The sequence below is a fragment of the Mchenga conophoros genome, linkage group LG4 (genome assembly GCF_057382185.1).
Source record: "Mchenga conophoros isolate Kocher_MC1m ecotype Shallow Benthic linkage group LG4, M_conophoros_male_GT1.1, whole genome shotgun sequence".
In the NCBI taxonomy this organism is placed as follows: Eukaryota; Metazoa; Chordata; class Actinopteri; order Cichliformes; family Cichlidae; genus Mchenga; species Mchenga conophoros.
This window is the reverse complement of record NC_140529.1, coordinates 18,047,633-18,172,909: the sequence shown is the minus strand read 5'-3', so window position 1 is coordinate 18,172,909 and position 125,277 is coordinate 18,047,633. Positions and strand designations below refer to the sequence as shown.

The window sequence follows — 125,277 nt, the reverse complement described above, 5'->3', positions numbered from 1 at the left end:
TCACAAATGCATTTTCCGTATAAATGTGGCACTACTTAAGTGGAAATAAACAGGGTTTCAAACAGTAAAATTTGTATCACCAAGAAGTATTGTTACAAGAGAAAAATAATTAAAAAAACACTAATTTCCTTGATTTTTATGTTCAAAGTCACCCTCTTTGAATTGGAGTCACCCTCCAATTCAAAGAAATGGAGGTGACTCCGAACTAATGGGCAGTATTGTTTCCTCGACACTTCTCTTTGCAGCAAAAAAGTCACCCTCCATTTCTTTGAATTTGCACTATGACAGGATTTATCTCCTACATCCTTTTATAAAATGCAGATGTTTGCACTCAAAATTCTGTTGCATAAGAGTAGTGAATCCCTCTTCTCACATCTCTAATTCCTCTTCTCCTGTGTACCTCCTGCCAAGGATGCCAGCAGAGGTGGCGAGGAACAGACACAAGGAGAGCGGAAAACATTTAAACAAGTGAGACATCCTCAGCACGGAGCCTCGTTTTAAAGCGATGTCAGTCCAACACAGCCGGGAGCACAACTGTGTCACAGCTGCATTTTATGTCAGATGTAACAGTGTTGATGACTCGCCTTACATATCGGGCTACTTTGAATTACATTTAAACACATGATGCAAAGTCACAAGATGTCCTACTTTTTTAATCAAACACACACACAGTGAAGGGCAGAAAGCTGCTGATCATCTCAACTGAAACAGCATATGAATGAAATCGATGAGTGTTTTTAAGAGTCCTGCTCCGCCTTGGTTGTGAGCCATGTCTACGTTATACTTGAAGGTAAAAATGTTCTGTAAAGGGTACACCTGTGCATCTTCAACCACAGCTCCTCTCCTTTGTCCTCTAAATGCATTAAAAGATTTGAGATGGCCTTCATTGTGATGCACCAAGATGAACTTCTGAGTCTCAGGCTAGAGGACAGAGAAGACGCGTAGCTGCAAATTAGAGCTGGGGAAGGGCTAAAGGGGCTCAGGGTGCTTTATATTTCAAGGTAAAGACCCTACAGTGATACAGAGAAAACTCCAATAATCAGACAAAACATCCTCAGCAAACACTTGGCGACTGTGGGAAGGAAAAACTCCCTTTTAACAGGAAGAAACATCCAACAAAACCAGGCTCAGGGAGGGCCGGCCACTGGCCGAAACAAAAGACACACTGTGGAAGAGAGCTGGTGATGAAAAATAACTAGCAAAACTACCATGTCCTGCTTATCTTAAGACATGCAAAAATATCAACAGTAATCATTTAATGATATTCTGTTGAAAGTGACAATGCCAATAACTTTCTGCAACTGCTGTTATTCATGATAACACCTTATGCAAATAAATAAAAGAAACTACTCATATCTGCCATTTATATTCATCAATATTAAATTAACATTAATTAACATTTAAAGCATAAAACCTGCTTATTGGAAACTAGTCTGGTCATTTAAAAAAAAACCTTGCAGATTGGCAGATTGTAATCTTATGAATCCTCCAATTCCTCTTTGATCTCTCTTTTAATCCCAGCTCAGAGTAAATGGATTTGGTTTTGTTTAATGCAGTAACAGATAGGCATGTAATCTGCTCACATTTATACAGCACTTTTCTAGGATTACTGATCACTCAAAGTGTATTTAACTACAAGTCCCACTAAGTCCAAGTTCATACAGCACTTCATTCTATGCACTGTTAATGTTAAGGCACCCTCTGACTTCTGTGTGACCTCTCTTCCTTATCTGCACCATACATGATCACTTTTATGTCCTTTTAGTGTTAAACTCTTTGAAAATTCCTCCCACAATCCTTCAAAGACCAGCGAGTGTCTGTCTCTGTGGGAACCTGGGCAACTATAGAGGGAACATAGACTCAAACTCCTGCCTTGATCTCTGCGACTGCTGTCCCATAAAAAATACACATAGACAGGATATGTGCAGTTTCAGAATTGCCAAAAACAAACTATTTTCCCTTGATTTGACCCACGCTGTCCGTCTCAATACATACAGGTCAAATCTGTATGGGTTTTTTTTGTATTTTGACTCAATTTAGGAAAAATACCCATCAAATTTGCGGCTAAAATAATCAAATTTACTGTTGTCAAAAGTCAAAGCAGGTGAAATTTGACCTAAACTGTATGTTAGAGTTGAGAAATTGTATAGTTTACTGAGAGTTTATCAACCTTTATTTATATCCTCTGTTTCAGCAGTGTGTTAATATAACTATTTATTTAAAGGATTGCTATTATACTGGTTGCACACTCACAATGGACTCTGTATTAAGTATCAGTTTAACTACTGCCAGCTTGAAGGCCTGCGGTTCATAGCTGATTATTAGAGACAGGTTGATCATTTAACATTGAAGCATTAATTAACCATAGGACTTCTTTGAGGAGTCTTGTAGGAATGGGGTGTAAAAGACACGTTGATGGTTTGGAGGAAGTAATTACTGAAGTTAACTCAGAAAGATCAATTGGAGAAAAAGAGTCTAAATGAATATCAATGGTGCTGAAGAAAGCTGTAGATAATGCTAAATCTGTGAGATGATTATGAGTAATTTTTTCTCTAATGGTTAAAATTTTATTTGTGAATAATTTCATGTCATTACGTTAAATAAATGGTTGGCTCAATGTGATCCACACAGATATGTGGTCACAATTGTTAAGTGCCGTGATATATGGAGATTATTATGCATGTTTTATTTTGCTGGTTTACTGGCGTGATTTAAATCCACAACGTCATGTAAATTCCCTGTTGCCAGGAGAGTGTATAACACTTTGGACAGTAGAGGGCAGCAGCGTGCTTTGGAAACTGAGTCGGGTGCATAGTTGCCGTGAGCTTTCCATTCTGCTAAGATTAACCAGGCGAACGGCAGCGTGTCTCCTGTGTTCACTTTGTCTCCTGTTTTACAGGATCGTAATCTGGCTGCGCGCCCACCATACTGGGGCCTGTAACATCAACAGTGCTCTGACTTTTTGTCAGCCTGGCTACAGTGTTGAAAAGAGGGTTGTTCTTATTTTCTTATTCTTATTTTCTTCAACCAGTGATGATCAGTAAGATGTTCTAGCTTTACGGAGGGCTTTCTTATAAAGCAGCCAACTATTTCTCCAGGCTAAATGATGATCTTCTGAATTTGTGACACGCCATTTCTTCTCCAGCTTACGAGTCATCTGCTTTAGGCTACGTGTTTGACAATTATACGAGGGAGTCAATTACTTCTGATTTGAGGCCTTATTTTTCACAGGAGCTACAGTATCCAGAGTCATACAAAGTGAGGAGGCAAAATTATTAACAAGATAATCGACCTCTGTTGGAGTAGCAGCCAGGTAGCTGCTCTTCTCTGTGTTCCCATACGGTAAAAAAATATATTTTGAAATATATTTTGAAATATATTTCAAAATATATTTCAAAATATACAAAAATTGGCCAAAAAATATATGCGCTAAAATACATTTCAAAATATATTTATATATATACAGAAACTCTGTGTAAGGCCCAGGTGGACAATAGATGATAATGAATAAGACTGTTTTTTGAGTTTTACAGCTGGGGTGGACAAGGCTAAGCATCAGGCTTTCAAATAATTTAAAGTCTGCCTGGGTCTTTGGTTGATTAATAAGGTTGTGTGGAAAATTGCTGCCACACCGGCCCCTCGGCCTGTGCTTCGAGGTTTCTGGTAGTTAGAATGACTCGGGGGTGTTGATTCATTTAAACTAACATAATCATCCTGCTGCAACCAGGTTTCTGTAAGGCAGAATCATTCGATTTGTTGATCAATTATTAAGTCATATACTAACAGAGACTTGGAAGAGAGAGACCTAATGTTAAATAACCCACATTTCACTGTTTTATTCTTTGGTGCTGTTGAGGATACCGTATTGTTCTTTCTTTGTGTTTTTTATCTTTAAGTTGTTTTTTGCTGGTTTTTAGTTTGTTTTTTGTCTGTTTGTCAAATTGTCCTTCCATATGTTTCTGACAAGAGCAAAATATGCCACTGATTTTTCTTTCATTTTTTCTTTTTTTGTTTTTTAAATTGGTTACGGTTATTTAAAGAATGGCACCTGGTGTTTCCACAGCAAACTGTGGATATACTTCCTACCTCACACTGCATGAAATTTGCACAGCATTATTTTTGAAATCCCTCAAAACCTTTTGAAGATTTAATGTACATTTATCTACAATTTAATTTACAGATATATGCATTTGTCATGACTTTTCTAAAGGCTTAGCGAAGCAAACAATGTTTTAGCTGTAAAGCGCTAGCCATTGACAGTGTACGGCTGTAGTTACTGTAAAGCCATAATGAATGCAAGTCTGTCAGTAAAGCCACAAACTGTTATGAGTAGGGTGTGTGCAGACAGGAATCGTGGACCCAAAAGTGCAGACACTCGGAGGCACAAAGTAAACTTCAAAAAACAGCTTTAATGCTGAACTAAAAAGATACCAGAACTGAGACTTTAAATATAAACTCAGGCAAGCAGACAAAACACACAGCAAAATAAACAGTAGATCGCAACACAGACACAGAGAAACACAGGGCTTAAATACACAGAGGGAGCAATCAGGGAATGGGTAACAGGAGGGAAACACAGCTGGGGCAAATCAGGCTTAACGAGACAAGGGGAAGCAAAACCAGATACATTAACCTCAGACAAGGACCTTCAAAATAAAACAAGAAACATGACACAGACTGAACTAAAGACGCAGACTCGCACGCACTGCAACAAAGGGAACAGAGACGTGGGACCAGGGCAGACACAGACACTGACTGCACACGGGGATATAGCAACTAAGGATACACAGAGACGCGAACTAGACAAGGGGATACAGCTGACAGGGGAGACAGAGCAACTAGAGAAGACAGAGACATAAACTATAAGACAGAACTCAAAGAAAGCAAGACTAGAAATAATAAATAATATAATAAACTCAAAAACCCTGGGACAACGACCCAGGCATCCTAACACAAACAGTCAAAGCATATATGCAAAGGTTGACACATCATCCTGTTGGTATAGTTTGCAGAGACAGTTTGACATCATGTTTTAAGTATACTGTTAATTTTTTTTCCCATTAAAAGCAATTCTTGCTGTTGTGATGTGACACCATTGTTTCTATGGATAAATACATCATGCAAACATAAATCACTGTTGTTTTCTATCAGAAACTCAATATATGAAGGTTTTGTGCCTTTATAGATCCACTGTGATCTGCATATTATAATGTAGATGTAACATCACTAGACTCATGAAAAGACTGAAATATATTGCTGAAACAGAAAAATATCTCTTGCAGCTCATAATCTTTTTATATAAATGGCAAATTTATAGTTAAAATCAACATTTTCAGAATACATTTGACTTTGTCTGGGAAATATCTGTCTAAAACAATGAATAAGGGAATGATACATACTCACTTACAGGGAGTGCAGAATTATTAGGCAAGTTGTATTTTTGAGGAATAATTTTATTATTGAACAACAACCATGTTCTCAATGAACCCAAAACACTCATTAATATCAAAGCTGAATGTTTTTGGAAGTAGTTTTTAGTTTGTTTTTAGTTTTAGCTATTTTAGGGGGATATCTGTGTGTGCAGGTGACTATTACTGTGCATAATTATTAGGCAACTTAACAAAAGACAAATATATACCCATTTCAATTATTTATTTTTACCAGTGACACCAATATAACATCTCCACATTCACAAATATACATTTCTGACATTCAAAAACAAAACAAAAACAAATCAGCGACCAATATAGCCACCTTTCTTTGCAAGGACACTCAAAAGCCTGCCATCCATGGATTCTGTCAGTGTTTTGATCTGTTCACCATCAACATTGCGTGCAGCAGCAACCACAGCCTCCCAGACACTGTTCAGAGAGGTGTACTGTTTCCCCTCCTTGTAAATCTCACATTTGATGATGGACCACAGGTTCTCAATGGGGTTCAGATCAGGTGAACAAGGTGGCCATGTCATTAGTTTTTCTTCTTTTATACCCTTTCTTGCCAGCCACGCTGTGGAGTACTTGGACGCGTGTGATGGAGCATTGTCCTGCATGAAAATCATGTTTTTCTTGAAGGATGCAGACTTCTTCCTGTACCACTGCTTGAAGAAGGTGTCTTCCAGAAACTGGCAGTAGGACTGGGAGTTGAGCTTGACTCCATCCTCAACCCGAAAAGGCCCCACAAGCTCATCTTTGATGATACCAGCCCAAACCAGTACTCCACCTCCACCTTGCTGGCGTCTGAGTGGGACTGGAGCTCTCTGCCCATTACCAATCCAGCCACGGGCCCATCCATCTGGCCCATCAAGACTCACTCTCATTTCATCAGTCCATAAAATCTTAGAAAAACCAGTCTTGAGATATTTCTTGGCCCAGTCTTGACGTTTCAGCTTGTGTGTCTTGTTCAGTGGTGGTCGTCTTTCAGCCTTTCTTACCTTGGCCATGTCTCTGAGTATTGCACACCTTGTGCTTTTGGGCACTCCAGTGATGTTGCAGCTCTGAAATATGGCCAAACTGGTGGCAAGTGGCATCTTGGCAGCTGCACGCTTGACTTTTCTCAGTTCATGGGCAGTTATTTTGCGCCTTGGTTTGTCCACACGCTTCTTGCGACCCTGTTGACTATTTTGAATGAAATCTTGATTGTTCGATGATCACGCTTCAGAAGCTTTGCAATTTTGAGACTGCTGCATCCCTCTGCAAGATATCTCACTATTTTTGACTTTTCTGAGCCTGTCAAGTCCTTCTTTTGACCCATTTTGCCAAAGGAAAGGACGTTGCCTAATAATTATGCACACCTGATATAGGGTGTTGATGTCATTAGACCACACCCCTTCTCATTACAGAGATGCACATCACCTAATATGCTTAATTGGTAGTAGGCTTTCGAGCCTATACAGCTTGGAGTAAGACAACATGCATGAAGAGGATGATGTGGACAAAATACTCATTTGCCTAATAATTCTGCACTCCCTGTATTTATTGCACAGGTTGGCTCGTTTATATTAATACTAATCTGTAATTTTGACAAGCCCAGTAACCGGTCTGTTCAGTGAAATTAATTAGACAGAGGCTTAAAACTGCTGCAGGAGCAGGTGTGGCAGCAGTCTCACCTTGAGTATGACATTAATATTTGTACAGGGAAGGAACCGTAATTTTACTCAGCTGCTGTAGAGAAGTATATTTTAGCTCAAACCTTTCTGTTTTTTTTCTTTCATAAATTGAAATGAATATTTTGCACTTTGTATATTTTGCTATTAATATTAATAATATTAATATTAACTGTGGCAGGGGTGTGGTCTGCTGCAGTGGAGGCTCTAAGCAGTGGAGTGCTTAGAGCGGTGCCGAGGTGTGGCAAAGAGGGCAGGTATGAGAGCTTAATGTAATGATCTTCTTCTTCTCTGTGTATATATAGTGACGGCAGAGGCGGAGGAGGGGACGTGCTAGGCCAAAGCTCTTTGTAAAACTCTGCAGGAAAACTATCTGTACCTGGAGTTTTATTGTTTGGGAGATGCTGTCTTCATGAACTCAGACATTAAAAAACATGAATCCAGTGCCACTATTTTTTTGCCATTTAGTTTTGGTAGATTTATATTGTTGAGAAATTCTTTAATGGCAGCATCAGATGGATTAATATATAATGTGTATATAGCTTCATAAAACTCTTTAACACATCTATTTATTTGTTGTGGATCATGAGTAATGTTCCAAGCTGAATTCTTTATTGAATAAAGAGTTGTTGTTTTCTTTGTATAGTTTTAACTAGTTAGCAAGGAATTTCCCAGATTTGTTGCCCTGTTCAAAGTTTTTCAAATGCAGCCTTTGCACATGAAATTGTGTTTTCTTAGTAATTATTTAATTTTACTCCAGTTTTAGTTTTCTCGGGTTGTTGATTATATGTATATGAGGGTAGCAAAGGCAGCTTCTAATGACTTACTTGCTATTTACTTATTTATTACTTTCTTATTATTTCTTATAAGAACAGTAAGATATTATCCTCCCCCCAGCATTTCATAATACAGATGGACAGCCAAAACACAGCCAAAGCAACCCAGAGGTTTATTAAAGGAAAAAAGTGGAATATTCTTGAATGGCCAATTCAGTCACCTGAAAACCAATTGAACATGCATTTCATTTATTGAAGACTACACTTCGAACAAATGTATAATATATCCCAAAGTAACATAATCCCTGCAAAACAATCCCATTCAGGTCATGCACTTAGATTAACAACACAGACACATAGCCTGTCTGGATAAACTGATTGCAAGTGTTGTCTAAAGTCTAGACAAGTGTAATAACAGGATGCATCTGGGAGGCGGTGGAGGAACTGAAAAAGGAACTGTTCTGTTTTAGTGACGCGAGTTACTGGTCATCATAAGTATAAATACTACACCCACCTATTGTCAGGCGGGAGATGGAGCCTGATGTTTTGCAGAGCCCATTTTCACCACATATATGTGTTTTAATAAAATAATTTGTGTTGACCCACTATGGACTTTCAGTCGTATGTCCCTTCCTCAAAATTCGAACCATGACACTCCCCGTGTGTTTCAGGATCGATTTTAAAGTTCTTTTATTGGTTTTTAAATGTCTTAATGGTCTTGGGCCTTCTTATCTCTCAGATCTGCTTTTACCATATGAACTCTCGCGGACCCTGAGGTCCTCTGGTACTGGCCTTTTGATTGTCCCTAAAGTCAGGACACATACTCACGGAGAGGCAGCTTTTCAATGGTATGGTCCTCATCTGTGGAACAGCCTGCCGGAGGACCTCAGGGCCGCAGAGAACGTACATGTTTTTAAGAACAGGCTCAAGACCCACCTTTTTAATTTAGCTTTTATTTAACGTTTATTTATTTTATGCTTATTTATTCTATCCTGTTATTCTCTTCAAACTCTTCAAACTTAACATATTTAGAGTGTTATTCCTCCTGTCTATGAAAGCAATAACCTAGGTATTGAAGCAGTCGAACCACTGCTCCGGTGGCCATAGCATAGTAAGCTGAAACCCCTTATAATACTGTTAAGTTTTGAAACTGTATCAGCCACCAAGTCCAAATGTAATTGCTGGAGTGTTTCAAAGCAGAGTCCAAGTATGTAAACAAACAACCAAACACAAAAAAGATGATGTAGTTCAATAAGTACTACTGGTATAACTGAATTATTGAATAAGAACAGACAGAAGGCTATGAGTAGATAACAAAACTCCCCGTCTCCGTGCAACAGGTATTATGTCATTAGCCAACGGGTAGAAGTCAATGAGGTTGTCTCCTTATTTATCAAAAAAAAAAAAAAAAAGATTATTGAGTTAAATTAAAGTAATAATCAGCATTTCAGTACTATAGCATTCAGACTATATCGCTACACTCGGAGGGGAAAAGCAACGTCTTACGTGGATCCCGACTGCGCCTCTATACCTATATGGAATGTTTGGTACCTGCATTTGGTGCCATTGTTTTATTAGTAATAATTCTTCATGGGGCTTCCGGAGCCTTTGGGAGCCTCTCAATGTAGTGTTGAGCCTGGTCCATCCACGGAGCTGAAAAACTTTCTGGCGCCGCTGGCCTGCGTTATGCGAAGCTGTGCTGGGAGGAGGAGAGCCGGCCTCAGGCCTCGCCCATAGAGCTCTGACATAATGTCCTTCTACTGCGCCCGCTGATTGAGGACCTCGGGACTGTAGTCCTCCACAATTTGGATAGGCACGCCTCGGTAGTCGAATTTCCCTCTCCTCCTAGCTTCTCGGATGATGAGGTCCTTGATCTGGTATCGGTGCAGGTGGATGATCACCAGGCGAGGTGGGCGTCCCATGGGCGGCTTCGCTGCGAGGGAGCGGTGCGCTCTATCGAGCTCCGGTGGAGACTGAAGCATTTCTTTGCCCAATAACTCACAGAGAAGGTTGGAAAAGAAGTGAGTGGGGCACCCACTTTCAGTGTCTTCAGGCAGTCCAAGGATGCGGATGTTCTGACGCCTGCTACGGCTCTCCAGGTCAGTGACTTTGTTCTTTAGCTGGTTGTTGTCTTTGCGAAGAGCGGCACACGTGTTTTCAAGGTCAGCGACACGTTGGCTCAGGTCTTCAGTTGCAAGCTCCAAGAATGAAACTCTCTCGGCCTGTTCCTCTTGGGTTTGTCCTACCTGGTCCAGTTTTGAATCGAGGGCGTTAATTGAGGTCTTAAATTCAGATGCCAACTCATCTCGGTGCTGCTGGAGCAGCGTGGTGATAGCCTCCAGTGTTAAGCTAGCTTCCTCCTTTTTGTTCGCTTTTGCACTCTTAGAAGCCATTGGAAAGGGTTAAAAGTGTTCAAAACCCTAGAAAAGTAGTTACAAGTGTAAGCGACTTAAAGGTGGCAGTTGAAGGGGTGAAACTGGTCAAAGTGGAGTTAAGTTCACCGGAGCAGTTCGTTCCTGCGTCTACTCTGGTCGCATGCTGACCGGAAGTCCTCCACTCCATGTACTTTAAATCTCACTGCACATCTGTCATTCATCTTTGCAGATGCCTTCGCACAACCTACCTCCTCCCCATCTCTGCCTCTCATTACTCAGACTTCAGGCTCCATTCAAGCCTCGATCTTCATCTCCATCATCAATGTCTAATCTCTGGGGGTCCTGCCCTAATCCCTATCCCTGATGGGATTCCGTTCTGCTGTGATGGGCCAACTGGGTCTAATCACCAAATACCTCAAATTGTATTCTGTACATCAACAAATCACGTTCAATTCCAGACCGCAGCTCTTTACCAGCTCTTTCTGTTTAAAATGTCCAGATTTGAGCACAATTGAGCCCTTCCCTGGTCCAGTTGCTTCCCTCCCAGACAATGGGTACGATAAAAGATGGTGGTCTTTATCGTGTCCTCTAAGAGTTTCAGGTGAACCTGAATAAACTGTCTCACCATTGTTTCTGAGTCCAATTCTGCCTTCTCTGGGATACCTGTCAATGCTGCAGGCCTGGAGCTCGATAACAGTTTCTTTGAGGTTTTAAAATTTTATTGTGAGAGTTGGGTCATTCCCTTTATGAGTGATGTCACTAACTGTAGGTCATGAGTTTTTGTCAGCAAGTGTTTTCACCTGCTGCGAACTGTACTCCATAGACTCTCGCAGAGTTTGAAACTCTATGTGAAGGAATTCCATTTAACAGGTTTGCAGAGCAAAACACAAACTGTTTGTGTGCAGTAAGTCACAGAGAGTGTCTACTACTGTAGCCAAAGGTACAGCTGCTGTAGGGAGAAAAGAACAAAAGATAACTTCACTCACAGATGGAGAAAGTTGTAGGAAAGATAGGGCAAGACAGGAAGAAGAGAGGTTAGATTTAAAGGTAAGATGCTCATGGTCAGAGTTAGGTTACATCAAGTGGAGCAGAGATAAATTTGAATTTAAACTGATGGTACTTAGAATCATTCATTGAATTCCACCATCATACCAACTTTATACCAACTAGCATAAAGATAGTATAAACTTTCCCCTATAAAGTCAGTGTAGGAGATGGAAATCAGCCAAAGCCAAACAGTTTGTGGAATATTGGGTTAGATTTTGTTGAATTGAGTTGTATAAATCCACAAAGAGCACTAAATCAGAGCAGCAGTAGCACAGGTCAGACTTGTTATTCTTTCATTACAACTAAACTTAGGGTTCCCCCACCTCTTGATTGTACTTATTTCTGTTTAGATGTGGATGCACAGTAAAAAAAAAAACAACAACTTTGTGTTCCCATGTACTAATATTATTATATTACTATAGCAAGAGGTTCAGTTAGATTTGCACAAAAATGGCTGGTGGAAATGTCCTTCAAATAGCAACTTTTTACTTTCTTACGTTCTTTACTTTTACTTGAGTAAAGAAGTTGAATCGGAACGTCAAATTCAGAACTCAAAGCCAGCCATCCATCTAAGTAACACCACCTCAGCTGCTGACCTCCTCCCTCCATCGGAGTGTCCATTTTGGTTTCTGTAATGATTTAATTAACAAATGATTGCATGGCATGTTCTGTACTTGATTTTTTTTAAAAAGGGAAAGGCATTAAAATTATTTGTGTGGTGATTTCATAATTATTATTTGGGATGTTGGAAGACTTCTCTGCTTGGTTGCAAACCTGCCTAAATTCATATTAGTTATTAGTTCCATTATAACCATCAATTTAGGTTCTTCTGATATGGTATATTATGTACTACAATGTCATGTACAAGCATTTACTGTATGAAGCTTTCTTTTTTCTAGTCTTGTCAGCCACTCAAAACCCGGCTACCCTGAGGTACCCCTGAGCAAGGTACCGTCCCTACACACTGCTCCCCGGGCGCCTGCTTAGTGGGCTGCCCACTGCTTCACTGAGTGAATGGGTCAAATGCAGAGAAAAACAAGTAATTTCCCCATGGGGATCAATAAAGTATCCATTATTATTATTATTATTATTATTTTAGACATTATAAAAAAGAAACAAGTGGTTAGGGCTTTTTTTAGAACCACTAAAAATCAGAGGACTGTGTTATTATTGAAACCTGATTACTAGAAACAAAGATTATATTAGTTTAAAAAGAAAAAATACTTCAACACATCCTTCTTCCTTTTCAATTATCCAAATTTGTATTTCCATTAGGAAAATTTACTGGCAATTACAAAAGCCCCCCAAAATATTACATTTTCTAATAACACGGATGAGTATTATAAAATATAAGATTTCATTGAAGAAACTTTTAAATATTTTATAGGTACGGTAATTCATGTAGAAAAACAATTGATGCATTAATAGTTTTATTAAGATGAAGAGAGTAAAAGTCTACATTCTGGGGAAACCAGAGTATCTCATCCTAAATAACATACAGTTACTATGTAATTATATGAAAGATAAAACTGGGGCCATGTGTGGCCATCAGTATGATTGGGAAAAATCAAGAAAACAAGTGACATTCAGAATAATCATAACATTATTCAAAACAAATATATTGTCATAGCTTTTATATTCCCCATGCTTGTCATCAATGGGACAGTTCCAAAGCACAAAAAAAACCCCATCATAATGTCTGTTGAAAACTTTATCACAGTCACAGTTGTTATCTTTTGGCATTTTTGGTGTAATTGTTGTTGTAGTTTTACAATGCTGTCATTGAATCACTGTTGTAATATAAAACTGACAATATATATGCATAACAAAAATCCCCAAATAACTAGTTATGGATATATGGATATATATTTCTGTTCATATTATTGCACACTATTACATTTATTCAAGACATTTGCATGATAAGTTTAACAAAAGATAAATATATTTGTTAAATATAAGTAAATATTAAATGTATATTACACTTTATAACTCACTTGGAAAAAGGTAATTGTGTGTTAAATAGTTATCCATCCTCAGGTTTACCCAGACCCCTTTTCTTACATCTGAAACAAATTAAATTTAAATCCCAACTAAACAAGAAGAACAGAAGTAAACATTGACAATAAAAAAAAAACATCCTTTCATAGTTTTAGTGGTTTTCATAGGGTTCCATCTGTGATTTTCCTGTTTAATAATAGATGATGAAGACAAAGAGTCCCAGTACAAGAGGGATTACATTAATTCTGACAGAAGATGCGTTACTTGTTGTTGTCGTGGATTTTTTAGTTGTTGAAGAAATTGTAGTGGTTATTGCAGAAGTGGTTGTTGTCACAAATGTTGTTTTGGTTGTTGACGCAGTGCTTGGATTTGGAGTAGCTGTTGTTGTTGTTGATGATGCTATTGAAACAGGTATTGTGGTCTGAGCAACAGCTGATGTTAGAGGTGATTTTATGGTTGGTGAGGCTGTTGATGTTGTTGGAGCATCTGGGCTTGTTGTTGGGACAGCTGTGGTTGTGGTTGAAGCAGCTGTTGTCATTGTTGGTGCAGCAGTTGTTGTGGTTGCAGATGCGGTGGCTGTGGTCACAGCAGATACTGTTGTTGTTGGAGCAGGTGTTGTCGATGGTGGAGCAGGAGTTGTTGTGGTTGGTGCCACAGTGGTTGTGGTTGGAGCAGCAGTTGTTGTGGTTGGTGCAGCAGTTGTTGTGGTTGGTGCAGTGTTTGCTGTGGTTGGAGCAGCAGTTTTTGTGGTTGGTGAAGCTGCTGTCGTTGTTGGAGCAGCTGTTGTTGTGGATGGTGCCACAGTGGTTGTGGTTGGTGCTGCTGTTGTGGTGGGTGATGCAGCTGTGGCTGTGGTTGGAGCAGCAGTTGTTGTGGTTGGTGCTGCTGTTGTGGTGGGTGATGCAGCTGTGGCTGTGGTTGGAGCAGCAGTTGTTGTGGTTGGAGCAGTTGTTGTTTTGGTTGGTGCTGAAGTGGTTGTGGTTGGAGCAGCTGTTGTCGTGGTTGGAGCAGCTGTTGTTGTTTTTGGAGCAGCTGTGGTTGTTGTTGGTACCACCGTTGCTGTTGTTGTGGTTGGAGCAGATGTTGTTGTGGTTGGAGCAGCTCTTGTTGTGGTTGGAGAAGCTGTTGTTGTTGGTTGCATAGCTGTTGTTGTGGTTGGAGCAGCTGTGGTTGTGGTTGGAGCAGCAGTTGTGGTTGTTGTTGCCACCGTTGTTGTGGTTGGAGCAGCTGTGGTTGTGGGAGCAGCAGTTGTTGTTGTTGGTGGCACAGCTGTTGTTGCAGTTGGAGCAGCTGTTGTCGTGGTTGGAGCAGCTGTTGTCGTGGTTGGAGCAGCAGTTGTGGTTGTTGATGCCACCGTTGTTGTGGTTGGAGCAGCTGTCGTTGTAGTTGGAGCAGCTGTGGTTGTGGTTGGTGCACCTGGTGTTGTTGTTGGACTAGCAGTTGTTGTGGTTAGAGCAGCAGTTGTGGTTGTTGGTTCCACTGTTGTTATGGTTGGAGCAGTTGTTGCTTTGGTTTGTGGTGCAATGGTTGTGGTTGGAGCAGTTGTTGTTGTTGGTTGCACAGCTGTTGTTGTGGTTGGAGCAGCTGTTGTTGTGGTTGGAGCAGCTGTTGTCGTGGTTGGAGCAGCTGTTGTCGTGGTTGGAGCAGCAGTTGTGGTTGTTAATGCCACACTGGTTGTTGTGGTTGGAGCAGCTGTTGTTGTTGGTTGCACAGCTGTTGTTGTGGTTGGAGCAGCTGTTTTTGTGGTTGGAGCAGATGTTGTTGTGGTTGGAGCAGATGTTGTTGTGGTTGAAGCAGCTGTGGTTGTGGTTGGAGCAGCTGTTGTCGTGGTTGGTTCACCTGTTTTCGTTGTTGGAGTAGCAGTTGTGGTTGGAGGAGCTGTTGTCGTTGTTGGAGCAGCAGTTGTGGTTGTTGGTGCAACCGTTGTTGTGGTTGGAGCAGCTGTAATTGTGGTTGGAGCAGTTGTTGTTTTGGTTGGTGCTGCAGTGGTTGTGGTTGGAGCAGCTGTGGTTGTGGTTGGAGCCGCTGTTGTCGTTGTTGGAGCAGCAGTTGTAGTTGTTGTTGCCACCGTTGTTGTGGTTGGAGCAGCTGTAATTGTGGTTGGAGCAGTTGTTTTTGTTGGTTGCACAGCTGTTGTTATGGTTGGAGCAGCTGTTGTTGTGGTTGGAGCAGATGTTGTCGTGGTTGGAGCAGTTGTTGTCGTGGTTGGAGCATCTGTCGTTGTGGTTGGAGCAGCAGTTGTGGTTGTTGATGCCACACTGGTTGTTGTGGTTGGAGCAGCTGTTGTTGTTGGTTGCACAGCTGTTGTTGTGGTTGGAGCAGCTGTGGTTGTGGGAGCAGCAGTTGTTGTTGTTGGTGGCACAGCTGTTGTTGCAGTTGGAGCAGCTGTTGTCGTGGTTGGAGCAGCTGTTGTCGTGGTTGGAGCAGCAGTTGTGGTTGTTGATGCCACCGTTGTTGTGGTTGGAGCAGCTGTCGTTGTAGTTGGAGCAGCTGTGGTTGTGGTTGGTGCACCTGCTGTTGTTGGTGGACTAGCAGTTGTTGTGGTTAGAGCAGCAGTTGTGGTTGTTGGTTCCACTGTTGTTATGGTTGGAGCAGTTGTTGCTTTGGTTTGTGGTGCAGTGGTTGTGGTTGGAGCAGTTGTTGTTGTTGGTTGCACAGCTGTTGTTGTGGTTGGAGCAGCTGTTGTTGTGGTTGGAGCAGCTGTTGTCGTGGTTGGAGCAGCTGTTGTCGTGGTTGGAGCAGCAGTTGTGGTTGTTAATGCCACACTGGTTGTTGTGGTTGGAGCAGCTGTTGTTGTTGGTTGCACAGCTGTTGTTGTGGTTGGAGCAGCTGTTTTTGTGGTTGGAGCAGATGTTGTTGTGGTTGGAGCAGATGTTGTTGTGGTTGAAGCAGCTGTGGTTGTGGTTGGAGCAGCTGTTGTCGTGGTTGGTTCACCTGTTTTCGTTGTTGGAGTAGCAGTTGTGGTTGGAGGAGCTGTTGTCGTTGTTGGAGCAGCAGTTGTGGTTGTTGGTGCAACCGTTGTAGTGGTTGGAGCAGTTGTTGTTTTGGTTGGTGCTGCAGTGGTTGTGGTTGGAGCAGCTGTGGTTGTGGTTGGAGCAGCTGTTGTCGTGGTTGGAGCAGCAGTTGTAGTTGTTGTTGCCACCGTTGTTGTGGTTGGAGCAGCTGTAATTGTGGTTGGAGCAGTTGTTTTTGTTGGTTGCACAGCTGTTGTTATGGTTGGAGCAGCTGTTGTTGTGGTTGGAGCAGATGTTGTCGTGGTTGGAGCAGCTGTTGTCGTGGTTGGAGCATCTGTCGTTGTGGTTGGAGCAGCAGTTGTGGTTGTTGATGCCACACTGGTTGTTGTGGTTGGAGCAGCTGTTGTTGTTGGTTGCACAGCTGTTGTTGTGGTTGGAGCAGCTGTGGTTGTGGCTGGAGCAGCAGTTGTGGTTGTTGTTGCCACCGTTGTTGTGGTTGGAGCAGCTGTGGTTGTGGGAGCAACAGTTGTTGTTGTTGGTGGCACAGCTGTTGTTGCGGTTGGAGCAGCTGTTGTCGTGGTTGGAGCAGCTGTTGTCGTGGTTGGAGCAGCAGTTGTGGTTGTTGATGCCACCGTTGTTGTGGTTGGAGCAGCTGTCGTTGTAGTTGGAGCAGCTGTGGTTGTGGTTGGTGCACCTGGTGTTGTTGTTGGACTAGCAGTTGTTGTGGTTAGAGCAGCAGTTGTGGTTGTTGGTTCCACAGTTGTTATGGTTGGAGCAGTTGTTGCTTTGGTTTGTGGTGCAGTGGTTGTGGTTGGAGCAGTTGTTGTTGTTGGTTGCACAGCTGTTGTTGTGGTTGGAGTAGCTGTTGTTGTGGTTGGAGCAGCTGTTGTCGTGGTTGGAGCAGCTGTTGTCGTGGTTGGAGCAGCAGTTGTGGTTGTTAATGCCACACTGGTTGTTGTGGTTGGAGCAGATGTTGTTGTGGTTGAAGCAGCTGTGGTTGTGGTTGGAGCAGCTGTTGTCGTGGTTTGTTCACCTGTTGTCGTTGTTGGAGTAGCAGTTGTGGTTGGAGGAGCTGTTGTCGTTGTTGGAGCAGCAGTTGTGGTTGTTGGTGCAACCGTTGTAGTGGTTGGAGCAGTTGTTGTTTTGGTTGGTGCTGCAGTGGTTGTGGTTGGAGCAGCTGTGGTTGTGGTTGGAGCAGCTGTTGTCGTGGTTGGAGCAGCAGTTGTAGTTGTTGTTGCCACCGTTGTTGTGGTTGGAGCAGCTGTAATTGTGGTTGGAGCAGTTGTTTTTGTTGGTTGCACAGCTGTTGATATGGTTGGAGCAGCTGTTGTTGTGGTTGGAGCAGATGTTGTCGTGGTTGGAGCAGCTGTTGTCGTGGTTGGAGCAGCTGTTGTGGTTGTTGGAGCAGCAGTTGTGGTTGTTGATGCCACACTGGTTGTTGTGGTTGGAGCAGCTGTTGTTGTTGGTTGCACAGCTGTTGTTGTGGTTGGAACAGCTGTTGTTGTGGTTGGAGCAGATGTTGTTGTGGTTGGTGCTGCAGTGGTTGTGGTTGGAGCAGCTGTGGTTGTGGTTGGAGCAGCTGTTGTCGTGGTTGGTTCACCTGTTGTCGTTGTTGGAATAGCAGTTGTGGTTGGAGGAGCTGTTGTCGTTGTTGGAGCAGCAGTTGTGGTTGTTGGTGCAACCGTTGTAGTGGTTGGAGCAGTTGTTGTTTTGGTTGGTGCTGCAGTGGTTGTGGTTGGAGCAGCTGTGGTTGTGGTTGGAGCAGCTGTTGTCGTGGTTGGTTCACCTGTTGTCGTTGTTGGAGTAGCAGTTGTGGTTGCAGGAGCTGTTGTCGTTGTTGGAGCAGCAGTTGTGGTTGTTGGTGCAACCGTTGTAGTGGTTGGAGCAGCTGTTGTTTTGGTTGGTGCTGCAGTGGTTGTGGTTGGAGCAGCTGTTGTCGTGGTTGGTTCACCTGTTGTAGTTGTTGGAGTAGCAGTTGTGGTTGGAGGAGCTGTTGTCGTTGTTGGAGCAGCAGTTGTGGTTGTTGGTGCAACCGTTGTAGTGGTTGGAGCAGTTGTTGTTTTGGTTGGTGCTGCAGTGGTTGTGGTTGGAGCAACTGTGGTTGTGGTTGGAGCAGTTGTTGTTGTGGTTGGAGCACCTGTTGTTGTGGTTGGAGCAGATGTTGTTGTGGTTGGAGCAGCTGTTGTCGTGGTTGGAGCAGCAGTTGTGGTTGTTGATGCCACAGTTGTTGTGGTTGGAGCAGTTGTTGTTTTGGTTGGTGCTGCAGTGGTTGTGGTTGGAGCAGCTGTGGTTGTGGTTGGAGCAGCTGTTGTTGTGATTGGAGCAGATGTTATTGTGGTTGGAGCAGCTGTTGTCGTTGTTGGAGTAGCAGTTGTTGTGGTTGGAGCAGCCGTTGTCGTGGTTGGAGAAGCTATTGTCGTGGTTGGAGCAGCAGTTGTGGTTGTTGATGCCACCGTTGTTGTGGTTGGAGCAGCTGTGGTTGTGGTTGGAGCAGCTGTTGTCGTTGTTGGAGCAGCAGTTGTAGTTGTTGGTGCCACCGTTTTTGTTGTCGGAGCAGCTGTCGTTGTGGTTGGAGCAGCTGTTGTTGGTGGTGGTGCAGCTGTCGTTGTGGTTGGAGCAGCTGTTGTTGGTGGTGGTGCAGCTGTCGTTGTGGTTGGAGCAGCTGTTGTTGGTGGTGGTGCAGCTGTCGTTGTGGTTGGAGCAGCTGTTGTTGTTGGTTGCACAGCTGTTGTCGTTGTTGCAGCAGCTGTTGTTGTGGTTGGAGCAGATGTTGTTGTGGTTGGAGCAGCTGTTGTCGTGGTTGGAGCAGCTGTTGTCGTGGTTGGAGCAGCAGTTGTCGTGGTTAGAGCACCTGTTGTCGTGGTTGGAGCAGCAGTTGTGGTTGTTGATGCCACCGTTGTTGTGGTTGGAGCAGCTGTCGTTGTAGTTTGAGCAGCCGTCGTTGGGGTTGGTTCACCTGTTGTCGTTGTTGGAGTAGCAGTTGTTGTGGGTAGAGCAGCAGTTGTGGTTGTTGGTTCCACCGTTGTTGTGGTTGGAGCAGCTGTGGCTGTGGTTTGAGCAGCTGTGGTTGTGGTTGGAGGAGCTGTTGTCGTTGTTGGAGCAGCAGTTGTGGCTGTTGATGCCACTGTTGTTGTGGTTGGAGCAGCTGTGGTTGTGGTTGGAGCAGTTGTTGTTGTTGGTTGCACAGCTGTTGTTGTGGTTGGAGCAGCTGTTGTTGTGGTTGGAGCAGCTGTTGTCGTGGTTGGAGCAGCTGTCGTTGTTGTTGGAGCAGCTGTAGTTGTGGTTGGTGCACCTGTTGTCGTTGTTGGAGTAGCAGTTGTTGTGGTTGGAGCAGCTGTGGTTGTGGTTGGAGGAGCTTTTGTCGTGGGTGGAGCAGCAGTTGTCGTGGTTGAAGCAGCTGTTGTCGTGGTTGGAGCAGCAGTTGTCGTGGTTGGAGCAGCTGTTGTGGTTGTTGTTGCCACCGTTGTTGTGGTTGGAGCAGCTGTGGTTGTGGTTGGAGCAGTTGTTGTTGTTGGTTGCACAGCTGTTGTTGTGGTTGGAGCAGATGTTGTTGTGGTTGGAGCAGCTGTTGTCGTGGTTGGAGAAGCAGTTGTGGTTGTTGATGCCACCGTTGTGGTTGGAGCAGCTGTCGTTGTAGTTGGAGCAGCTGTGGTTGTGGTTGGTGCACCTGGTGTTGTTGTTGGAGTAGCAGTTGTTGTGGTTAGAGCAGCAGTTGTGGTTGTTGTCGCCACCGTTGTTGTGGTTGAAGCAGCTGTGGTTGTGGTTGGAGCAGCTGTTGTCGTGGTTGGAGCAGCTGTTGTTGTGGTTGGAGCAGCTGTTGTTGTGGTTGGAGCAGCTGTTGTCGTCATTGGAGCAGCTGTTGTCGTGGATGGAGCAGCAGTTGTGGTTGTTGATGCCACCGTTGTTGTGGTTGGAGCAGCTGTGGTTGTGGTTGGAGCAGCTGTTGTCGTTGTTGGAGCAGCAGTTGTAGTTGTTGGTGCCACCGTTTTTGTTGTCGGAGCAGCTGTCGTTGTGGTTGGAGCAGCTGTTGTTGGTGGTGGTGCAGCTGTCGTTGTGGTTGGAGCAGCTGTTGTTGGTGGTGGTGCAGCTGTCGTTGTGGTTGGAGCAGCTGTTGTTGGTGGTGGTGCAGCTGTCGTTGTGGTTGGAGCAGCTGTTGTTGTTGGTTGCACAGCTGTTGTCGTTGTTGCAGCAGCTGTTGTTGTGGTTGGAGCAGATGTTGTTGTGGTTGGAGCAGCTGTTGTCGTGGTTGGAGCAGCTGTTGTCGTGGTTGGAGCAGCAGTTGTCGTGGTTAGAGCACCTGTTGTCGTGGTTGGAGCAGCAGTTGTGGTTGTTGATGCCACCGTTGTTGTGGTTGGAGCAGCTGTCGTTGTAGTTTGAGCAGCCGTCGTTGGGGTTGGTTCACCTGTTGTCGTTGTTGGAGTAGCAGTTGTTGTGGGTAGAGCAGCAGTTGTGGTTGTTGGTTCCACCGTTGCTGTCGTTGGAGCAGCTGTGGTTTGAGCAGCTGTGGTTGTGGTTGGAGGAGCTGTTGTCGTTGTTGGAGCAGCAGTTGTGGCTGTTGATGCCACTGTTGTTGTGGTTGGAGCAGCTGTGGATGTGGTTGGAGCAGTTGTTGTTGTTGGTTGCACAGCTGTTGTTGTGGTTGGAGCAGCTTTTGTTGTGGTTGGAGCAGCTGTTGTCGTGGTTGGAGCAGCTGTCGTTGTTGTTGGAGCAGCTGTAGTTGTGGTTGGTGCACCTGTTGTCGTTGTTGGAGTAGCAGTTGTTGTGGTTGGAGCAGCTGTGGTTGTGGTTGGAGGAGCTTTTGTCGTGGGTGGAGCAGCAGTTGTCGTGGTTGAAGCAGCTGTTGTCGTGGTTGGAGCAGCAGTTGTCGTGGTTGGAGCAGCTGTTGTGGTTGTTGTTGCCACCGTTGTTGTGGTTGGAGCAGCTGTGGTTGTGGTTGGAGCAGTTGTTGTTGTTGGTTGCACAGCTGTTGTTGTGGTTGGAGCAGATGTTGTTGTGGTTGGAGCAGCTGTTGTCGTGGTTGGAGAAGCAGTTGTGGTTGTTGATGCCACCGTTGTGGTTGGAGCAGCTGTCGTTGTAGTTGGAGCAGCTGTGGTTGTGGTTGGTGCACCTGGTGTTGTTGTTGGAGTAGCAGTTGTTGTGGTTAGAGCAGCAGTTGTGGTTGTTGTCGCCACCGTTGTTGTGGTTGAAGCAGCTGTGGTTGTGGTTGGAGCAGCTGTTGTCGTGGTTGGAGCAGCTGTTGTTGTGGTTGGAGCAGCTGTTGTTGTGGTTGGAGCAGCTGTTGTCGTCATTGGAGCAGCTGTTGTCGTGGATGGAGCAGCAGTTGTGGTTGTTGATGCCACCGTAGTTGTGGTTGGAGCAGCTGTCGTTGTGGTTGGAGCAGCTGTGGTTGTGGTTGGTGCACCTGTTGTCGTTGTTGGAGTAGCAGTTGTTGTGGTTGGAGCAGCCGTTGTCGTGGTTGGAGCAGCAGTTGTGGTTGTTGATGCCACCGTTGTTGTGGTTGGAACAGCTGTGGTTGTGGTTGGAGCAGATGTTGTCGTTGTTGGAGCAGCTGTTGTGGTTGTTGGTGCCACCATTGTTGTTGTTGGAGCAGCTGTGGTTGTGGTTGGTGCACCTGTTGTCCTTGTTGGAGTAGCAGTTGTTGTGGTTGGAGCAGCTGTTGTCGTGGTTGGAGCAGCTGTTGTTGTGGATGGAGCAGCAGTTGTGGTTGTTGATGCCATCGTTGTTGTGGTTGGAGCAGCTGTCGTTGTTGTTGGAGCAGCTGTAGTTGTGGTTGGTGCACCTGTTGTCGTTGTTGGAGCCACAGTTGTCGTGGTTGGAGCAGCTGTTGTGGTTGTTGTTGCCACCGTTGTTGTGGTTGGAGCAGCTGTGGTTGTGGTTGGAGCAGTTGTTGTTGTTGGTTGCACAGCTGTTGTTGTGGTTGGTGCACCTGTTGTCGTTGTTGGAGCCACAGTTGTCGTGGTTGGAGCAGCTGTTGTGGTTGTTGTTGCCACCGTTGTTGTGGTTGGAGCAGCTGTGGTTGTGGTGGGAGCAGCCGTTGTCGTGGTTGGAGCAGCAGTTGTGGTTGTTGATGCCACCGTTGTTGTGGTTGGAACAGCTGTGGTTGTGGTTGGAGCAGATGTTGTCGTTGTTGGAGCAGCTGTTGTGGTTGTTGGTGCCACCATTGTTGTTGTTGGAGCAGCTGTGGTTGTGGTTGGTGCACCTGTTGTCGTTGTTGGAGTAGCAGTTGTGGTTGGAGCAGCTGTTGTCGTGGTTGGAGCAGCTGTTGTTGTGGATGGAGCAGCAGTTGTGGTTGTTGATGCCATCGTTGTTGTGGTTGGAGCAGCTGTCGTTGTGGTTGGAGCAGCTGTAGTTGTGGTTGGTGCACCTGTTGTCGTTGTTGGAGCCACAGTTGTTGTGGTTGGAGCAGCTGTGGTTGTGGTTGGAGGAGCTTTTGTCGTGGGTGGAGCAGCAGTTGTCGTGGTTGAAGCAGCTGTTGTCGTGGTTGGAGCCACAGTTGTCGTGGTTGGAGCAGCTGTTGTGGTTGTTGTTGCCACCGTTGTTGTGGTTGGAGCAGCTGTGGTTGTGGTTGGAGCAGTAGTTGTGGTTGGTGCACCTGGTGTTGTTGTTGGAGTAGCAGTTGTTGTGGTTGGAGCAGCTGTCGTCGTGGTTGGAGCAGCTGTCGTTGTTGTTGGAACAGCTGTGGTTGTGGTTGGAGCAGATGTTGTCGTTGTTGGAGCAGCTGTTGTGGTTGTTGGTGCCACCATTGTTGTTGTTGGAGCAGCTGTGGTTGTGGTTGGTGCACCTGTTGTCGTTGTTGGAGTAGCAGTTGTTGTGGTTGGAGCAGCTGTTGTCGTGGTTGGAGCAGCTGTTGTTGTGGATGGAGCAGCAGTTGTGGTTGTTGATGCCATCGTTGTTGTGGTTGGAGCAGCTGTCGTTGTTGTTGGAGCAGCTGTAGTTGTTGTCGTTGTTGGAGCCACAGTTGTCGTGGTTGGAGCAGCTGTTGTGGTTGTTGTTGCCACCGTTGTTGTGGTTGGAGCAGCTGTGGTTGTGGTTGGAGCAGTTGTTGTTGTTGGTTGCACAGCTGTTGTTGTGGTTGGTGCACCTGTTGTCGTTGTTGGAGTAGCAGTTGTTGTGGTTAGAGCATCAGTTGTGGTTGTTGTTGCCACCGTTGTTGTGGTTGAAGCAGCTGTGGTCGTGGTTGGAGAAGCAGTTGTGGTTGTTGATGCCACCGTTGTGGTTGGAGCAGCTGTCGTTGTAGTTGGAGCAGCTGTTGTTGTGGTTGGAGCAGCTGTTGTTGTGGTTGGAGAAACAGTTGTGGTTGTTGATGCCACCGTTGTGGTTGGAGCAGCTGTCGTTGTAGTTGGAGCAGCTGTTGTTGTGGTTGGAGCAGCTGTTGTCGTGGTTGGAGCAGCTGTCGTCGTGGTTGGAGAAGCAGTTGTGGTTGTTGATGCCACCGTTGTGGTTGGAGCAGCTGTCGTTGTAGTTGGAGCAGCTGTGGTTGTGGTTGGTGCACCTGTTGTCGTTGTTGGAGTAGCAGTTGTTGTGGTTGGAGCAGCTGTGGTTGTGGTTGGAGGAGCTGTTGTCGTGGGTGGAGCAGCTGTTGTTGTGGTTGGAGCAGATGTTGTTGTGGTTGGAGCAGCTGTTGTTGTGGTTGGAGAAGCATTTGTGGTTGTTGGTTCCACCGTTGCTGTCGTTGGACCAGCTGTGGTTGGACCAGCTGTGGTTGTGGTTGGAGCAGCTGTTGTCGTTTTTGGAGCAGCAGTTGTGGTTGTTGATGCGACCGTTGTTGTGGTTGGAGCAGCTTTCGTTGTAGTTTGAGCAGTTGTGGTTGTTGGTTCCACCGTTGCTGTTGTTGGAGCAGCTGTGGTTGGAGCAGGTGTTGTCATTGTTGGAGCAGCAGTTGTGGTTGTTGGTGCCACGGTTGTTGTGGTTGGAGCAGATGTTGTTTTGGTTGGTGCTGGAGTGGTTGTGGTTGGAGCAGCCGTTGTCGTGGTTGGAGCAGAAGTTGTGGTTGTTGGTTCCACCGTTGTTGTGGTTGGAGCAGCTGTGGTTGTGGTTGGAGCAGTAGTTGTGGTTGGTGCACCTGGTGTTGTTGTTGGAGTAGCAGTTGTTGTGGTTAGAACAGCAGTTGTGGTTGTTGTTGCCACCGTTGTTGTGGTTGAAGCAGCTGTGGTCGTGGTTGGAGAAGCAGTTGTGGTTGTTGATGCCACCGTTGTGGTTGGAGCAGCTGTCGTTGTAGTTGGAGCAGCTGTTGTTGTGGTTGGAGCAGCTGTTGTCGTGGTTGGAGAAGCAGTTGTGGTTGTTGATGCCACTGTTGTTGTGGTTGGAGCAGCTGTGGTTGTGGTTGGAGCAGTTGTTGTTGTTGGTTGCACAGCTGTTGTTGTGGTTGGAGCAGCTGTTGTTGTGGTTGGAGCAGCTGTTGTCGTGGTTGGAGCAGCTGTCGTCGTGGTTGGAGCAGCTGTCGTTGTTGTTGGAGCAGCTGTAGTTGTGGTTGGTGCACCTGTTGTCGTTGTTGGAGTAGCAGTTGTTGTGGTTGGAGCAGCTGTGGTTGTGGTTGGAGGAGCTGTTGTCGTGGGTGGAGCAGCAATTGTCGTGGTTGGAGCAGCTTTTGTCGTGGTTGGAGCAGCTGTTGTCGTGGTTGGAGCAGCTGTTGTGGTTGTTGGTGCCACCATTGTTGTTGTTGGAGCAGCTGTGGTTGTGGTTGGAGCAGCAGTTGTGGTTGTTGATGCCATCGTTGTTGTGGTTGGAGCAGCTGTCGTTGTTGTTGGAGCAGCTGTAGTTGTGGTTGGTGCACCTGTTGTCGTTGTTGGAGCCACAGTTGTCGTGGTTGGAGCAGCTGTTGTTGTGGATGGAGCAGCAGTTGTGGTTGTTGATGCCATCGTTGTTGTGGTTGGAGCAGCTGTCGTTGTTGTTGGAGCAGCTGTAGTTGTGGTTGGTGCACCTGTTGTCGTTGTTGGAGCCACAGTTGTCGTGGTTGGAGCAGCTGTTGTGGTTGTTGTTGCCACTGTTGTTGTGGTTGGAGCAGCTGTGGTCGTGGTTGGAGCAGTTGTTGTTGTTGGTTGCACAGCTGTGGTTGTGGTTGGAGCAGCTGTTGTTGTGGATGGAGCAGCAGTTGTGGTTGTTGGTGCCACCATTGTTGTTGTTGGAGCAGCTGTGGTTGTGGTTGGTGCACCTGTTGTCGTTGTTGGAGTAGCAGTTGTTGTGGTTGGAGCAGGTGTTGTCGTGGTTGGAGCAGCTGTCGTTGTAGTTGGAGCAGCTGTTGTTGTGGTTGGAGCAGCTGTTGTCGTGGTTGGAGAAGCAGTTGTGGTTGTTGATGCCACCGTTGTGGTTGGAGCAGCTGTCGTTGTAGTTGTAGTTGTCGTTGTTGGAGCAGCAGTTGTGGCTGTTGATGCCACTGTTGTTGTGGTTGGAGCAGCTGTGGTTGTGGTTGGAGCAGTTGTTGTTGTTGGTTGCACAGCTGTTGTTGTGGTTGGAGCAGCTGTTGTCGTGGTTGGAGCAGCTGTCGTCGTGGTTGGAGCAGCTGTCGTTGTTGTTGGAGCAGCTGTAGTTGTGGTTGGTGCACCTGTTGTCGTTGTTGGAGTAGCAGTTGTTGTGGTTGGAGCAGCTGTGGTTGTGGTTGGAGGAGCTGTTGTCGTGGGTGGAGCAGCAGTTGTCGTGGTTGGAGCAGCTTTTGTCGTGGTTGGAGCAGCTGTTGTCGTGGTTGGAGCAGCTGTTGTGGTTGTTGGTGCCACCATTGTTGTTGTTGGAGCAGCTGTGGTAGTGGTTGGTGCACCTGTTGTCGTTGTTGGAGTAGCAGTTGTTGTGGTTGGAGCAGCTGTTGTCGTGGTTGGAGCAGCTGTTGTTGTGGATGGAGCAGCAGTTGTGGTTGTTGATGCCATCGTTGTTGTGGTTGGAGCAGCTGTCGTTGTTGTTGGAGCAGCTGTAGTTGTGGTTGGTGCACCTGTTGTCGTTGTTGGAGCCACAGTTGTCGTGGTTGGAGCAGCTGTTGTGGTTGTTGTTGCCACCGTTGTTGTGGTTGGAGCAGCTGTGGTTGTGGTTGGAGCAGTTGTTGTTGTTGGTTGCACAGCTGTGGTTGTGGTTGGAGCAGCTGTTGTCGTGGTTGGAGCAGCTGTTGTTGTGGATGGAGCAGCGGTTGTGGTTGTTGATGCCACCGTTGTTGTGGTTGGAACAGCTGTGGTTGTGGTTGGAGCAGATGTTGTCGTTGTTGGAGCAGCTGTTGTGGTTGTTGGTGCCACCATTGTTGTTGTTGGAGCAGCTGTGGTTGTGGTTGGTGCACCTGTTGTCGTTGTTGGAGTAGCAGTTGTTGTGGTTGGAGCAGCTGTTGTCGTGGTTGGAGCAGCTGTCGTTGTAGTTGGAGCAGCTGTTGTTGTGGTTGGAGCAGCTGTTGTCATGGTTGGAGAAGCAGTTGTGGTTGTTGATGCCACCGTTGTGGTTGGAGCAGCTGTCGTTGTAGTTGTAGTTGTCGTTGTTGGAGCAGCAGTTGTGGCTGTTGATGCCACTGTTGTTGTGGTTGGAGCAGCTGTGGTTGTGGTTGGAGCAGTTGTTGTTGTTGTTTGCACAGCTGTTGTTGTGGTTGGAGCAGCTGTGGTTGTGGTTGGTGCACCTGTTGTCGTTGTTGGAGTAGCAGTTGTTGTGGTTGGAGCAGCTGTTGTCGTGGTTGGAGCAGCTGTTGTTGTGGATGGAGCAGCAGTTGTGGTTGTTGATGCCATCGTTGTTGTGGTTGGAGCAGCTGTCGTTGTTGTTGGAGCAGCTGTAGTTGTGGTTGGTGCACCTGTTGTCGTTGTTGGAGCCACAGTTGTCGTGGTTGGAGCAGCTGTTGTGGTTGTTGTTGCCACCGTTGTTGTGGTTGGAGCAGCTGTCGTTGTTGTTGGAGCAGCTGTAGTTGTGGTTGGTGCACCTGTTGTCGTTGTTGGAGCCACAGTTGTTGTGGTTGGAGCAGCTGTTGTGGTTGTTGTTGCCACCGTTGTTGTGGTTGGAGCAGCTGTGGTTGTGGTTGGAGCAGCCGTGGTTGTGGTTGGAGCAGCTGTTGTCGTGGTTGGAGCAGCTGTAGTTGTGGTTGGTGCACCTGTTGTCGTTGTTGGAGCCACAGTTGTCGTGGTTGGAGCAGCTGTTGTGGTTGTTGTTAACACCGTTGTTGTGGTTGGAGCAGCTGTGGTTGTGGTTGGAGCAGCTGTTGTCGTGGTTGGAGCAGCTGTTGTTGTGGATGGAGCAGCAGTTGTGGTTGTTGATGCCATCGTTGTTGTGGTTGGAGCAGCTGTCGTTGTTGTTGGAGCAGCTGTAGTTGTGGTTGGTGCACCTGTTGTCGTTGTTGGAGCCACAGTTGTCGTGGTTGGAGCAGCTGTTGTGGTTGTTGTTGCCACCGTTGTTGTGGTTGGAGCAGCTGTGGTTGTGGTTGGAGCAGTTGTTGTTGTTGGTTGCACAGCTGTTGTTGTGGTTGGTGCACCTGTTGTCGTTGTTGGAGCCACAGTTGTCGTGGTTGGAGCAGCTGTTGTGGTTGTTGTTGCCACCGTTGTTGTGGTTGGAGCAGCTGTGGTTGTGGTTGGAGCAGCCGTTGTCGTGGTTGGAGCAGCAGTTGTGGTTGTTGATGCCACCGTTGTTGTGGTTGGAACAGCTGTGGTTGTGGTTGGAGCAGATGTTGTCGTTGTTGGAGCAGCTGTTGTGGTTGTTGGTGCCACCATTGTTGTTGTTGGAGCAGCTGTGGTTGTGGTTGGTGCACCTGTTGTCGTTGTTGGAGTAGCAGTTGTTGTGGTTGGAGCAGGTGTTGTCGTGGTTGGAGCAGCTGTCGTTGTAGTTGGAGCAGCTGTTGTTGTGGTTGGAGCAGCTGTTGTCGTGGTTGGAGAAGCAGTTGTGGTTGTTGATGCCACCGTTGTGGTTGGAGCAGCTGTCGTTGTAGTTGTAGTTGTCGTTGTTGGAGCAGCAGTTGTGGCTGTTGATGCCACTGTTGTTGTGGTTGGAGCAGCTGTGGTTGTGGTTGGAGCAGTTGTTGTTGTTGGTTGCACAGCTGTTGTTGTGGTTGGAGCAGCTGTTGTCGTGGTTGGAGCAGCTGTCGTCGTGGTTGGAGCAGCTGTCGTTGTTGTTGGAGCAGCTGTAGTTGTGGTTGGTGCACCTGTTGTCGTTGTTGGAGTAGCAGTTGTTGTGGTTGGAGCAGCTGTGGTTGTGGTTGGAGGAGCTGTTGTCGTGGGTGGAGCAGCAGTTGTCGTGGTTGGAGCAGCTTTTGTCGTGGTTGGAGCAGCTGTTGTCGTGGTTGGAGCAGCTGTTGTGGTTGTTGGTGCCACCATTGTTGTTGTTGGAGCAGCTGTGGTAGTGGTTGGTGCACCTGTTGTCGTTGTTGGAGTAGCAGTTGTTGTGGTTGGAGCAGCTGTTGTCGTGGTTGGAGCAGCTGTTGTTGTGGATGGAGCAGCAGTTGTGGTTGTTGATGCCATCGTTGTTGTGGTTGGAGCAGATGTTGTCGTTGTTGGAGCAGCTGTAGTTGTGGTTGGTGCAGCTGTGGTTGTGGTTGGAGGAGCTGTTGTCGTGGGTGGAGCAGCAGTTGTCGTGGTTGGAGCAGCTTTTGTCGTGGTTGGAGCAGCTGTTGTCGTGGTTGGAGCAGCTGTTGTGGTTGTTGGTGCCACCATTGTTGTTGTTGGAGCAGCTGTGGTTGTGGTTGGAGCAGCAGTTGTGGTTGTTGATGCCATCGTTGTTGTGGTTGGAGCAGCTGTCGTTGTTGTTGGAGCAGCTGTAGTTGTGGTTGGTGCACCTGTTGTCGTTGTTGGAGCCACAGTTGTCGTGGTTGGAGCAATTGTTGTTGTGGATGGAGCAGCAGTTGTGGTTGTTGATGCCATCGTTGTTGTGGTTGGAGCAGCTGTCGTTGTTGTTGGAGCAGCTGTAGTTGTGGTTGGTGCACCTGTTGTCGTTGTTGGAGCCACAGTTGTCGTGGTTGGAGCAGCTGTTGTGGTTGTTGTTGCCACTGTTGTTGTGGTTGGAGCAGCTGTGGTTGTGGTTGGAGCAGTTGTTGTTGTTGGTTGCACAGCTGTTGTTGTGGTTGGAGCAGCTGTTGTCGTGGTTGGAGCAGCTGTCGTTGTTGTTGGAGCAGCTGTAGTTGTGGTTGGTGCACCTGTTGTCGTTGTTGGAGTAGCAGTTGTTGTGGTTGGAGCAGCTGTGGTTGTGGTTGGAGGAGCTGTTGTCGTGGGTGGAGCAGCAGTTGTCGTGGTTGGAGCAGCTTTTGTCGTGGTTGGAGCAGCTGTTGTCGTGGTTGGAGCAGCTGTTGTGGTTGTTGGTGCCACCATTGTTGTTGTTGGAGCAGCTGTGGTAGTGGTTGGTGCACCTGTTGTCGTTGTTGGAGTAGCAGTTGTTGTGGTTGGAGCAGCTGTTGTCGTGGTTGGAGAAGCTGTTGTTGTGGATGGAGCAGCAGTTGTGGTTGTTGATGCCATCGTTGTTGTGGTTGGAGCAGCTGTCGTTGTTGTTGGAGCAGCTGTAGTTGTGGTTGGTGCACCTGTTGTCGTTGTTGGAGCCACAGTTGTCGTGGTTGGAGCAGCTGTTGTGGTTGTTGTTGCCACCGTTGTTGTGGTTGGAGCAGCTGTGGTTGTGGTTGGAGCAGTTGTTGTTGTTGGTTGCACAGCTGTGGTTGTGGTTGGAGCAGCTGTTGTCGTGGTTGGAGCAGCTGTTGTTGTGGATGGAGCAGCGGTTGTGGTTGTTGATGCCACCGTTGTTGTGGTTGGAACAGCTGTGGTTGTGGTTGGAGCAGATGTTGTCGTTGTTGGAGCAGCTGTTGTGGTTGTTGGTGCCACCATTGTTGTTGTTGGAGCAGCTGTGGTTGTGGTTGGTGCACCTGTTGTCGTTGTTGGAGTAGCAGTTGTTGTGGTTGGAGCAGGTGTTGTCGTGGTTGGAGCAGCTGTCGTTGTAGTTGGAGCAGCTGTTGTTGTGGTTGGAGCAGCTGTTGTCGTGGTTGGAGAAGCAGTTGTGGTTGTTGATGCCACCGTTGTGGTTGGAGCAGCTGTCGTTGTAGTTGTAGTTGTCGTTGTTGGAGCAGCAGTTGTGGCTGTTGATGCCACTGTTGTTGTGGTTGGAGCAGCTGTGGTTGTGGTTGGAGCAGTTGTTGTTGTTGGTTGCACAGCTGTTGTTGTGGTTGGAGCAGCTGTTGTCATGGTTGGAGCAGCTGTCGTCGTGGTTGGAGCAGCTGTCGTTGTTGTTGGAGCAGCTGTAGTTGTGGTTGGTGCACCTGTTGTCGTTGTTGGAGTAGCAGTTGTTGTGGTTGGAGCAGCTGTGGTTGTGGTTGGAGGAGCTGTTGTCGTGGGTGGAGCAGCAGTTGTCGTGGTTGGAGCAGCTTTTGTCGTGGTTGGAGCAGCTGTTGTCGTGGTTGGAGCAGCTGTTGTGGTTGTTGGTGCCACCATTGTTGTTGTTGGAGCAGCTGTGGTAGTGGTTGGTGCACCTGTTGTCGTTGTTGGAGTAGCAGTTGTTGTGGTTGGAGCAGCTGTTGTCGTGGTTGGAGCAGCTGTTGTTGTGGATGGAGCAGCAGTTGTGGTTGTTGATGCCATCGTTGTTGTGGTTGGAGCAGCTGTCGTTGTTGTTGGAGCAGCTGTAGTTGTGGTTGGTGCACCTGTTGTCGTTGTTGGAGCCACAGTTGTCGTGGTTGGAGCAGCTGTTGTGGTTGTTGTTGCCACCGTTGTTGTGGTTGGAGCAGCTGTGGTTGTGGTTGGAGCAGTTGTTGTTGTTGGTTGCACAGCTGTGGTTGTGGTTGGAGCAGCTGTTGTCGTGGTTGGAGCAGCTGTTGTTGTGGATGGAGCAGCGGTTGTGGTTGTTGATGCCACCGTTGTTGTGGTTGGAACAGCTGTGGTTGTGGTTGGAGCAGATGTTGTCGTTGTTGGAGCAGCTGTTGTGGTTGTTGGTGCCACCATTGTTGTTGTTGGAGCAGCTGTGGTTGTGGTTGGTGCACCTGTTGTCGTTGTTGGAGTAGCAGTTGTTGTGGTTGGAGCAGCTGTTGTCGTGGTTGGAGCAGCTGTCGTTGTAGTTGGAGCAGCTGTTGTTGTGGTTGGAGCAGCTGTTGTCATGGTTGGAGAAGCAGTTGTGGTTGTTGATGCCACCGTTGTGGTTGGAGCAGCTGTCGTTGTAGTTGTAGTTGTCGTTGTTGGAGCAGCAGTTGTGGCTGTTGATGCCACTGTTGTTGTGGTTGGAGCAGCTGTGGTTGTGGTTGGAGCAGTTGTTGTTGTTGTTTGCACAGCTGTTGTTGTGGTTGGAGCAGCTGTGGTTGTGGTTGGTGCACCTGTTGTCGTTGTTGGAGTAGCAGTTGTTGTGGTTGGAGCAGCTGTTGTCGTGGTTGGAGCAGCTGTTGTTGTGGATGGAGCAGCAGTTGTGGTTGTTGATGCCATCGTTGTTGTGGTTGGAGCAGCTGTCGTTGTTGTTGGAGCAGCTGTAGTTGTGGTTGGTGCACCTGTTGTCGTTGTTGGAGCCACAGTTGTCGTGGTTGGAGCAGCTGTTGTGGTTGTTGTTGCCACCGTTGTTGTGGTTGGAGCAGCTGTCGTTGTTGTTGGAGCAGCTGTAGTTGTGGTTGGTGCACCTGTTGTCGTTGTTGGAGCCACAGTTGTTGTGGTTGGAGCAGCTGTTGTGGTTGTTGTTGCCACCGTTGTTGTGGTTGGAGCAGCTGTGGTTGTGGTTGGAGCAGCTGTGGTTGTGGTTGGAGCAGCTGTTGTCGTGGTTGGAGCAGCTGTAGTTGTGGTTGGTGCACCTGTTGTCGTTGTTGGAGCCACAGTTGTCGTGGTTGGAGCAGCTGTTGTGGTTGTTGTTAACACCGTTGTTGTGGTTGGAGCAGCTGTGGTTGTGGTTGGAGCAGCTGTTGTCGTGGTTGGAGCAGCTGTTGTTGTGGATGGAGCAGCAGTTGTGGTTGTTGATGCCATCGTTGTTGTGGTTGGAGCAGCTGTCGTTGTTGTTGGAGCAGCTGTAGTTGTGGTTGGTGCACCTGTTGTCGTTGTTGGAGCCACAGTTGTCGTGGTTGGAGCAGCTGTTGTGGTTGTTGTTGCCACCGTTGTTGTGGTTGGAGCAGCTGTGGTTGTGGTTGGAGCAGTTGTTGTTGTTGGTTGCACAGCTGTTGTTGTGGTTGGTGCACCTGTTGTCGTTGTTGGAGCCACAGTTGTCGTGGTTGGAGCAGCTGTTGTGGTTGTTGTTGCCACCGTTGTTGTGGTTGGAGCAGCTGTGGTTGTGGTTGGAGCAGCCGTTGTCGTGGTTGGAGCAGCAGTTGTGGTTGTTGATGCCACCGTTGTTGTGGTTGGAACAGCTGTGGTTGTGGTTGGAGCAGATGTTGTCGTTGTTGGAGCAGCTGTTGTGGTTGTTGGTGCCACCATTGTTGTTGTTGGAGCAGCTGTGGTTGTGGTTGGTGCACCTGTTGTCGTTGTTGGAGTAGCAGTTGTTGTGGTTGGAGCAGGTGTTGTCGTGGTTGGAGCAGCTGTCGTTGTAGTTGGAGCAGCTGTTGTTGTGGTTGGAGCAGCTGTTGTCGTGGTTGGAGAAGCAGTTGTGGTTGTTGATGCCACCGTTGTGGTTGGAGCAGCTGTCGTTGTAGTTGTAGTTGTCGTTGTTGGAGCAGCAGTTGTGGCTGTTGATGCCACTGTTGTTGTGGTTGGAGCAACTGTCGTTGTGGTTGGAGCAGTTGTTGTTGTTGGTTGCACAGCTGTTGTTGTGGTTGGAGCAGCTGTTGTCGTGTTTGGAGCAGCTGTCGTCGTGGTTGGAGCAGCTGTCGTTGTTGTTGGAGCAGCTGTAGTTGTGGTTGGTGCACCTGTTGTCGTTGTTGGAGTAGCAGTTGTTGTGGTTGGAGCAGCTGTGGTTGTGGTTGGAGGAGCTGTTGTCGTGGTTGGAGCAGCTGTTGTCGTGGTTGGAGCAGCTGTTGTGGTTGTTGGTGCCACCATTGTTGTTGTTGGAGCAGCTGTGGTAGTGGTTGGTGCACCTGTTGTCGTTGTTGGAGTAGCAGTTGTTGTGGTTGGAGCAGCTGTTGTCGTGGTTGGAGCAGCTGTTGTTGTGGATGGAGCAGCAGTTGTGGTTGTTGATGCCATCGTTGTTGTGGTTGGAGCAGATGTTGTCGTTGTTGGAGCAGCTGTAGTTGTGGTTGGTGCAGCTGTTGTCGTTGTTGGAGCCACAGTTGTCGTGGTTGGAGCAGCTGTTGTGGTTGTTGTTGCCACCGTTGTTGTGGTTGGAGCAGCTGTTGTCGTGGTTGGAGTAGCTGTTGTTGTGGATGGAGCAGCAGTTGTGGTTGTTGATGCCATCGTTGTTGTGGTTGGAGCAGCTGTCGTTGTTGTTGGAGCAGCTGTAGTTGTGGTTGGTGCACCTGTTGTCGTTGTTGGAGCCACAGTTGTCGTGGTTGGAGCAGCTGTTGTGGTTGTTGTTGCCACCGTTGTTGTGGTTGGAGCAGCTGTGGTTGTGGTTGGAGCAGTTGTTGTTGTTGGTTGCACAGCTGTTGTTGTGGTTGGTGCACCTGTTGTCGTTGTTGGAGCCACAGTTGTCGTGGTTGGAGCAGCTGTTGTGGTTGTTGTTGCCACCGTTGTTGTGGTTGGAGCAGCTGTGGTTGTGGTTGGAGCAGTAGTTGTGGTTGGTGCACCTGGTGTTGTTGTTGGAGTAGCAGTTGTTGTGGTTAGAGCAGCAGTTGTGGTTGTTGTTGCCACCGTTGTTGTGGTTGAAGCAGCTGTGGTCGTGGTTGGAGAAGCAGTTGTGGTTGTTGATGCCACCGTTGTGGTTGGAGCAGCTGTCGTTGTAGTTGGAGCAGCTGTTGTTGTGGTTGGAGCAGCTGTTGTCGTGGTTGGAGAAGCAGTTGTGGTTGTTGATGCCACCGTTGTGGTTGGAGCAGCTGTCGTTGTAGTTGGAGCAGCTGTTGTTGTGGTTGGAGCAGCTGTCGTTGTGGTTGGAGCAGCTGTGGTTGTGGTTGGAGCAGCTGTTGTCGTGGTTGGAGCAGCTGTTGTCGTGGATGGAGCAGCAGCTGTGGTTGTTGATGCCACCGTAGTTGTGGTTGGAGCAGCTGTGGTTGTGGTTGGTTCACCTGTTGTCGTTGTTGGAGTAGCAGTTGTTGTGGTTGGAGCAGCCGTTGTCGTGGTTGGAGCAGCTGTTGTGGTTGTTGATGCCACCGTTGTTGTGGTTGGAACAGCTGTGGTTGTGGTTGGAGCAGATGTTGTCGTTGTTGGAGCAGCTGTTGTGGTTGTTGATGCCACCGTTGTTGTGGTTGGAACAGCTGTGGTTGTGGTTGGAGCAGATGTTGTCGTTGTTGGAGCAGCTGTTGTGGTTGTTGGTGCCACCATTGTTGTTGTTGGAGCAGCTGTGGTTGTGGTTGGTGCACCTGTTGTCGTTGTTGGAGTAGCAGTTGTTGTGGTTGGAGCAGCTGTTGTCGTGGTTGGAGCAGCTGTTGTTGTGGATGGAGCAGCAGTTGTGGTTGTTGATGCCATCGTTGTTGTGGTTGGAGCAGCTGTCGTTGTTGTTGGAGCAGCTGTAGTTGTGGTTGGTGCACCTGTTGTCGTTGTTGGACTCACAGTTGTTGTGGTTGGAGCAGCTGTGGTTGTGGTTGGAGGAGCTTTTGTCGTGGGTGGAGCAGCAGTTGTCGTGGTTGAAGCAGCTGTTGTCGTGGTTGGAGCAGCAGTTGTCGTGGTTGGAGCAGCTGTTGTGGTTGTTGTTGCCACCGTTGTTGTGGTTGGAGCAGCTGTGGTTGTGGTTGGAGCAGTAGTTGTGGTTGGTGCACCTGGTGTTGTTGTTGGAGTAGCAGTTGTTGTGGTTAGAGCAGCAGTTGTGGTTGTTGGTTCCACCGTTGCTGTCGTTGGAGCAGCTGTGGTTTGAGCAGCTGTGGTTGTGGTTAGAGCAGCAGTTGTGGTTGTTGTTGCCACCGTTGTTGTGGTTGAAGCAGCTGTGGTTGTGGTTGGAGCAGCTGTTGTTGTGGTTGGAGCAGCTGTTGTTGTGGTTGGAGCAGCTGTGGTTGTGGTTGGAGCAGCTGTTGTCGTGGTTGGAGCAGCTGTTGTCGTGGATGGAGCAGCAGTTGTGGTTGTTGATGCCACCGTAGTTGTGGTTGGAGCAGCTGTCGTTGTGGTTGGAGCAGCTGTGGTTGTGGTTGGTGCACCTGTTGTCGTTGTTGGAGTAGCAGTTGTTGTGGTTGGAGCAGCCGTTGTCGTGGTTGGAGCAGCAGTTGTGGTTGTTGATGCCACCGTTGTTGTGGTTGGAACAGCTGTGGTTGTGGTTGGAGCAGATGTTGTCGTTGTTGGAGCAGCTGTTGTGGTTGTTGGTGCCACCATTGTTGTTGTTGGAGCAGCTGTGGTTGTGGTTGGTGCACCTGTTGTCGTTGTTGGAGTAGCAGTTGTTGTGGTTGGAGCAGCTGTTGTCGTGGTTGGAGCAGCTGTTGTTGTTGTTGGAGCAGCTGTTGTTGGTGGTGGTGCAACTGTTGTTGTGGTGGGAGCAGCTGTGGTTGTGGTTGGTGCACATGTTGTCGTTTTTGGAGTAGCAGTTGTTGTGGTTGGAGCAGCTGTTGTCGTGGTTGGAGCAGCTGTTGTCGTGGTTGGAGCAGCAGTTGTGGTTGTTGATGCCACTGTTGTTGTGGTTGGAGCAGCTGTGGTTGTGGTTGGTGCACCTGGTGTTGTTGTTGGAGCAGCAGTTGTTGTGGTTGGTTCCACCGTTGCTGTCGTTGGAGCAGCTGTGGTTTGAGCAGCTGTGGTTGTGGTTGGAGCAGCAGTTGTGGCTGTTGATGCCACTGTTGTTGTGGTTGGAGCAGCTGTGGTTGTGGTTGGAGCAGTCGTTGTTTTTGGTTGCACAGCTGTTGTTGTGGTTGGAGCAGCTGTTGTTGTGGTTGGAGCAGCAGTTGTCGTGGTTGGAGCAGCTGTTGTCGTGGTTGGAGCAGCAGTTGTGGTTGTTGGAGCAGCAGTTGTGGTTGTTGGTGCCACCGTTGTTGTGGTTGGTGCTGCAGTTGTTATGGTTGGAGCAGCGGTGGTTGTGGTTGGAGCAGCTGTTGTTGTTGTTGGTGCAGCTGTTGTCGTTGTTGGAGCAGCAGACGTTGTTGTTGGAGCAGCTGTGGTGGTGGTTGGTGCCACAGTGGTTGTAGTTGGAGCGGCTGTTGTTGTTGTTGGAGCAGCTGTGGTTGTGGTTGGTGCTGCAGTTGTTGTGGGTAAAGTACAGGTTGGTCCACTTTTTATGGTACCAACACTCTGCATGAAAGGTAGAGAACCCAGGCTTGAAGCAACTGCACACAGGGTGCTGGATGCACAGCCGTAAGCTGGAAAATCATTGGTGCCATCGTTCACTGTAGATGAAAAATCCCAGTTTCAACAATTTCACATATTTTTAGACATACATGACTGTGTAGTAGCCTTTGAAAATCAAGACATACTTATATAAAATTATAATATTAATGGGTATAAGTTCGAAAAGTTTTCGAGGCATCATTTCAGTCAGTTGTTTGGTGACTGTCAAATTTAAGTTATTGAAAACATGTACTCACAATGTCAGAACCCAAATGGATTTCCTTTTAATGAACAGTGTTCCTACACTCGGTGTTCTATTATCACATATGTTTTTTTTTCCATTTAAAGCAGGTAACTGATTTTTCCATCATCATGAAATCAAAGTGCTCCTCTTGATGTTTTCATGTGTATTTTCTTTACTTTGCTCTTTTTTTGATGGACATTTATCTCTTTGTTTTCAGCTCTTGTTTTATACAAATGATTAGTCATGACAATAACTGACAGATTAATCACTACCTCCATGCTTCAAATATTTCGGGAATACTTCTTAACTAATATATTTATGTGTTGTGGAAAAATATGTATCATTTCCTACACTGATTATCAAATCTTCATCTTTAACGATTTAAAGTACAAAATCACATTCATTACAAATACGGATAAAATGCTTGGTTATGTTTTTCCTGACTGATTGAAAAAAAAGAATGTTTGTTGAATTTATTTTATGCAAAAACCAAATTTAAAGATGCTTTTTGTTAAAGTATGCATGATGAAGACTCACTCATTGATTGAAAGCATTGGTCCTGCACTCCCTGACATTGCAATGGTGTGTTGCACTGAGAGGTGGAACAAGAGTTACATAGTAGGCCGTTACTTGACTGAGGAGTAGGGGCTGAAACAGAAAAGAACATAATTTCACTTTAGAACAGAATATTTCAGCAGATATCAGATTATTGTTTCTTATCCTTTTCTGTCATGTCTGTTCAGTTATGTGTCTTTAACTTAACTGATTTCTACTTACCAGCCAGAGTTGCTGAGTTGCAGTTATCCGTGTTGCAGCACGTGGCAGATGCAAGAGCACTTTGAACACCCAGGTCAACTGAAAATGTCTGAGAGCCCGTAGTTGGACACAGGGAGGAAGATGCACATGCCTTGTAGATTTGTGTTGCGGTAGTTCCAGATGAGGTAGCTGCAAAGTAATTTTAATATTTTTAATGATGAATTTTATTAATGTTGATGGAAAGCACACAGAGCTTCACAGGTATTTGAAATTTACTGAACTGTATGAAATAATATGAAGAAAAGATTACCTAAAATAGTAGCTGTAACACACATGGTCTCTGAAGAACATGTTTTTGCTACTGTGGTTGAACACGTCTGATCTGTGCAGGTTTGACACTGAAGGGCTCCAGCTGCGGTTGTGGTTGGAGCAGCTGTTGTTGTTGTTGGTGCAGCTGTTGTCGTTGTTGGAGCAGCAGACGTTGTTGTTGGAGCAGCTGTGGTGGTGGTTGGTGCCACAGTGGTTGTAGTTGGAGCGGCTGTTGTTGTTGTTGGAGCAGCTGTGGTTGTGGTTGGTGCTGCAGTTGTTGTGGGTAAAGTACAGGTTGGTCCACTTTTTATGGTACCAACACTCTGCATGAAAGGTAGAGAACCCAGGCTTGAAGCAACTGCACACAGGGTGCTGGATGCACAGCCGTAAGCTGGAAAATCATTGGTGCCATCGTTCACTGTAGATGAAAAATCCCAGTTTCAACAATTTCACATATTTTTAGACATACATGACTGTGTAGTAGCCTTTGAAAATCAAGACATACTTATATAAAATTATAATATTAATGGGTATAAGTTCGAAAAGTTTTCGAGGCATCATTTCAGTCAGTTGTTTGGTGACTGTCAAATTTAAGTTATTGAAAACATGTACTCACAATGTCAGAACCCAAATGGATTTCCTTTTAATGAACAGTGTTCCTACACTCGGTGTTCTATTATCACATATGTTTTTTTTCCATTTAAAGCAGGTAACTGATTTTTCCATCATCATGAAATCAAAGTGCTCCTCTTGATGTTTTCATGTGTATTTTCTTTACTTTGCTCTTTTTTTGATGGACATTTATCTCTTTGTTTTCAGCTCTTGTTTTATACAAATGATTAGTCATGACAATAACTGACAGATTAATCACTACCTCCATGCTTCAAATATTTCGGGAATACTTCTTAACTAATATATTTATGTGTTGTGGAAAAATATGTATCATTTCCTACACTGATTATCAAATCTTCATCTTTAACGATTTAAAGTACAAAATCACATTCATTACAAATACGGATAAAATGCTTGGTTATGTTTTTCCTGACTGATTGAAAAAAAAGAATGTTTGTTGAATTTATTTTATGCAAAAACCAAATTTAAAGATGCTTTTTGTTAAAGTATGCATGATGAAGACTCACTCATTGATTGAAAGCATTGGTCCTGCACTCCCTGACATTGCAATGGTGTGTTGCACTGAGAGGTGGAACAAGAGTTACATAGTAGGCCGTTACTTGACTGAGGAGTAGGGGCTGAAACAGAAAAGAACATAATTTCACTTTAGAACAGAATATTTCAGCAGATATCAGATTATTGTTTCTTATCCTTTTCTGTCATGTCTGTTCGGTTATGTGTCTTTAACTTAACTGATTTCTACTTACCAGCCAGAGTTGCTGAGTTGCAGTTATCCGTGTTGCAGCACGTGGCAGATGCAAGAGCACTTTGAACACCCAGGTCAACTGAAAATGTCTGAGAGCCCGTAGTTGGACACAGGGAGGAAGATGCACATGCCTTGTAGATTTGTGTTGCGGTAGTTCCAGATGAGGTAGCTGCAAAGTAATTTTAATATTTTTAATGATGAATTTTATTAATGTTGATGGAAAGCACACATAGCTTCACAGGTATTTGAAATTTACTGAACTGTATGAAATAATATGAAGAAAAGATTACCTAAAATAGTAGCTGTAACACACATGGTCTCTGAAGAACATGTTTTTGCTACTGTGGTTGAACACGTCTGATCTGTGCAGGTTTGACACTGAAGGGCTCCAGCTGCAATCAGGAGAGAAACAATGAAAGGACTGAAGTTAAAATGAAAGATTACAGGTTTTTAAATAACCCACTATACTAGTATTATTAAAGAGTCTTTATCTCTTCTATTTTTTAAGCTGTTGCACAGATTGATGAAATGCTGTTAATCCCTTTAACATCTGTATAAATATATTTTTTAATAAAGTGACATGAAACACTACATTAGTGTTTAGTTAAGGTTAATGAAATAAGGATCATTTAAATCATGGAGGCCTGCTCCAACAGCTGTCAACCATTTAACAGTTTCTGAGTCTATATTTAAAATATTATAATTTTTATGGCATTGTTAGCACCAACTAGTGCAGTCCTTCTTAAAGTGTGGGGCCCGCCCCCTGGGGGGCGCAGAGCCATTGCAGGGGAGCGGAATGAAAAGGGGGGGGGGGACAAAACGCTTGGACACTGCTTACACGGGGCGCCTACAGAAACGCAAAGCAGGGGATGCAGCGTCGCTGAATATGTTTCCAAACCAACTTCATTCTAAGCCAAAGACTAGAAAATATGGTGAAGCATATCTTCCCTTTGGCTTCACCTGCACAAGTGCCAAGGTAGGTCTCCACTGCAGAATTGATTTTCCCTTCGTAGGGAGCAAGGCTGGGCTGTTTAAATCACGGACAAACAGGATCCCACAGTTGTTTATGTTTTTAAACCCATTTTGCACAGTGAGGCATTTTTTGAAAAATGTATTGATAGCAATGTTGAATATTATTACACATGGAAAAAAAACAACTACACATAAAATAATCACTGTGACGCCTCTGCCTTTCCAAATGGAGGGACAGTAACTGCGTGTGTATATGTAAGCGTGTAAAACCTGAAGATAGTAAGATTAACAGTATTTCGTCTCTATCTGCCATTCTGCAACTCATCTCATGTAAACAATAACGTGGCGCACAGTGTGACGTGAAAAAAAGGCACATACCTTTGATGTTGAGTGACGAACTCTGTATTCTTCGTCCACACGTAAACGCAAAAAAGGGTTTAAAACATCTCCATTTTCGGTGATTCGAAACGCAGTTTACGTGTGGACGAAACAGCTGCGTTTTCAAAAATACCCGTGTAGGTGTGGACGTAGCCTAAAAGAGTTAGTAGTTTATTTTATTACTACCTGTAATTTATTGCAGATTACTTGTATTTGTTTTAACTGTTTACTAAATGTTTGAGGTGTGAAATAAACCGCAATGGAGCAAAATATGGGTGTGTGTGGTTGGAGGATGTGTTAGTGCGCGTGCGTGCGCGCGTACACGCGCGAGAAGGGGGCGGGGGGCGCGAACATTTTTCTTGTAAAACAAAGGGGGGCCTAGCAAAAAACGTTTGGGAACCACTGAACTAGTGCAAGAAAAGAATGTTGATTACAGTTCAGCGTTTAACTCAATAGTGCCCAGCAGATGGTTCACAAAGCTGAGGGATGTAGGACTCAACAGCCGTCTGTGTGCATGGGTGCTGGACTTCCTCACTTGCAGAACTCACGTGGTGAGGGTGGATAGATGCGTCTCTAACAGCGTCACCATTAACAGGGGTGTTTCCTCTCGCCACTGCTCTACTCCCTCTATACTTCAGACTGTGTGGCCACCCATGGCTCCAACACCGTTGTGATGTTTGCTGACGACACCGTGGTGTTGGGCGCCATCTCCAACAACGATGAGGAGGCCTACATTGACGAAGTGAAGAATCTGGCATCATGGTGCCAGGATAACCACCTCCAGCTGAATGTCAGCAAGACCAAGGAGCTAGTGGTGGACTTCAGAAGGAGTCAGCACAGAGACTAAAAGCCCATTATCATCAATGGACCTCCAGTGGAGAGGGTGCAGTCCTTCAAGTATCTCGGTATCCACATTTCATCAGACCTGACATGGTCTGCCCACATTCAGGTCTAGACCAAAAAAGGATAGGCAGCGCCTGTACCACCTCTGACAACTGAGAAAGTTCAGGGTCTCGCCAGTGATCCTCATGACTTTCTATGCAGGCGCTGTGGAGAGCATCCTCACACAGAACATCACATCCTGGTTTGGGAACAGCTGTGTTAAGGACCAAAAAGCTCTTAAGAGAGTGATCCGTACAGCAGAATGCTGCTGCAGGATTGCCCCTCCCCCCTTAGGGGAGATGCTGGACTAGAGCAGGTCAGATACTGAAGGACCCATCCCATCCGGGCAACAAACTGTTCCAAGGTTCCATATCATCCGGGCAAGTACAGAGAGACTCAAGAGGAGCTTCTAGTCCCAAGCCATCCGGGCACTAAACCTTAACAAACTGAACTAAGATTTTCAACAAAGTACTAATCCTAATATCCATCATTATGTCCTTCACGTATATTTGGTAATCACTTTTCCTTATTTCTAGTATGAAGTAGACCTAATCCACTCAGTAAAATAATTTGAACAAAATGAAATATTTCCACATCAGTTTGCCAAACAGATTCAGAAACAGATTTTATAAACTAAAACAAAAAGTCTGGCATATCTTTCTTAAAGGCTCCTGTTTTTGTTTGTTTATTTGTTTATTTGTTTTATTTTAATTGGGTCTATCACATGCAATAATCTATATTCCCTACGGATATGCTGACAGATATTTGATTTCCTGTCAATGGAAAGAAACTTAGTTATGTTTGTGGTTCGATCCACCACAAACATAACTAAGTGATCCTCTTGTAAAGTGTTTGGATGTTTTTTGGAAAAGACATTTAATACATGTATAAAATAAATTTAAAAATTTTTATTTTTTGTTTGTTTGTTGTTTGTTTTCTTTTACTGTTAAATTCAAAGTGTTTTAGTGTTAGATTTGAAATGCTTAAATCAAATCCTGAATGATAAGAAAAAGTGTAGTTACCTGTGCTGGATATTCCCAAGAGAAGGATCAGAGCAGTCACCTTCATAGTGATGAACAGGTCAGTTCTACAGATTAGTTTCCCTGGACTGATACTAAACCTCAGGAGCACTGCTACACTTTATATACTGAACAGGTGAATTCAGGATTGGGTGTGTTTAAATTTTTAAAGCATGAACATTTAGAAAAATCATTTGTCAAAGGGTGTGGTACACTTACCACACCCTTTGTTCAATTGTACATTGATACAAAAAGGGTATGCAGCAGCGTCCTCATTTTCTCTTTTGCTATGTAACATTATTTTAGTTACATATTCATGCATGTCTTGCATTTCGTTACTTACTAAATTAATGTGACTCCATTAATACTGGTCAGAGTTGATAAAACCTGGTAGAGTTTGGAATGAATAGCCATGGTGAGATAATTCCTACCTCATACTACATGAAATATTGCAATGCATTAATGCATTATTTTTTAAAATCCCTCAAAACCTTTTGAAGATTTAATGTACATTTACCTACAGTTTAATGTATATGTATTCCTCATTACTTTTTTCGAAAGGCTTAGCACAACAAACAATGTTTCGGCTTTAATGGCATGAGCCATGGACATTGTCCGGCTGTAGTTACTGTAAAGTCATAATCAATATAAGTCTGTGACCTGAGCTAGAAACAGTCAAAGCACATATGCAAAGGTTGAAACACCATCCCATTTGTATAGTTTGACATCATGTTTTAAGTATACTGTTAAATTATCATGGTACATTCCCCCCCCCCCCCCCCCCCCCCCCCCCCGATTAAATGTAATGCAATTCTTGCTGTTGTGATGTGACACCATTATTTCTATGGATAAATACATCATGCAAACATAAGTCACTGTTGTTTTCTATCAGAAACTCAATATATGAAGGTGATTTGTGTCTTTATAGATCCACTGTGATCTGCATATTATAATGTAGATGTAACATCACTAGACTCATGAAAAGACTGAAATGTATTGCTGGAACAGAAAAATATCTCTGCAGCTCATAATTTTTTTATGTAAATGGCAAATTTATAGTTAAAATCAAGATTTTTAGAATACATTTGACTTTGTCAGGGAAATATCTGTCTAAAACAATGAATAAGGGAATGATATATAATCACTTATTTATTGCACAGGTTGGCTCGTTTGTATTAATACTAATCTGTAATTTTGACAAGCCCAGTAACCGGTCTGTTCAGTGAAATTAATTAGACAGAGGCTTAAAACTGCTGCAGGAGCAGGTGTGGCAGCAGTCTCACCTTGAGTATGACATTAATATTTGTACAGGGAAGGAACCGGAATTTTACTCAGCTGCTGTAGAGAAGTATATTTTAGCTCAAACTTTTCTGTTTTCTCTTTCATCAATTGAAATGAATATTTTGCACTTTGTTAGTTTTGCTATTAATATTTATAATATTGATATCAATGCTTTGACAGTTTGCACACATCACCAAGAACAGAAGAAGCTACAACTTTAATAAAAGCTTAAAGAAACATTAAAGAAACTGATGGACATTATGGACAATGCCAGGCATCCTCTGCACACGGCCATAAACAACCAGAAGAGTCTGTTCAGTGACAGGTTGCTTCTCCCAAAGACAAGAACTAACAGACTTAAAAACTCCTTTGTCCCACACGCCATCAGACTGTTTAACTCCTCTCTGGAGGGGAGAGGGAGGGGAAACAGGAGGACAAAGGAGGGAACAACTAAGCTGTAGTGCCTCTTCACCTCACTGTGCAATACCTTTTGTGCAATACTTTTGTAAATAGTCAACGGTGCAATAGACTCAATACTTGAAATGTGCAATTCACTTGTATTTTTATTTTTATTCCTATTTATTCTATTTATCCCCTTCGTATATTTTATTTATATTGTCTCTGTATTTATATATATGTGTGTGTGTATAACTCTGTAACTTCTGTCGGTGCTGTGCTTTTTTGGAAATCGAATTTCCCAGAGGAACCCACCCGAGGGATTAATAAAGTTCTATCTTATCTTATCTTATCTTATCTTAAAATACTTGAAATTATTTAGTGTGAGTAGTTATGCAGTGCTAACAAAGGACTGTTTTTCAATGACTTTTCCGCACCCTCTCTTATTGAGATATAATCTATTTATATCTTAACAATAGCAAGGATGAAACATAAGGTATTCTTTTTATCAGGTCTGCCACACACACCCCTTTTCTATGCACATCATGTTTTGTTTTTTAATTCTGGCTTCTCTTCTATGTGTGTTTCGTGCATTGGTAAAAGGACAACAAAGACGGTTGATTTTCATGCAGGATATTTTTACTTTATATTCTGGTTTATCTCGTTATTCAATAGCTAGTTTCATTAGACTCCATCTGCACTCTCTGAACTGAAGATACTTAACTCTTTGCTGAATCCAAGATGTAAATTTACTGATCTTGTATTGAACTTTGTGTCACTGTGGCAGGGGTCACACATTTACCTTACCTGAAAGAGGAGTGAAAGAAGCCATTTATGTCCACTGTGAGCGACCATCTTTGAACAGAGGCGGTGGTTTACGACACCAACTGTCTGCCATCTATAATTCAGTTTTGAGATCCCTTGCCAGACGCCTTAACGCCCACTCACACCCTGGGCCATCTGACCTCAGGAAATCACATGATAGGGTGGGGCCAGGTTTCACAATGAGCTCACCCGAAACCCTGGCTGATTGTGACCCACCCCCGTTTTCACATCTTGGCTCATGTGATTAGGTAGAGGATCATCAGGGGGTCCTTTTGTCCCTCTTTTGGGGGGAAACTCCCACGGGGTTCAAATCTGGGACTCTTCACCAATTGACCCTTAGAACTGAAGAAGCTTCTCGGATGAGAGGTGAAACGTCTTCAAGCAACCTAAAGAGGTCCAGAAGCTTTTCTTTCCAAGCTCCTTAGATTACGATGACCTGGATGGCTGAGAACCTTCACAGACATTTACCTTAACCTTTTTCACATGACTGTGCAGCTTTAGCAATCTATAGCCAACAGCCTGTGTGGTTCATGTTCTTCCTTGAAAACAATTTTCAAGGAAATGTATCACTTTCTCTTGTATTTAGAGGAAAAAATTATTCGGATGTTATTTTCTGGTTTTTAAAGTGAGCCACAGCACTCTTGATTTTACGAATAGCTCCCCTACAGTAAGATGATTCAGTGGCTCCAACTTTTTCTGTGTCTCTGGCCTGTAGCCCCACTCTAAAAGCAATCTTGCATTTACATATATTTGATTATGAGTAAACAACTTTCCTCCCAGTTAAAGACACTCGGAAGAGGGTTTCACTTACCAGTATAACTTTATGCACACTTATGTTGCAATGTGCATAAAGAATGTAGTTACATAACATCTGTCATAATGTATGTACCAGGAACTAATAGTGCTCTTGTTTTCCAGTTAAAGTGAATTTGCTGGGAAGACCGGCAAGTGTTTTCCTTGAATGTTTTCCTTTTATGAATAATATTACTCACTGCAGAATGATGGACTTGAACTTGGCTAGAAATGTCCTTTTAACACTTGCCAGATTTATGAACAGAAACATGTATGTATGTGTTATTTATGTAACACATACATACATGTATGTGTTACATACATGTATGTATGTAATCACGGACATACCTAGGAGCCTAGGAGATCACAGACTTTGCTGATCTCCTAGGCTCCGTTCTTTTTAAGTATAGTTGTGTTCTCATTGTCGGTGATTTTAACATACACACTTGCTGTAAGGATGACCCATTTGCTAAAGACTTCCTTGCTTTAACGGACTCTTTTAACCTGGCTCAGTGGGTTAATGACCCAACGCATGTTAAAGGACATACTTTGGACTTGGTTTTCTCATATGGTCTGGACATTTGTATCAAGGATATAAGTGACGCTGGGATCTCGGATCATTTCCCAGTTATATTTGATACTGGCTTATGCACTAATGAACTACATCCTGCGGCTCCCCTTCGCCCGATACATGTAATTAATACTGAAGCGATGTCAAACTTCTCTATGTCTTTCTTGGATTCTGCATCTGTCACTCTCGACCGTTGTTCTTTTCGCTCGGTTGATGACTGTGCTAATTCCTTGTTATCGCTATTTTCTTCAATCCTTGATACTGTTGCCCCCATTAAGATGAAGCGCCCTAGAACCTACTCTCAGTGTTGGCTTAATGACACTACGTCGCGCTGAGAGAAGGTGGAAAAAAGATAAACTTGGAGTTTCTCATGACATGCTACGGACTAGCCGCTTAAAATTCCAAAGTGCTGCTAAAACGGCCAAAGCGTCCTTCATATCCAAAATCATCCTGGCCAATGACCAAAACCCCCGTACCTTATTTAAAATTTTTAACTCTGTGGTTAACCCTTCCCTGGACATGCCTTTAATTTATTCTCAGGCTCTTTGTGAGCGATTTCAAATTCACTTTTTAGAGAAGGCCTCATCTCTTAAGTCCTTCCCCCTGTTTTATATCCTCTCCCCATTCCTGAGTGCATTTCAACTTTCCACCAGTTTGAGCCTGTGTCACTTTTGACTCTTAAGCAGCTAGTTGTTCAAATGAATAACACCAATACTGTGCTTGACATTCTTCCATCTCGTTTAGCTAAGGACTGTTTTGATGTAATCGGACCTAGTATTCTATTTCTTATGAACTTTTCCTTGCTCTCAGGCTGTGTTCTTTCAGCCTTTAAGCATGCTGTAGTCCACTCGATTCTTAAAAAAAAGAAACTCTGACTGTTATGACCTTTCAAACTACAGACCAATCTCTAAGCTTTCGTTCTTGTCCAAGATCTTGGAGAGACTAGTTCTCTGCCAGCTCCAGGCGTACTTGGACACGAACAATATTGCTGAGAAATTTCAATCTGCCTTTAAGCCATTGCATAGCACTGAAACAGTGTTGGTTAGAGTTCTTAATGATATTCTTGTAATCACTGATACTGGACGCTCTATGGTCCTAGTTTTACTGGGCCTCTCTTCGGCCTTTGATATGGTGGACCATGACATTTTATTACTAAGACTTGAGCACACTGTGGGTATTAGAGGCACTGCCCTCGACTCGTTTAAATCATATCTCGCTGATAGATCCTTATCAGTTAACTTAGGCACCTTCTCCTCTTCCTCTGCTCCAGTTTGTTGTGGTGTGCCTCAAGGATCAGTTTTAGGCCCTATTCTCTTCTCATTGTATTTGCTCCCTCTAGGCGCAATCTTTGAAAAATACAATATCGCCTTCCACTGTTATGCCGATGACATACAGATCTATTTTGAACTTACTGACGACCTTGCTGTATCCCTGCACTACTTTTAAGAATGCATGCGGGAGGTCAAAGAATGGTTCCTGAGTAATTCTCTTGTTTTGAATGATAAGAAGACTGAGATTGTGGTGTTCAACAGTAAAATCCCTCGTGCCCAACTCTGTGCTGCCCTGGGTTCCTTTGCTAGCTCTTCCTGTGACTATGTCAGTAACTTGGGTGTACAGCTGGATAGCTCGCTCAAATTCGATAAGCAAGTGTCTGCTGTAGTGAGATCTAGCTTCCACCAACTGCGTCTTATCTCTAAGGCTAGGCATTATGTTCCGCATGAGGACCTGGAGAAGCTTATTCACGCTTATGTGACCTCCAGGTTGGATTATTGTAACTCTTTGTACTACGGTCTTCCCTCTTCTCTTCTTCTTAGACTGCAAACAGTCCAAAATGCAGCAGCCCGCCTCTTAAGTGGTACCAGGAAATTTTGCCATGTTACTCCTGTTCTGACTAGCTTGCATTGGCTGCCCATAAAGTACCGTATTCAATTTAAAATATTACTCCTTACATTCAAAACTATTAATAAATTAGCGCCAAGTTATCTTAGTGAACTTCTCAAACCACATACTCCTGCTAGAACACTCAGATCTGCCACTCAACTACTTCTGACCCAACCCAGATCTCGGCTGAAGTCCCGGGGTGACCGTGCGTTTGCTCTGGCTGCCCCGGTACTGTGGAATACCCTTCCTCTCGACCTCTGCGCATCTGATTCCATTGCACTGTTCAAATCACGACTAAAAACCCACTTATTCAATCTTGCCTTTCCCTCTAGTTAATATTTCTTTTATGATTTTATATCATGCACTTTTATGCTCATTTAAATTCCTGTTTGCTCTGTACCTGTTGGTTTCCTATGTATCAGTGGCAGCTGCTTGCATTCTTAGTACTTGCTTTGGTCCTATTTATATTATCCTCCTCCTATTCTCTATCTTACTTGTTAAGCACCTTGGCATACCCTTGGTTTTAAGTGTGCTTTATAAATAAAGTTTATTATTATTACTATTATTATTATTATTATTATTATGTATTTCCTCCTAGGCATTGTGTTAACACACATACCTGCAAACTGCCAAAAGCGGATGATCAGTTCATTAAATACATCTGATTAGTAACACTTGAATGTTACTTACCCTCTCAATTCCTATGGAAGCAGTAAGAGCGTCATTTTTCAAGTCCCGCGTCCTCATTTTGGCTTAAAATTTCTTCAGTAAACACATAATGAATCATCTTTTGTTGTTCATCTCATGTTCTATTTATCTTATTTTAACACCTGCTGATTATGAGATTTTAGTTTTTAATTTTTCCTAATAGGTAAAATCTTGGACTTGAAAGAGGGTGTACTTTCTACATACTATTAATACATAATAGACTATTACGTTTCTTGTATTAATTCAATTTTATTTATACAGTGTCAAATCACAACAACAGTCGCTTTATATTGTAAGGTGAACCCTACAATAATACATACAGAGAAAAACCCGACAATCATACGACTCCTATGAGCAAGCACTTTGGATAGGGTGGAAAGGAAAAACTCCCTTTTAACAGGAAGAAATCTCTGGCAGAACCAGGCTCAGGGAGGGGCGGCCATCTGCCGCAACCGGTTGGGGAGATAGAAGGAAGACAGGATAGAAGACATGCTGTGAAAGAGAGCCGGAGATTAATAACAAGTAGGATTCAATGCAGAGAGGTCTATTAAAACATAGTGAATGAGAACGCTGACTGAAGAAGAATTACTCGATGCATCATGGGAATCCCCCAGCAGCCTGAACCTATTGCAGCATAACTAAGGGAGGATTCAGGGTCACCTGGTCCAGCTCTAACTATATGCTTTAGCAAAAAGGAAAGTTTTAAGCCTAATCTTAAGAGTAAAGAATCCAAACTGGAATCTGGTTCCACAGAAGAGGGGCCTGAAAACTGAAGGCTCTCCCTCCCATTCTACTTTTAAATACTCTAGGAACAACAAGTAGGCCTGCAGTGCGAGAGCGAAGTGCTCTAATGGGGTGATATGGTACTACAAGGTCATTAAGATAAGAAGGGGGATTTTGAATTCAATTCTGGATTTAACAGGGAGCCAATGAAGGGAAGCCGATATAGGAGAAATATGCTCTCTCTTTCTAGTGCCTGTCAGGACTCTTGCTGCAGCATTTTGAATTAGCTGAAGGCTTTTCAGGAAGTTTTTAGGACATCCTGATAATAATGAATTACAGTAGTCCAGCCTGGAAGTCATAAATGCATGAATTAGTTTTTAATGGATGGATGGAAGAAAGCAGTCTTGCATTTTTGCTTGATCAGAATCAGAATCAGAATCAGAATGGGGTTTATTGCCATTGATATGTGTGTTGAAGGACATGTCCTGGTCAAAAATTACTCCAAGGTTCCAAGGTAATCCCATCCAGAGTAAGAATCTGGTTAGATACCATATTTCCCAGATTTTCAGGGCCGAGTACAATAACCTCAGTTTTATCTGAATTAAGGAGCAGAAAGTTAGCGGCCATCCAGGACTTTATGTCTTTAACACATTCCTGTAGTTTAACTAATTGGTGTGTGTTATCTAGCTTCAAGGATAGATAAAGTGTCATCTGCATAGCAGTGAAAATGTATGATATGCCTTCTTCTGATAAGGGAAGCATGTTTAAAGTAAACAATTGGTCCTAGCGCTGAACCCCGTGGAACTCCATAATTTACCTTAGTGTGTGAAGAGGACTCTCCATTTACATGCACAAATTGGAGTTTATAGATAGATATGACGCAAACCACTGCAGCACAGTACCTGCAGTCTAGCAGGACAAGCACAGAGATGAGTCCACTGTCAGAGGCCATAAGAAGATCATTTGTAACCTTCACTAAAGCAGTTTCTGTGCTGTGATGAGCTCTGAAACCTGACTGAAACGCCTCAAATAAGCCATTCCTCTGCAGATGATCTGTTAGCTGTTTGACAATTACTCTTTCAAAAAATTTTGATATGAAAGGAAGGTTAGAGATTGGCCTATAATTAGCTAGGCCCGCTGGGTCTAGAGATGGCTTTTTAAACACTTGTGGATACAGTAGCTGAGCAGAGATGCACCTCCTCTTTTCCTGCACCAGAGGGAGACAGAGGCTGTGTCTTAAATGACTCTTAATTTCCATCTTTGTACTACAGTGAGTTCTCTTTATGATAACATATTAAGTGCAGTTTTGCACTATAATGTTTATTTAAACACTCACATATTCTGCAGGTTTTAGATCTACAGTGCCTAGAAGGGCTCCTGAAGAGATGCAAAATGGTTGGTCAACAAGATCATTAAACTTGAAAACCTGCAGATGGCAATGTAGTCTCATAGTTTTCCACGTGAGGCTGGAGAATGTAGACTTTTGGATCACCTGTGTGTGTGTGTGCATGTGTTCGATCTAGCCATCCTGAGCAGCTTTTAAAAAGAGTGCAGAGCAACATTGTTCCACAGGAAGCCACAGACGATTGCTGTGTGTCCTGTGTTTGCATCAGCTGTGTTGCTCAGTGCACGCTCTGACAGAAATCTGACAGCCACAAACACCCAAAACGAGTCTCAGTGAAGGTCACCTCTATGTGAAATATGTAAAAATATAAATGTGGTAGACTTTCAGCTATATACACTTTTAATGCAAGACTTCACAATCACTGTAAGATAAATATAGCTTCATGATAATGATTTGTCTTCCGTGACCTCCACACTTGAATGTCTTCAGATGTTCAACTGCACAGGGAGAAGATATAATGGAAAATGACTTTGAAAGGCAGAAAACTTGGACCCTGATGAGTTAATCAATGACCTTCTTGCCCACTGCAGATATAGTGTTACACTCATTTTGTGGTGAGAGGCAGTAAAAAGAAAAAAACTCTTATTGCTCTTTAGTGCCTCTGAGAAAAAGTGCTCTCGTAAAATACTCTCATATAACCTCCATGAATTCCTCTTATGATGCATATATATTTGCAAGGAAACCTGTGCAGATATCTATCTATATTTCCTGATTCAGCCTATAACATAATCACAATTGTACATACAACACATTGCCTCCTGCGAGCTATGGTAAAGGTTAAATTGTTTGCTCAGAGTTCATTTCACCCTGTGGACTCAAAACAGAGATCGAGGATTGGATGGGTGAACATCCTGCTAAAACACTGTGTAGATTTTCAGTGACACCTAGCTTATCTTGTGAGCTTAAAACCTTTATCCTTCATCCCTGGTATGCAAACACACTCTGGATTTAGTGAAGTAAAAGTTCGGCTACAACCAATTGTCTGCGGCGTGAAGCCGAGATAAATCGCTTTAGTGAAGTTAATTGTTTTTCAAGAGGCAAATGGAGCGCTTTACAAAATCTCTCCCCCTGCCTTTCTTCAATTTTGTTCTCTCCCTTGTCTCTTCTTTTTCTTAACCTTCTCTGACAAGATTAATTAAATGTCACTCTAACAACCAGCTGCATGCCATAGGAAGGAGTGGGCCACAGAATGGCATATGTGGGTGGGTCTGTGTGACCTCAAGCTTTTTATTATATATTTACTCCCCCTGCTACTCGGGCTCAACAGATCCAAAAATCAAAGGTTTGCTGTGAGGGACATTCAGTGTGAGACTGTGACTAAAGTTTGAACTTGCATATATGTCTCGTGGGACTTTTTTTTTTTCTTCTTCTTCCACCTTTAGTGGTTGATTCAGCCCAGATCAAACTGAGAAAAATAACAGCTGTTAATAGCAAGACCTTCTACTGAATAAGTTAAATGCAGACAGCACTCACACACCTTAGAGGTTTTTGTAGTCATCCTCTGAAACCCAAAGACTGTTTTCCCCATAGACCACAATAAAAGAAAGGTGTGTAAAGCTGTCTACATTTAAGAGAGAGGGTTATGATGTCATTAAAATGTAAAGAAAATCAATCAAGTGCACCATGGAATACCTAATTTTGTCGCCACAGCTCCTTTGACAAAAATGTGAGTTGGAATTTTAATGGACTTCTCTATTATTGCAGAGAATAAGCATCAGATACAGAGAAGACACTCTTTACTGTCAAAACACTACAACTGCTAAGCTAACTGTCGTCATATTTAGCCCTCTTATAGGACACATAAAAAGCTTCAAAATATAAGATTATAATTTTCTAACTTAAATATTGCATGTTGTAGAGTGAAATGAGAACATATCTTTAGACTTAATTTTAGGCACAGTACCAAAAACCTGTTGTTATGAAATCGAGGTAACTCGAAGCTAGCAGCTACGAAGCTAACAGCTAGTGAATATCCTGGATATCCTTCCTTCTTGCGCTTAGAATAACCAACATTTACAAAGGGGACTTTATGCTTTATACAATGTTTAAAGACAATTTATGTTTTAAGACCATCTCAAAGTCCTTTCAGAATACAAAGATGGATGTAGTTTGTAGGTCTGAAGAGTGGAAGCGCTTAGTCAGTCGTTTTAACTGCCTACCCTCTTGAAAGCTTAGCAGTAACTCTTAAAGCTTTTTTTTTTTAACTGAGTGGTCATTTTGTAAAACAACATTTTGTGAAACAAATGGACTGGGTGTGCATCAAGTTAATGAGGGTGGCCTCTACCTATGCAGAGACCACCGTCATTAACTAGGTTGGTAGTTAGGCAGAAAACCCGGGAAAGTATTCTGATGGTCCTCATGCATCTTTATTAAAATATACTGATGTGTCAAAACGCGTCGTTAAGGGTACTGGAGAGTTTGCCAAAAATTGTCTTTATGAGGAAAAGACTTAAACCTAGATTCCCTTTAATGGCCAGCAGGGGGAAATACCTGTGGTTACAAAGAGACTTCTAGTTCTATAGAAGTCTATGGGAAATCACCCCTCTGTCCAGACAGCTGTGACAACTCGTTTCTGATCATACAGACAAAATCAGTGAGTCCATTTAATACATTTTGGTCAATCTAGGAGTCAGAAAACAGGATTGTCAAGGGTTTGCTCAGGTATGTCATTGCCTAATGAGGTTGCTGTTTTACAATCAGGTGGGAAAAAATAGTAAACTGACTGAAGGGCCTGATGACTAGCTTCCATCATCCTTTTGAAGGTGGATGTAGTTCAGCTGAATTATGTTGTAAATAAAGTAATTTAAAAAAAAAAGTTTATAGAGAGATATTTGTCAAGCATAAAGTATACTTTTCCAATAATAACATCTGTGGCATTGAATATGTTGCAAATGCTTTGCTGTGGTTTATGCTGTACATAATTACATAGAAGTATTCCATCAAACCAGTGTCCACAATGACACTGGTCCTTAGCTCCTGAGTTAGTTTAAAATGTGGCTAATACTGTGAGTGGATGAATGAGGGAACTGGTGGACAACTGGAACTCAGCCCATGATTTCACAAAGGAAAGTTACAGTTAATGTTTACATGCAGTGGGTCTTGTGAATGTACAGTGATGTGAAAAAGACTCTCTGCAAACCTGTGAAAAGTAAGTACAGTGCCATGATTCAAAAGCTTGAACCAACTTAAGCAATTACTGTGTGATTTTATCAGTCTCTTACATTACTGTGGAGGGATTTTGGCCCGGTCTTCTTTAGAGCATTGCTCCAGTTCATCGTTTGCAGCTTTTATTTATCAGAGCTCTCTTAAGGTCCCATCACAGCATTTCAATCAGGTTGAGGTCAGGACTTTGACTGGGTCATTGCAACAGTTCCACCCATTCTGTTGTAGATTTGCTGCTGTGCCTGGGATCAATGTCCTCTTACATGACCCAGTTTCAGCCAAGCTTTTGTAGAGGTGCTCACACTTTCTGATTGTCAGTTATTCAAGTGCCTATGATTAGCTGCACCAAGCTATTGCTTACCCTCTCAATTCCAGGAAGCACTTGGACTTAGTTTCCAACAGGAGTGCATAGTTGCATGACTGTGAATGCTTCTTTTGGTCTTAGACAGAATCAACAGTTTAATGGTATTTCCCCTTCTGCATATAATAGAAAGCAGGTTAGCTGATTAACTATGATACATTAAACCAACAATGAAAATGAACTGTGACAAGGTTGTGATCTTAAAAAACTTCGCAAACAAGCCCATGCACCTGATTGCCCCGTGAAGTATGTAACACGCCCTTCCTCCCGGAGGATCCAGACACATAATTCATCTGGGTGAGGTGCATCTTATTTTGTAAAGGACTGACTCTGTCTTTGTTAGCAGGGATTGCCTTTTTTCTTTTCTACCCAAATAGGTAGTCTGATCCTGTGCCAGATACTTTCTGCAGCACAGTGTCAGCTGATACTATAAACTGTAGGGTCCCCAGAGTACAAGAGAACATGAGAGAGTTGCGTTTAATGAAGTCTGTGCATTCAGCGTCTGAGTCCGTGGTGTTTTATACCTGCTGTTCCCTCCCTAAGGAAAGTAGTCAAACTGAAGTCAGGTGATAAAACTACTGGGCAGCTAAACAATTGTGTGATGGGATGAGCCCTGCAGCTTCTGCAAGCTGCTACCGCTATTTTTAATGTTGCTTCAAAGAACTGAGCACAATCACACCTATATTCTCACTAAATCTACAAATGTTCAATATCTGTGACTGCAGAGACACTTTAAAATTAGACATTTTTATTAGAATTTGCTGCTTAAAGAGAATATTAATCCACTGCAGGTTGTCTCTCTAGGGGTACATTTAAATCTTTATAATTTAGTTGGTTTAGGCTGTGATTTAGCTGGTGAATGCAGAAAACAAATAAGTCATATGGTTTGCAGTCAGTCGTCACTGGCATGATGGTCATTGTAATTGTGGGCCTTTAATTATTTCTTTTACTTGCTCTTTTTCCAGGATGGAATGACTGTACAGCACACATCTTTAATGACTTCAAAAACAAGAATTGGGTGTACAATTGGAATTTATTTAGGATTTTCTCTCATCCACCCATGGTCAAAAGTGTACATATAGACTCAAATTAGTGAAAGGGGGATTTGTTTGACAGCACTCATCAATTTGACCAACACTCAGAACAATGGGAAACTAAAGAACTAAGTTAAGATGTAAGAGGGAAAATTTTAACTCTACACATGTTGGGAAAGTCTCTTGGAGCCATTTTTAACCAACTGCAGACTCTGAGATCATCACTTCAAACAACTGCACACAAGTAAAAGTTATTCAGATGTGTCATCACTTGTTGTGGATAAATGGTAAATGGCCTGCATTTGTATAGCACTTTTCTAGTCCATAGGACCCCAAAGCGCTTTACACTACATTCAGTCATTCACCCATTCACACACACACTGGCGATAGCAAGCTACATTGTAGCCACAGCTGCCCTGGGGCGCACTGACAGAGGCGAGGCTGCCGGACACAGGCGCCACCGGGCCCTCTGACCACCACCAGTAGGCAAACACGGGGTTAGTATCTTGCCCAAGGACATTTGGCATGCAGCCAGGATGCAGCCTGGGATCGAACCACCGACCTTCTGATTAGTGGCTGACCTGCTCTGCCACCTGAGCTACAGCCACCCCATATTCAGGAATAACCCAGGTGGTAGCATCATAATGGTGGTAGCATCATGCTTGTGGCTGTTTTGCTGCCAGTGCTACTGGTACATTGCATAAAGTGGCTAGAATAAAGAGAAAAGAAGACTACAGCCAAAAAAACTTCACCTTAAATCAACAGCTAGACGGGTGAAACTGGACACAGTTGGGTGCTCCAGTAAGACAATGATCCTAAACACACAAACTGTTTTTTGAATGGATAAGGCTAACATTAAGCTTCTGGAATAGTCTTCACAAAGCCCTGACCTCGAGGACTATGCTTGAAAGCCAGATTCATGCCAGGAAACAACCGATTCAAATTAACTCTACCAATTGTACCAAGAAGAGTGGTTAAATATCCAGACGGAGCTTTGGCAGAAGCTTGTCGATAGCTACCAAAAGCATCTGGTTGAGGTGCAACTTGCTAAACAACATTTAATCAGATATTAGTGGGGTATATGTGCATATTTGAATCCATGTATACTTTTTACCCTGTGTGGATTCAAGAAAATCCAAAATAAATTCAAACCTTGGTTTTTAAAGTCATTAAAGATGTATGCTGTACAATTATCCCACCATCGGAAAATAGCAGTTCAGAGGAACCATTAAAAGCCCCGATGAGTGGATGCAAATGTCTCACCACAACTGCCATCTGCACAGCCTTTTATTTCTTAATGTGTCAGTACTTTGTATTACGTGTATCAGTGATAGGTTCAATGAAGTGAAACATTTTCAACAAACATATTTCACTATCAGACATTAGTATGTCATCATCCGCTGCTGCTCAGAAAGGATGATATGAACATTTCTCCAGCTATTTAAAGAACCAGAGCATTACTTTCCTCTTCATTCACACAGCTGATCCAAGAGTTAAACAGAGACACCCAGAAAAACTGAAGCTTACATCATTAAATGACACGTGTGTCCACAGTCGAGTCCAAACTGGCTAAAGGGACACTTCATTACACAGAGGGTGGGCCGAGCATGAAAAGGCACTAATTACAGAATTACTCGTGTCAAGTGTCAGAAACGTTTGGCATCAAAGGATGTCTCGAATTAATCCCCAGGTCACCTGCACCTTACCTTGCCCACAGACACAAGACTCTCAGACCTGTGCATCTGTACAGCAGTGCAAACAATGCTTTCATTTGTGTGTGTGTGTGAGTGGGACACTTGGCAGCTAAAGGGCCCAAAGGGCTGTACACAAAGCAGTGACCTAAAACAGTTTTGACTCAGTGTGTGTGTGTTTGTGTGTGTGAGAGAGAGAGAGCCCATTGTGTCATTCTTCTCTGTGTTGCAACCTCTGAGAGTAAATTTGGCATTTTCATTTATGATGAGCTTGGAGCGATCAGCTGAATGGATGATGTTACGCTGACTTCTACGCTCTCACGCACGCCTGTGTGCGTGCATGTTCACCATGTATTCAAGGCTCTCATCTCCATATAAATAGCCAAGAGGAGAGTGGATGGTTTCTATTTAAATTGTGCGTGTGTGTGTGTTTCATTGTGCATGGTGTGCTATTCTGGGACTGAGCCATCCCAATCTTACACTCATCTACAAAAACAAAACCATCATCATGACAGTGCTGTCGCATGTTTGAGGGTGTGTGTGTGTGTGTGTGTGTGTGTGTGTGTGTCTCACTAAACAAAAAAGATCTGGATTATTTTTGAGCTGGGCAGAGAGGTAATGAATAAGTCTTATGCGTAGGTGCTGATCCCAGTTAACACTGCACAGCTTACTGACAATATAGGTTATGTATCTGGCACACATTCATGTCGCTGATGCATTTTTCTTCTGTTTCGTTCCCCTTGGGGTTGCTGCATGTCTGAACCATCCAAACCCCGGATCCACCCACTTGCTTAGATCCTAATTTTCTGGCTTTAGTCGAGATAGCAACAAGCAGTGAACACAAAGTCAGGATCAGATCATCTAGCATCACAAGTAGATAACATAAAAGATGCTATTTGCAAGCTTATGGCATGTTTAATTGAAACACATTCTTATCCTATAGCAGCTGCATTATATAATGTTGTTTTATCAAATTCCAACTACATATTGCCGTTATGCATAAGGTGTGTTTTGGCTTCTGGTGCCTGGGCGCCTAGCCACCAAGAGATAGTGGTCCTGTTTTAAGTTGTAGGTTTATCAGCCAGGAGGTCTTTGTTTTTGTCTTGTTTGTGTTTTGTTGTTTTTTTCCTCACTTTGAACAAAAACTGGTGATGATTTGGGCTTTTTGTAGCCACAGGACATGGGCAGCTTGCAGTCACTGTGTCAACCATGAAGTCCTTCGGCTAGCGAAGAATTCTTGAGTCAAATGTGAGGTAGGGCTGGGCGATATATCGAGTTTTTTAAAAATATCGATATATTTTCATACGAGATATAAGATGTGACAATATCCTTTATATCGATATAGTCTATGTTACGTTATAATTATACTTGTGGAGCCGCAGGTTTGCCTCTCTTTCGTCCACTTTTGTCTCTATGCAACGTTACTCGGCCTCGCCTCTCCTTCACTGAACACAACTCCGCCTCCCCCATAGCTTCACCTGCAGGCAATAACAAGATGAAAGCGGAAAATCTCCGTTAGCGAGTTACCGTGCGTGGGGCTGGACGGCGTCAACGTGTTAGCGAGCTAACCGCGCTAACGAGCTAACCGCGCTAACGACATGCAGCCAGGAGGGGCTGCACGGTCTAAAATCCTTTCATTTTCTCAAAAATCGACAGTGCGCCTTATGTATGAATTCTGGTTGTGCTTACTGACCGCGAACCGATTTTATGTGGTACACAGCGCTCGGCAATCTGTCAAATGTTTTAATATGACTTTGCTAAGCTACGGAGCTGCACCGCTTGATGGATTGTCGGAGGATTACGGCTACCGAGGAGGAGCCTCGCGGAGTGATACGTACTGTGTGTGTATAAGGACCACAAATGGCACCTGTTCAGAGACGTGGTGCAGCTGTGAAATCTGTCTCTTTGTTATTATGCTCAGCGTCTATTAGTTTACATTTTGACTGCACAATTGTGAGCTTTTTGTTATGCACAAAAACAACATTGTTTTCTTTTATTTATGGACCATGATTATTTAATAAATGCTGATAATTTATTTTTGAGTAATTTCTTCATGTACATCTACGCTGTATGTAAATAAAAGTGCCCGTGTGACATCTGGGACACAGTGTGACTAAGAACTCTCTTTTTGTTCTTAACTTATGGCTTTAAAAAAAAAAATCGAGATATATATCTTATATCGCCATCCAGCTAAAAAATATCGAGATATGAATTTTGGGTCATATCGCCCAGCCCTAATGTGAGGCCATCTATGTGACAGGAGTCCAAACTCATCCAGTGATCCAAACACAGCAGCAAATCTAGAGCAGAATAAGTGAGAAAGATAAGAATCATGGTGTTGCAATGCCCCAGACCTCAAGTCCGGACCTCACCCTGATTGAAGTGCTGCAGCAGGACTTGTAGATGTAGATAAACTAATGCCTGCAAACTTCATGAACTGGCCCAAAATTTCTCCACAACGATCGGAGAGACTGATAGTCACATATAAACTGATTAGTCTAGGTCATTGCTCCTGAAGGTGGTTCTGCAAGCATGTAAAATGATGGGATGCACTTATTTTTTCACAGGTCTGCAGGTCTGTAAAAACTTCATGACTGTAGATGCATCAAGTTTCAAGAGCACTGTGGTCACATGCACAACAACACAAGTGGCACGTGGAAGACATTCACATTTGCCTTGTCACATGGGTTTTGACCACCTGATTCGTTTTAAGTTTGGATGCGTGACCCAGAAAACATTTTTAAGGCATATTGCATATCGAAAATATGTATTATTTTCTTTTATGGTTTTTGTAATGTTGCTAAAACTTGCATATAGACCATATTAACCTTACATGATCTGACAGGACAAAAGTACTATTCCAAAATACTGTGTAATTACACTTTATTGCATACATACTGTCTCAGCTGAACTCTGGACACACATACATATACACTGATATGCACACACTCATCCCCCCTCCCTTCGACGCTTATTCCCTTCCGATGCTGACAGTGGATCAAGGAGACCAGCGCACAGGCTTCAGGCCCGGATGTACTGTCTAAATCGGCTGTCTCTCACCCTTTACCCACCCCTGTTGCTTGTCATGTGTTTCTTTGGTGTATTAAGAGTTTTTTCATGTGCTATGTGCAGAGGTGTTTTTTTTCTGTTCTCGAACTGATCTCCCTGTTGGAGCTCAGTCTGGGGGGAGTTATTTTTTTCTCCTTATGTTTCCTCATGTGGTGCATTTTTCCATTGTTATACCTCTCTGACCTGTCTTCCCCATGTGATGTTCTGTGTAATGTATGTATGGTCGGAGGGTAAGATGGCGCCGCCATTGCGTGCAATAGGTCGGCAGCCTTATGAAATTTCCCCTTGTGGGACTAATAAAGGTATATCAAACATATAATCATCTAATCCTATATTTTTCTATGAGCCATGTGCTTAGCAAACAATGTATTTTTAAGTGAAAATATGATTCAACAAATGCGTGGAGGCAAGCCACACCCAGGACCTGACCTCCAATGACTTGTAACATGTGAAACCTAGTGTAGGAATGTGTTAGCGTGTTTGCACAACTGCATTAGACGTCTCCTGTTACTTTCCCTTCCTCTTCTTATCTAAAACATGCAGAGCAGTGTCATGGATCATTGCATGCCTTTAACGGAAAGAAGACTTAAATTACATGCCTCACATTTCATAGATTAAAACACACATATTTCCCAGCAGATTTTCATAACTCACATAACTTCCTTTACTTTGTTGTCAATCTGAATATTAATTGACAAAAACTTTGTCACGGTCTAGAAGAAGATCCAAACTGTCACCCACAGATGAGATGAAATTGGAAGCAACTCAGGAACCACCAAGGCTCAACCCTGCCATGAACTGGAAACAGCTGGAACACCAATGTCGCCATAGAGAGTGAAATAAGTTTTATCTCACAATGGAGTGCAAGGTTGTTGACCAAAAAAGAAGCCAATGCTCCAAAATCAGAACCTTCACATGTTTCTTTTCCAAATATTTATTTATAAGTGACTTATGTATGTATGTATGTATATATATGTATATATTGTACTATTCTTAGTTAGCGTATTGTCTGTCTTGTCTTAATGTTGGTTTAAAATGGAGCACTGTAACAAAAAATAATTTCCCCCAGGGATCAATAAAGTATTCTGATTCTGATTCTGATTCTGATTGAATGAAATTTTCTGAAGCTGCTCACTTGGACAAGCCAAATGTTATTAAGAGAAAATTCTTTAGTCAGACAAGACAAAGATTGAGGCATTTGGCCACAATGACAAGAAGTATGTCTGGAGGAGTAAAGGGGAGTTCTTAGGTTTTCAAACCTAAGAACACCGTAGCAGCTGTCAAGCATGGTGGAGGTATCATCATGTTTGTGGCTGTTGTGCTCCTAGCAGTGTTGGGTAAGTTACTTTTACATCCAACACAAAAACTGCAGTCGTGGTGCTTTCGATTGTACTCAGACCTCGGAAATTCTGCCTTCTGAATAGGAAGATGTAGGCAACACCAGACTGCAGATGAGCTGCATACAGGGCTGGACTGGGACAAAAAAATCGTCCCGGGCATTTTGACTAAAGACCGGCCCACCATTATAGGAAAAATCATAAAGCCTTTGAATGAAAACAAACGCTGTTGTGACAGTGATGTACACTGTTTTGATGGTATATATGCATCAATCTATCAATCGTTTGTTGTAAGATTCAGATAATTATTTTTTAAAAGCTAGACATTTTAAATGAGAATAAGAAAGAAAAGTATTTCTTTGTGCCCCCTTTCCCTGTTAATGCCCTACCTTTCCCCCTGGCAACACTTTGCTAGACCCGCCCCTGCACAGTTACCAGCTGTCAGCTACCTAAAAAAGGATCCTGGTGTTATTTGTCTCTCAGAAACAGTTCATAACTTCCCTTCAACTCATTCATGTCACCTGTTCAGCTCTGATGATTCAGTAAGGACATCTCCTGGTTTCATCTTCATGTTTCCCTCTCACCAGATAACCAAACCATATCATGACCAGCAGCTTTTTTGCAGCTGTGGCTCCAGCAAACATCAGCTGATACTAGAAATTAATATTAAATAAATTCTAACAACAGCTGATCAAGCTTAAAAGTGCTGCTGTTGTTTAGCGCGACATCCGCTGGTTTCCTCTTTCGGCGCAAAGTGAGCGATAAACAAACAAGAGAGCCGATCAGCTGATCACTGATCAGTTTTCATGATTGAAGTAGAAACAGGAGAGGGAGGGGGCAGAGGATGAGAGAAGAAGAGGCAGCTGTGCAGCGTAAACACAGAATAACTCCAGCTTTGTGCCTTTTTCATTGTAGCTGAATTAGGGGACACACTGTTCCTTTTCACCTCAATAAGAAACGCGTAATATTTTCTCTGAATACCAGACGGGACGGTTGGCAACTCTAATAACTTATGAACAAAATAAAGTTCAACATCATTAACTTCATAGCACCACCCAGCTGTATAGAAACTCCGTCATGCTAGCTAGCACGCAGTATGGAAAAAGTCAGCATAACGAAAATAAACTCCACCTAAACTTGGTTCATTTCTGACCCAGAGAGACTGCAGGTCATAACTTCTTACCTGAAGTTCAATTCACACTTGGACCGGCGGCCGCCTCGGGTCTCTTTTCCTTCTGCGTCCCTTTTCCTTCATCCACCTGCTGGCTTCCACCACTTGCTAATGTTACTGAATCTGTGGAAGCTCCGCGATAGCCACCACACGAAGTAACGAGTAACGAGCCTATCTAAATCCCAGTAACGACTAACGCGTTCCTGATTTTGGCATAATAACTAGTTACCGTGCTCGTTATCACAATAATAACGTAGTTACTGTAACGCGTTACTTAATAACGCGTTAGTCCCAACACTGGCTCCTAGTGATACTGGTACGTTGTACAAAGTGGATGGAATAATGAAGAAGCAGGGCTTCCTCCAATTTATTCAACTTCACCTCAAATCAACAGCTAGATGGTTGAAACTTGGACTCACCTGGGTGTTCCAACAGGACAATCCAAACACACAGCAAAACTGGTTTTGGGCTGGATAAAGCAGGCTAACGTTAATGTACTGGAATGGCCTTCCCAAAGCCCCGACCTAAACTATCATCTATTTAGTCTTTCATTTCTTAATGTATCTGTACTTCACGTTACGTGCATCAGTGATAGTTTCCTATCAAGTGAAACATTTTTAACTATCCGGTTGTTCAGTGATGACGCGACGAATCCTACTTCCGGGTCTAAAGTAGTCTGCGTTTAATATGGCTTTTGTGTTGTTAACATGTTTAATGTTATGTATTTTCTTCTATTTGATCTTAAAAAGCTCCTAAAACAGTTAGTGATCCCTGTTGACCTCCCTCGGCTTTTATTACCACTAATCATTTATTTAAGCTCAGTTTTTAAAACCTTAGGATGGAACCACAGCCCAGCCCATGCAGCAGTATATGAATGACTAACCTCGTATTGTGGATGGATTATCTCAGTTGTTCTCCTGGCTGAAGTTTGGTCCTTTTACAGCACCCTGCCATGCGATTACATTTGTTTCTGACCACTGAGAACACTCACGTTAACTTTTATCGAGTGGAAAAAAAGTTAGCTTGTTTATATTATGCTAACATAGCTGTGTCGCTAGCGGTCACGTAGCACATCATTATATACCAGCTAGCCCAACTTCAGTAACCCTACAAACGTCACTGCTGTTTAGTTTTCTGTCTTCATTTATGCTGGAAGTGATAACAGAGCTGTACGTTTGAATTTGTTTTCAAAACCCGCAGTCAGGACATGCTATATTGTATTTAGATAGAAGCTAGCGAGCTAACTCCCTGCTAACTTCTAACTCCGTTAAATTTCATAAATTCCGTTTTCATGGATGCCTGGATGTTAAACTCAATTGTTACACCTGGTAGAGCAGAACGCTGATCATTTTATTAAAGATGAAAGACTTTAGACAGTTTTTCAACTCTCAGTAATGCCACAGTGATCGTTTGATATATGGAGCTGCAGCGGAGTTTAGACCCAGACACGGCTAGTGACGTCAAGATGTTAGTATGTTGCTCAGAAAGGATATTCATTTTTTTCCAGCCATTTAAAGACACAGAGCTTTATTTTCCTCTATTTGCATAATTCAACCCTTGCTACAAATCTGAATCTAATTTGAAGTCAGAAATATGGTGACAGCTCATGACCATATGTGTAAGCTCACATGAAGTGAGCTCTGAAGTCATGCTTGCAGATGTCTACCTGTCTGCAGTGGATTCAAAAGAGCTGAATTCATCTTAAATCTATGTAAATCCACTACAAACACACCAATGTGGACACTTAACAGTTAAATACAAAATCTTTGGCAAAGGCGTAAACATGCTGCACATTCATTAAAAATGCATTGTCCATTAACTATAACATTACAGACAGAAGATGCTTCTTTATTTATTTTATTTTTTACCATCAAACGACATATGATATTTGTGATTTTTAGCATCTTGGACATCCTGCACATTTCCACTCTCATTTGGAAAAACCTGTGCACTATCTGGTGCATTCCTGCAGCAATTCTTCAGAACATCTTTATCTGTCTTCAGAGGTAGCAAGTCTGTTGGCACAGTCACTTCCAGGACAAAAATATTAAGAATCTAAAAAAATACTTTTGATGTGAAAAAAAGAAAACTGCTCTTTAGCCTTTCAGTGTAACAATACCAAATGACCTAAATAAAATTATAATTGTTTTCACTTTTTTAACATGCACCCCCTTTTTGAATGTACAGATATACAGAGGAGAAAAAATATATTACAAATTCAGGACAAATGCTCCAGATTGCTGTAAAAAAAAAAAAATCACAAAATGCTGAGCGTTTTCTTTATTAACTGTAAAGTAATGTTAGATAACAGCCGGAACTTTAATATGGTATATAATATAGTCCTATGTAAATCGAGTTAGGTGTGTACCAGTTTTAAACACTATTAACGTACATTTTCATCAATCCCCATTAATCAAACAGCAAAAATTTTAAAAAATAGAAAATACGATATTAAAGCCGTACGTTAATCCACAAAAACATATGGGAGTCATCCAGTAATGCCAATAATATATTGTTTTTCTTTTTGCTTTATCTGCTGTATATGTGCAGCATGTTTAAATACAGTAAGTCAAAGAGCTGATTGATGTAAGAGTTTTTGTTTTTTTTGACTGACGCCTGAGGTTGGAGAATGAAAACACACTATTTCAGTTTCCTCATCCAAGTTATTAAAAATGTATGCAAACTCTGGTCTAGTCTTTTTATTGCACCTGAAGTCATGACCTCCCGGGGAAGAAAGCTCGCTGTAAACTGGCAGGCAGCTGGATTTAAATATGAAAAATAAATCTCCACGAGTTTAAATGCAGACATGAAAAATTAGTCATACAACACGAGGAGTCAAGAAAGAGGTAACAACATGTGTTGGTATATAAACATTGGCCCAGTGGTGATTTCGCCTGACGCAGTAACATTAAAAAGACGTGATGACCAGTGACCACGTTAACTGGTGGTTTTACTCTCATGTGCTGGAGTGGCCACGCTGCCTCTTTTACTGTGTGCTGGAGTCTTGTTCACTTTGCCATTCATCCCCTTAAGGTTGTACAGCCGGCTGAAACTCAAGTTAAATGGAGTTCTCCCATCCTGCACTTCCGGTCCAGATGCCGTCTGGTTGTGAGACTGAGTACTGAGCTGGATCTGTGGGTTCATATGGAGTAAGGAGGAGTTTGGATAAGGAGTTTGGTTCTGTGCTGCTGAATCCTGGCTCTGCTGGCTTTGGGAGACCCGTTTCCGTCCGGCTATAGATCCCACAGTACCCGTCACCAGTGGTTGAGGTGGTCTGGTTGACGTTTTGTGAAGAGATGACATATTATCAAAGAAATTCGGATTACGTTGGACCCTCTGTTTTTGAGGTTTGGGTGAAGAGTGTGAAAGCTGCAGAAAAAAGAAAGACAGAGGAGATGTCTGACTCAGGGTGTGTGTAACACTTCTGCAGCCAACAGTTTCTCATATTTAATCTATTATATGTGGGGCAACTTATCTATAATGCAGTGTAGGATTCTTACACTCACACAGGCATTAGCAAGTGACATATAAGCTTTGTTGCAAATGGAAAAGAGAGGGTGCAAAGTGTCTGTGTTATTTTCACGTTCATTAATATTACATGACTGAAATAAGCTAAAACATGCAAACAACACTTCACTGACTCAGACTGAGTACTCTGAGATGAAAGGCAGTGGATTCGGGGCAAGAGTGAGTGAGTTAAACACCAATAAATGTGAAACCTATTCATCTTTTAGACTCCTTTAAATACTCTATCAGTGCAAACACGCACAGCACGTCATTATAAATATGCCACCTTTATTCGCACGAGGCATCCTTCTTCAATAATGAACAAAGCATGGTTGTGCTGCTGTGTTTGAACTTAGTGATGCTCTGCTGGTGAAAGGTTCATGGATCAACACACAAACACAGAAACAAATGCTGTAAATTATATTACATAGGATTTCAATTATATACAGTACTGTGCAAAACTCTTGATCCAACCCTGAATTTGTTATATATTTTGTACTCTTTTTTTTAAAGTGATCTTGAGCAATAGTTCTTGAGGCTTTAAGAGTCTTTCTTTGAACAACGGCTACTTTTCACATGTTTAACAATAATGGAATTCCTAAAGAGCTATAAGCCAAAAAAGAATATGATGTGCAGTGTGAGGAACAGTATCTGAAAGTCATGTCCTTCAGAAACAGGGGGGGGGGGATCCAGCATAAACCTGAGAGAAGCTGGGCCTTCAATGATCTACTGTTCACTGAAGCCTCATCAGAAATGGCCTCAATGGAAAGGTGTCTGTCAAGAAGCCATTCCAGAAGGGAAGCAGAGAGAATGGGCTGAGATATACAAATCACATAATAACTGGACTGAAAATCAGGGTCAGCAGGTCTTATAGAGTGATGAATCCAAATTTGAAAATTTAGTTTAAATCATCATGAGCCAGCTGAGGTGCAAGGTAAAACAGTAAGTCTACACGGTGGAGGCGCTGTCACGGTTTGGATCTGAATTTTAGATGGTGGGGATCTTACTGGAACTGATGGAATTTATGAATGCAGAAAAAAATCCACCATGCATTACCTTCTGGAAAGCATTTTATTAGCATGACAATATGACAACGATCCAAAACACACTACCAAGGCAGTAAAAGAATACCTGATTAAAGCCCAGAGCTCACACCTTCAAGTTATTGAAGCAGTATGGGATCATCTTGACAGAACAAAAGAAAAGGCAGCCAACATCCAAAGAAGCCTGGAGAACTATTCCTGAAGACTACTTCAAGAAATTGCAGAAAGGCTGCCTATCAGACTTCAGACTGTGTTGAAAAAAAACATGCAGTCATATAAATGTTCAAAATTAGAATTGTGCAAACTCTGTTTTTGCTTTATATACTTTTCCTGCCCAAGCATAAAGAAATGAGGGGCGGCTCAAGACTTTAGCACAATACTGTATGTTATTAAAGCCTTTCACATTCAATTTTTCTAAACTTTGATGAAACTTAATATAAAAAACTGTCAGTGAAGAACAAAAAGGCACTTTGATAAATGCACTATTTCAAGTTTCTTTATATAGCACATTTCATATGACAGGCATAGACTTAACAAGCTTCAAAGCAGAAGGAAAAAGGACATCACACATGGCAAAAACTTCTAAAATAAGAGATTAAATGGTCTGTATTTGTATAGCGCTTTACTCAGTCCCTAAGGACCCCAAAGCGTTTTACACATTCAGTCATCCACCCATTCACACACAGGTGCACACAGCACTGACAGCGCCACCAGGCCCTCCACCACCAGTAGGCAACGGGTGAAGTGTCTTGCCCACGGACACAACGACTGAGACTATCAGAGCCGGGGCTCGAACCGGCAACCTTCCGATTACAAGACGAACTGCCAACTCTTGAGCCACAATCGCCTTTTACACTTTAAAAAGGGATTTTGATCAGCAGGATAAAAAATATAGGAATAAAAATAACACTGATCCTGAAAAATTTCCCCATTGATCACACACGTGCAAAAAGAGATACGCTTTGAGTCTCTTTTTAAAAGAACACACTGGTGTAGCAGTAGTAGTTGTAGTAGTAAGTGGTAGAGTGGGACCATAAAACTAGATGATTTAGAAATCATTCAGTATTTGCTTTGTGATTCAAGCGATGCCAGGAGGTCTAGATTCAGTAAGCACACCGACAGAGTGAAAAGAGGCTGTCATTCATCGATTTTACAAGCAGTGAGAAATTATTTTACTGGGAGGCGAAGAGACCCTGAATCCTCCCTTAGTTACACTGTAATAGGCCTAGACTGCTGAGGGCTTCCTATGATGCACTGATTCTTCTTCCCTTATTTCTTTTCATTCTATGTGTTTAAACACATCTCTGCATTTAATCATTAGTTATTAATCTCTTACTATGGCTCTCTTCCACAGCATGTGTTTTATCTTGTCTACCACACCTCACCCCCAACCGGTCACACCAGATGGCTGCCCCTGCCTGAGCCTGGCTATGCTTGAGTTTTCTTCCTGTTGAATGGGAGTTTTTCTTCCCTGCTGTCGCCAAGTCAATGTTTGACTGTTGGGGTTATTCCTTTGATTTGGTGAAATATAATTATGCATATATTTACTTAATACCTGCATTGTTACAGTAGGAAAAGGTGCATAATTTTCTATTGAAAATAAAAGCATCAGAAAAGGCTGAGACTGTGACAGGAAGCACCTACAACTGTAGATATGTTGTTTTTAAAGATGATAAAAGGCCGGCTTAGAGATAGTGAGCATGTGCTTCTACAAGCTAAGATCACACCCACATTTTTGGCATGCTTCGGGTTTTTTCCGTCACGCAAGTTAACACAGAGTAAAGCCTTGGGATCTACTAAAACATTTATTTTGCCCTCATTTAGTTGTAAAATACATTTGGGCATCTAATTATGAACCCTGGCAATGCAATGGGTGCGTTTCTTCAAGAGACTAAGGATGTTGGCGGATACAGATATGTTTACCAAGGCTCCAATGGAAGATTGACACCACTTTCATGTTTGCATACTAAACAGTTTCAGCTGCTTAGCTCAGCTTAGCACAGAGACTGGAAACGATGGACATACAGCAGCAACTAAGTGTCTCAAGGTCACCAATTGAAAAACTGTGTTTTTTTTAATTAAGTTGTCAAAGAAGGAAAAATGTGTTACCTTAATTTCAATTAATTAGTGTGATGTTTTTGTTTTTTAACAAAATCCAGTTGTATATATACCCATTTGGATATGATTGGCAAACTAAAGAAACGTTTTGTTGGTTTTAAATGTTATTCTGATCAGTGCTCATACCTTCTGTCCCTCTGTCTGCCTCTTTGACTGGGGGCTCGCTCTCCTCTCTGTACCCCTGGGTCTTATTTCCACCTGGTTTGAAGCGTTCTCCCTCCCCTCTCTGTCTGGTCTCCCTCCCTCTGTTGATTTAATGTCACCAGCGGACGATCGCTTTGGCTTTGATCTCTCTTTACTTGACCCTCCTGCAGTCATTCCTCCATCCACCAGTCTGTCTGCAGCTGACTGGCTCCTTGCCACCTTTCTCGTAGGCGTTTGGACCTCTTTGTCTTTTCCTCCTGTTTCAGTTGAATCTTTGCCTCGTTTAATTTGCACCATTATTCTATTAGTATCCTCACTGCCTCTCATCTCTGTCCCCTGGGATTCTTGCTCTTCCCTCGTCTCGGCCACACTCAGTTTCCTCCCATGTTCATCCTCTTCACTCGCTTCTTCTTCACTTGCCTTGTTCTCTACCTCCCTAGTTTCCACTTTTTTTCCAAGTAAAGAAGAACTGGGGACTTTAGCGGCCCCAGTCAAAGTCTGTGTTTCACTGTGTGCCGTACCTAATGTAGCATCACTTGAGCTGTAATTTATGTGTGCAGGACCGGTGCCAGTGGCGGGAGAATTTAGACTATTTGTGTGTGCGAAATTAATGTGATCCGCTATCATCCCCTGGTCACGAGAAGCCATGTGGTCAAAAACAGGCTCATTAAAAAGCGAGTCGCTACATTCATAATACTCTTCAGAGGTGGTGGAGAGAGTGGAGTCCTCTCGTGAGGAGATATAACCATCAAAAATGTCTGGCGATAGAGAATCCAAGGCTGGCGTGCGTGGAGAAAATCCATCAGGAGTGGGAGTGTGTGCTTTAAGCGACTGTGATCGGTGCACAGGTGTTTGCGAACGGAAGTCCGGCAGGTGTGTTTCGGTGAGGTGTAAACGCAGGGCTTTTTCGGGCGTGTGTGTGCCAACACGTCCTGTAGAAGTTTGTTCTTGAAAGGTGCTGTGCGTGTTGTGATTTGCAGTATTTCGCATATTAACCTCATTGTCTACATGTGTGAGTCTTACTTGTTCACCTTGCTGGCTGTGGGTGTCTGTAGCAGATGTGTGTGCGCCATCGCCGTTATGAGGTCGCAGACATGAGGTCGAGAACACTGGCGCTGTCGAAGAATTCAGAGCCTCCATCTGATCCATGTCCTGTGGTTTAGAAAATGATATCCTTTGGGGTTCATGTACTCTTGCGAGAAATGTTCTGCACTGTGTCACATTTTCACCTTTTCTGTCTGACACGTCACCAGATTCAGAGCCTGTCAGAGTCCTTTCAGGGCTCGCTGTATCTGCCTGCGCTGTTGCTACACAGCGTGCGTCCATCTTCCCAATAATCCTGCAATCTTCGGAAGTTTCGAGGTCAACATCTTTTGGAATGATTTCTTGAATTTTCAATGCGGCTGCCTTTGGTGCATCATTAATCAAAGCATCTGACTTGTGCAGCTCGCTTCCAGCGACCGTCTGGGATGCTGCTCCGTCATCGTCTTGCTCATCTGCTTCCACACTTGTCTCTTTAGATTCTTGCTTTGAAGTTTCTTCAGGATTCCCTGTGTTCTCTGTGTCTTTTTGTGCCCCTGCCTTACTGGTACTGTCGTCCTGCAGCTCAGGGACAGTTTGACACTCTTTTACCAGAGATGTCTGCTCAACAGCTGCCACATCAAACGCACTGTGGGCCACGAGGGGCCCTGTGCTGGCCTCGGGCCTCCTAACAAGACGGATCTCCGGCAGTTTCTGCCCATTGCTGGTGCTGCTGTCACTCATAACTATCTGTATGGTACGAGGTTTAGGGATAGGGGGAGCTGGGGTCAAAGAAGAGGATGCAGGGAGGGGTGGATTTGGTGTTGTAACGGAAGAAGTAAGAGGAAGGGCAGAGGAGCTGGTGGAGGGAACAGAAGCGCTAGAAGATGTGCTTGAGTGCACTGTAGTAATAGGAATGTGGTTATTTTTAGACTGTGTGGCAGAAACCAGGGAGGTGGAAATGTTGCTGTGGACAGTTGGAGTCTGGATGCTAGAAGCCACTTCAGTAGAGATTTGCGGTTGCTTGTGAACAGCTCGTGTTTGTGAATCCGCCTGTGGTGGTGGGGTCTTTTCTTTCGTACCTTGTTCTGTGTTTAATTCTGGGGAGTCGGGAATCTGAGGGGTGTGTGCACCGTTTGGTGTTGGGGTGTGTGTCCTGTGCACAGCAGAACTTTGTGTGCTCAATCTACTTGTAGGTTCTGCTTTCTTTTCTGTGTTTAATTCTGGGAGCGAGCCTGACTCAGCGTGACTGTTTGATGAGACGGGTTGTTCTGCGTGGGAAATCTTCCCCTCGTCAGAAGCGGGTGCTTCGCTGCTGGATTGGGGAAGTGCTTGTGCACCGAGGGGAGTATCAAGGCCTGCCTCTTGGTTAGTGGTTGTGCTTAAATCAAATTTATTCTTGGGGCTGACAGAATTAGCGGCGTCTGACTGCAGGTCAGACTTTTCCTCAGATGCAGGTGATTTCTGTTCAGATGCCTCTTTGTTATGTGTGACATCACTGAGTTGTGCTTGCTGTGCTTTTTCTACAGCATCATCAACCATGGATTTAGCCTGTGCTGGTTGGAGTGCATTCACCTCCTCTTGTTTAGGAGTCGCCTGTGTGGGCTTGGCGACTTCTTCCTTGGATTCCTTTGTGCTGCTGAACGGACTGCTAAACCTGATCGCCTGGCTGGTTTCAAACATCTCTGAACGCTGCAAGTGGACTTGAGTTGGTTTTTTGGCATCCCGAACATTAATGAACCCTATGACATCACTGGGGGGGTCAGGTTCTGGCCATGTGGGCAGGTATGCGATTAAGCATGCTTTTTCTAGATTTATTAATCCAGGATGGAGAGGAGGAGATTCTTTTGTCGATTCTTCACTAGCCTTGCCTCGCCTCTTCTTCTTGGAGTTCTCTGGATTTTGGGGTTCTTTGGGGCTTTCTTGGTTAACAGAGGTGGTGGGGCCGGGGTTGGTCAAAGCAACCAGGGCATATTTTGGGCTGTACAACTTCCTCGCAATCTCAGCAGAAGGGGGTATGACAGGGGCGGGCTGTGGGAGGGGTTCCGGCTCAGGTTCAGGCTCTGTGATGGTCTGCCGGAGGTCAACAGAACTGGAGGACAGATAGAGGAAGCGAAACAGTCGGTCGAAGCCATCCACAGCCTGGCCTGTAACCACGGTAATGAGATTCCTATCCAGACGTGAGGCCATCCAAGTGAAGCTGCACAAAAAACAAATATGAACAAATAAAAAATGCAAATTCAGACTTATTTAAACTGTACCACGATACCACAAAACAAACTACACTACACTGCAAGCATAATGAAGTAATCAGCAATGACTGCAAACGTAAAAGTATAATAATCCAGTCACTTAGGAACTGCACGGTTACTCTAGTAGATTGGATACATTTACAACCTGTTTGTCTGCTATGTCGACAAGCCATTGTTTATTTATCTCTTGTGCCAAGTTGGCAGTTTCAAAAGCAGGTGGAGCACAAGGGGATAATCTTTTTCTGACACATTCTCCCTCCTTCTCACACACGTGAGGTGCACTGACCTGTACGACCCAGACACAGCTTTGTCTCCATCAACGAACATGAATCTGTGACCCATTCGCCCTCTGACCTTGGTGCAGGACCTCGTGTAGAACTCCGCTCCTTCTGAGCAGCGGACACGAAGGTGCTGAAACACAAACAAACACGCAATTTTTGTACATATTAAAGACCTAAAACTGCCTTCATAACCTGTGACCTGCATTATAGAATAAAAGCCTGCCAAACAATGTGAGTAGAGACCGTGAGTCACACTACGTCAGCCAAAGAACAATAACATCCACAAATAATAGTAATATCAAACATTTACAACTCAAATGTAGCCAATGTAGAATTTTCTTTTTTTGCTAACAAACAACTGTTTGCAGCCAAGTGGCAGAGGGCTTTCGCTTTGGTGGCCTCAGAATCTCATCTCTGATTTTTGCAGATGATGTGGTTCTGTTGGCTTCATCGGGTGAGGGCCTCCAGCTCGCACTGGAACGGTTCGCAGCCGAGTGTGAAGCAGCGGGAATGAGGATCAGCACCTCCAAATCTGAGGCCATGGTTCTCAGCCAGAAAAGGGTGGAGTGCCCACTCCGGGTCGGGGATGAGTTCCTGCCCCAAGTGGAGGAGTTCAAGTATCTCGGGGTCTTGTTCGCGAGTGATGGGAGAAGGGAGCCGGAGATCGACAGACGGATTGGGGCTGCAGCTGCAGTAATGCGGACGCTGCACCGGTCCGTCGTGGTGAAGAGGGAGCTGAGTGTAAAAGCGAAGCTCTCAATTTACCGGTCGATCTACGTCCCTACCCTCACCTATGGCCACGAGCTGTGGGTAGTGACCGAAAGAACGAGATCGCGGATACAAGCGGCAGAAATGAGCTACCTCCGAAGGATGGCTGGCCTCTCCCTTAGAGATAGGGTGAGAAGTTCGGCCATCCGGGAGGGGCTCAGAGTAGAGCCGCTGCTGCTCCACATCGAAAGGAGCCAGCTGAGGTGGTTCGGGCATCTGACAAGGATGCCCCCTGGGCGCCTCCTGGGTGAGGTGTTCCAGGCATGTCCCACCGGGAGGAGGCCCCGGGGCAGACCCAGGACACGCTGGAGAGATTATATCTCTCGGCTGGCCTGGGAACGCCTTGGTATTCCCCCGGATAAGCTGGAGGAGGTGGCTGGGGAGAGGGAGGTCTGGGCCTCTTTGCTTAGGCTGCTGCCCCCGCGACCCGGCCCCGGACAAAGCGGATGAAGATGGATGGATGGATGGATGGATGGAACAACTGTTTGCCTTAATAATAATCCCTAAAACATAGATACAGAAGTCATTAGCAGTCATTTTCCACTTACTGCCTTAATCTAAGGCAATTGCTCCATGTGTTCAAACATCTAAGCAATCACACAAACTACAGCCAGTGTAAACACTCTGCTTAAAACTTACACAACCCACATTATGATGTCTGGCTTGTCTTTACTTGATTTGAAAACCTATATTCCCCACCTTTGTTGGAAACTGTCTGTTTTTCATGCCTCTTAAAAGCACAGCATATGTGTTATAAAATAAGCCTTCTGAGTCAATTTTCCTGCACCTGCTTTTGCCTATAATGTGTTAAGGCTCAAAGCCTATAATGAAAATAATTATTCCTTTCAACAGAAAACATGTTTTCCTTCCATCTGTCCATTGTCATTAGCCATTTCTGGGTCCAATCACTTCTTCTGATCTCAAAATCAAACAAATGTTGAAATACCACTTAGGCTATGTTCACACTGCAGGTCTTAATGCTCAATTCCGATTTTTTTGATCAAATCCGATTTTTTTGTCTGCTTGTTCACACTACAAATAAAAGGTGACAGCAAACGCGCTCTAGTGTGAATCCTCAAAGCGGCCCGCATGCGCAAAAGAAGACGTCACACACACTGCACTCTGTTTAGATCCAGACCAAGCAGTATGGTTTGACTGATGGCTGTTAATATAAAGACTTGTTTCGGACTTTACGTTTCCCAATTTTTGCTTCAAGTTATTTTGTAAAATGTAATAATTATCCTTATTGCTGTTTTAGAGAGGAGCGGTGCTTCAAAGGATTATACAGTACAAATAAAATGTTCACGTTTCTCCAACGTTGTCTTCTCAACAGTTTCACTGACATCTACACTGGATAACCAGGAAGCGTTCGCGATGTCTTCTCGGGCGCTTCTCCGGAGCTGATAATTGGCGTCTGTCTTGTGTCCGTGACGTAAAAGATGGATTTAATGCGACATGACCGTTTAAACAGCAGTTGCTTTCTAAAAAATCGGATATGTATCGGATTCAGTACCACATACGAAAGTGACCCAGATCGGATTTAAAAATATCGGATTTGTGCCGTTCATACTGTCATACCATGATCGGATATGGGTCGCATAGCAAAAAAGTCGGATTTGATTCAGTTTCTGGCATCAATCATTGACAAGTTTTGACCAAGGAGATGACGCCGCAGTTTTAATCATGTTTGCTGGGTGTTGCTGCACGGTTTGGATTACTCACTAAAACAAACGTCTGATCCTGAGCTTACTTTCACTTTGAAATTTTGTTCAGACTGAAAGTGATTCCTTTCTGAAACGTTCAAATATTTGGAGTCTGGGACACCGTGAAGCCTGGGAGTTTTTAGAAACAGCTTAAAAACATGCTGTACATGAACAGTGCTAACAGAAAAACTGGAGCGCTTGAAAGTAACCACAGTAACTGAATCCTCACATCATCATCTAACCCAATGCACTTTCAGAAAGCAAAAGACAAATAGATACCAACTAAGCCTATGCAATCTCTGTGCATATGCATGTGCAAACATGACCTCTGTGAAAAGCCTGTTTTCAACTATACACCAAACATATAAAATAATGTATGTTGCAATGCTAACATTTAACCAGTGTAAGGTTCATAATAACTGAATGGTACAATATCATTGTTGCAATCATAAACTGATATTAGAAAGTCTGACTCAGTCAAACTTTTCAGAGTTAAATGTTGCAAATATTTTTTATCCTAATACTTGCATGGTGATATTGTATCAATACAGGAACACTAAATATTGATATTTTATTAAAGAAATTAAAATATGGTGGGAACGCTGTGAACAAAAGGCACATGCAACACTACCACCCTAAAAGTACCCCAAAAGGTGCTTTTAGGGTGTTTTTCTTCATTGTCTGTAGTGTTTAAGAGCTAAACGTCTGTATAAAACTAGTTTAAAAAACATGGTTTCCTTCCATCACTTTTCTACATCACTAGCTGCTTGTCAACTCTGTTGTCATTGACCATTTATAGGTCCAATTGCTTCTTCAGTTCTCAAATATTAAGATACCGCTGAGTGTTAAAAACAATTTATTTCGTTTCAGCTCCAACAAAAAGATCCCAGTTGTTACAATAAAAAAAATAAAGGTTTAGGTATCCATGAACAGGTTTACAAAGTTAGGCAGTGCTATAAGCTCGCAGGACGCAAGCAAACTCTCATTAAATCGACTGAACTGAAAGACCATCTGACAGACTTAACCTCCTAATTTGCAACAAGCTAATACCTAAGTTACATGATTAAACATAGGACATCAATCTCCTTGCATCTACAAAATAAGAAGAAAAAAAAAGCGTGGCTTCCTGGTGACAATATTGAATTTTTTCACATTCTGCGACCGAGTGCAACTTGTGGTGACTCAGTGGTTGCCCAGAGATTGAGGGTGTTGCACTCATGACCATGTGGACTGACTGAGGTCACTCTCAGAGAGATTGTTGGAGGTTTGCAAAGAATTGCTGTCTAATTTATAAATGCAGACAGATTGCCAGCATGTTGCCATCAGTCTGATTGAGTTTTTGTCAATGAGTGCAACTTGAGGGACTCGACTCAACAGGCTGCCAGCTGGTTGGATTCTGGTTATATTCATGTAGAAGAAGAAATGTTCATGTAATAGTTAAATGTGAATTTCAATCTATGTAGACAGCAACACATATATATTCATGGATGATTTATCACAGTTAATTGTTGTATTATCCAAAAAAGAATGCATGGAAGTGTTAGACTGACAATCTCATTTTACAAACATAATACAGTAACGTTGGAGAGAAAAAAAAAAAAAAAATCACACCATTACACATATTGACCTTAAGTTGTGTGGTTCTTGTTGTCGTTACTCAGCAGTACATAAATAAGCTCCATAAGCCCAGCAAGGTGTGTAACAGACCCTCAAGTCACCTTGACACACTAGTCCTTTGGTTTGTTGTAAGTGTAGACTTACACTGTCTGATCTGGGGATTTTCAGCTTGCCCTTCCGGATGCCTTGACACAACTTTGAGTGCTAAGTCTGTCTGAAAGCCACATGATGCAGCCAAAACATCATGCAGTCAGTCTTCTTGTTTCAGCTCCTCCTCGTTTCTTTTTTTCTGGCATGCTTTGTCTCACAGTAGAAACACTTGTTTTCCTCCTTCGTTTAGGCACACCCTAAACTTTCTCCTTCCCCCAGTGCATTCCTTTGGTTAACCGGTTCGATAAATTGCATTGCATGCTCCAAGTTCATGACGACGAGCATTTGAGCAGTTGTTCAATGCATTTTATGCGGAAATAAAACCACCTCCGAGTGCACTGTGGTTTCAACAGTCTCTACAGTCAATGTGCACACTTTGCTAAACTACTTAAATTAAGCTCTGTCAGCTTGAAGTGTGGCAGTTGGATATTTTCCTAGAAAACCTTCCTGAATAACTGATGGGTAAGAAGAATTTAGTACCTTATTGCCCACTCAGGTGCCAGATTCCACTTACTCTCACTCACTTGGCAACTCATTTCACCACTCATCTGCTCCTCCTCCCATCCCTCCCCTCCAGCCGCTCTATCTCGTCACTTACGGCTTGTGGTAAATTCCCAAACTATCACCTGTTTCCTGCAAGTCATCCTCTGATTGTCTTTCTTGACAGACTTGTCACTTTTAGAGATGTTTGTGTTAGCTGCTCATCGTCGTCACGTACTCCTGTCTCCTGGCTCTTCAGATTTTCCACATAGATGAGCATCTATTGGTGCACTGTTAATGTTAATGTCATAAATGGCTATGTAGTTTTACTTGGTGAAATAGGCCCCACGCCAAAGGTTGCCTGCCAGTATAACAAAGCAGCAGTATATGACACATCAGGGAGCAAGCCCCTCCAGTGCACTTCATAGGAGAACCTAACAGACTCGCAGTGTATGACTAAGAGAAAGGAAGCACGCTGGCTGTCAAACAAACAAGATTGTGTCCTACTACACTGGATCCATCTCTTAACAGCGTTGTTTTACTTGCTGCAGAGCCACCGTGGATTAAACAGAATAGCAGCTTTGCATGTCATTTTAAAACTCTCTGTCAGGTGTACGTTGTACGCTCCTGTTGGCTAAAACCAGAGAGTGACCTACCTGAAGGAGATACACTTGTCTCTCCATAAATATTAGAAGAAACTGTGGCACAGAATGTCTTTTCTTCATACAGAGCCACTGTGCTATCAAATATTTAATTTAGCAGAGCAACTTCAGCCTGTGTGTCTACTGTGAAGCAAGTAGGAGTAAAACTGTTAAAGACAGATTCTCAATGCTTATGAATCTAAAGCAAGAAAAAGGTCTGGGACGTCTTAGTAGGAAATAATAACATGGCATTTAATTCAAAAGGCAAATGCAGTGAGTATGAATCGCATATGAAAAACTCATTAAACTGAGCAACCGCTTTCACTTATCATGTCATGTGCCACACAAACATGTGCTTTTGTTGACAAAGCAAACACTGCTGCTATTGAATTTCTTGCTGTTTTGTTGGCAAATTGGATCCAGATGGTACTGAAAGACTGTCAAGCCTGTTTAACTTTAGTTACTCTGAGGCATAAAGTGACAAGTGTGAGTGTTTGTGCATCTTTTCTTATCAGCATGATCTGCACGCATGCATGCTACTTTAGATATTTTGAAATATTTCTGCAGTATTACAGGGACCACTAAGCACACAGGTCGAGCCAATAAGGTACGGCTAATGCTGCAGACGGTAGGCGTGATCATGGCTAAAAAAAATTATTCTTCAATTCTGACCAAAATGTAAGTGAAATACATGAAATCAAACATTTACTTAATCAAATAAAGAGCTGTTGAGGACAATGTGCTTGGTGTAAACTGTATAACAATCAGGTGAATTTCATTTTGCCAATTTCATGGAAAATTTCCATTAAATTTTCTTCTGTACTCATGGAAAATTTCAATCCTTTACAGTTGAACCAAACACTCCAACTGGAAACACCTTGCGTTGGATGATTTCAGCTCCTTCTTCCACCTGTCAAGCAAAACTGTGTCCAAGTGAAACAAGCAGACCTTGTGAGAGGCCCCATCTAATGCTGACTAAGCCATTAAAAAACACTACACAGTGAAGTAATATGAGAGAACATTAATCCTGCACAACGACACTTTAACCAGTAATCTATCCTAAACTGTTCTTGAGAAATGATCACACCTAACAGAAAGCAATTGTTTCTTTTGGTTGACTTGAGTTAAAATGATTGTGTTTGCTTTGGCAGCTTTCTACAAAAGATTTATGCCCCAAGAAAACAGTTCAGTGAAAACGCATTTTTATATTCCATGCAACTCCCTTTTAACATGTCCCGGCACGAGAAAGATCTGTTTCATATCTGTGTTTTGATCGTAGCTAGCTACTTACAATATGTAACAATAAAGGTAGGCAGAATGGGATTTATCTGCGTTGCAGTACCAGCTGGGTGGATCTACTGGTGGTTGTGTGGACTCTAGCGTGTGTGCGTGTGAGGGAGACAGCGAGAGACAAAAGAGAGAGGGGAAGCCGGCATGTGCTTCTGTTTATCCGTGCATAACAGAAGTCTCTTGTCTTCAGTTGCTTATTTTGCGAGATAATCTGTCCTTGTGTTCTACATCAACAGCCTTACAAAGTTATTTCAGGCTCAAAAACACAGCAAGACTTTCCATTTTGTCCCAAAGGTTTCAATGCACGCGTTTGGGGCCAACAGGCAAAGACGCTCAACTCGTCAGTGAAACATTTACCCTGTAACATTTTGACCTCACATGTCACACAATGAAATTTCGCTTTCTATCTCATTATCATTTGAGTCGTAATCACCTTTTATTGCCTAGGTGGACCGCTTTGAATGGCGACGTCTGTCCAACAGCGTGCTGTGGGAAAACTGAACGGCTGACTTTTATGACTGTTTTCAGCTTTACTTAGAATTTGGACTCACTCTTTCATGATAAGATTCAAATTGCTATGCAAAATGACGAAGTGGGTGGTACCGGCTCACCTTGAGGTGTCCGGCGTGCATGTTGGCCCTCCGACACATGGCCAAGAAATGAGGTAGCGTTGCACGTTCCAGCAGGATGTAAACAGAAACTCTCCTTTTGAAACCAGCATCAAGCAAATCTCTGAAGATGTCGACATCAGTGAAGACGTCCATCACCACTGCGATTACCTGGAGACGCAGAAGCACAGGCACAGGCACAGAACCTAGATCAGCCTCAGATACTCCTATGTAGTTCATGCATGAAAATGAAAACAAAATTCATTACAGAGCAGAAGGATAAAAGCCTCAGCCTTAAGGTTACTGCGCGGACACATTTTTATGCCAAAACAAATAACACTCAAGTTGTTTTTCAGGTTTAAGTAAAATAAGTGTTTCCTATGCAGAGGGAAAGTTCTCACAGCTCTCACAGCTACTTATACAACCGATAACTCGTTTTCTGTCTGAAGCTCTTGAGGAAAATGATCCAGCGAGCTCGTTTCAGGCAAATAACACGTCACAGAGAAGTGATGCTAAGAAATAAGACATGTCATAAATTTCTGCCTCCAGATGACTCAGCCGCATAAACAGACACAAACACTGACTGATAGGCATGAGCGCTGCAAATTACCCATGCAAATACCCCACCTAGCACACATAGTCCACTGTTAGTGGCATAGCTGATAATGGCCATAAATCAAGCTGCACTTTACTCATTTGGTCAGCAGTCTGTAGTCTGACTATACTGACTTCTTTAGACTTTATGCCAGCACTGTGGGTAATTTCAGGACTATGCACAGCTGATTAAAGAAAAAAAAAGTTAGTTAGATGGCTAGAAATCAATATTTTCGGATTTTTATTCAGTCATTAAATGAACTCAGGTGAGTAAACATTAGCATGCTTTGAAGATGAACCAACACACAAGTCATCCAGGAAGCTCAAAACACACATAAATATTGATGAGAAAACAAAGTTTTCATCCGCACTTAAACATGGTTATTTTTATATATTATTTAATGCACAATGTGATGATGAATAGTGCCATTTAATATTATCATAACTGCATTGGCCCACCTACCTTTTGCGCCTGTGCGATCATTTTTCTGACAACCTCTTTGATGTGAGCGTGACCATCCAGCGGCGGCTGCGTGTACACCGTAGTGCGCGTCACCCCCCGGTACGCATCGCTGTCGGGCCAGCCCAGGTCCATCTGCGGGATGGACGTGTCCGACAGCTCTGGCCAGTAGTGAAGCGACAGCGGGGTCTGCACGTCTTCGGCATCCCCCGAGAACAGCTCCAAGCCCGGGTCATAGGGTTCGACGGCGCCGGTGAGAGCTTCCAGCTCCGGGTCTGAGAGGAAACCCCGGAGGCCGCGAGCCTCCAGGTATTTAAAGAACGCCTCGCGACCATCCTGCAGGAGAGCCTCCAGCGCGAGCCGCTGGTCCTCACAGTAGAAGAACTCGGGCTTGGACTCGTGCGTCCGCGGGTTCACGTGGTTATCATCCAGGCACTGAAGCTGGGATAGAGCCATGTCGCGAGCCCGAAATAGTTAACTGAAAAAAAGCAATACAACTTTCATGAACCACCCAGTTCTACGAGGCAGTTCTCCAAAACGTCTCCAGACTTTGGCTGAAGACAGACGCACCTGTGTGCTTTAATTCCTCGCGTTTCTTTAAAAGAGCTGAGCAGCTTAGCTCGAGGTCTGGTAAATATCTTTCATCGTGTCGCCTGCTTCGGTCAGCGCTATAATTCCGCTGGTCAGCCATAATGCATTAACACTGAGCCATTGTTACTACCAAGCTGAAAGGCTACCCGGCAAGAGAGAAAGTAAATAATGAGCGACATGCTGCCTGCGGCACCGCCCGACAGGTGTGACCTTAACAGGCAAAACACACCTACCCACACGCTTTCAGAAAAAGGCAGACCTTTATCACGTGACCTCCAGGGCTTCCCAGTTTTATGAAGTGTTGCAGCGCTGGCAGCAGGAAGATGTCCATCCCTCGATTTGTCCATTAAATCATTTAGATGGCACCTCATGTGAAAACCATCAGCGGATCATACATAGCTGTTTTACCTGTTCTGTCATGTTTTTTTTTTTCTTATTTAACTTCCTGCCAGGATGGAAAAGCCCCAGCTTGTGTTTTGTAAAGATCAAATTGAAGCACATAATTACTTTAAAGAATCGGTATCGCAACATTTCTGGGCACGAAATTTAAACCACTGCTTGTGGTTTTGGGAGAGGCTATACCGTGAGATATTTAGCAATGATTTGTTGATAGCGCTGCAGATTCCACACACACAATTTTACTCCAACTCTGGCTAATGATCAGTTTTCAAACCTCTAAAAGATTTATTATTTTAGTGAGCTAAAATGAAATAAAATTGAAAGATTGGACAGATGGTAAAGGATAAGCGGAAGCGAATGGATGGATGGACAGATGGATAAACTAAACAGTGTTTTTCACGCCTAGTTTTAGTTTTTAGTTTGGTTAACTGCAATAACATTGATGCAGTCAGAAAAAGAAGTACACCCTCGGTCAGTTTTAGTATCAGGACACAATAAAGTCAAGAGTTAATATTTATTTATTTTTTTAAACGGATCTAAAATGTTGCAATAATGTGTGAAAAAACAAATGCGCCCCACGATTCAGTAGCTTCTATAACCACATGCAGCAATAACTTGGAATAATGGTTTCCTGTATGATTTTATCAGTGTCTTGCTGTGCAAGTCCACTTTTGTTTACAGCATTGCTTCAATTCAGTAACCTCATGTTGACATTTGATCTCTGAGTGGGTCATTGCAACACCGTTAGTAGAAAAATAGCCTCATTTGACTCCAGAATACCTTGGTATACAAACAAGTTCATGGAGTTCATGGTCTGCAACGTCCCAAATCATCACCCCTCCACCACCGTGCTTGACACAGTTCATTTGTGCTGTTTGTGCTGATATGTTATGTTTACTTTTCTCCATACATAATGCTGTGTATTACAGTCAAACAGCTTCATTTTAATCTTGTTGTGATTTCTAACTTTGCAAACCTAAGCTGCACTGCCATGTTGATTTTAGAGAAAAGAGGCTTTCTTTTGGCATCTCTTCCAAACAAGTCATACTTTTTCAGTCTTTTTCTAATTGTCCTGTCATGAACTTTAACATTTAACATGCTAACTGAGGCCAGTAGAGTCTGAGAGGTACTCTTAGGCTTTTTTGCAGTTTCTCTGAGCATTGCATGGTTTGACCTTGGGGTGAACATGCTGGGATGTGCACTCCTGAGAAGACTGGCAACGCTCTTGAATGACTTCCACTTGTGAATAATCTTCCTCACTGTAGACTTCAAATTGGAACCCTTTCCCGATTGATGTCTAAGATCATCACTGCTGTGTCAGTGCAGCACCTGAAAAACTGCCCGAACTTCTGCTTTCATAGGGGGGCTCGCACTTGCTGGCGAGCAGTCGATCAAAAGTGTTTTTTTAGACCTTTAAGGACAGGATGATTTTTAATTATTTCCTACATTTGATTTTGCTCTGAATTGCAGTCATTTTAACTGACATGGACTCTCCAGGTGTGTATAAAGCCTGATATTATCCCTGCATGATTTGGGTGTTCCAAAGAGCTCAGAGTCATCCACTGTGAAACGCCCGTCTGCCTTCTTGTTCATTGTGGCTGAGGTCACGTGACTGTGGAGGAAAATCAGCGACAGTCAGCACTCCTTGGTCTTCGTTGGTGTCAAAGTTGGAGTGCAAACCAGGCGTTAGAGCATGTCTCTGAAGAATGGAGAGCTACTTCTTGTGGGTCAAACTTCAGAGTATAGTACAAAAAAACCTGCAGACTTGAATATCATTCACTGCAGAGTAGATATGCTTCATCCTCTCCCCTTTACCGATCCATCAGTCAATACAACATTACAACATCCACTGTGAAACGCTTGCCTGCTTATCATTCCTTCCTTTCTTACTTCATGAGATAAATATTCCATCGCATTCACACTTCTATCAGTGTTTTCATATAAAGACGGTCTCTCTATACTGTATAATCCAAGCTTTCTTTATGCTGTCAGGTGGATGTCAGGTGTAAAGGTGAGTATAGTGAGTGATGACTCATCTCGTCTTTCACTCCCAGACTGGCTGCATTTGACCCATTAGTTTAGTAAACAGTTTTTCTGGTTCGCAGGATGTTTGACCAGTTTCCCTTCACTCCGTGGTCTAACCAGCCAGGGGCCAGTAAGTCAGTCAAACTGGTTCCTCTGTTTCAGTGTTTTTACTGTTCACACCTGTAAATAGCTTTGATGTAAGAGCTCACACGCCTTCCTCAGCCGTTTGCTGTTTAACCATCAACCTCGACTGAGAGACCGACACACTTGTCCCTCACACTGCCTCCTCATCTCTCATCAGTAATCTGGTTCATCCTGTGTTCTTTTCTACCATCTATCTTGTCCCGTTTCACCGTGACACAAATATGTCACTATAGAAATCTTGGCATCTCTCTCACACACACTTACACACAAACCTTATCCCTTCATCCACAACTCAGACACTTCAAAGTGACTCAGCAGTTTTAAAAAAGATCAGAGGGAGAAAACAGCAGTGCTATTTCTGGTACACCTTTAACTCCTTTTCTTCTTTCCCCCCGTTGGATTGCGGTAGCTTATTGACTAACTGTCAGTGACAAGCCAGGGATGACTCTGTCAGGAAGAATGAAAATAGAGGTTTGTTAGAACAAAAGCAGTGACAAGAGAGTGAAAGGCAACAGAAGTGATTGAGAGCAGAGGAATGGTCAAACGTAACCCAGTTTACCAGCTTCATGTCAAACATTACAGTGTGGTGAGAGAAGCGGCTCTGCATTCCTTACATAACGGCGGCCAAATGTCAGCGCAAAACTGTCCTTAACATCGGTGACGTGATGCGTTATCGCACAGATCTATTATTATGTTGACAGAATTACATGCCAGTGAGGCGTCTCCTGGCACAGGATACAATAAGACCATAAAATGAGCAAGTGTTGTAAAACTCTAATTACCATATAAGTAACATGTACATATTTGTTGACACTTTTATAAAATACACCTAAAAGACAAGTAACAACTCTTTTAACTTGACTAGAATTTCATGTTTAGGTTGTGTGGATATATACATGGATATGTTTTCCTCTTTAAGAGAGTTTTAGACACGTCTAAAGTGATTCTAGTTTTTTAGTTCCTTTTTGTTAACCAGGGTTTGATTTACTCAATCATAATACCAATTTTTGTTTAATCAGAGAGATCAAGCTTTATTGTATTTGCCCGTTGTGCTCAGTGTCCACTCAAAAATGTATTAAGATCCAGGAAAAACAAGTAGATTGGCACGCTACAGTAGCTTTTCCTGTTGATGCAGTTAACAAGCTGATGTACTTAATCAGACTGAGAAAACTTTAAAAAAGATAGATGTTGTTTATATGTTAAAAGCGGGTCATTATATTCTCTTGCAATAGATACCGACCTTCGGGGGCCCAAGATGTACCTGTGTGCCAAGTTTGGTTACTCAGCTCCTGATGGTCTATGAGGAATTAATGGACAAAGAAACAAACAAACAGAGAGACAGCCCTTATTATTATTATTATTATTATTATCTGAATTTAATATAATTATATTAATTAATAATTATATCATTTAATTTACTGAAATTGTGATGAATATGCTGTGTACATATGAAAATAATGCCCCTGGAATTTTGCTGTTTGACATTAAACAGAAGAAAGACTCATAGTGGACTCTATTTGACCGGGAGCATTTCCATAACTTTTAAGTGTGGAGGCACAGGGCAGACCAACAATGGTGCTTGGAGGTAGCAGGGAGGATCAAAATGCTTAGTATATTACTTATTAATATTTAATAAGTTTAGAAAATTTATGTACAAACCACAGTTTTTAAGCTCATATGTGGCCCTGCCTCCAGATTTATTATGTAAAAAGTGGAGCTGCATCAGAATTTAAACCTAATCTTTTGATGGATAGCTGAAAAAAGTTATAAAATTATAATTTTACTTACATGGCATAATAATTCACTGGTTACATATTCAAACATGTTTAAAATACCTAATACCTAAAGTCATGTGAAATAAAAACAAATCAGAATCATATACATGATATTATTGGATTTTAATTATTGATTTATTCATGTGTATGTTCCTGTAATGTTGCTCAGCAGCTTGGTTATAAAACTGAAGTTAATCTGTAAAAATAATAAGTATCTAAAACTTTAAATTATATAGCATTGGGCACAAAATGCAATAATTGCATTCAAAATATGGAGTAATCTAAAGTAAAAGCCGAAAGTAGCATAACATTGAAATACTCAAAGTACAAGTACATTAAATCTGTTAAATTTAATTGACCATTTAATTAAATGGTTTGGGGGATTGTGAGATTAGCAGTGCTCCAATGGCTTTGGTAGAGGGAACTTCAGGATAAAACTGATTATAAAAAAAAAAAAAAAGGGGGGGGGGGGGGGGGGGGGGGGAATAGCACCAACAAAACTGATCAAGATCACAGCAAATTATGGCACATGTGACCTTTTCATTAAAAAGAACACAAGATCATTGTAAAATACACACTAAAAGCAGATACAGTAAATACCAAATAAAGTCCAAGCTTCAGGGCTCAAAGATGTGAATGTATCACTTTATTTCAATGATTTTGTTACAGGATAAGGAAGACCGATCCAAGTTCTTGCTGTCAGTCACATGAAGTTTGTTCCTCTTAAGCAACTGCAACAGTTTCAACAGAAGCAAAACATGTATACAATGTTTAAATTCACTTGCAGTATATGTATTTTAAGATCACACGTGGATAAGAATAAATACTCAAGAACAAACGATTGATCAGTAAATTGAGTTGAGCATGTTACATTTTAAGCAGCGCGTTTTTCTTCTTTTTTTGTATTAACAAAGCGATGTCGGGGCAGTGTTCGTCTTACTGTCACACTGTAACACAGTAACTCCTTTCACTGGTCCACTGAGCACGCTCAAACACACACACGCACACACACATATATACGCGCACACAGATACAATCAACACAATCAACACACTTCTCACTCCCTCATCGTCACACAACATGCATGTATGTATGTAAAGACTGCAGCTTTACACCTGTACAGACACCCCCCCCCCCCCCCCCCCCCACACACACACACACACACCAGCTCAGTGACAGAGGAATCTGCTGTGTCAGTATCCTCTAAGTGTTCACACTCACAATGACTTTCTGTCCAGCTCCTGGTGAAAAGGATGGCAAAATACTGGAGTAAATGAGCCAGAGAGCAAGCCTGCCCTTCCTTCAGGAGTTTTCATGGGCCACACACTTTTCCCCTCAGTTTAGTGTTTATGTGTGTTACTTTTCTAAAAGAGATGGTAAGCTGTAATAAATGATTATAACTGGGAGTATGTATGACTTTGAATATATGTGAGAGTTCTCCACAGTGTAAAGGTCCATGTCTGGATCGGAGGAGAAAGTGGACTCTTCAGGATCAGATGATCAGATGAGCCTGCAGCAAAGGCTGATTTAAAGGGCGACATCACAGGGGGGCATTGGGAGGAATCAGTTTAGGGAACGGGTCGTTCGGTGGTAGCTCCGTCGTTTGCTCCAGGAAGTTGACGGGCGAGTGCAGAGCGGGGGAGCAGCGTGAGTGTCTTTCAGGATGGCTCGTCGGTGAACCCGAAGGAATGGCCGTGCGCTTGTTTGACACGAGGTCAGGTCACTGGCAGTGATAAATGGGCTGGACGTACTCTGGAGGGAAGTAGCCCACGCGTCCATGGCAACGGCCCCTCCAGCGCACCGAATCAGAGCAGTCAATGAGTTCAATGACATCACCACGCAGGAAGCGTAGCTGGGACGGGTGGTGCGGGGTGAAGTCGAAGACAGCTTGGGCATGATGGGAACGCTGTGGGTCAGGAGGGAGAGAGGGAACAGGAGGGAGGGGAGGAGGAAAAAAAAAGAGAGTTAATCACACATTTTCATCACAACAGTAAGTTAATACCCAGTTAATAGCGTCAAAGAAAATACTAAAAGTAACCCACCCCTGTGTTGAAGACAGCTATCAAGCTATATAAGATTTACACATTAGCCTGGGGAAGTGAACCTTAAAGCCAGAATTGGCCCAACAAAGACTCCAGTATAAAGTATAAATGCAAATATTATACAAAATTTTAAAATGAAAGAATTTCTGTATTCTGAAATTTTTAAAGATTTTTTTGTATATTTTTCTTCAACCACACATTTGCCATTTACAGAAGCCTCTGTTAAAAAACAGGTAGAAAATTACTGTTGTTGTTGTTGTTGTTGTTGTTTTTTATAGTGTGGACAAGTGAGCTACCAGAACTCTTTCTGTCAGTTTACACTTTAAAGTCCAAAGAGTCATAATGACAGTCTTCTTTCACTGATATAACAAACTATTATGACTGAACTTCTTTTTCTTAAATTAAAATATCTCTGAGATTAAATGTGCAGTTAAACTTCTGTACAGTCACAGAAAGGGGAGTTTCACTGGCCTGCTTAAGTAGGCTGCATGTGGCCCACGATGTAAAATGAGTTTGACATCCCTGTATTAGTAAATGAGAGATGAGGCCTTTTCATCGCACAATATAAAGACACCACATGTCAAATGTCAATGAAGCTCTTTTTTACCAATTCAATCCAGAAACAAAGAACATGAATGCTACTTTTCTATTTTTAAAAGCTGGAAAGGAGGCAGTAAGCTTCTGTAATCCAACATCTCCCACATAAAATGAGTCATAACACACCGGTGCAATGTGTGTAGTATTCAGTGGGGTTACGCTGTAGCAGCATGGTGTTATTTGCATGTGACGGTCAAATATGTTACTCGTCAAATGAGGGGGTTGTAGAGTTATTAACGTGTTTATCTCGCTACGTTTAGATGGCTGCAGAAACCAAATCAACTTAATGTCCTGCAAAAGACAGATGTTTCATGCTGATTTAATATCACAGCCAGTTTTGGGTTACCTTTGTTTTTTTATCAGTGACTCCCAAAAATATGTCTTTCTTTATGTTAAAGTAATATTTATACATACCAGTGCGTTTTCTGCTTATCATCAGGATATAAGATTATAGAAAAAAAATAGAGCACACAGTTTACAAGGGCTAGTTTGGAAATTTCTCCACTACACGAACTTAAAATGAATGTTGGTCAATAAGGTTCGCTGGTCTTATCTCCTAAAGGCTTTGAGAGGTATTATTTAATTCACCAGCCACAATCTAGACAGTGAATTTTTAAAGTGAGCGCAGTTTCTTTGAAGCAGGAGGCCAAACAAAACAAGAAAAAGAATACGAGCTCCAAAGAGATTAAATAAGTCTTGGTAAATATGAAAAAACAGTCTATGTATTCACACATTCATACAGAGCACGCACTTGGTGACAGCAGGAAGGAAAAACTCCCTTTTAACAGGAGAACCCTCCACCAGAAGAAGGCTAAGGGAGGGACAGCCATCTGCTACGACCGGCTGATGTTGAGGGGTGAGAGATTAATAATAACTAATGATTACATGTACAGTAGTGTGTAAGCACCTAGAGAGTGAAAAGAGTTGAATGAAGAAGAAACACTGTCCATCATGGGAAGTACCCATCAACCTAGGCCTATTGCAGTGTATCTAAGTGAGGACTCAGGGGTAGCTGAGCCCTGATTATGAGAGCTTTGTATCCTGAATCCAATCTGGGAGCTGAATTCTCTGCTCCCCATTCTACTTTTAAGTATCCTAGAAACTGTTAGTAAGCCTGCAGTCTGAGAGCAAAATTCTTTATTAGGGTGATACAGTACTATCAGGACCAGGGAAACAACTAGATCTATCCAAGAGTAGCATATGCTAATGGACAGATACTTATATAGCACCTTCCACTACAGCTACAACTACACTACAACAACTCTCATTCACCCAATCACACACACTACTTCTGGTACTTCAGCTTCCTCCCACAGTCCAAAGACATGCATGGGGTTAGGATAAATGGCTAAATTGGCCATATGCATGAATGTAATGTGACTTGTTGACTTGTTGTTTGTCTCTCAGTGTTGTTCCTGTGTTAGACTGGAGTACAGTCCAAGGTGTACTCCTTCTCTTGTCCTATGACAGCTGGGATAGGACGGTGAACTGAAGGTGAAACGGATGAAAATGAATGGGTGGCTGGTTTTGTTTCGAGGGCTTCAAGGACTTGTGATACTGAGAAAGTGATGGAAGCTGTAAAGAAAACCATGCGTGTAGGGCATATTTTCAAGGGGAGAGCGAGTACAGACACACAGCGATGTTAGAAAGGACCTAACAGACAGAAAAACAAAGAACATGCTGCTTACTCCCACTCCAGACACACCACTAATCTGGCCCTGTTGGGTTTAAAGTTACCATTCTGACACATTCCACTTTCTTTACCCTTCGATTCTCAGACTGTCCTTACCTGACAGCAGGTTAATATCAATGAGGCAAGATATTTTAGATTGCTGTGACACTTTTATGGTGATGAACATCATGTGCTTTGCATAAAATTCTCATTATGCGCACCTTCGTGAAGCATGAAAATCACTTCGCGCCACTCTTCTCCTCAAAAGCCTTGTTTAGCGTTGGGTTTTATCCGATATTTAAATTGAGTAAATGGTAGATTTTAGTTTCTCTTGGTCATAAAAGAAAAACACAGAGGGATGGGTATGCAACGGAGAGGTGCTATCAGTCCAGAATGATGAGTGTAATAAACACACATGCCCACTAAAAATAACAACAACAAACAACGCTTATAATGCTTGTCGCTGTGATGTTTGATGGCAATCCAGGGCAAGGGGAGCCGCTTTAAATTCAGCCCTCAGATTCTTCTCTCTCTTCCTCAAGATGTTTTTCTTTGAGTTCACAAAAGTACTGTTTTTCTTCTCCCTCGATCGCCGGCCTCCTCTGATCGCTGCTGACTCGTGAAGTAAAAGCAGTTTAAGAGTGGCAGAACAAAAGTGGCTATTTTAAGGAGAGAGGCTCGAACTTAACTAACCCGGCTATCACTGACGCTCCCACAGAAGAAGGTGGATGTGATGTGAACTGCGAGGGAGCGGGGAGGCTGCAATGAATACCAATATTGTTTTTTATATGTAGGTGCGTAGATATCTATGTTGCAATTCTGGGCTTTTTTATTGTGGACTGCTTTATCTTAGAGTAAGGCCCAATAAAATGACATCCAAGTAGCGGTAGGCACACAAAACATGTACACAGTTACAAACAAGTACATGCACTAACTAGACAGTGGGATTAGGATCAAGAAACCCAGACAGAATCCATCAGGCCTGCAAATCTATAAAATCCTCACAGTCTTATGATTTATTGTTTCACTGATCTAGTCGAGACTTCTAGTTTGTGTGGGTTGCACAAGAAGAACCCTTTCATTCTTGTTCTCTCTTGTAAAGACAAATACAATCCATGTATCCTTGTGATTAGGGTTGACTCTACCGCCTAAGAGAGCACTGACAGTACAGCTTTTGCTAGTTCCCTTGTGCACAGAATGCAACGAAAATTCCTCCAATACTGCTTGTTTGCCCCTTTGCACAAGGTCCAAGTTTTCCAGGGTAAAAGGGAAGGCTTTGCAACACAAGGACATGAGGATATTAAGGGATGTGTTAGGAGAATTATTTCCTATTCTGCCATACTGAGATAAGAAGCTATCAAGAGCCATGTAATGAGCTGATGTGGAATTAGTTTGGGAAGACAAACCAAACAATAGGAGGGTCAACACACACACACACACACACACACACACACACACACACACACACACACACACACACACACACATACAAAAAAACCACCATGGTGCAACATGATTCAAGGACTCACAAGTGTTCAACACACTCGGTTCACGTCTGTGAAACTGACCTATTTAGTCGAACACAAAAAGTAAGAGAAACACTGAACACAATCTTTTCATAACCTCGTCTTTCTTTATAATCTAAATGGTTAAAGGGGGGGAATGAACAGTTTTTTTCTTTGTATTCTTATTTCTTTTATGAAAGAAAAAGAAGTGATGCTGTGAAGAAGTGGATACTGAATACTGTTAATATTTCATAGCTTTGAGCGTGCACATCAAGCTCACAAAGAAGAAAGAGCTGCTGAGCAAATACACAAGAAAGTGCCAGACTGTTTATTTGCCAGTTTGCCATATTGTTGTCTGGTTAACTGGTCTTTAGGGCAAATTTCTTTCATTTAGTATTTTCTTTGGGGGTTTTTTCTTCTCCAAAAATGGCACAGAGTATTTTGTAGCTCACACAATTCTGTCCACAGTGGCACCTCGGAGATGCTTAAGAGTCCTTCTCATGATCAAAACCCAAATAGAAACCCTAAATATGGTTTTGCCACCATAACCAGGTTAAGTCATTCATCAAACAATCTTTTCTCCAAGAGAAGTAAAGCGTGAGTTGTATGACCGTGTGCAAACGCTGCCAGTGGAAGACGCTGGGTGTTGGAGCTTTGTTGATGCCCAAGGCCAAGACGCGAAGACCAGCTGACTGTGATTTTATATAGCTTGACGGTGAAAAAGCCAGATGGGTCCAAAGCTAATATCAATGTTTCATGTGTGCTTTTAATCTGCGCATCTACCTACTGGGAAACCAAGCCCACTGATGAAGAAGAATTGAAGATAACTGGATACGGATGGAGCCAGTGCAGAAATGATCGGCTGGTGTTTACATGATTGCATCTCTCTTTTTTCCCCCCACCTTTGATCCTCTCACAGATTAAATTGTAAAGAAGTAGAAGGCTGTAGAAATACATTATGTTTATGGAGATTCAATGCTAAGGAAAGCTCTCCACAGACAGGCACAGAAAATACACCTTAAAGCTCAAATTAAAACAGTAAACACATATGGAGACATAAAGAACTGACTAAGCTGCTGTGATCTCGTGTGGAAAGACAGAAAGGCTGCATAGCCATGTAAGGAAAGCACGGCACCTTTGGCTCTGGGGCATGATGTGATTCAGATTCAAAGTGACCTACAGGGCAACAACATCACAGCCAGTGTGCTAAACACAGAACGATACAAGGATACTGTATATGACCAGCAGCTGACACTTCACTGTAGTTATTTTCACTTATTTTTTCTCAAAACAAAGTCACACTGTTGCTGTATGTGGGCGAAACTCCACAGCAATGGATATAGAATTAATTTGTCATGTCCTAAAGGTACAGTGTGTAAAAGATGTCTAGATGTCTGTGGACTGCAGCCAACGGAAGTTTGTTTTCTTACTCTTCCTAATTCAAGTGCATAATCCTAGCTAAGGTGGCCACTATAGGATAAACAACTCTATTTATATCTTTCTATATTTATCTGTAGTGAGCATAGGCTGTCTGCTGTTTAAGTCAGCTGGTGTCTACGTCTGTTTACTCTGGAGGAGGCTGTAAAACATTTAGAAGAGAGTCTGATGAGTGAATGAAACTCACTTCTGTCTGATGACTGCAATACTGAGGTGAGTTGTTGATATCGTGAACTTTTCTGTGTTTACCCCAGCTAGCCTCTGCTGTTTTGGCTCACAGTAGAGCTCTTAGTCTCTATTGTTGCTGTTAACCTCTGTTAGCTACTGTTAGCCTGTGTTAGCTGCTGTTGGCCAGTGTTAGTGTTATCCTGACCATTTCTGTGTTTGCCCCAGCTAGCATCTGCTGTTTTGGCTTACAGTAGAGTCTCTTAGTCTCTATTAGTTGCTGTTAGCTTCTGTTAGCTTGTGTTAGCTGCTGTTAAAAGACACTTAATGAATGAACTTGCGATGTGAGTAATTAAATGTAATTAAACTTTGTAATTAATGTAGTTAAACTTTTATTAGAGGGTAAGTGTGATTTTTAGGACACACAAGCCTAGCTATATTACAATATTGGGAATAAATGAGCATGTAGAGCCCTGACTTCAGTTCAAGAGATGAGGTTTGATGTGAGGAGGAAGACAATGAAGTGGAAATGAGGGAGGAGAGCGAGCAGTGGTGAAGGAGGAGAAAAGCATAATGAGAAACAGATCATGAAAATATACATGTACAAATGTTCAATAGTCATATAAGTACAACATATTTTTCTATTACATACGTTAAAAAATAAGTGACTGCATTTTTAAGGTTAGCCATACATGTAAACAACCAACACATGCCACATTTTATATATATTATTATTATTATTATGAACACATGTTTCAGGAAGATAATTACATAACACTGTCCTAGTGGACCCTTAATAAGCTTGCTTCTGATGGGGCAACTTTCTGACCTGAGACTAATGATGCTGCGTAATATAAAGACAATCAGAATTTGGTTTTGTGCCTGACTCCTGTCACTGATGAATGGAACAGATATGATATAATATCATAGAACCAGGAAATTAAGCAGAACCAAATGAAAGAAAAAACAAAATTAAGAAAAACAACAACAACAACATTATTTGGTAAAACAGAAACAGTCTTTTATGGTACTTGAGGACCATGAAAGCCATATGTAGTGATAATGTGTATTTTTGTGTTTTTCTTTTTTTATTCTACTGCACGTATGTGAGCAAATTTAAAATACACTTTAAGTAATATTGAAGGTCCTGCTAAATGCTGATAGCAGAGTGGAAGTGGCCTGAAGATAAGAGCTGAAATAATCGATCATGAGTAAATGAATCTGCAGCGACTTTAATCATGTCCATAACTGTAAAATGAATTTCTTTTGGGTGTTGAACCATTAAATTAGAGCTTGTAGATGCATTTTCAAAACTATGGGAATTTTACATTTGCTTCTTTTGTTTTTAAAGAACAATTTTCTTAATTTCCTTAAATCGGCTCTGTGGCGTTGTGATTAACACATTTGCTTTACATGCAAAAGATTGATGGTGGAAGGGTAAGAAGAGTTAAGGTTAGGATTAGCATAAAGTGCTTTTACAGATCCTTAAATGTACAATATGTAGAAACTCCACTGATCATGAAAGTAATGCTGCTCTACTAATGCTTAGATAGACGCTGGGTGAACAGTGGCGGTTTCCATAAGCCCTATTATTTCTTAAGTTTAACCATATTCTTAAAAGTAACAGAAGAGTCACAGCTGACCTCTAATACCTGCATATTCATTGAGAATTCAGGGCAAATTGCCTGTGTCATCATAGTAAAATATGAGACAGAATAAATGGGGTGTAAAAAGCAATGAAATTAACAACCATAAACATCTTGTTAAAGCCTCCAGGCTGTTTTCTAGCAGTAAGTGCCAATAAAAGAATACAAGAATGCAGCATCTGTCCTAGTTTTGTTTCTCCTGTGTTCGTATTCCACTTCAGCTTGAGTTTGTCAGAAGTCACTGCACACAAGTGGATCCAAAAGTGTGTTTTTGAATGAGCCGTTTGAGCAGATGGAGAGAGGACAGTCATCCTTTTTGTGCTATTTCTGCCCAAACCACAAAGCCAGAAGTCATAACATAACACCACCTCCTCTGTGGTGGTGTCGTTGGTGTAGCCTTAAGCTTCCTGTGCATGAGCATGAGAAATTCTCAGAAAACTGAAATATTCAGAAACAAAACCTGGTGTTGTTTTCATGTGCTATTCACTCGCATTAAAGAGAATTCAATTATCACAGTATTTAGGTCATACAGTTTATTAGTCTCCCGGGGGATGGCTGTAGCCATCTTCCGTTTAAGTACCACCATAACTGCCTAAAGCTAAATTCATCACTTCACACCTGCTCCAGCTGCACTTGCACAGAGAGACGAATGCACTGCGCATCATCCCGAGTGATTTGGAGCACGCTCTGAACGGTTTTATGACCAGCCATGATGCAACTAATCAGGAGCTCAATTTGCAAAAAAAAGACTTTTTTTTAGGATGAAAAAAAAATCTGAAGGTTTCCTGTTCCACGAGACAAACTACAACAAATCTAGAAGCAGCTACTCCAAAAGCACATCATCACAACGATCAAATGCATCATCTTCACGACTCAGATATGCATACATTTTGTAAATTTTGGCTTTTTGTGTGCGCTTTTTTTGCCGTGTTAAATGGTTCATTCAGAAGGATTTTGGTTTACATAATTTTTCTACTGAATGCCCAGCTGCTTTCCTGTTGGGTGATGTCAGCTGCTCTTGCTAAATGTCTTTAATAAAATGTCCCACAATTAAAGTCTAACTTGTGGACATCCACTTTTTAACCTTTTGTTAAACAGTAAAGGTAGAAGTCAAAGTATTATTCTTTATCAGAGCAAATAGCCCTTACAGGTTACCCTAGCCTATTAAAACAATCTTTCCTTGGAGCCTGCTGTCCAGGCAACTAAGGTCATGTTAACAAGTTCCACGATCAATAGGGAGCTACCGTTAGCATGTGGGACTGATAGGACACTCAGGTTTCTTCATATCAGAGTAAGCATGGCAGACACCTGGATGATTTTGAGGTAGTACTGGGCGGGTCCTCTCATCCACATCGGCTCCAAATTTGGAGGGGTGGCCATGCACATGAGCTCAGTTAACCTTCGTATAGCTAAGGCACTGAGTATGAGTTTACACAGAAGTCAGTGCATTTTAGTGTCAATCCTGTAAATTATAAGTGCAAAGGTGTATTTTATTCTTTAGTAAACAGACATTTCCTTTTTTTAACGATGGTGGTTTAAAATAATTTAGTGACGATTCTGGTGGTTTTACTTTGGGTTAAGGCTAATAATCTTTTTCTCTCTTTTTGTGGTGACATAAAGTATATTACTGCAGGCGTTCTTCTCCAGGCTGGATCAGTAAGGATGCTATTATTACTTCAAGCAGAACATAAAAGGAACGTGGAGAAAGGAGGGCGAGAACTACAATGTGCTGCTACCTTGCCTGAAATACACTCGTGCATGTGTGTCTGTTTATTACCTGCCTCCCTTTAGTTGTAATAACAGCACTGACTCATTGGCCACTAACATCACTTCTTCTCTGATCATCTGCAAAACACCACAGAGCAGCAGTGACTGGCTATCTGCAGGCCACCACCTCGGATGTCAGCACCTCTCTGCTTCTTTTTTGGCACTTCACAGAGCTGATCGTTAGGCGAAAGGTTTGATTTCAAAGGTGAACCGAACCGAGGCAGTGAAAGCAGCGGTCGCAAACAGATCCCATCTGCAAGGGTGCTTTGAAAACAGATGGCAGCATTAAGGATAAAGCTTGGATGTAATTCTAAGCTGCTCCAGAGTTGCTTTAGGATCATGTCTTCTTATTTGGGGTATTAAAAACATTATTAAGTCAATAAAGAAAACATGAGACAGCTCTATGGCAAAATTTGTCTGTGCATGTACTGTAAACACAGAGTACGAGGGAGCTCTTGCATTTTCTAACATAAAAACTGCAATTAAACCTTTATCACCACTATCATCTACAATCAAAAGAAAACATGCAGAAAACTGAAAAATCCAACTTCTTGAGGTTAAACGATCCAAACTTCAACATCATCTGTAGGCCATCTGAAGCACTGATTCTTAACTGATACTCAGTTGAGCTGTGGGCTAAGTAACCACATATGATGAGATCCATTTCAATGAGTGATGTGAGCAAAATTTACCCTGTCACATTCTGTTAATCCTCGACTCCCATCGAGCCCAAAATGAGAAAAGTGTAAAGTGCTCATGTAAATGACTTAAGATCAAGCCCATCTTGATTGTGACTCTTTTATTTTAAATATACAGGATCTGGAAATTACACTGCGCTGATATTACTCTTATGACGTTACGGCTCCCTAGCTGGAATAAGTAAGAAAGTCTGTGCTAAAAATCCAGCTGAGAAATTCATCCAGGGCACATTAAGCTTATGCCTTTGGCTTCTTCTGTGCTTCATATGATTGTAAAATACTGGACTCCATTCAGAAGTCTGAGTGAGTTACATGTTATGCATTTTGCAGGACTTTTTGTGTAACATAATTTTGCACAAATTAAGAAAAACAGCAAACCCTATTTATTTAAAATAACATATAGTACTGCGCAAAAGTCTCAAACTAGCCCTCGTTTCTTTATAGTTTATTAGGAAAATGACAAATAGGTGCAAGCATTTAATTAAAACATGCGACATGCACGATAATACAACATAAAACACCAAATTCTGACAATGTCTTAAGCAGCTTAACAAGCAAATGAAAATGATAAGATACAAGACTTTTGCACAGTACTGTAAATGACTTTTTGTTTGTTTAAAAGAAACTGGGGACTTTGTGATGTACAATAACAGCCAGCTGACAGAGTAGCAGGAGTAAACCATGAAGACAGGAGGCTGACTAAAAGAACGACTTAAGACAAAAACCACGCATCCAGCAATGCCAGACATTCCTCGGTTTCATTTTGAGAATTATAATTTTTGTCAGTGTAGTAAATGAAACATGATCTCCATGTGACAGCTAACACTGGCAGATGACTGCACTAAATTGATGGTTCTGTTCGCCGATGAATCGAGGTCAAATCTCGGGGCTGAAACCACAGAAGTGAATATGATGTTATATGAAGTATTAGCTTGTGGTTTGTGTTACAGTGACACAAACATACTGTCAGGTCGGGATTGCTGTGGATCGGTGCAACTGGGTTCGCCTGCGGGTGCGGCACTGCCTGCCGCTCCCAGGAGTAGTTACTGTGCAATACGAGCTTGTCTACATAATGACAACAACAACAGCAGCTTTTCCCATGATGACGCCTTCTCAGGAACTAACTGTCATTTCTCATACTAAAAATCAAATAAAGTACTACTAATGCTTGGGCTGTGCTTCTGGTTTACAGCTGTAGTATATCACTATCGTGTGCAGTCTTTTGGAGTCTACATATCACACTCTACATAGAGTGTGATCCACCTAAGACTGATCGGGTGATTGAATTATGGAGTAAAGTAATAATATGCCCAAATTTGATATGTAGCTACCTCATGACTAATGCGTAGAATTGCCTTTTAGAAAATCAGTTTCCTTTAACACTGCTGTGCTCAGTCCGTCTGGCATGCTGTCTAAGATGACTGATTTGATTTTGCTCCAAACTGGCGGCTGCTCTGTGATGTTTCATTACAAGCTGCACCTCTACGTCAAACATCAAACTCCGCCGACGCAGTTGCAGCTCCAGAAATTCCACATATGGAGTTTTTCCCATAGTTATCAGCTACATTCGATTGACAGGTTATGCCTTCGAGTCAAATGAAAAATGAATACTCAGCTTGTTATGTTTGTCCAGGCGTACTGATTTGATAAGCACCGGATAATTTACTGTGTCTCGCCTGATAGTTAACATGATGTATGGGAGTACGGCGGAGGGAAGAGGAACGAGACAGAGACAGATGACAGCAAGAACAGATGTGTCTTAAATGGTTTGGTGAGGACACTCATAAGGATAATGGGATTAAAAAATGCATAGGGATTTTTTTATTTATTTTTTTTAGGTGATTTAGGTACATTTAATTTTTTTTAATTTAATATATTCCATTTCAAATAAATTATATTCAGGTTGCTTTTAAAAACTGTTTGTTTAAAGGGAGACTTTTGTGTACATTTTTACTTCTACTGTATATTTTTCTCCTAGGACTCCACTGGAACACATTTGCATTAGTCACAGTTTTAGCTCCTGCCTCTTTAAGGCCACCCCTCCCTTAAAGCACAGTTTAATCTGATTGGTAGCTCCTCACCTGGCTTTCACAATCAGAATCCAGTGCTAGCAAGCTAGACCTCCTTATCTCACCTGAAATGACCATAGAAGGAGACCTACAATGAGCAGATTGAGCTGAAAACTGATTGATTAGATCAGTTTAGAGGGTTTACTTTGTTACAGTACAAATACGAAAAAAAAAAAATCAGGTTATAGCTTCCCCACTTAAATTTTATTTTAGATTGCTTTAAGAAAACCATGAAATCAAAAGAAACTCACCCTGGCGAAGTGCTCGGGGTCTCTCAGAAAGACCGTCCTCTCCTTGGCGATGCTGTTGCTGTGGTAGAAGTCCACCAGCTCGTTCAGAGAGGAGAACGCCTCGTCCCACACGTAGTACTGACTACAGCGATCCTGCAGTACCTTGAAATGCTGAACATGATCCCCATAACTGCAAAGCAGGTAAACAAAGAGATGCAAACGATCATAAAACTGAGTATCTATGAGGATATGTGCTTCCTCGCAGTAGCATACCTTAACTAATGAGTTCCATTTTTTTGCCATTTTGTTAACTAACACTAAAAAAAATACAAAATCGTGAGAAAATCCTTATTTTGTTCCTCTTGATAAATCTTAATTTTGCTCATTTCTTTCTCCCCTGGTCATCCACAACACCACCCTGCAGTGGCTCACAAACACTGAGAATCACTGCCACAGCCAGTTTCCCTTTATTGGATTAAACTTCATGGAAATGAAATCTATAAAACACACTGGGCAAAATTCCCAAATCTCATTAAAAGTTTGAATATTTACTATTGTTTATATGGGACAAATTGCATATATATATATATCTGCAACAACACGGGTCATTTACTCTCAGAAATAATTTGGAAACAAAACGGTGACTTGTTAACTGTGTTGACGGTGCTTGGGCTCAATTTAAGGTCTATTGTAGGAATCATGGCTGAATAATCCTGCTTTTTAATCATGTACTCTATTGTCAATCACAAGGTCTCTTTATTTTTCTTTTAGTTTATTTCTTTTTGTCTTACAGTACATCTGGACCAACTATTTCTTAATAGTCTTAATGTTTAGCCTGCAAAGCCTCCTCCCAGATGTCAGCTGCTGATTGGACAATGGATTTAGTGCATTTCAATTTGCCTCTAAAATCAGTGGAGTGACCTCTGCTTGGTATTATACGTATAAGCAAGAGAAACGCTTGAGATTACAAGTCTCTTCCGTAAGAGTGTCGTGTCCTCGCACAGGCAGAATTAACCTGGTGTGTTTTTCATTTTGAGCCGGAAGCTGTGCCCGAGTCCAATCCCAGGACCCTGGGTTGACTTAAAGCTGTTGAAATAATGTGAAAACAGACAAGCTGTTACAAAGAGAAACCCAAACTACTGTGGAAATATCTAACACAGTCAGTTTCTCAGAATTCATAAAAGCAGACAATGACATTTTCACAGACTGCTCTGTGAGTCTCATGTCAAATAAACCCAATACCCTTTAAATTTAAATAAATGTGGTTTAGATGCTTTGTAGCACAAAATCAGCAACAATTTTAGACAGATTCTGATCAAAGCCAAGCAAAGCAAATGACAAATAATAATAAAATAAAGCCATAAGTGACACAAACAAAAATAGCCTAGGTGTTGAAGAGCTTTGCCTTGTTGTTATAATTAGAAGAGTTTGGCCAGCATTCATTGACAATCATACCTGCTCCCCTTGTCCTGGTCTGTGGTGGTTGCTAAGTAACTTCCCAGCTTATCTTTAGAAATCTGGACATCTCACCGTGATTACATGGTTACATAACTGCGTCTAACATGCAGCGGAAATCAGTGCAACACCCCCATATTTCTAAACACATCGCAGAGTAGGTGTGTGTGTTAATGTTATGTTAATGATTGCTAAAATATCACGTCGGTGGTTAAAGAGAGAGCCAACATTCTCTCTCCCGTTTCTCTTCTAGCGCAGCGTCATCGGTGTGGATGGAAATACCGCCACTGAATGATGCATCCTAATAAGCGAAAAAGCACAATGTGGGATCTCTTTTTGGGGGGATTTGTGGTTTAACCTTGCTCGGCTCCTTCTGAATCGCGTCTGATTGGCCGTGCTCCAGGCTCGCGGAAAGTAAATGAGCATCGGCTTTTTTTCACCCAGAATTCCTTTCTCTATTCAGACACTGTGCTCCTGTGAACAAGCAGAGCTGGCTCCCTTATGACTGGATGGCATTCAGCTACACCTCCACCCTGCCCTTCTTTCTCTGCCTCCTCTTTTTCTCCAGCCTGTGTGTCCTTGTTTCTCTCCTCTCACGATCTGACTCCCAAAACTGAGGATTTTATTTTGCAGGAATATTAAATTAATCAAATGTGTCTTTCTAAAATGACAGCCTACCAGCATGTGAATATTAACTCATTCTGTATGACCAACAGTGCTTTTATTTTGCCCACAGGTCTGGTTGGCTTCAGCTATTTTGGTACCCTGTGCGAGGGTTTGAGGTTTGGTGAATAAACTCTGAGGAAAATTTCTGAACAGCCAGAAGCAACAAACACAACTTCACCTTGAATTAATGTTTAATCGGGTCTTAATTACATTTAATTTCGGGGACTCTTACAAACAGATCTGTCTGTGCCCCTCTGGCAACACACGAACACTGTGTTTTAAGCTGTAGTGTTCCTAGACCAATGCTGGGGTGGTAATGTTCATGAACTGCTACTTAAAGGCCACAATTTTTTTTTTTTTATTATTGTCATATTGTTGCCATATCATTGCTGTCAGTGCAGACAATCACCTCTTAATATCAGTTCTTTCTAACTTTTCTCTCTTTATCTCACTTTGTCTCCATTGCCTTTCTTAATTCAGCTTCACACACACACACACACACACACACACACACACACACACACACACACACACACACACACACAAAGCACAAAACTGTGGTCTTCTGTCAGAGTAATCTTCATCAGCCCCAATAATCTCCCAAGGTGTCTGGCGCCCTCTGCTGCACCCTACTGGTGGGGCTCTGTAACTGCCACCAGCTCTGCAACTGTGCAGCAGCTGCTTGTCTGAGGGAGCAAATCACACAATAAGCCCCTGCTGGATAACGAAGTCAAAATAAGTAAGGGGTGCTGTGAGAGGTGAACAGAGACGAGAAGATTTTAAAACAGGATGTGAGCTCAACACGGACTTTCCCTCGAGGGGATTCACAACAATGTAAAGCACAATTAAACACATAAAACAGATGGAAGAAAAGAAGGTAATATTTGAAGTTATTCTGCACCCTCTACATCCTTCTCAGTGGTAGTTTGAAATTTGAAAGAGAAAATTTATTTTCAGGAAATTAAAAATTATTATTATTTTCAGGAAAAAGAAATCAATAGAAAACGAAAAACAAAAAAAAAATAAATTTCAGTTTAGCTTTGGAATATTAATGTGAAACTGGCATCTATCATTAATGTTTGACATGCCCAGCCCCTCCCCCACCGGAAAAAGTGCCCATGCAAGTGACCAGAAGCTAGCTAAATACTGGCTGAACATTAAACCACGCTTGATGCTAAATTTACCCTGCCATGCAAAACACAAACACACATCAGTATCAGGAAAGAGGTAAAAATAATAATAACGCAGTTTGAGACTTTGAACACAAATCATGAGAAAACTAGCCTTAAAAAGTATTTAAATACTATTTTTTGCTGTATCGCAATGGCAACACACCTTATTTAGAATGAAATAAACCATAATCTAGAGTTAAATACTTGTATGTAATCAAGAGGAGAATGCATGATAATGTAGTTGTAACAATATTCGGCGATGTCATACTGATGGTTTTATTAATTATGACGGTGAAGTAGAGACAGTAGAGAAGCAGTTTGCTGTAAGAGCGCAGACAGCATCTGTCTCAGCTGGATCGCTCTCTCGCACACACACATACACAAAGCAGTCTCTCCAAGTGCCCTCTCATCTCTCTGATCCAGTGTAATTAAGGCCCACAGCGATGGAGAGATTATGCTCTGTTTCCGAGTAAAAGGAAATGAGAACGAGAGCAAGAATCTAAGAATGAGAGTGAGAAAGATTGAAAGACAGAAAATGAAATAGATTTAGAGATAGAACTCAGAGTCAGATATACTGTAGATGAGGACAGCAGTTACATTTCAGACTTTTGCTCTGCGCCAGCGCTATTGTGTGTGCTCAAAGGTCGTCCGACCATCTTTCTCTCAACTTCCCCCATCAATCAATTCTCACTTCCTTGTTCTTGCTGTCTCTCTCATTCTGCCAGCCCCCTTGTCTAATCTGCTGTTCAGTTTCTAAACCGCTGCAGATGTCTGGACTACTTCACACAGTCACACTAACACCTCCGGCCGACAGTTTTTAATCTGTGTGTGTTTGTGTGTCCATGTGATGCAAATTGCTGATTATATCATGTTTTTGTGCCAGCTAGCGTGCATAACCGTCTGCCGTATTACATGCGTTGTAGGCCGCCATGCACACACATTTTGACCACCAGTGCGTGCACGTTTTAAAGGAGCGTCCTTGCATGTCAACCAGGCATGTCAGTGAGTGAGTGGGGGGGGGGGGGTTCAAACCGCTTGTGGCATTAATAAAGCATAGCATGTTTTGATAGATGGCTGAGGAGATAGGAAGGAAGTGTGACCGTCTGTGCTCTGAGGGTGCAGAGCGAGAGATGTGATGAAGCAGAGAAGGGGAGGAATGATAAAATATGTTTTGGTGGAGGCACTTTAATCGAAACTGTGTTGACTTCGTGGGCTGAATATTTCTACTGCATATTTAAGTCATTCGCGTCCACCTGAAACTTTGGGAAAGCGCTCATACCCCTGACTTCAATCAATTTTTTAAAATCAAGTTAAAACTGTTTACTTTCATTTTTTTTTGTCTGTGTGCAAAGTGGAACAATGCAAGCATCCAAAATAAAACCAGGATTGTTGGAAAAGCAGCGCTAAAAATTCCATGCTATGCTTAACAGCAGTTGGGCAATACTAACAATGCTTTTCTCATTTTGGATGTTTGTTAAACGTGTATTCTTTTTTCGGCTTCCTTTTTTGTTTTGACCTTCTACATGAATAATTAAAAACAGCAGGACTTGCCATCCTAAGGTGACAGAAACTGTCAGCAAGCACTTCTGCTCAATGAGTCATGTTGGTCACAGGAAAAGTCTCCAACAAGCAGGCCTCTTTAAGCAGAAAGCTCAAATGACACCACTGTCATGATGCTGTCAAAAGATTTACAGATCTATGTCATGTCTTCACTTTTCATTAACTTTGTTCACCTTAAATTCAATAACATTTTAAAATTCTTAAGTAATGAGACTTTTACGATGCTCTGTGATTTCTTGAGTTCAAGCGTTTTTTGTGGTACATTTGTGTTATGATTGAAAATCTTTTCAATCTGAGTGTTTGGAATTTGGGGAATAAATTTAATATAACTTTTTGTATCTGCTTTTTCTCAGAGTAAACTCGGTCTAAGCCTTGAGAGAGAGTGAGAGACAGAGCGAGTTTGGATTAATTAAAATGAGAAAAAAATGAATACATAAATAAGGAGGAGGAGACCCTCTGGAGCCTCTCACAGAGCACGTGATGGTCGTACTTGACCGTGAGAAAACACAACAGAAGGAAATATAAAGTCCTGTCCTTCTCTGACACTGTTCTTGCTTTGCCTCTTTCTCTCTTCCCCGTGTTTACGTTCCTGTCTCTCTCTGATGTGTTTTGGTCACTGAACTGTGGTATTAAACTGTGCCAGTATGAGTTATGGTTCAGGCTATGAAAACCTGACTTTCTACTGAAAATTTATGAGAAAAGCTCTTATTTGGGTTTGAATACAATATCCTCTCTCTAACAGGCTGTGGTTTTTGGTATCTGACAATGTTTTCCTGGTCTCAGTCATGTTGGCTGTGGAACTCAAACATGTCAATCAATGCCGGGATTACACATATTTATTGCAAGTAAACAACTTAAAGGAGAATTTCACAGAACAAACATTATTGTGCTGTGCACCACACATACAATCGCCAGTTACTTTATTAGGTACCTCTATTCAACAGAGGTGGCAAAAGTAGACATTCTGTACTTAAGTAGAAGTACAGATACTAGTGTACTCTACACCGACAGTTTACTGTTTAGGCTATCTTTATATTAGACAGTATAACGTTAGTATGAAGGTGGAATTCAGTCAGCAGATATAAGCATCATCAGCTTAACTTAAAATTCATCTCTGCTACACCCAATGTAACCTAACTCTGACCATGAGAACCACAGCCACTGTGCACCAGCCCAACACAGTGCTTTACTTTAAATCAACCACATTATTTATCCTGCACAAACATGCAGAGTATTTTCATGCAACCTTTAAATAACAGTTAGTCTATCTCAGGTTTTTTTGTTGGCTTTTTTGCAGCACGTTTCACAACATGAAAAAAATACATTGTCACATATACAGGCACAATATATGATTTAAAAACATGAGGTTTATCAAACACCACTGAGCAGTCTTTACCTTTACATCTAACCTCTCTTCCTCCTCTCCTGTCCTGTCTTTCTTATCTTTCTCCATCTCTGAGTAAAGTTAGCTCTCTTTCTTTTCTCTCCTTGTTAAATACAGCAGCTGGACCTTTAGTTAGCAACACACTGTGTGACAAACTGCACACAAACAGTTTGCTTCTTGACACATGAATAGGATTGCCTTTTGTGCATTAGTGCTGAGCCTCAAATCGGTTTGATGTGTGAAGGCCCGCAGTGATAATAACTCCCCTCAAATGCGTAAAACCAAAAGTAAAAAGCCTGTTTTGAAAGCGTAAGGAGTAGAAAGTACAGATATTTGTTTAAAAATGTAGGGAGTAAAATTAAAAAATTGTCAGAAAAATAAATACTCAAGTAAAGATACCTGAAAATTCTACTGAAGTACAGTAACAAAGTATTCGTACTTCGTTGCTTCCCACCTCTGCTCATTAATGTAACAAACAGCCAATCACGTGGCAGCAACTCAGGGCACTTAGATATGCAGACATGGATGTCCTGCTGAAGTGCAAAGTGAGCATCACAATGGAAAGAAAGTTGATTGAGGTGATTTTGAAGGTAGCATGTTAAACTTGTCTGACTTGTACTTACATAGTGCTTTTCTACTCTATCTGAGCATCTGAAGCACTTTCTTACCTCACACACACATTCACACAAGCACTCTTTTCTGGGTCGAAGTGTGTTTACGTTCACACACTCACATTCTGATGGATACATCGGGGGCAACTCGGGATACTAAAAGCAGACTAGAAGAGCTGGAGATCGAACCATCAACCTTCCGATTAGTAGACAACCACAGTGTGGTTGTTGATGACAGACTGATCTGAGTATTTTAGAAACTGCTAATCTACTGGGATTTTCCCACACAGACATCTCGAGGGATTACAGCAGCAGCTGTCGGAGTAAAAATGCTCCGTAGATTCCAGAGATCAGATGAGAATCCCGAGACTACTTTGAGATGACTCAAATAACCACTCATTACACGTCAGTACAACACACTGAACTTAAGGCAGATGGGCTAGAGCAGCAGAAGACTGTACCAGGTGTCACTGCTGTAATCTCAGTAATTGGAAAAAAGTTCATCTGATGAGACTCAGTTTCTGTTGCGACATTCAGATTACAGGATAAGAATTTGTTGTAAACAGCATAGTCCATTGGTCCATTCTGCCTTGTATGGATGGTTCACAGTAGTGGCAGGCGTTTTTTGACACACTCTTTTTTATTGTATCAAATAAACTAAAGCACTTTTTTTTTCCTGATGTTCACGAAGTGTGAAATTGTCCCCCAAATGATGACATTCACAGGACACTGAACCCCAAATCTCTGAGCGGATTATGTAGCTGTAAAATAAGCATCACCCACAGGGTCAGTTCCCTTTAATGGTTTCCCTTTGTAGAAATGTCCCTGAAAAGAGGCTGATGATAAATGATGACTAGGAAGCCGAATGAACAGCCAGAATCAGCGCTTACTGTATGAGCCATCAGTCAGTGTAGCGTGAGTCAGTGATATGTGAGGCCGTGTCAAAAACAACAGCATCCACACTGAAATGGTAGCGCAGTGGGCAAATTGCCTAGTGGCCCTGTCTATATAATTTTCATCTACCGTTAATAGTATTTACAGTCTCCATGGAAGGCGAGTTAATCACTATAGATGCCCATGTTAAAAATGAGCAACTTTACAGAAGCACTGCATTTTAATCTAACCTATGCTTTTTAAACTTTCTTGAAGCAGATTTTGTTTTTAAGTAAACCCGAATTTTACTATATTATTTACATGTTGGTACTAATTCACAGGCATCTGTTTCTATGTACTCTTTGATGAGTCAAGCTAGAGAAACTAGCAAAGTTAGCTGAAAACTGTGAAAAAAAGCCATCATAATTCAAGCTTCGAGTTAATAAGTCAAAATTTTGAGCAAATACCTAAATTGTCAAGCTGGATCTGACAATCAGGGGCTCTGTGAAGTTATGCCATTACCTTGTCACCTGGAGGTAGATTGCAGAAGACGTCAGCTGTCCAACAATTCCACATAAACACCTTTTATGAATTATCATTCGCTAGAAGGCATTCAAGTGGAAATGAGGTCCATCAGGGCCCTTTCTGAATACCAGAGCTAACTGAAACTTTCAACTTACTAACTCAAAATTTCTAGTTTTTCGATGTCCTTAAAACAAGGACATAAACTCAAGGCTTCAAAAACATCCGAGCCCACAAATCAAAGAGTGAAATCAGATAGCCAACCCTTTTTCAGGGTGGTGATTGCTCTTGGCAAGACATGCAACAGACCTCAGTCCTTACTGTTCAGAGCACAATGCGATTGACAAATCATTATCTTGAGACTATGAGTCATCTTCTGGGTGGGGTGGGTGGGCGTTCTGAGGCTGAGAATGTGGACTCACTGGTCAAGAAGACATAAGGCCAGACAAGTTGTTGGTGAGCTTCTATCAGACTGTTACATCAAAGAAATGGTGTTTGTATGACCTCCAGGTGATACGGGACAGATGCAACAGGAAAACCGACTGTGTACGTGTCTTTGTGCACGTGTGCGTCTGCGTGCAACACCAGACTATAGTCTAAACAAACACTGGGTCAAGCAGGAAGAAAATATCTAATGGAACAGATTTAGGTCTTTTCAAAAGAAAAAGGAAGGAAGTGATGTTGACTCTTTGGATGTGGGAAACATGTGAAACAAAACCTTGATAACCACAACCACAATGCTACTCCTGCCTGTCTAATAAATTTCAAGTGAACTGCACCTTCAAGACAGGTGTAGCTACTTTTGCTAAGGCACTCGATCAAATTTTTCCTGAAGTGTCTTTTGGTGACTGCGCACACTTTTTTTTACTTTGAGGGAGTTTGGGAGTCGGCCGCAAGGACTTGCAGTTATAGCAGCTGTTGAAAAGCCTGAAAAAGGAAGTGAGATTTAACACCAGACAGTGAGAAAATTGATGTTGTCTCTCTGCAAGTATCTAAAAAGTACCCAAACAATAGAACTGGATTAGGTATTGCTGAAAGTATTAGATCTAAGTTGTGCCACTGTAGCGCTGCAGGAGAAGACCAAATATATCCTTTGGGTGCATCTGCTGCTGAGTCAAAGAGAACTGTAAAACCACCCGGCATGGCAAAATAGATTTCTCTTCTTGGTCTCTGTCTCTCTGTGTCTAAAGTCTATCTTGGCATCACTTTATATTCCAAAAATAAGCTACTAAATAACCCACTGGGATAGTTTTGCTGGCGTAGTCTGAAACTACAGTCTTCTGCCACATATTTTGCATGTTCAAAGAAATTTTGAAGCAATTACTGTTTTAAAAAAGGTCCCTTGCATTATGGCTGGAGTCATTAAATTACTTATTTTAGGCCACAAAACCGCTTTTAAGACTGATTTTATGGTGAAGAACGATAGCGAACAGGACATTGAGATCACGTCAGTTCTTTATTCCCCTCCGCAGATGTTTGTGTTCCACATTTGTGGCTATTTTACACTTTTGTGCACAGTTTCATTCACTTGGCATCTTATATTAAGCGCCATTTTAGTTCTCTAGCTGTACCAGACTACCAGCACATTCTTTTAATGTTGTTTTTTTTTATATTTGCTTACATCTTGCTTTTACGGAAGCCCTTCATGTCAGAATCCTTACTATATTTTAAGATTGAGATTAGACTTTTTTTCCCCCGACAGTTCAGATTAACTCTGATCCAGTTTTGGTTTATGTGTTTGGTTTACTGTAGGTTGACATGGGTATAACTGTGGCTCACTTCTGACTCAGATCTGTTGGTCATTCGCACAGGATATTTGCTTAATGAAAATGTCAGATTTAAAAATCCTCCTCACATACAAGGCCTTGAATATTCAGGCCCCATCTTAACTTAAAGACCTCATAGTACCATAATACCCCAATAAGGCACTATCAGAGGCTTTCTTGTGGTTCCTAGGATATTTAAAAGTGGGGAGACATTAGCCTTCAGCTTTCAGACCCCTTTTCTGTGGTGCCAGCTACTAGTTTGGAGTTGGGAGACAGTCAACCTCTGTACTTTTAAATATAGACTTTTCTTCATTTTAAAAAGGAGTTTTTCCTCCCCACTGTCTCCAAGTGCTTGTTCATAGGGGGCCATTTGATTGTTGGGTTTTTCTCTCTATTATTGTGAGGTGTTTACCTTATAATATAAAGCTTTTTGAGGCAACTATTGTTGTGATTTGATGCTATATAAATCCCATTTTTAGATATTGTACATTGTTGTTTGCGATATAAAATCTAATGACTGCAATATTTGATAACAAAGCAATGCATGTTTTGTTGTTTGAGTTTTTTGCGGAAACAAGAACAAAGATAGTAACATTGTTTGCATTTAACAAGTACAACAGGGACAGATGTAGATGACCAACAAATTAGAGGATAAAGAACTAACCACTTTATGTTGGTTTTTCCTTTAGTAGGTCACCCACATATATTTATGTTAGAATTACTTACCACAAGACCAATATTTCAAAGAGATCAACGCGGTGGAAATATTTATATTCACATCTTTACACGGGACTTTAACTATTTTCATAATGGACTAAAGTGGTTTTAAAGTTAGATTTAGATCTGCCAACCCTGCCTTCCTAAAACAAAGTTGCTAATTAGCCAATTTTATCGTACATCGCACTTGGAGGATTTCTGTCTCCACCAGAATTTTTCTTTATGACAAAAAGAGCCACGACGTCTCTTCTAGGATTCATTCATGGCTGTGAAAGTGGATCGGATTTTTCACAGACTGACGTCAAAGCCGGACCGAGCTGAGCTGAGACTGAAGTCTCTGCAGTTACTGATGTCCTGTCTCCTCTGACAGGAGCGGTGTCGGCACACAAGAACCACACACGCACACTGGCAAACTCACACAAACACCTGACCCACTTTTCAAGCTGCTACACCATCCAGCAACAACAGCCAGAAAGACATCAATAAACAGCCAAAAAACCCAAAAAAAACAAGAAGCATCAGATTCCGCTCTGTCCCCTCTTGGCAAATCTATTTTACTCGCAGCGTATCGCTTCTCTTCCATCCCTTGTGTCTAATTTTGTATTTTAGCTTTTTTTTTTAAACACAGGCAACCTAATTTTTTCCTTTCCCTTCCACAGGACTATCCTAAGACAAATCCACTGAGAGTGACATTGTGCCCAGGCGATTTAACAGCCAAACACAAAACAATCCCCAGATCTAATTCTTAACCCCTGTCTTGAGTTAAGTAGGAGCACAGTGAAGGGCCAAACCTCCATTCCAGGTCTGGCCTTTATCAGCACCAAAACTCAGACTCCAGACCTCCCACACTCCAATATCCACACAGCCCCTCAAGGCACAACACCAAGTCTCAGCTGCACCCTTCAGCGCCACGTACTGACAAGACAACCCATCAGCCCCATCAGCAGCTCCAGATGCCGTGGTGTGCTAGACAGGATTAACTCACATCAGGCCAGAGGGCCCGCAGATCCCCCCCTCACCCCTCTTAGCCTCCACCCCATACCTTATCCTCTAACCCTCCTTCTCTGCCTGCTTCTCTAATCCCCAGCCACCATGACAAATATATCGAGCATGCGCACGCTCGCCTGCGCGCATCCAAAATACATTAATGAAGAGATACAGGGAAATAATGTAGCGTTTTTAGAGGTGTGTGCTTATAGGTCTGCTAATTCAATTCTGTGGCATTAGATGAGATGCAATGAAACTTCAGTGATGGCTGTGGAGCAACCCTGCAGCTGCAGTAATGAGAAGTTACGCAGGGTAATATGAAGAAATACATATGAGATCAGAGAGGTGTATGAAATCCCACTGCGAGGAGCACGACAGTAAAGCAACTGTGCAGAATATAGTGCAAATCTTTAGTAATTTTCTCCTACCTGACAGACATGGAAAACTCCCCAGGAGCACTCTCGCTCTCTCTGACCAGGAAGGCGCCGCACTCTCTGTTTCTGAGTCGACTTTCTGCCACGCCGCGAGATATGCGACCGGCGAACCAGCTGCAGGCCAGTCAAGCAAAAACAAAAACAGACAAAAGAAAGCAAGTGAGCAAACAAAGAAAGAAAGGGGTCACCGGTGTTACCGCTTTATGCAGGTGAACTCTCCTGATCTGAGCATCTCCTCCAGACGTTTGCACACACACTCAAATTTAAGAAAAGAAGTTTGTGGATATCTGCTAACTCTGAAAGAAACTGAGAGGAGAGCAGCTCACAAAAGCACGGATCAAAGAGCTGAGAGAGAATGAAAGAAGTGAATTTTCTACACGCTGCTAAGTTTGCACATGAAACAAATCCAGCAATTCAGTTGTCAGCAGTGGTGCGGAAGTAAAGGTGTCATTATTCATTTCTTTTCTCCTTTCTTTTTTTTGCACTTGCTCAGTAGTGCACTTTGCTTGGAGGCTCTGAGCACAGTCAGTTTGATGACTCGTGAAGAGTGAGCATCTATCCAATATGGTGGAGAAACTCTAGGACCCTCGTGGCTAACTTCATGCAGTCAGATTTCAGGGATTTAAAAAAAAAAAATCAAAGCCACGCAAAGAAATTTGGAGGCAAAAAGACACACATATATACACACACGTATCCTACACTCCCAGGGGTGTCCACAGACTTAACTAGGCAATTCCAACTGGGCTGTACATCAGGGTTCATTAATGAGCCAGAGCTGCTGTAACGTCTGTGTTGTCAGTTTAGTTTGTCACAGCAAACCAGCTGGTGCATGACCATCTGATGGAGATACAGGGTGTACCAGCAGCTTCACTGTAAACACACACACACACACACACACACACACACACACACACACACACACACACACACACACACACACACACACACAGGGCTGTATCATGTGTGATTACATAAGTTAGCGAATGAGTGTGTCCCTTTGGGTAGGCCGCCTTATGCCAGAGTGCAGATGTCCAAAGCAGAGCAGAAAATGCCCGGGGCAGCAAACTGCTCACATCCTCGCTGATGAGATGTTTAAATGGACCGGTGGTTTGAAACGCTTTATACAGATGAGCTAAAGATGCACATGTGTGCCTGAGTGTGCGCATACTTACGCGTGTGGACGTAGGTTGATGTAGTTTTTCGGCACGAACCCTTTTCGGTTGTGGAGTTCGGCCGTGTACCAGTTAGGATCATCCTCCATGTTGGTGATCTAAGAGCAAGCGCACACAAAAACACAGAGTGAGATGAAAAGCTGCCCATAATGATGTTGGTGCTGGATTTTGTCCTCACACTGTTTTATCAGCCTCCTCAACTCGCACAAGTTTGAAAAGATTACTAGGCGAGTTTTAAATGCCACATGAAGCCTTTCGTGATTTCACCATGGCTGGCAAATCCACATATTTCTTCAAAATTGATCTTCCTCGAGTTAGCTGACGTGAGTCAGTCGGTCTGCGCGGGTCATCACGCCGAATGCAGAAACCACCATACATCACAGATGTGTAGCGGAGATAAAAATGAAGTTTGATGGTATTTTCCAAATGTTTGTTGCCCTTTACTGCCCTTTATCACACTTTAATATGTAATGTATTCCTAACACCCCATAATAGGTGTCTTTTTCCATCAGTAAAGCCCAAAAGATCAAAGTAATTAAAAAGAATAAATACTGTAAACTTAATTCTTCTTAAAAAAAACCTTTTTTCTTATTAATTCAGATTTTCTGTCACATTTTCATCCCTATAGTATAATGTCAGAATAACTACAGTCTATTCAGTGCTATATTCTGCATTATGGAGTACAAAACCTGTGTGTAAGGGAGGCTCTGTGTTTACACTAATTATGGGTAAAATATAATGCATGCGCTATAATGTTGAGTGATTTGTTTGTTTCTATTACACTTACAGGTCAGTTGATCAGGTTGTGTTTTATAGCAGAGCTGTAACACCATGAGCAAAGTGGGTAGTGTAATGGAAATCATGACGACACCAGGTTTTACCTTGCGCAGATTCTCCAGGCGATCCAGAGGAATAATATGAAATATACATATATTTACTGTGGAATTTCACATGATATCGACGAGTAAAGATGAGCGCGTCTCAGCAGGCGTTGTCATTACAATCTGAAGTTGTAATCTCACACTGAGTTTCATCTACCTGCTCCTGCGTGTACTCTATAGATACGGAAACACAGCTTGTCACAACAAGCAGCCAGGCTGCCCTCGCTGCCCGTTACAGAGCCAAAACACCCAGCGCTATCTCTAGACAGTTCTTCGTACTCCTAAAGGCCCCACCGACACCAGCCTTTTTCCATAAACACAGACATCTCACCAAAAATACAGGAAACGCCAAAAGAAAAATCCTGTGCAGGTGATACACTTGGAATGAGCTTTTTTGCAAGAGAAGATTACATTTATATATCAGTACTTTGACTTTTTTTCTCCTCTTTACATTTAGTGACAAATTTTGATCTCAGTATGTATCAACGCAGAAGAACAGAAACCACTGGGCTCAGAAAAGAGCTTCTAGAAGCTTTTTAAGGGGCAAAGAGTTAATAATCAAAATTACACCGCTTTGGTGTAAGTAAAAAGAAATTAATTACATAAATAAAATAAATTGAACCCTTGTTTTTTTATAGCTTGAAAATAAGCCATAACTGAAAATATTTCAGTTGACTTTTTAAAGACTATAGTTACTATAGTTAGTCGCTTGCCTTAAGAAAGTCTGAAATGTCACACCAGAGCCTGCTATCAAGTTCACATTAGCTGGCGTCATTATCATTCGCAGGATGTGTAATCTGACAGTGGGGTGTGCAAAGTAAAATGAAAAGAAATTCAAGCACAAATGATAACAATGATAGTCATTTAAAAGCTCTTGCAAACATGTCTTATTTCTGCTAGCTACAGTAGGTAATAAACAGGGCCAGGGCTCCATCATGATGATGGTAATAAAGGACAGTCTGTTATTTTGACTCCTGATATGTTCCTGCTTTAAACCTTATCTGTTTTATCCCGTCTCCTTTCATTGCTTCATCTCTGTTCATGCTCTTTTTCAAACTCTTTTTTATATTCAGTCTCCTAACCCAGCTGTGACATGGCTTGTCATTTTGATATTTTAAGATGATTTTTATTTTGCGCCGCCTGCCTCGCACTGCCACATTTCTTCCTTATCTCCCTTACAGCTTGGGTTTATCACTTTTTGGGCTTTCATCACGTTGCCTCTGTGTTTGATCAGCAGCTGTACCCAGCAAAGTACCACGTGTCATGTACTGTAGTTAAAACATCCTCCCTCACCTCAAGTTTCACGCGACATCCTGCCAGCAAGGACTTGAAGGCCACTGTGATGAAGAACACCTTGGGCAGTAATGCCCATCTGCCAGAAAATAAATAAATAAAAAAAAGTTGCCCTGTCCCCTCTCTGCATTTAGAAACTTCATTTCATGCATCAGCTGCTTGTAATGGCTACAGTGCACATTTGTACGTGCACTGTAAATGCGTCGCAGGCTACGAAATGATTTACTGCTCATAACGTCAGTCATTCATCGAGCTGAAAGCTTGCCCTTTCAAGAGGCTGGAGGTTTCGGTGTCCCTCCTAAACAACCTCTTCCTATATTTCCCACAGTTTAAAACAACACGCTGGACTGTTTCTCATGAAACCCAGTGAGCCATTTCTGCATCAGTCTGACTCAGAGACTAACTTCCCCCCCACCACAATTTCAATCAAAAAGTTTCCACTTCCTGTACAGCTTCACCTGTTAATTTAATTTTTCCTGCTTGTACATCATAATAACGAGTAACTACAGGAGTTCTGTGGAGAAACCAAATCTTTTTTTTTGTCATATGTATTGTGTTCATAAAGCCTCTTAAGTGGTAACACTGGCAGTTTAAGAACTTTTCCTTATTTCTATTTCATAGATCGCTACTTTAATTTTATTAATAATGCAACAATGCCAGTAAGTACTAGCACATCAATACAAATATCAACAGTATTAATATAGTAAAGTTCAACGTGCAGCCCATATTGTTGTTGTTGTGTTTTGGAAAGGAAAATACACACCTCAAACACGCACTATGAAAAATGTCTGAGCCTTTGCGAGCTGACTTTCATGCCTATTTTATTTATAGCCTGTAGCACATTTAAACAGAAGCTGACACAAAAAGACGAGCGTATCTACATCCCAGCTCTCCAAACAACCCCACTTTCAAATTACATGAAATGCTGCAATGTGTGCTTTGTTGGGTTAACTAATGACTGTGGAAAGTAAAAGTAAGTTATTTGGTTCAGCTCATAAGTCATAAAGGCTGCCTTTACTAATCAAAAGTATCAGTAGTAGTATTAGTAACTCTGGCCCTGTTTTTACTTGGTATCACATGCATACCAAAATTTGCATTATCACGCACCACTAGTAGCTACTAAGTAAGTAAACAATTGTACTGAATGTTGACCGTGTACAGCAGCGGTCTCCAACCCCCGGGCCATGGACCGGTACCATGGCCCGTACTGGTACCATGGCCTGTACCCGGGGGGTCGTTTGGTACCGGGCAGCGAGACATTAGGCTCGGGTGTGAAATTTATGGTTTTCAGGGTTTTTATTGTTAACTCGGTCTTTTTCCGTGCTGTAGTTGTGTGTCTTATTTTGAAAGAAATATTTACGTGTTACCATAGCAATCGGAGAGGATTAAGGGGCAGAGAGGAGGAGGTTACTCTCAATATTGTTGGCGCATTTCAGTAGGACGCTGCTAATAAAGTTATACAATTACACAGTGAATTTGCGTTTATTATTATATTTACAAAATACCACAGTTTTTGTCTTTGTCTGTATCCTTTTATTTTGTTGTATTTATCCGCGACACCTTAAAGGCCGGTCCGTGAAAGTATTGTCTGACATTAATCAAATCAAATCAAATCACTTTTATTGTCACATCACATGTGCAGGTACATTGGTACAGTACATGTGAGTGAAATTCTTGTGTGCGAGCTTCACAAGCAACAGAGTTGTGCATTGCTTGGGGGAGCTTGCGACGAGGCTGCCATACTCGGCGCCATCTTGAAGATTATACCGGTTAATGGCATTAAACCGGTCCATGGCGCAAAAAAGGTTGGGGACCGATGATGTACAGTGTTTATCATATATATATGTAGAGAGAGACCGTATATAACCAATAATAGCTGATTATCTAGCTAGACCCTGTTAATTCAGCTGTGACTAACAGCTCCTTCCAGACCACTCCAGAGAGTTTACTCATTACATAATTAACCCTTAACAAAAGAGCATTAAACAAACAAAATCCGACAACGTGAACATCTGACATGGCAGTAGACTGAAAAGACCACACACAAAGCTCTTAATGAGGCTTAAAAACAGGTCAGGTATGGTTGACCGCACCTGACTGCTGTGGTCAGACACACGAAACTGTTGGATAAAGGAAGCAAATAAATACAGCAATATTTTTATTTCCAAGGATAGTTAACTATTTTCTAAAGAAATGAAGTTATTTCATTTTGTGATTAGAATGTAGTGCGTACTCTCTGGGTGCTTTGGAGGTTTTCATTTCCAGCCGGAGTTGTTACATTTTTTGTGACGGTATCTGGAGAACTAAAGCTCGGCTTTTGTGTCCCTCGTGTTAAACTTGGCAGCACGGTCTCCCAGCTTTACACATAATGCCAGAGCCACTTCTTTTTTTTTTACAAATTCTTCTATGAAGCTATTTTTATAACTTCTTTATGAGTCAACACTCTGCTCAGCTCGATCGATCCAGTTCCACATGGAAAACGCACAATGCGTTCGCATTGGCAACAAGGTGTGAAAAGAAGCAGAAGTAGGCTTTAAAGCAGCATAAGGGCAATAAATGAGCACCAGTGAGCAGCTGTGAGGAAAGCAACTATCTCTTTGGTATTTTTGTAACTAAATTATAGAGTTTCTTTTTTCTTTTTCCGCACAAATTCTCTTGATGTTGTAAAGCTCAGGCCATCTGGCGCATCATGCAGAAACGAACAAATGTGGAGAATTATTTAAAAGTACTGCTTGACCCGAGTGTGAACCAAAGCTTTTTGGCAAAGACAAGACAGTCGCTTAGCCCTGCACGAGTAAAGAAACAAACTTAACAGTGGTTTAAGTGATGGTGCTGTTTTAGCTACTGTAAATTATCACTATGGCCAGACAACACAAGTACGCATCAAAGACTGCTGTAACTATCTGTCTTAGTGTCGAAACTAAATGCCATTGCATCTTAGCTGTAACATGCTGTGACACTCGACTTCTAACAAATGACTTTAAAGACAGCAGGAATAAGAGGTCTTTTTTATTCATGTTTAGTGCTGGAATGAAGTCAGTATGGGAAGAATAGTACACCAACTATCTTCAAGCAACAAAAGGTAAATTCACCCTCAAAGAAAAGCCTCAAATTAGCAGAGAAATATTCCAGTGAAAGGAAAAAATAAAGGTTTTAACTAGTGAGAAAAGTTGGACCTGCAGCACCGACGCCCACTGGTTAACTGAGACAAAATCCAGAAGACAAATTGATCTCACTGTGTCTTCCATCTTGCTTGATTTGCCTGCGTCTGAGTGTCAAACAGATGGTGCCAAAGCACCAGTGTTAGAAAGAAGCACTTGGCTCTTTAATTCTGAGGTTTGCTGTTGATGTCTTAGAGGGACGATTTTCTACTACACTAATTTCCAGCTGTGCCGGAACTATTTCAGCATGGTGTTTGACACAAATAAAAAGCTGCAGATTAAAAAAAAGATTGTTAGGCAACCTGGAGCAAAATTAAATTAGAGGAGTAGAATCGAATATGCCTATTTACTTTCTGTAAAATGATAAGAAGATTCAGCATTCCCATTTTATACTGTAAATATTAAGTTATAGCCTGTGACGTTAGCTTAGCTTGGAAAAAAAGGTTTAAAATAGTGGTAACCTGTTAGCCATGTAGCCATGTGAAAATGACAACTTCCCATTTTAATATGTGAAGATTTAGACTACAAAGCCACCTGTGCTACCACTCATTCGTTTTTAAAGCTACATTTTAAAGCATTTTGTCTGTTGCCATGTTGCTTTTTTGTGGTATTTGCAAAAACTATCATTTGTTGAGACAATGGAGTGCTAAGTTCTGAGCTAATGTTAGCAAACATGACTGTACAGTACACAGATAGCATAGGTGCCTTTGTACTAATAAAAATATAACTAAAAATCTATATTTCACTCACAAAACTGAAACACAAACTTCTTAAATGGGCTGTTTGCACAATAAATAGTCCGTATAATTAGCTAACAGCAGAAAGAACACTGTTGTGAGGTCTAGCTCTGTAACTTTATACATGCTACAGCATTTTAGTGTCCAGCTCTCAAAGTGGCCAAACCACTTTCTTTAGTCCTTAAGGAAAATTTGCACAGTTATCAAAAATGTGTTTAGCTTCATAGACATAAAAAAAATGTTTTATCTTTCTGCTGTTAAGTAAGCCTTTTCAATATTAAACACGATAGGGAGTGACTTTATTGGTGGCCACTGAGGAAGTACAGATTTGGCACTTCTACAAGCTAAGGACTATTTGCCCTGTAGTCAGCAGACGCTCCAGGAAACCACTGGTTCAAGCCAAAAAAGTCCTCTAGCATACTCTACATGATTGTTTTGACACTTTTGTGTAAAGATTAGCAAATTAAATATAAAAAATAAGTAACTTTTTGCTCTTTTTAAGAACAAGGCTAGCTACTTCAAACTGTTTCCTGCCTTTATGGTAAGCTAAGCTATCTCACTGCTGTCTAGCACATTACCACACATACAGGTGAGTGCTATCATCCAAAATAGGTTTAAGCCACTTCTAATACTTTATCTTTCTTTAGACTATTCTTTCTTTAGGAAGCACCTGAAGCACTTGAAATATAATTTCAATGGCTTCTGACAGTAAAGTTTTAATTGCTGTAATTATCACAGTGTAGGCAGACGGAGCGAGAGAGAAGACAGAGGTGCTGTGCCAGTTTTACTCTTCAGACAGACAAAGATGAAAAATTCTTTTTCTTACCTTGAGCAAGTCTCCCTTGTTGAAACTGAGCTCATCACCCTCTGTGGCACGAAACGTGTACAATGCCACCGCTTCCATGCTGAAAACAGTACCGGCACGCTCTCACATAAACACACACGCACACACACACACACACACAGTCAAAAAGACACGCCGGGACCCCCACTAATGCCCCTGGCACCAAGGTGGTAGTGCTAGTGGGCAGGGGGGCAGGCAGGGATGAAGAAGAAATGTGAGGAAGAAACAGATAAAAGAAGAGGATAGAGCAGAGTTAAGGGGTAGCAGAAGAGAAGAAGAAGTGGAGAGGAGAGGTCTAGTCTGTTCACTGAGCAACAGAGCGTTTGAGAGCCGGAGCAGAGGATAAGAGAGAGAGTGAGCTCAGTGAGGGGAAAAACACGACTGGCTGCTGCTCAGCAACACACTGCCATCAGAAACATTCAGAGAGCCAGAGAGAGAGAGAGAGAGCAAGTGACTAGGGGCAAAGGAGTGGGAGGCACTTCCTGTGTATATATTTGTCTTACACACTCAGTGCGGCTTCTGTGGAGTGTGTGTGTGTGTGTGCTTCAGCTTTTTCCATTATGTTCCGTGTGGTTTGTCGTTGCACTTCTGTCATCGTGCGAATTCAGCTTTAGTTTCACACCTTTGAAGTGAAAGGTGAGCTCACGTTTGCTGTTCCTATATTTAACATCTGTGAAGGCTGAAAACTTCCGGATGGTCCAGTCAAGTCAGGCATTTCAAAACGTGAAAAAAAAGAGTGATCGCTCTATGCCACAGAACAAGCTGAGAGATTACCGCATCGGTTTTCCCCTGACACCCTCTTCCTTTCATCCTGCTGACCGTACACATACACCGTGTGCTACATTTCAATTCTTGAGTAGCTTTGGTTGAGATTTCCAAAGCATCTGCGTGACAGTGAAGGCGTGTCTGATGCAACCTCTGTGCCAAAAATGATAACTGGGCAGCTGAGTGAACCTTTTCAAGATTTATTATTAAAGAAAAAAAAAGATTATAGCATGGATGATAAAACCAGCTATGAGGTTTTACATCATATCGTCGGTATTTATCATCTATGGACTGACAGCAGCAGCGGGCTGCCAGCTTCATCTGTCTCAATTTATGTCACATGCTGAGTTAAATTCATTGTTCCAGCAACTTCTCTGGATTGATGCTAGAAATAGTGGACGGTTAAAAGCAATAGCTTTTTAATTCTGGAGGCCCGTTCTAGGGGTTTGCTCAGATTCGTATGTGGTGAATCAGAAGCCCTGTATACACTGTATGCTTTGGGCTACACTGTAGGAAATAAAACATTGGGAATCAGTGGCTGTGGAGATCTCAGCTTGATTTGCCTATTCAGGACGATTATACTGGGGACAGTTAAAAGATCTGAACCTTATAGCCCCAGACGTCTGATTGGGTTATACACACTGAGCAAGTCAGAGATGTATTGAGAGGCCAAGCCATTGAGAGCTTTGTGAACTAGTAGGAGAATTTTAAAGGTAATTTTGTATTGAACTTGTAGACAGTGTCTGTGTACTTGTAAGGATCTTCACCGTCTTTTGTATTATCAAATCCTCTTTCTGATGCTTTGGATAACCCTTCAAATAGAGCATTACAGTAGTCTAACCTTAATATGAATTTTCTAACTTTTAGGTTTTTTTATGGTAGAAAGGAGTCCTGGTGACCTTATTGGTATGATTATCAGTTATCAATTGAGACCACAGTCCACAAGAGTTCTGAGATTCCTGCCTTGCTCTAGACTTTGTGGACCAACAACAAGTATTTCTGGCTCATCTCTGTTTGGCTCTAAAAAAGTTTGTAGACATACAGCAGTTAATGTCATCGTTTACAAAATACAGAATTGAACTCAAGATTTTAACTGATAAATGACTTCTTCAGGATTTTATCTGGACATTTTGGCAGTAGTTTGGTAAGAATGTGAGGCAATGCTAGATAAATTAATCAAAGATATTACTTTTAATGAAAGAAATTCAGAGGGAATGGTTTTGGAAGCATTGGGTAGTTTATCAATGGCTGGGAATAAAAGAAGTGGAATTACCCTGAGTATTGTTAGTCAGTTGGGAGACATAGGATTGCCTGCCTAATTTTATTCCATTGTTGCAGTAACAAAGTGTATTTTTATTGATTTCAAAGACTTGTTTTGCCATATTTACATTCTCACTGTAGACTGCATACATTAACAGTTCTGACAGGTGCGATATGATCGATAGACTGAGAAATGTCATCACATGACAACAGTACCAGTAATGTGTATTTTGAAAATTCACTACTAAATGCACTTGCACTGATGTAACGGCTGTTGATAAATCAGTTGGTGTTAGTTTTGTCAGACGACCAAAACACTTCTGGAAATATGTAATAACGACCCGAGACAGTAACAGCCAGAACATTTGTCACTGTGACGTCAAGACCTCTGGAACCAATTAGATCAAACATGTGACTTTTAGTATGAGTGGGTGGAGTTGCATGTTGTTAAACATTAACATTAAAGTAAACTGATGAAATATTTTGAATCAGAGTTGCTGCTGGTGTCAGTGTGAATATGAAATGAATTAAAATAAAGAATAATGCATAAAAAAAATTTATAATTTCAGAAAAAAAGTTCATTAATTCTTTCCATAAAATCACATCTCAGTTTAGCCGGTTGGCATTTATTAAGGAGTACAAGAGATTTACAACTAAAACTGTTTTTATATATAACAGCGACCAGATCGCCTCTCTGTGTGGTGTAAAGGTTCAAAGCTTTAATTACTGGGTGATGTTTTAGCCAGCTCTGTGTTAGCAGTATAATCAAGCCAGGTTTCAGTTAGAATCACAAAATCCAGTTTATTACCATCCATCCATCCTCTTCCACTTATCCTTTTAGAGCCAATCCCAGTTGTCTTAGGGCAAAATGCAGGGCACACCCTGGACGAGTCGCCAGTCTGTCTAACACATAGACACAGACAACCAATTTAGAGTTTCCAATTAATCTATTCCCACTAACTGCATGTCTTTAGACTCTGGGAGGAAGCCATAGTACCCGGAGAACCCACGCAAACACGGGAAGAACATGCAAACTCAACACAGAAAGACGCCAGCCTGATGGTGGAATTGAACTCAGGACCTTGCTTTAAGGCAACAGTGCTGCCCGGTTTATCACTAATAATGATATAACTAATAATCAAAGTCTTATTTGGAAAGTCCTTTTTGCCACATTCTACAAGCAGCCAATCAAACTCCCTCCCAAATGAGCCTCCACACTTCATGATCTGTAGATATCGTCTGGATGGACTTAAGAAGAAGAAGAGACAGAGAGTAAAACATAGAAGAGGAAATGCAAAGTAAAAATACAAACGGCTCTAACTACAATGAGATAAAACAACAGGGAAGTTGTAGCTGTTTCTTTAGCGTGACCTGTCCAGGAAATCCCCGGTCAGCTGCGTCACTTGCCTGTGCCACCAGAAGGAGGAGTGCGGGATGTGAAGGCTAGATGTGAGATGATGGAAGAATAGAAGAGGAAGAGAAAGAGAGGAAGTGGAACTGCCTGCTGCTCTAGGGCTGAAGCAACACCCTTGTTCTTAAGTCTTTTCCTTCCTGTGTGATGATGTCTTGTGCGTTTGAAATGCTGGAGGTGAATTAAAAAATTTAAGGATCGACATATTCTACATCCAGACATTTTTTTCTGTATTTTAATGTGTGGTACACCTCGCTGTGTTTCTGTGTACAGCTCTCCGGCCTCACTCAAACGTTGTGGGTGATCCTATTTTTTTTTTGCATTTTTTTTCTGTTGGTTGAGTTTGTGTGTCCGTAGGTGGTTCTCTTCTTTGTCTCAGGCACTGTGCTGTTCACTGCTCTTTTCTTTTGTTTAGGCCCCTCAGCTGACACAATGACATCACTTCCTGTGTCCTTTTCCAGCAAAGTGTCGGATGTTTTAAACACCAAGTTACAACTTACATAAACAGCTGCCCGTACACAATGGTGTGTTTTCTGTTAACAGTGATGAATCCTTCATGCAATGTGACTGATAGGCCATTTTTAACAGCCCTGCAGTACACTGTGTATGTGTTACCCACAACACAGGCAGCACATAGTATGTAAACCCAGTGCTTTTCTGCTTGGGTGACATTTTCATCAATTTCATCAACATTTTTATCCTGCCGGGGGCACTAATGCAGGGGGGCTTGAAATGGGTGAACAGGTTTGCGTGTTTGAGTGAGCTGGCGGAAGTCAGTGGGCAATGGCGGAAAAAGCAGGTGGGCACAAAATCGCTCAACTTCCCCTCAAACAAATAAACAATGCCTCTCAGGATCTGTGCATTCTCAGGCCACATTTGTCTACAGCTCATTCCTACCCTCAATTTTCTTTTGCACCTATATGCTTGTAACCCCCCCCCCCCCCTCCCCCACCCACCCACCTCCAATAGCTGTCATTATATTGTACTGCATTGTCCCCACGATGCTTTTTAATCTCTGTTCCTCTCTTAGCCCCCACCCCCACTCCCATTCTCTCACTTGCTTTTTTGCTCTACCTCGCTTCCTCTCTCACGCACTTACTGAACAACATGTGGCAGGAAGGGCATCTGAGCTCACAAAAAAAAAAAAAAAAAGTTTTGTGAAGCCAATTAGAGAACTGCCTCCTTTATTTGCTGCCCAGGGTCAACATTACTCTATACTTTCTGTCAGTGTAAATTTGTGTCATTGCCCAAACTGTCCTGTGAATGTTTATATGAAAAAAAATGTTTTTGTTCATTTAGAAGAAAATTATCTTTTTTAACTTAGAAATTTCTTAATTAAATAGTGAAAAAACAGGCACTTTTCTGGCATTTAATTGTTTAATTATCACTTAAATGCGTTGGGGAGGTGTTCATCATCAGAACAAAGT

General features: G+C 42.6%; 4 protein-coding genes across 6 annotated transcripts; all 4 read right to left on the bottom strand.

Moving 5' to 3' along the window:
- Positions 1–9,635: 9,635 nt before the first annotated feature.
- LOC146575856 (uncharacterized) lies at positions 9,636–26,622 on the bottom strand. Its single transcript, XM_085272507.1, has 7 exons — positions 25,707–26,622; positions 25,173–25,523; positions 22,617–23,600; positions 22,179–22,511; positions 21,563–22,115; positions 17,683–18,736; positions 9,636–10,259 (listed from the first exon to the last, which is right to left on the bottom strand). The coding sequence occupies exons 1-7, from the start codon at positions 26,620–26,622 to the stop codon at positions 9,636–9,638; spliced, it is 4,815 nt and encodes a 1,604-aa protein (XP_085128633.1).
- An 11,046-nt stretch (positions 26,623–37,668) lies between these two features.
- LOC146575855 (uncharacterized) lies at positions 37,669–48,827 on the bottom strand. The gene is made up of 6 exons (XM_085272506.1): positions 48,771–48,827; positions 48,700–48,706; positions 39,374–39,475; positions 39,085–39,252; positions 38,845–38,955; positions 37,669–38,123 (listed from the first exon to the last, which is right to left on the bottom strand). Exons 1-6 carry the CDS (start codon positions 48,825–48,827, stop codon positions 37,669–37,671), a joined length of 900 nt encoding a protein of 299 aa, XP_085128632.1.
- Positions 48,828–64,260: 15,433 nt separating this feature from the next.
- Positions 64,261–82,210, bottom strand: LOC146575854 (uncharacterized). 3 transcript variants are annotated; one of them, XM_085270759.1, is made up of 6 exons: positions 81,988–82,210; positions 81,421–81,895; positions 80,367–80,534; positions 73,112–73,236; positions 69,536–72,773; positions 64,261–66,110 (listed from the first exon to the last, which is right to left on the bottom strand). In XM_085270759.1, the coding sequence occupies exons 2-6, from the start codon at positions 81,871–81,873 to the stop codon at positions 65,679–65,681; spliced, it is 4,416 nt and encodes a 1,471-aa protein (XP_085126885.1). In that variant the 5' UTR covers positions 81,874–81,895; positions 81,988–82,210; the 3' UTR covers positions 64,261–65,678. The 3 variants fall into 3 exon arrangements, with proteins under 3 accessions (XP_085126885.1, XP_085126884.1, XP_085126886.1); XM_085270758.1 differs by having other exon boundaries at positions 81,421–82,210; XM_085270760.1 differs by having other exon boundaries at positions 70,577–72,773; positions 81,421–82,210.
- A 5,289-nt stretch (positions 82,211–87,499) lies between these two features.
- grapa (GRB2 related adaptor protein a) lies at positions 87,500–120,814 on the bottom strand. Its single transcript, XM_085270757.1, has 5 exons — positions 120,397–120,814; positions 113,499–113,596; positions 112,321–112,440; positions 100,201–100,369; positions 87,500–88,257 (listed from the first exon to the last, which is right to left on the bottom strand). The coding sequence occupies exons 1-5, from the start codon at positions 120,472–120,474 to the stop codon at positions 88,072–88,074; spliced, it is 651 nt and encodes a 216-aa protein (XP_085126883.1). The 5' UTR covers positions 120,475–120,814; the 3' UTR covers positions 87,500–88,071.
- Positions 120,815–125,277: the final 4,463 nt, after the last annotated feature.

Excerpts from the sequence above, each read along its gene's own strand:
- LOC146575856 (XM_085272507.1), bottom strand. The coding sequence starts at position 26,622 with ATGACAACAGCTGCTCCAACCACAACAACAGCTGCTCCAACTACAACG. Across the intron at positions 25,524-25,706 it reads TCCAACCACGACAACAGCTG|CAACCACGACAACAGCTGCT; the intron begins CTCCAACCACAA and ends CAACTGCTTCTC. Across the intron at positions 22,512-22,616 it reads GGCTCCAACAACGACAACAG|CTGCTCCAACCACGACAACA; the intron begins GTGCACCAACCA and ends CCACAACAACAG.
- LOC146575855 (XM_085272506.1), bottom strand. The coding sequence starts at position 48,827 with ATGAGGACGCGGGACTTGAAAAATGACGCTCTTACTGCTTCCATAGGA. Across the intron at positions 39,253-39,373 it reads TGTTACAGCTACTATTTTAG|CTACCTCATCTGGAACTACC; the intron begins GTAATCTTTTCT and ends ATTACTTTGCAG. Across the intron at positions 38,956-39,084 it reads CAACTCAGCAACTCTGGCTG|CCCCTACTCCTCAGTCAAGT; the intron begins GTAAGTAGAAAT and ends TTTCTGTTTCAG.
- LOC146575854 (XM_085270758.1), bottom strand. The coding sequence starts at position 81,873 with ATGGCTCTATCCCAGCTTCAGTGCCTGGATGATAACCACGTGAACCCG. Across the intron at positions 80,535-81,420 it reads TGATCGCACAGGCGCAAAAG|GTAATCGCAGTGGTGATGGA; the intron begins GTAGGTGGGCCA and ends CTGCGTCTCCAG. Across the intron at positions 73,237-80,366 it reads TGCACGCCGGACACCTCAAG|CACCTTCGTGTCCGCTGCTC; the intron begins GTGAGCCGGTAC and ends TTTGTGTTTCAG.
- grapa (XM_085270757.1), bottom strand. The coding sequence starts at position 120,474 with ATGGAAGCGGTGGCATTGTACACGTTTCGTGCCACAGAGGGTGATGAG. Across the intron at positions 113,597-120,396 it reads ACAAGGGAGACTTGCTCAAG|ATCACCAACATGGAGGATGA; the intron begins GTAAGAAAAAGA and ends GCTTGCTCTTAG. Across the intron at positions 88,258-100,200 it reads ACCCCGAGCACTTCGCCAGG|CGTTCCCATCATGCCCAAGC; the intron begins GTGAGTTTCTTT and ends CCTGACCCACAG.